Raw genomic sequence first — 144,179 nt, 5'->3', positions numbered from 1 at the left:
TACTGTATATCAGAGTATATAATGGCTACTATAATATAGCCTCAAATGTATGTACAACATGGTTGCCAGTGAATCGGCCACAATTTCCAAAAGACGATTTATATTGCTAAGAAAAACCTAGTGTAGCAGTGGGATATTGTCATTATACAATGCAGAAATGCATTGGGATGTCCAATTTATTATACTGTATGTATTTACATGTATTTAGAGTTTCAGATAAGACTTTGCCCTTTGCTCATTCATTCGGTTTAGGAAACCTTTACCTCAGTGTGTCTTCCTGTGAGACTGAAAACATTGTGTCCAAGTTAAGTTTGACTGACTTTGTAGGCATATTTGTTGATTTATAGCCCAGTTAGTTAATTATGTTTATGTATAGATCACCTGCTGCCCATAATTGCAAATCAAGTGTAATTTTGTGCGTGTGTTTGTGTGTACTGTATATGACAAGCTGTCCCTCTGTGTTTCCACCAGACATTAGTGGACGACATAAAAGGGGACACCCACGGCCACTTTGAGGACCTTCTGGTGGCACTGGTCACCCCTCCTGCCACGTACGACAGCCATGAAGTCACCCGAGCAATGAAGGTTGGCCTCTTCAGATTCCTTTCTACAATGTTTTGTATCCATTTGACTTAAATCATTTTCCCATCCACAATATAACGTAGTTGTCACTCAGATATTGGATAATTTTGGGGTGGAGTGATGCTCTTTATTTGATATTTGTTAAACCTGTCCTCATCTTAGTTTACTGCCCTTTTGAATGAATATGCATATAATCAGGGTTCTATTTGTTAATAAAAATAATTAGCCGTTTACATATTTGTTCAACAAATAGTGAAAATAGCTGATCTACAAGCTTACGATGCTTTGCATCGCAACACGTGAGCTTGTAGATCTGATTTCTTCACTATTTAGTCTTAACACATTTAACAATTAAATTGTGATATTATCTAACATGTATTGCAAACATATCAGACAGTCAGTATTTTCCGAGGAATTGTGTGCATGCTGTATTTGATTAAGTCTGACCAGAAGCATGGATGAAATCATTCCCATTGGCCATAAAAAGTAATGACCAGAGGGGGGATATCAAAAGTGGAGGAATGGACTCCCCTCCTGCATATGATGGAGCATCAGTAAATATTCAGTATGTGTTCGCAGGGAGCTGGGACGAAAGACAGCTTCTTGATTGAAATCTTTGCTTCAAGATCCAACAAGCAGATAGCAGCTCTCTCCCATGCTTATTTGGAAGGTAAAGATTGACATAAGTCTTAAGTCTTATTTATATTCCGTTGCACAGCGCTGGCAATTGCCGACCAGACAATTTGCTGTCTACAAGCAACACCGTTATGCGACTGAGTATTCATTAATTTGCCTGTTACTTCTCAAACATGCCCAGATTGTGATTGATTTAATCGTTTGTGTAAATACCCCTCCCATCACCCCAACAGAAAATGAGACGAAGTTGATCCATGACCTGAGAAAGGAGGTGTCTGGAGAATATGGCAAAGCCCTTCTCCTTTTAGCTGAGGTATGGAGGAGAAAAAAAATCAACATTCGAAGACAAAATAATGTACAGCAAGATACTGTATCAGTGCTGTAGTTGCAGTGAGATAATTCTATAATTCAAGTCAAAAGGCTGGCTTAAAGTGATGATGAACCTTGGGTTCTAAAGCTACCTGGTCATGATTTAATTCAACTATTGTTTATAATTGTTGCCTGTGCTTCATGAATGGAGGAAATAGTTTTTCTCTTTCATTGTATGAAGTCGCCTATGTCTGTCTGATGTATCCCTCAAAACCACACTTTTAGCACCTGTTACTGAGCACCACAGACATTGATAAGTCACCTCTGTCGGTGTCAGTGATAATGACAATTATGTTTACCAATTAGGTGATGTAGGCAAAGAATATAAAAACATTAACAAACTAACAACTTGCTCAGGGAGCAAGAATATTTGGACGTAATATTTGGACGTAATATTTGGACGTTATCACGCCCAGGTATAGCTATATAACAGAATGTGGTATACAGTATCACTTAAAAAATGTAGTTACTGGAGAGCTGATGGAATAACACATAAAACAGTAAAACATATGATTAATTCAATCTAGTATATAAATCGATTATGTTTCAATGTGGGGATTTTGAAGAGGCTCCACAAAGTGTGATAACTGATGTAATGGTTCGTGTCTTTGTGATAACTGATGTAATGGTTCGTGTCTTTGTTTTGTCTCCAGGGTAAGAGGGACGAGGGCACCACAGTGGATAAGGAGAAGGCTCGAGAAGATGCCAAGGTATTATGATCTCCACCGTTCCTCTGTGTTCTGTCATGGTTGTGAAACATGGTTTTAATCCTGGCAGCCATATTTTGGGCATGTTATTAATTATCAAACTTTGTCTTGTTTTTATAGCTAATATACAAGCTCCCAACATGTCGCACCATGACACGTTGAGAGAGCTTGTAGATCAGCTATTTTTACCACGTGTATATTTCAGGTTTCAGTTGAAGACTACTGTATACTATTGTTAAAACCAAAACTCATTTTGCAACATTTCGAGACAGCAAAGTGAAGGCTAATTTACACTTCAGTAAAATGGGTCAGGCAACATGTTGCTTGACACATTACACATTGTTTTAAGACGCTTTTCTTGATTGGATTGTCAAGAGTAGAGACAGGAAACTGAGGTCAGAGAGAAGGGAGACATGTGGGACATATCTGGGATTTGGATTCGAACTCAGAAGGAGCATGTGGTCCGTGCACTAGCTGGCTGCACCACCAGGCACCCACGATAAAATGACACAATTTCAACTGAAACAAGGCATGTGACTTGAGGTCAATTGACAGGCAAAACTGAACCATGTCAGTCAGTACATGAATTGGCTGAGCCAAATATGCCAGAAATATAATTTAAAAACCTGAGCCAAACTGCAACCAATCACTGACATTGTTTGACCATGGAGGGTAGTGTCATCATTCCAAATAAACATAATGGCCTCTATCCAAATGTTTCTTTTATAATATTTCATGTTTTCTTTTTCCCGTAGACTCTGTACAATGCCGGGGAGAAGAAGTGGGGCACGGACGAGTCCAAGTTCATTGACATCCTGTGCCACAAAAGCATACCTCAGCTAAGACAAAGTACAGCAGACTTTAATTTCAGTCCATATGCTTTCAGTAATATTGTGTAGTTAATCGATCTCTGAGAGTGTACAAATGCAACCAAATGGACACGTACATTTGGTTGCATTTGTACATCGAGGACACCTGGAGTTAAAGCTGCACTATAACTTTCCTCTTCTACACCGGATTTGAACCTGATTTCCTGCACAAGTGCTGACATTTTTACCATTGAGCTAATAGAGCCTGTCTGCTTGCTCAGGGGATACATTTGTGTCAGATCCTGTGTCTAGATGAGACACACATGACACGATCTAAATGTCTCAATAGAAGAGCAGGGAGGGAGACAAAATACAACACCCTAATTGTATGAGTTATATTGTATTAACGTATACAGATTGGACAAAATTACATTTTATTCATTAAAAAGGTGACATAGTGCCGCTTTAACACTCACACTGTATAGTGACACTTTGATTCCATGTCTAGCTCTTGTGGAGTACAAGAACATCAGTGGCAAGACCCTACAAGAAAGCATCGAAGGGGAAATGTCTGGAGATCTTGAAGAACTGCTAGTGGCTATTGGTACTGTATTATGCTATTTGTACTATAGCAAGTATATAAACAGTGCGGCAGCACCCCTTAGTGGTGTATTAATGAATGGCAGGGGGAGCTCAGTTGAGATGGAAAGCCATCAATATTTAAAGGCTTTCATTCCAAAATATTGTATATTTAAGTAGTTATATTTTAAATAATGTGTTTATTGATCATTTTTTTGACTTACAATGACAACATCAAAACAATATTTTAAGCATTTTAAACCTCTATTTGATAGTGATAGGAAAAAAGGAAAGAGAGTAGGGAAATGATGGCAAACAGGAAATGTCTGGCCAGCCGGGAATTAAATCAGCGATGCTCTGATATGGGAATTTCCTGCCCATGTGGTATGTGCCCTAACCACCTGGTTATTGGGACACCCACTATCTCTCCTATTAGAAACCATTTATACAATAATGTTCCGTTGTGGTTTAAACCAAATTAGCTAACCTTTCACGTATATACAATATAAAACAAATGATATTTTGACCTCATGCTTGTTCTTAAACATAATGAATCTAACTGGTGTCTCTCCTCCAGTGAAATGTGTGAAGAATGTCCCAGCCTACCTAGCTGAATGTCTGCAAAAGAGCCTGAAGGTGAACTACTATCACACACTCAAATGATATCCTGCAGTGTAAAAAGAAAACTCTTGAGAGTGTACAATGGACAGCCTGGTCACCAGAGAAAACATGGTCCCTGTACAAAAACATTTTGTGTCAACTAAGGTGTCTAGATGTGGACCATGTCAACTAAATGCTAGATTTGTACACATAACTGAGAACCCTAAACCTGTGGCTGCAACATTGAGATATGCCTGCCTTGCTATGTTGACATGCAACGTGTCAGTGGTTTGCAGAAATATACAGTAATGTTTCTTCTCTGGTGATTTGAGATTAAAATTGAACCATAAGGAGGTGAAAGTTGTTAACCAATTAAAGTGAAAATACTATCTGAATATAGAGCTAGTTATTTATTTTATCCAGTTATTTATTGTATTTATTTATTGTGAAAATAAGAGTTAAATAGCTCTATATTCTAATGGCAACCATTGCTAGCGAACGGCCTCCCTGTCTCTCCAGCTATTAATTAAACAAATACCTTTTCAGTTTGGGATACCAATTTTATCCAATCAAATGTGTATTGCTTGATATCCATCCTATGTTAAGGGTTGTGGAACGGACGAGGCCACTCTAAACCGGATCATGGTGAGTCGTTCTGAACTGGACCTTCTGGACATCAGAGCAGAGTTTAAGAAGCTCTATGAATACTCCCTGCATTCTGCCATTGAGGTGAGGAACCCGTCATCAAGAGGTTAACGTTCTACCATTGGTCAATTGTCCTTGAGCAAGACACTGAACCCCTAACTGCTCCCAATGAGCAGGATGGTTCCTTGCATAGTTTCCTCTGCCGTTGTGAATGTGTGTGTAAATGGGTGAATGTAATACACTGTGTAAAGCGTTTTGGATAATGGTGGGGGCACTATATAAATGCACCATTTACCATTAATTTATTTTACCAAACACTGTGGTCCCTAAACCTGAAACTGCTACTGCTGCTATGCATTATGGTCTATTCTTTACACAACACACAGTATGGGCTCTCACTAAGATAATTGTAATTCAAAGTAGGGTAAGTGATCTTTTTTTGGTTAAAACTAAGTTTTTTTTGTGGGGTAAAAGGTCAAAGCTCTATATTCTGATAAAAAAAGAATCTCACTTATCCTACCTTTTTAATTTAATCATGTCTGTGGGTGTGTGGTGCTGGGATTCTGTGGCCATTTTGCAACTAGCAGTGACCCAGGTGGGTGGGGGATCTTCACTTCTCAAGAAAAAAACAGAGAAAAAAAGATACCACCTACCTGGCAAACAGTGTTGTGTTGCTCTGTCCTCCAGTCGGACCTGTCGGGCGAACATGGGGAATGTGTGACAGCCATCTGTGGAGGAGACGACTAACTCGGTCCAAAAGCCAAGAAGACTTCCTACGTCTACTACTAGCAAACTTAACATCACTTTCTATTCCTACCATCTCAAGTGTGGTTCATCTTCCAACTACTAATTCTGTACTTGCAATACACCTTTTAGAAAGATTGATTTCAATAGCAGCATGCCAACATGTGTTGATAGAAAATGTGTATTTGCTTGTCATTTCAGTCCGATTCTCATGGAAATTATGAAAAGACACTGCTAAAGATTTGCGGAGGAGATGATGACTGACAGACATCCGCTAACATGTAGTGTTATTAACTAAAGCATCTACTGTATGGAGTTTCTGGCACATGCCAGCATGTGTCAGCAAGGTCTATTAAAGGAATAATTAACCCCCAAAACAACTTTTTTTTCTCTCCTATCAACTACTCATCATGTGAAGCCTTGCATTCATGGAGAATGTGTGTGTTGCATACCTTCACGGTGATTGAAGAATCCAAAAACGAAGATAAGCTAATACTCTAATAAGCGAATAAGGGTCCAAAATTAACCGCACCTTATGTTACCAGGAATAGTCCCATTGAGATTCAAATTCTCTTTTACAAGGGAGTCTTGGCCAAAACAGCAGCACAAAAGGTTTCACTAACATAAAACATAACGGTACAGATTAGTAGCAGTGGTCATGTAGTCCTTTGTCCAGTTTTTGTTTTCAAAAAATGCTGATAGGAGTCCAGTTTGGGGTGACTTTGTAACTCACACCAATATGAAGCTGCAAATGCATTAAAAGCAGTTTCACCAAAGACCGTTTAAAAGCACTAGTGGGAGACTGGGAGTCAATATATAATATAACAAATCAGATGCATTTTCACTTTATTGTTCCAGGATAAACGGCCGTGTCTCGTGCACAAACGAGGAGCACGCCTGGGCAAGGGTGTGTGTGTGTATATGTGAACTCGGCTCTTATTGAACCCCACGTGCACACCCAGGCACTCTCCTCGTTCGTGCCTGAGACTGTTCACACCGGAAGTGTTTTAAACCGTAACGTTTGAGTGAGAATGCTGTGGTTTGGAAGTACTGCAGACACAGACTGGATACAAGAAACTTGGATTATGTGAAAACAGATTATTGTTTCGGCATGGCGAGAGAGTATGTTTTGCACACGTCCGTCCTTCCGTCCGTCCGTGTGTGTGTCATTCTGTCTGTGGACAGCTAATCTCCGGCACCGTTGGCATGATCACAGCGAAACTGTGCACACACACTCCCTGGATGCTAATTCAGAACCTCTGCCCCCGATGTTTCACATGGGTCTGTTATAGCGCCACCAGGAGGCCGCTTTTTGACAATACTGTCAAACGGGTCTTTCAGATTTTTCATATTCCATTCTGATTGGCTAAAATTACTTCCAAAGTTTGCAGGCGTGCTCCGTTTTGAACAAAACTGAAATCATGAACACAGCATGCAATTTCCGTAAAATTGTGCACATTCCCACTAGACCGAGGAATAAATGCCACTTGAAATGTTTCTAATCAGCCTCATGGTGGCGCTATATCAGGCCGATTCATGTTTTTACCTATAACTGCACCGATCTGTTTAAAACGTATGTGCACTCCCTAGAGCAGTAAGGTCATGGCAACGTCGGGAGTCGGTTTGGGATATCGCTGTCCCTCCCCTAGAGGCCAAGGAAAAACCTTTGCCCTGCATTTTTCACATCTGCCTTTTATAGCGCCATCAGGAGGCCGATTTGTGTAAAACATTTTTTTTATACTCTTATAAAATTTCAAACAAATCGGTACACCTCTATAGGTGTACCGATTATATATCATCTCTAATATAGTCATGTGATCAAGACGGATTTTTCTGGATTCTTCATTCACTGTGGAGGAATGTGACACAATCTACAGTCTAATAGTTCTCAATGGTCCACTCAAATGTTGTGCAGGCTGAGTTTATGTACTGTATCCATGTATTTGCTATTGAACGATTTGCATTTATTCCTTTATCTGTATTCCATTTAGTAAGTATATCTGCACTCTGCTTGTATTTATTTATGTTATAAGTGTTCACATTGTTGCTTTCTGTTTTATCCCTAATCTAATTAAAAATGAAATGAAATGAAGTATTATATTTTTTATAATGAAGATTATAGCTATCAAAGACTCGATGTAGAAAGATATTTCCTATGTCCAAAATAGACCATATATTTAATCATTTTATACTCACAAATTGCGAAAATAGCCAAGGTGGTGTATCGGCTATTTCCACTATTTTGAAATTTTCTTAATATTTATGAAAAATGTTCAGTCAGCAGAGGCATGGCATTTACCCTACATACGTACCCCCAGCAAGCTGAACCCACCTAACAGGTTAGGAGAGAGGGTGTAATATATGCTGCAAGTAAAGGCCTAAATTCCTAAAACATAATTTTACACTGGGCCCTGGGAATAATTCCTGCAAGACAACAGTCATTGTAGTCCAAAACATGATCCGCCTACATGTGACTGGAACTTCTATATTGTTTACACATTTTGTAAGCTAAATTTTGTTTATACATTTGGGTATAGTGTTTGCCATTTCAACCTTAGCAGTTCACAGCTTATATCAGTAAGAAATTGAATATTGTTGACTACTACTAGACTCTTAGAGCAGGAAATGCAGTCTAGCAGCAACTCTTCAATAAACAATGATTCTCATCTTTTTGTTTTTTTTAATGATCAGTACCAGTGATCAGTACTTCAAAAAACAAAACAATACAAAATACCCCTATAAGGCCACCGCATCACTGAACAAACATGGCTTCAGTGAAACAAGTACCACACAATATCCAGTATCCAATAAAGGTTATTGCTTTTCAGATCAACACCATCAGACAGACCCCCATCATATATAGATGATACTGTCTCCATTTCAAATCATAATTTTCCAACTTAAGCAGCAACTTAGGAGGACAATCGCGCTAAAGCAGCCAAGTGGCCAAGTGAGGTGGCTTTTCATTCCTTAACCGAGAGCCTCCTCTCTACCATAAGAGCAGTTATTCTCAACCTTTTTAATGTCAAAGACCCCCAGTTCGTATTCATTAGGCCACAGTCAGACCCACACATATATTTATCTCAATTTACATTGTAAAATCCTGTGAAGATGTTTTGCTTTTCTTACACTCAGTGTACTACTCTGTATTCTAATTCAAATACAATTTCAGAGCAACACAATGTTTGTGCATTTTAAAGTTGTGTTTTCTGTTCAAGATTTTTTTTTTCAAGATTAAAAAAACAGTTAAACACACAATAAGCTGTTAAAACAGTGAATGCTTGATGATCAGACTTCTAAGATAAAAGCAGATATCCGTTATCCAGGACTGTGTCATGGGGTGCAGCTGTGAGGACACAAGGTCACAAATCATGTTTCTGCAACATTTACGTTGGTAGCACCCCTTTTGGCTCCTTTAGAGGAAGTGAAATCGCTTTTGGCTCGTTTAGAGGAAGTGAAATTGCTGTTGGCTCGTTTAGAGGCCCCTCAATGTGTGAAGAAAAAAAAATCAAATCATGTGGATCTCTGATGAGAACATCATTGCTCCAATGTGACTCTTGGACTTCATGTGGCCATGTTTGATTAAGAATATAATATATATTTCAGATCATCTAAGTTATGAGACAAAACAAATTATGATTTGGAACTTTGATCCACATGGGAAAGGCATAGTTGGGATATCAGACCAGCCTGTGACGTCAGTCATCTATGACGTATTAAAGTAGGGTAAGTGATATTCTATGGTTAAAACAAAAAGGGTTTTGTTAAAGGCACTATATTCTGATTGTAATCATTGCTATAGAGCATTTTGATCAGTAACAGTGTTCCAGTTCCAATGTTGTCTGCTAATTCATCACTTTCAATTTAACCTTTTCAACCTGTATCCTCTGTCTGTTTTCTCTATCCTGACATGAAAATGCATTTTCTGTTTAATAAAGTGACATGGAGACCTCTGTTACTGAACAAACACTCTATAGAAATGAGTACTATGATCAGAATACAGAGCTATTTGACACTTTTATTTATCTAGATGGTTTGCCTCATACTGGCATTTTCACAGTTGGGGCAGCTTGTCCACAAGTGTGTCAAATCTGAAGCCCGTAGGAAAGAGGTTTGCGGCATGAGGGTAAATGAGCTGGTAGGACTGTTTGATTGTGATATCTGCCACACCGACAACGTCTCCAATCTCTATCTGGGTCTTCCTCTCGGCCGAGGCCTGGGAGGCCATGTAGATGGCGGCCGCAGCAATAGAGATGGGGCTCTTGCCAGGCAACAAGTCCAACTCCACAACCTTTCTGGCGATGAAGGTGGCGGCCATCTGCACCTGCTTCGACAGGCCCAGGTTGGTGCAGAAGCGTGACATGAAGTCCCCCGTGGTGATGAGGTCCACGCTGGTCTTCAGTGCCTTGACGATCAGTTTGAAACACCGTCCGACCTCTTTCTTGGAGATCCGGGAGACGGCACAGATCTCTTTAAAGGTTCTGGGGACTCCTTCCTGTCTGCAGGCAATGTAAAGGCAGGCTGAGGTAATGGCATCATTACTCCGCCCATTCAGGATCTTCTGCTCGTAAACCTGTTTGAATAAATTGTTTGTTCTGTCTATGATGTTCGTTGGCAGGTGGATGCGGTCTGCCATGGTAGTGATCTCTTTGAAGGCATTGAGCATGGCCCGGTTTGAGCTGCTCATGTTGCGACGGTTGTGATACTTGGAGTTTCCGAACTCGTCGAAACTGGCCGGGCCCGTTCCCTTGCTGATTATGGTGGTTAGGTCACCCCCGTTGAGAAGTGGATTCTGGGGATATCCCACTCTGGACGGGTCTTTGGTGGCCTTCTCGTTGGTGAAGGTCCGCCACTCAGAGCCCACGTCGATTACGCGGTCACACACTACGAGGCCACACTGCGTGCATATCATGTCCCCTGCTCTGTAGTCCTCCACCAGCTGAGCATCGGGGTGGTTGCGACACTGAACCTTGGCAAAAGCCAGAGCACCTTGTTGACGCCAGCCACTTTTCGACGCCATGTCCTCCCTTGCTCTTATCTCTTTATTATACAGTATATACTGTATCTATTTGTCTCTACACATTGGCTGTATATATTTGCTGTATGCTGTTCGTCCTCGGACAATTTTGACATCTAATGGTATCGTCAGACCTTAAATAGACATCAGTCTTGTGTGGTCTGACCTCCATACAACGTAAAGGGTTAGTAACGCCAATTTGCGCAGTTGTCCTTGCAGTCATGGACAGGCTGAAACTTCATGAATAGACTGAATCTCCAAATACAGAGATTCACAATGTCACATACTGTCATAGCACTGATGTCATAGATGACTGACATCAAATAATTCCGCCACAGGATGCTGCGGCGCCCACACAGAGAAACCCTGCTCTACATTGCCACCGGGTTTGGGAGGGGGTGGGTGATAAGGAGGATGATTCACTGCATTCACTGGTGCTGATATAATCTGATATATATTGATATTTTATTCTGAAGGCTAGAGTGTAGCCAGTAACAGGAGTCTCCCCATCTCTCCAGCTCGTTAGCAAACAGAGAATATATTCAGATCCAATAATGAGAGAGAACCCAACAAAGACCATAATCAGCTTACAATTTGTACTGTTCCAGTTCCAAAATACCTAAATTACATGCCATAAAATAGATAGTGGTTAAATACAATTATTTTCTCATTGAATATTCCACACCTGGATGGAATACATGCTAATGACCATAAACCCTGTTTCCAGTTAGTTGTCTTGTCAGCAAGCGAGACCATCGTTTGCTGACAAGAGTATTGAAAATAGCAGATCTACAAGCTTACAAAGCACTGCAATATGACACCTTGTGATATGGTTGTGAGCTTGTAGATTGGCTATTTTCGCACACTACCATTGTACAACGAAGTATAACACAGGGCAATCCGACTAATCGATGTAGAATCTTATTTTAAAAATCTATTAACCTTTTTGTGTCGATGTATTGTTATATATGAAAATAAAACCTTGCTTTTTGATAATTCGATTAACCTACATGAGCAAAACTAAGTTGTTTATTGGTTCTAAATATCGGTTTTGATATACTTTTTTATATAAAACTTTTACATGCCCATTACAGACTTTCTGTTAAATCTAGAGTAGCCAATTATTTTGCCCCTTTCAATCTAGGGTCAGGATCGTTAGGCCAATTAGTCTGTGTGATTGACAGGAGAGATAATCAAAGGAGAATGGTGCTGGTTGAATATTATTGTACTCCTCTGTTGCACTACTATAGTGCTACAGTTTTATACAAAGATAAGATTAATGCATTTTGCAAGAATTTCACTCTTAAAACAATCACTGAAATGCACAGTGACAGTGAGTGAAACATTCTGTGTAGTAAAGGCACTGCTTCTGTTTCTCCAACTGTTTCTCTCATTTCCACCAGGAACATGATGGGGGAAAATCTCAAAAGGAATATTGTCAAAGTCTGTGGGAAATCTTTTAGTCTTTGACCAGATGTGAGACTATAAGTCTTAGAAAAAATCTTTGGAAAGTCTTCTAATGTAATGCCATTAAAATGATCATGAACATAATGTTAGGTTTAAGCCTGAAGCTGTCTAAATACAGATGAAATGGTTGCTTTGTCTACTAAAACTAAAACAATCCTGTTTGTAGTATATTCATAATGTGTGGTATAAAACCATCTGCATAGACCAGCATTATTAAAATTAACTAGAAATGCGGCATCAGAAACTAACTGAAATACAAATCCAAACAGATGTGAATAATTTAGTTGAAATATTGACTTCTCACCAGTACACCATCTGTTTGTAGCTTCTGAGGTTGCACTTTGATATTACACACTCCAGGTGAGCAACCGGGGGCTCATAACAGTCATTTTTGTGAAAGCAAACAGCAACGTCGATTTCACAATGTACCTGTGCTAGTGTGCTTATAGCATGTCTTGCTACACCTTTTCAACATCGCATTCAGTAACATCAGTAGCAAAGTAGGCTAATAATTAAAGCATACAGGTTCTCAAAGTGGTGTCCGGGGACCGCCAGGTATCCTTGATGGGGTTCCAGGGGGTCCCCACAAAAATCTTCTCTTAAGAGGGTTCTTGAGACAAAATCTTTTCAAATGAGAGCCAAATATGTTTTTGGGAACCACTGCACTACACTAATACACACAAATTGTTAAAGACAATAACAACCTCCTAAAACATCAAGAAGCACGTTCTGGGTGGTTTTTAAATCTGGTGCCATGCCTATTTTATTCACTTGTTTCCTAGGCTGTGTGTTTTCCACTTCCTGTCGGATTTCATTGGATATCATTAGTCATCTGACCAGTTTCATTGGATTTCATTGGATCAAATCGACAGGAAGTGTTAAGCCTAGGAAACAGGTGAATAAAATAAATAATAATAATGAAATCTACAGAAATAACTAGGCTACTGCAGCAATCATTCTCATGTGTTTGCTTTGTGTTTTACTGAATCGATGAAAATGAAATTGAATGAAATTGAAAATAATAAAAATCAATACTACTAACAAAATCTAAACTATAATCACGTGAAGTGCACGTACATGTGTGAGTCTGTGTGTCTGTGTGAAGGGCCTAGGAAAGAAAACCTAATACCCGGCTGGGCAATATGAATACAAACCAATATCACAATGAATTATTTCAAACTTTGCCCCAATTATGATTAATGAATTGTAATTTTTTGTATTGTGAAAATAGCAGATCTGCAAGCTCACAATGTGGCGGATCGCAAAAGCTTGAAGATCAGCTATTTTCAAAACATGGTGTGCCTCCACAATCAAGTATAATACTTAAGTGGTTAATCAGACTAATTGATTAATCAATTTTAAAAAATCTATTATAATCTATATATAAATGTAAAAGAAATGATATAAAAAGAAACCAGTTCTCGATTACTCAATAATCTACACGAGCAAGATTAAAGGTAGGGTAAGTAATTTACTTTTGTTAAAACAAGTGTTAAATAGCTATATATTCTTATATTACTCATTGCTATAGCGTGTTTGTTCAGTAAAAGGAGTCTCCCATGTCTCTCCAGCTCTTTATTAAAGGTAGGGTAAGTGATGTTTTTTGGTATTTTTTTTGTTTTTGTTAAAAAGGTTAAAATACTATATTCTGATAGTAATCATTGTTGCAGAGCGTTTGTTCGGTCACAGGGGTCTCTCCAGCTCTTTTAGTAAACAGAATATACGTATATTTTCAGGTAGGTGACAACATTTAAGCCAATCAGGAGAGAGCACTGAAAATGCATTTTCTGTTAAATAAAGAGCTAGAGAGACATGGGAGACTCCTTTTACTGAACAAACACTCTATAGCAATGAGTGCTATCAGAATATAGAGCTATTTAACACTTATTTTAACCAAAGTAAATCACTTACACTACCTTTAAGTCGGTTATTCATTCTAAATATTGCTTTGATATATTTTCAGTTAATTGCCCAGCAATAGAGAACCGAAAGTCTGACATGTCTGCCGCTAGCAGCTGATATGCTACTGGGTCACAGTTATTTTTTAAATTGAAAATACCATAGGGTCTCAATAGCATCGTGGCATACAAGAACTATGTTCCAAAAATAAACACATGAGCCCCGACATTTTACTCATGAAGCATTAACTGACGGTAAAAAAGTACTTATTTATCCAAAGAGTAAGAAAATAGATACATGTTTTCAAAACACAGACGTTGTCAAATGTAACTCAATATTATCATATTGTTTTATTTTTGGAACACAGTTCATAGATGACCCTATGGTATTTTCAATAGAAAAAATGCTTAGATGTTCCATATACCAGGGCCAAATGTTGTATTTATTCGGCCCTACCTGGGCCAGATGAAATAAAATAAAACCCTGCCTAACTATGTCACTGGAAGGTGGTTTTCTGAACTGTCCACAGACCTCCTCTGCGACACAGAGTGAGTAGACAAAAATGGTGACGTATTATCATGAGCATTAGTAAGGACCAATTATACGAAGATAGGTTGAAAATGGGTGACGTCATCCTTAAAGATTTACATAATCATTTCCCCTGTATGAGTCCTCATGTGTCTTTTCAGATTTGTATATACACCAAAGCCGTTGCCACAAATTATACAACTAAATGGTTTCTCCCCTGTATGAGACCTCATGTGTGTTTTAAGATTTGAATTTAGACCAAATCCTTTGCCACACACTGTACAGCTAAACCTTTTCTCCCCTGTGTGTATTATCATATGTCTATTCAGACTTCCACTGTGATTAAACAGTTTGCCACAAACTGTACAGCCAAAGGGTTTTTCCCCTGTGTGCGTCATCATGTGTGCCTTCAAGCTGCACTTTTTACTAAAGATTTTCCCACAGATTTTACACATAAAGGGTGTGTCCAAGGCAGGTCTGATCATGTATGGAGTTTGTATTGATGTCAGATCCTGGGACAGATTGTTGATCATACACAATCTTTGTCCTTCCACATGTTGTGTCATGTGTGATCTCATTGTGTTTACAGCTATCTGATCTTCCCTGGTCTCCTCCCACACATCACTGTCTTCAGTGTCAGATTCAGAACAGTGTGAGGAGAGGAGCTGAACGTCACTAGTTAGTTGTGATGCTCCACAGTCCTCTACATAAGCTTGTGTTTTCACATGTTCAGCTGAGGTGCTGGCTAGATGTTCTGTCTCTCTGTTTTCCTCATCATCTTCTGTTTTCACTGCTAGTAATGTCAACGATGATCCATCAGCTTCCTCTGGTCTTTGAAGTAACTCCTGTTCTTCTTTAATCTGTGGAGACTCTTGTTCCTCCTGGACCAGATTGGGGCCCCTCTCCTGCTGTCCAGGAGAAACCTCATCTTTACAAACAGGATCTAATGGAATAGAAACTGAAATAAATTGTAACCTGTTAGATACCTAATATGTAAAATAATACATCTATTCATACAGAAACTTCTCTAAATGGGCATTCTCATTACAATGTTATGTGCCGAATTATAACTCTGGCTTTAGTAGAAGGGCACATAACTGAAATTTAAAAAAGAACAGGCTGTACACAATATTATCAAAGTTTTTATATAGTTATAATTGGACCAATGGATCAATAGTATTTTTAGCCAATGAATTTTATCCAATCTTTATAATTAATCTAAAACATATAATATACATTTCTTTAATGATTTCCATGAGTTTTCTGTTTCTCAAAATGCTAGAAAACGTATGTTTTCTAGCATTGGAAAAACGCAATTTGTGGACGGTATTTTCTCTTATCTCAGTAAGTAATCTTTCGTCAACTCTTTGTTCTTAACCAAGAGGAAAGCAAAAATCACACCCAGTGTGAAGAGAGTGGTGCCTTTGAAAGTGTAACTGGTTGCATCCTTGTGTTGCAATCAGCAACAACATATTGTCACGTGTCACGTGAAGCTTGACCAATCATACGGACGGACATACGGACACACGGACAAAGTCAAATGTAGGAGTGGTTGGCACCACTCAAAAATAAGGAAATATTGCTAAATCCCAGATAAACACAATTAGAAAAAATCACACCCAGTGTGAAGTGGGCGGTGTGGTCATCACAGTGGTCATCACAGTGATGGAAGCTCACTTTAAAAAAGTGTTTTTTTTTAAAGTGCATATTCCTATTTATAGGTTATTAATTTCATCATGTGTCTCGCTAGCCAATCACAGTGCTGAATAGAGTCAGCCAATAGTCAGCCAATCACAGTACAGCTAGGGGTGTACTAATGTAGAGGGGTGTGCTATTATGTGCCAATCACAGTACAGCGAAGGGTGTACTAATGAGGTGTCCCAACCCCACTTATAGGGGCGGCTACACCGCCCAAAAAAGCGTGGATAAGAACAAGATACATAAGAGAAAATGAGAGTTGAGGCATTACAAATATATTGTGAAAATAGCAGATCTACAAGCTCACAACACCTAACGTTACGAGGCGTTGAGCTTGTAGATGCAGTACTGGTCTTTTTTTCTTATCTTTATTATTTGTTGAGGCTGTCAAAAGGTCTTAAAAGTCCCCCCCCCCCCCCCCATCCCCCCAAAGAAAGAAAGAAAAAATCATGTGGGGGCCTTCATTTTAACACTATGGTGGGGACCCCCCTGGTTGAGAACCACTGCCCTATGACATGAAATGTATTATGTTATTAAGTGTTACAAACCTGAAACGTGAGCTTTGATTGAAGCATTGATTAGATCCAGCTGTGTTTGCTGCTGTAGCTCTAAGTGTTGTTGGTACAGTACCATGGTTCTGACGAACACAGCTAATATGTCCTCGGCCACGGTAGTCAGACGTTCATTGACGAACAGTCTCAATGTTTCTATATCAGCCATATTCGTTTTTTTTTTTTTTTTTTTTTTACAGTGTATTCAGTTGTTCTTTTTTCAACAGTAGTAAGACTTGGCTTTGTATGTATCGCTGTAAACTATGCTGATAATACTAGACAGTTTTTTTTTTATCAGAGCCTGTGAAAAGGATCTGTAACCCCAGACATCTGTGTTTGCTGCAACAGAAAAAAACAAAGGCACTTCCTGGTCGACGACGCAAGGTTGCCAGATATTGCGAGAGAAATAAGGAAGCAGGTCTATGAAAACAAGGCTGCATGAGCACTATTTGCATCGGTTATTTGAAAATAGACTAACCTTGAGACAACGTCTCGCGCATGTCCATCAACTCAGTTGTCAAGTTACACGAGCGTAAGCACTTAACTTCCGGTCAAGTTACAGATTGGTGTTGACAAAATAATACAAATAATACAAAATAATACAAAAAAAACCAAAAACAAGTACAATATTTTCCTCTGAGATGTAGTGGAGTAGAAGTAAAAGTATTGACATTTGGAAAGTTCAGTAGGCTACTTGAGTAAATGCACTTAGTTACTTTACACCACTGCCATTTACACATACTCAAACAGTACTGTATATTACATTTGTATGTGATCTACACATCATGTGGATAGGACTGTTTCTACTGTATGTGATCTGCACATTTGCCTGAGCCACTGATTATATCTCGCCGAGCCGGCGAAAACTTCTGGGAACTCAGATTACTGATTATATAATCAGTTTTGAACAGCAGAGGGCACTGGTGAGCTATGAGAATATCTGCCTTCCACTGCCTCCATCCTGACACAATTAGGGTCCAATATCCAATGGGCAAGCAGTGGTGGGTACACAACTCCATAATATGTGAGTCAAAGTATAGATACTCCTGATATAATTAATGTATTCTCAATAATTTTCACTTATATCTATATTTTGTTATTATAACATTTCTACTTGAGTTAAAGTGACCTACAGGAGTACTTGCTTTTAAAATACTTAATACTTAATTTCAAAGTGCATTTTCTTTTTAATATCATGTATTGTTTGCACAGTGCATTTACAGAACCTCGTAACTCTCTGAAACCACCTAATGAACGCATTTACTTGCATGTATAGAACCACTATGTATAGAACCACTATGCTACGCTATGCTAAGATGTTACTTATGAGTTATGACTTTCAAAGCTGTGAATGAACAGGCTCCCAGTTATATCTCTGACATGCTGGAACCTTCCAAGCCTGTGCGCAGCCTCAGATCCTCAGATAAGGCCCTCCTGGAGACTCCCACACCCCAGCTCATCACGAAGGGCCTGGCTTTTGCAGTCTGGGCCCCTAAGCTTTGGAACGCCCTACCTGTTGACCTGGTGCAAAATCAGTGTCATCTTTTAAATCTCTTTTGAAAACCCATCTCTACTAATCTACTAAGTACTTTTCTTATTTATTTTCAGTTTCATTTATTATATCTGTATGTGTCTTGTTTACATTTTGTGCCTACTGTGTGTTTTATTCACTGATCTTTTGTTGTAGTTTATCTCTAACGCTTATCATGTTGCTCTTTTATCCTGCTCTGTAAAGCACTATGTGACAATGTCTGGAAAAGTGCTATATAAATATGAAAATCATTACACAACCCCTATGGCTGTGGCTCCCGTATTGCGAAATGGCTTAACAAGAAAGAAAGAAATAAAGAAATAAAGAAATAAAGAAATAAAGAAATAAAGAAATAAAGAAATAAAGAAAGAGCAGATCACAAGCTGAGCTATACTCACTATACTAGGCAGCAGGGGAGATTGAGTGGCTCTGCGAGCTGAGCCACTGCTGATGGTAAAACCAGGGCCAATCAGTCACTCACTTCCTATTGAGGTGGAGGAGACCCTGGAGGCAAAGTCCAGTTCCTCGTTAAACCCATGTAATGACCCAGCCCTTCACTCCGCTGCCCTGCCTCTTCACTGCGAAAATGAGGGAATGAGGACAGCAGAGGCTGCCAAACTGCATCTTTATCTCCAGACCCACTGTGTGTGCGTGTGTGTGTGTGAGAGAGAGAGAGAGAGAGAGAGAGAGAGAGAGAGAGAGAGAGAGAGAGAGAGAGAGAGAGAGAGAGAGAGAGAGAGAGAGAGAGAGAGAGAGAGAGAGAGAGAGAGAGAGTGTGTGTGTGTGTGTGTGTGTGTGTGTGTGTGTGTGTGTGTGTGTGTGTGTGTGTGTGTGTGTGTGTGTGTGTGTGTGTGTGTGTGTGTGTGTGTGTGTGTGTGCGCGTGTGCGTGTGTGCGTGGAGTGTGATATATAGTAGTGACATAATTTGAAGGGAATACCAGGGCCACAGGAGACGTCCCATTTAGCACACCCAGGATTTAACACACTGCTATGAGACAGTTTATGCGGTCAGAACCCCATAAAGTCTGAGCAGCTCTATAGAGACGAGAACGGAACAGAAAGGGAACTGTGATTTTAGTATTCTGGCCAAAATCTGATTTTTTGTTTGTTTTTTGTATATCTCCCTCGCAAAGAATTTCAACAGGAATTCAGTTCAAAAGTAGACCACTACATAGCCTATCCTTTTCAATTTCAAGGACCCCCAATTTGATAAGATGTATTTTTTTTTAATGCAATGGAAATGTTTTTACTGTTAGACATGAGTTGTTGGCCCAGAATTCCTTTACTGGCAGTCACTGTACTGTTAATAGAGATAACAGTGAAACTCAATTCAACTCAACTTTATTGTCACGTAACATTGCATGTTTATGGGCGTAAAGAAGTGGCCGAAATTCATACAAGCACTGTCATTTGCAGTTTCAAGGAAGTAGAAAGAGATAGAGAAGGAAAGAAACAGAAACACAGATCAGATATCAACATGTGAAATATATATCGTACATAAGGTGCATGATAGCCTAGCTATACAGTGTGTGGTAAAAATAGCAGGCAGTGAATATAGCAGCAGATGGAATGACACACTGTATGTACATACTATGTCATTTCCATGCCATGATATGTGCATCATGGTTTAGGACAAATCAATCAATGTACATTCTCTAGTTACATTTACTTGTAAATGCATTAATGGTGAAGATTAACCATGAATCATTTAGCTGGGGGAAATCTGGGAACCCCCTCAAGGACCCCCTGGGTTTCCCACTTACTTCCCCAGACCCCACAGCTTACTGTATATCCTTTAGATTAGGACACTGGTTGTTAAAGTAGGCTAGGCTCCGGCCCCCGGGGACACTGAGGGTTTTACAGTATGCATTTGATGTATTACCTTGTGTTATCCTTGCTTTATTGTAAATCGTTCTGGATTAAGAGAGCGTCTGTAAATGCCTAAATAGTAAATTGTAGAGAAAAAAGAGTACCAAATGGGAGTCTGTGGCCTATATAGCATACCAAATTGGGGGTCCCTGAAATAATAAAAAAAAGGCTGAGAACTACTGCTTTAGGACAAATGTCACCAGCAGGTGGCATCATTCGCTTCAGAAATCAGAGAACAATAAGTGTGTCAACAGAGACCCTCCTGTGGGGCAAAGAGGAGGAACAGGATGTGTCCAGACACGGAGTTTGGAGTCATGTGACTCTCTCTGCTCCTCATCTCTTATGTAATCTGTGTCTCTGCCATGTGCTTCCCATATATTACAGGCAGTGTGACCTAAATGTGAACATTGTGATCAGTTGCCACCAGCGGACGCCTTGTCTTTCAAAAGGGTATTTTCCTGTAGAGAGCAAAGTGAGCACATTGCATTTGGCCAGCCAGCATAATCAAGAAACAATAGTGTCTCCCCAGACTACCAGTGGTGGAAAAAGTACTCAAATATTGTACTTATTAAGTAAAATTATCAACACTGCAATATAGAAATACTCTGTTACAAGTAAAAGTCTGGAATTCAAAATGTACTTGATTAAAACACAAAATGATCATGACCATCATGATTTGTGTTGATTGATTGATTGATTGATTGATGTACTTTATTTAGTAAGACATGAGAACAGTACATGACAGTAGCCTACATAACAGTACATGGAAGTACAAATTCACAATACAAGGTCTACTAAACTGGAAAACTCATTAAGCACTAAGCTTGTTTAAGATGAGATCCCCATGCACACAAATCATGATGACATATAAGAGACAGACAGATATACACACTACTATACAGAATGTCATACAATCAGTTTACAGGTTACTGGTATGAAGAGTGAAAAATATGTACAAAAGAAGAAAGAGAGAGGGCGGGTAGGGGGGTAGGTTAGGTTAGGACATGGGGTAGGTTAGGACTTGGACAGGGGCCATTTTTGAATTGCAGCCTCCTGAAGGTGTATCTTTAGGGCAGTTTTGAAAGTGAGTAGGGTTTTACACTCCTTTACTCCTTTTGGTAGGGCATTCCACATGTTTGATGAATAGCATGAGAACGAGTTAATTCCCTTTGTTGAGCCAAATCTGGGTTGAACATGATTTGTGGAGCTGCCTCTGGTGTTATGATCATGGACTTCATTAACATTTTGGAAGTATTTTGACAAATACAGGGGGATCCCAATGTTGTGGTGTATCTTGAAGACCAGGCCCATAGCAAGTTGCTGTACTCTGTCCTCAACCCTAAGCCATCCAATCCTAACAAAATGTGCAGGGGTTAGATGGGTTTTGTGATTGAGGCCAAGAAGTAGCCTTACAAGTTTGTTTTGGGATGTTTGGAGCCTTGTTTTTAAAGCCTTGGAGGTGTTGTGATACCATGAAGTGCATGCATAATCAGTGTGCGTGGGGATCTCATTTTATACAAGTTTATAGTTAGTGCTTTATGAGCCTTCCAGTTTAGTGGACCTTGTATTGTGGGTGGTGAATCTGTACTTCCATGTACTGTTAAAGTACATCAATCAAACATCAATCAAAAGTACAACAGTATTGTCAACAAAATGCACTTAGAGTACCAAAAGTAAAGTACTCATTATGCAGAATGTCCAGTTTCAAGTTTTCAAATGTATACAAATCTTTTGAAAATAGCAGATCTACAAGCTCACAATGCATGGCATTGCAAGGCATTGTGAGCTTGTAGATCGGCTATTTTCAAATGGCCGAAATATTCTATTCGAATGTAGTGGAGTAAAAGTACAATATATAGTACAAGGAATAAAAACTGGGAATACTCCAGTAGAGTAAAACATACCTCAAAATTGAACTGAACAAGTACAGTACTTGCACCGCTGCAGAATACACACTGATGCTTTTTGTTCAAAATTAATATCCTGACAACTTTGACACATTAATTACTCATATAGGCTACTGTCACAGAACATCCTTTTTTGGACTAGTGGGAAAATCCCATTAAAACGAAGCGGCGTTACAATCAATCATGTTTATTTGACACCCACACAGGACAGACAGCCGTAACCTATGCCCTAAATACTAGACCCATCATAAACCCTTCATTACGCGCACGACAAAATTGTGTGTGGGGTGGGTGGGTGGGCAATGGGTATTGTAGGCCTATTCAACAGCCAAGATAATAGATCAATAACTATCATTTTTTATTAGTGTTAGATCGACTGTTTTAAGTCGTTCTTCAACGTAAAGCCTAAAATCTCTACTCCATAGTACGGTGTCGCTTTGGCAAAAAAAAAGAACAGATCTACAAGGTAACCTTAGATGTAGATCGTGTAGATATGTTCCTTTTTTTGCTTGCCGCAGCACCTGGTTCCTATTTGCCACTTAGTGCTCAGGATCTGGTTTAAACCCGCCTACTGTATCCGGTAATTACCCCGTACAAACACACGCACACACGCTGACCGTTTCCGTATCTGCTCTAAACCGGATCTACAACTCAGCAAAGTGAATTGGATCCCATCCAGTCTAAACTAACTTTTGACAAGCGACACCCCCTCCTCGCGTCATAGACTGACGCCACCACCACCCAATCAGCAACGAGCACAGCGTCTCTTCCACCAATTGGAACAACGGAGAGGGCGGAACCGCTGGGGTTAGGTTGTCAACGTGATTGGCTCATAACACAAAAAAAAAACACCCACTTCTCAGCGTTGCCAGGTCTGCTTATTATAAGCGACTTTTAGCTTATTTTTTTGTAAAGTTGCTTGTAAATATTGGTATTTGCGGGTTGCGTTTTTTGGGCTTGTTTCTAAAGTGTAGTTGCTTATTTGGGCTTGCTTCACAATTTTTAAATCATTTTAACCAGTGGTTCTCAAATACTTTTATGTCATGTCATGGACCCCCAAATTAATATTTATTCGTCCCCCTAATTAACCCCCATCTGAAAATGTTTTGTGCCAGGGAGCCCCGAACCAGATTTGTATCGTTAGAATGTTTGAAAAAGCTTCCAAATATTCCACATGTTGTATAGGTTTCCTATGTATAGGTTTGCTCATATCAATGGCCTAGTGCCCTAGTTGCTTCTTTTGGGCTTGTTTTCCTAGACCCACCTGGTTGCTTATTTCTCTCGCAACATCTGGCAACACTGCCTCTCGCTCGCGCGCTGCTGCCAGCCCAGGGAGACAGAGACAGTCACGAGAGTTCTGCCGAGTTTTAACGGTGAACTTGAACGAAGAAAAAAAACAACACAATAATAATAATGAGCCGCAGACGGACGAGAGGCGGTGGCGGCGGGGAATAAGCCGACAAAAAGGACCGAATGTGGGTGAATTTTCGCAGTAAAAAGCAGGGCTCTTTCTCGTCTCTCCCTATCGGTCCCCCGGGTCGCGTTGTGCCTTATCTTTGAGTTAACCGCCTTACATGTGGCGTTGCACGGTGGCCGCTCGTAACACTGAGCTCTCGCTCCTTCGGAGGAGGAGACACCACTGAAACTGTTAGCCGAGCTGAAGCTAACAGGCTAATAACGCCGCGGCGAGGAGGAGGTGGTGGTGGTGGAGGTGAAGAGGAAGACGTGGGGGGATAATAATAATAATAATAAAAGCAAAAAAACAAACAAAACAAAGGCATTTTCTTCCCCCCCCCGGCTGTCCGTTTGGGGTTCATTATTATTTCCGGGGGTTTAACCACCAGCACAAAGCCCTCTTGTGCCGACGTCGTCTCAGCCCGACAACAGCGTTGTTGTTGGGGGCTTCTTCTTCTTTCATTGTTGTTGACTGACTTGACTGCAGCGGCAGCAGCATGCTAGCTGCAGCTGGAACACGGCTATAGTAGCGTGATGTGTCATGAGTGACTGAGAGGGAGTGACGGAGCTTCACGACGCAAATCGGGGGAAACAAACAAGCGGTCATCTGGGGAGTCTCACTGGATGCTGCTGTCATTCTTACCCCGGCGGTGAGGTGATCGGGAGGGAGTGGGACCGCGATCTGAGGGGGAGTGGGACGTGATCTGGAAGCTCTTCACATTCACAGCACAGGCCGACGGGATAGACTGGTTCTGGTCATGACGGTCGAGTAGCTCCTCCACCCTCTCAACCAGGAGCCTCCACAACGGAGCATGCAGGAGGAGGACAGAACACTCAGTTGATAGGGGGGGACGTCGAGAGAAGAACGTCGCCGGTACGATTCAAAGAACTTTCAACGCCATTCAGTTGATTTCCCCACAAGGGTTTGATTGGCGTGTTGTTGCTCAGAAGAGAGTAAAGAATAATGAAGAAGTTTTCGCGGATGCCAAAGTCCGAAAGTGGCGGACTGGGAGGAGGTGCGTCCGGGTCGGGGTCCTGCTCCGGAGTCAGCAGCTACTTGGGGAAGGTGTTCGCCGTGGGCCGGTATCAGGTCACCGTGGAGGAGCTGATTGCAGAGGGTATGTACTACTACTATGTAGCCCGCCGCTTGTGGTAACATGTCTGGCACATTGTGCCCCCATTCATGGGATCCACACTTCATTCATTGATCTATATATACCAGTGGTTCTCACACTTTTAAGATTTCAAGGACCCCCCCTTAACTCTGACAGTATACAAATGGAACCAAATGGACCCGTTATACGTATACTGTCAGAGTTACAGATTTGCAAGGGTCAATTTAGAACCGACTAAAAGAACCCTGAGAGTCCCTGAACCACTCACTGATCTATACAATTCAACAATGGTCAAATGCCTTCTTTTTGCACTACAGTTAGTTTTAGTTTATTACTGTTACTTTTAGTGTAGCAGTATTTGGTGACTTTTCTCTTGGATATATTGGATATATATACTAAACTGAGCCACCCAAACCTCAGCACTACTAAATATCCTGTGTGCTCCAACTGCTTCACTGGAGAGATGGTCCTCACCCTCTATAGCCCTACATGTCACTAGTAATGCAACTTTGTTTAACATGTGAATAGCTAGCCTGGTATTAACTTAGTGCATGCAGCTTTATATACATACTGTTACAATATAATTACATGTTTTGGAAAAGAGAGAGACAAAATAAGGAAGTGGGGATGACATGACTTAGTCCATGGTTGAGCTCAGTGGCTGTTTTAGCAATAGCATAGCAAGCTGATGGCTTTCAAGTGATTTGAAAGCTATGTTTGACACCTACACAACGAAGGTTTAATGGGGACTATACAAGCAGAAAGTGGCAAGCCACACCTGCTTAACTCTAACCTTGAATGCCCGTTGTCAACAATGACACTCATGTCAGTGGCATTAACACAAACAGCAGTGATTGACAATGTCCCTTTGAGTTGCGTAACATTGCAAACATGCTGTGGTAGTCATGATCTTACGAGGGGCGGAAGAAAAACAAAAAAACGTCTCTATGTTGTCTGTCATGTGTTTTACAATCTAATCGTGGGAAGTGGCTCTCGCTGGAATCTTCACTTAGAACACAAAGTACAATCCTGACTGCCTGCTCCTCACCCCGTCCTCGCAAACCCTAGCATTACTAATCTGGGGTGAACATTCAGTGAAAATAGCCGATGTACAAGCTCAGTTTGTAGATCGCTATTTGGTGTAGAGGGAACAGGTAGCGAACCAAGTATAGGGCCCTGGGGAACCCCGGTCAACTAAGTATCTAGGGTTTAAGTGGTTAAGCACTGGTGGACGCAGTCACCCCTCTTCTCATCACTGACACCTCTCGGCTCACAGTGCTGCTGTCATACTCTATGATGGAGGACAGTGGGCAAGGGCAAGGGAGGCTCATCAGTATGCGCGGTCCGGCTCGGCCCGGACATCCCACAGCCGGGCGGCGTCTGTCAGTGGGTCACTCGTGTGACTGCTTTCAGGGGTGCACAGTGAATCATGGGATGATTTCCTAAAGTCTCATCTTATTCAACCATTGGTCAGCAGTTTTTCAGTTTAATGAAAAGCATGGCCGCTGCCTCAAAGTGTAACGGAAAACTGGTGTGCCGGGCGGCCCAGGTAGGAGGAAAGTTTCTCTCATTCTCTGAATCGTCAGGTACCTCAGTTAAGGACATGGGTAGTGGAATGGTTGTTTTATAAAAGAGGCCTCAAAATTGTGTATGGTAAGCTATTTTCTCTCTCCTTTTAACTTATCTGCAGAGTAGGACAGTTTCTATTATGTTGAGCAGGAACTCGTAGTCATTTCCCTCTGTGGTTTCTGTCTGATGGCTGTGAGAGAGCCCAAGAAATGGGTACAGATCTAGTAACAGGATGCATCTGTGAGTGTGTCACCCGTGCTCTACTAAATGTCTTTGGTCTTACCCATCCTTTTGTAGCCTTGACATCTTAACAGGCTCTCTCAACCGCAACACAAGCCTAGTCTTGAAATCCCTCTCTCAGAAAAAAGTTGTAGTGCTGAGGAGGACCAAATTCACAAACACGTTTTGCACAACACAGATAATTTATTCACTAAGAAATGTATGCAAATTGGCTTGTAGCACAAACAAGCTGCAAGATGAGCCCTGGCCTGCGTCAGCAAAGACCACACAGTCATCAACGGGCAAGGGCAAATTGCGTTACTTTAGCTTTGAGACTGACTATAACGAGGCAAATGGTAAATGAAAGGATCGTCCACACATACAGTGCCTATAAAAGTTGCATGCCAATTCCATTGCATAGTACAGCTGAATAATGGAATAGCTACTAAAAAAATATCTTCGGATAGTAGTACAATAATAAATGGTCTGACTGTTCTTTGAGCATGTAATTTATATCACCATTAAAACCTCTTACTTGTGCAACATTAGTTTCAATAACTGTGGTCTGAGCACACATTTACGTGTAATTAGCATTATGCAACCATGGCAGACGCATAGTGGATTTATTCTATTGCCTGTGCAATTTGGCATCGTTCTAGTGCCACTGCAAAGCTTAGTGAATAGCATGGCTTATTTTTACACTTTGAAAGCAGCAAAAACTCTTTGTGAATTTGAGGCCAAGTTGTTAACTGTTAAAGGGAAACTTAAGCCAAAATTGACCCAGGCGTAATTTTCCAGTCTTTTCCAAATTCCAACCACAGCGATGGTCTTGACCAAAATGTAGCCTAATCAAATGCTTAAGGTTAGAGTGCTGCCGACTTTCTTGTCGCACATATTTGGTAGCCTATAATGCATAAGTAAATAATGGAATGACAATAATTTAAGACGTTGTCTTTTGTTAGTTTTGATTTTAGTGGTAGACTTCACTTCACTGTTTTGCATTGGGTTGCTGGCAAATACGTTATTTGATGCACTAGTAGCTTTTGCACATGTCATGCAGACAGAATTGATCTAGAGAACACATTTATAAACTATTCTTTTGTTTGTGTGTTTCCTCTCCATTTGTTATCACAATTCCCCTTTTAACAACAAACTATACGGTCCCTCTCACTGCTATCCCCAGCAGTTGCTCTGTGGAGGGCGTAACCGCATGCCTCCTGGCTCAGATACACATGGAGTCGACAGCTGCTTCTCTCACCTGACAGTGAAGAGCTTTGCAGGGACGCCGTTATGCGTGCAGAGCAACACGCTATCCCTCCCAGTTCCACTCCTCACTGAACAAGCCAACCTGTAGGAGACGGAGTTGCTAGTGCGTCATCAAAGAACACAATCCTCATAGCTTCCCCACCTGCGAACATGGAAATTGTGTTGGAGACAAACCCTAGCCTCCACGGTGGTGGGCACGTACTTTACCCCCTCGCCATATGGACGGCCAATTTACAAGCTGTTGATTGTGATAGATGTGCATGAGGTTACTTGCACAATGAGTTTGAGGTTCAACATTGTTTTAAGGTCACTTCAGCGGCAAGGCCTTTTTTTTAAATCACTCAAACCAGCCTAGGGAAACTTAGTTTTCTTCTCCCAGGCTCACTGCCAATTTCTATGCCTTTTCCCTTACCAACGGCCTGCTCAGGGGCATTATGTGACTGGACATTATCAATCCACTTAACAGGGGGGGATTCAACCACAGGTGCATTCCCCGTGCAGTATGCACATTGATTTTTTGTCTCCCATCATTAGCCATGACGTTTTACCATGGGAATAAACTAGAAATGCCACATTGTTGTTGTTTGCCTCCACCAACCAGTTGCAGTTTACATCCATGTCTGTCCAGCCTCACAGTAATATAGGTATATGTATAAATCAATGTATGTTATCATTCTATTGACATGTATGACATTTTGAGAGATCACAGTGACCTTGACCGTTGACCACCAAATTCTAATCAGTTCATCCTTGAGTCCAAGTGGATGTTCCACATTTTGAAATGTCCTCAAGGTATTCCTGAGATATAACGTTTAAGACAATGAATGGACAGACACTGAACATCTAATGCCTCCGTTCAGAGCTGTTGCAGTTGGAGGAATAAAAAAGCAGAATTACCATTGAATGTATAAAAATATCCATAATGAACACTGTAATTGCACTTCTTGATTATTATGAGCATTAAAAAAAACATTTGTATAGGAATGATTATCTACCAATCTTTTTATATATAAGCAGTTGATCGCTATAACCGTGGTTACTATATGCGGTTTACGGTTGCTGTCTTTTTTTAACATGCCTGCTGGCCAACAGTTAAAATACATAGCTGCCTAGTGCCTATAATGCACATACGGTATGCTAGCAAGGACACGTAGGACTTGGACTACTGTAAACTACATGAATCATACACAGGAACCTTTGTATACAAGACAATGTTCACATCTACAGTATTTGCAAGTTCTTGAAGAAATGTCACTTCTAATTAACTGTAGGACATTTCATTTGTAGTCTGGATTACTAGTTTCTCTTCCTTTGCCTTTTAAAAACTAAAACAATCTTAACCTAGGTTGTAACCTATTACTGCCTCAGCTAATTGAGGTCACCTTGATCTTGACCGATCTTGAGGATCGGTGCTTTTCAAGGTTTGTGCTACGAACGGATTCCCTGTGTTTTGCGTGCCTTGCATTTAACCTTGTTCACAGAGCACTTCAAAACGTGTCTGTCTGAATGCAGTGTAGCTGGGGTTTTCAGGTTATGTCATCTGTGCATCTGAGGTGAACGGGTGAAGTATGCCTGTTAGTAAAGTTTTTTTAACAGGACATGCTGACGATGCACAATTTGCCGTCAGCAAAATCTGAGACCTATACACAGTTTCATAAACGCAACTTGAAGCACTGAGGAGTGGGGAGTAATTGAAGCTTTTCAGTTGCAGGGATATGATGTATATATGATGAGCCACAAAATCACATTAGACAATCGCAGTAGACACGCAAAGGGCTGCTGTGTTGGAACATAAGGCTTTTTCATCATGTCTTGAATGGCTTATAACTAAGATAGTGTGCAACCAAGTGGGCTTTTGGCCCGTGCATTGCTGCGATTTCTAGAACGCTGTTATCAATGCAAATCAGATTACAAATTATATTCTGTCAATGCTGGACCGGATTGTGAATAGGATGTGAAAGCGTCCGGTTTGAAATTTCCTTAGTGTCTTCTTTTATTAATGAACTGAAAACAAACCAGAGCAAGCCTAATTAGATAAGCCACTGGCACAGTGGATATTAGAATTTAAGTATGCTGATAAGTAGGCTAAACATATCATTAGTAGTAAACACGTGGATAACCACTTTAACCCTGATGTCCCTATGTTGGGCACGTCATGATAGGCACATTTTTCCCATAATATAAATAATAATCACAATTTAAAAAATATTCAAAAATGGCAAATATCAGATCTACAAGCTCTGAACACTTCATGATGCATTGTGCGCTTGTAGATATGCTATTTTCATGATAAGTCATACAACACAGTATACAGGGCATAAGTGGTAAAGTACAACTGGATACTTGCTGCAGTGTATATGAAAAATGAGCTGGGGCGGATATTTTGATGTATATTTTTTATCATGCAGGACACACACTTGTTCTGTTAATGTTTTGTGTATGACCTATTTGATCCTCCCCTTTTTCTCTCAACCATTGTGAGAGTACATCCCATCTACATGATTAGCATACTGTACTGGCCATGAATGGGCGGATTGTGTCCCCTTTGTTGTCTTGTTCTAGCACCCTATAAAGAATGCTGGTACGGTGCAGTACTGGGTCCCATGATGGGGATAGTTGTCTTTGTGCTTGCTTATTGAGGCCTTCTGTATCTGCCTCTCTACACGACCACTACCCCTTCTTTGTGCTATTCCAAATTAATTATTTTTCTACCAACGCATTATTGTCCAATCTGAGGAGGGCATTGGACTCAGCCAAATCTGGGAATGAACTCGGCCATAGACCAAAGATAACAGTATTACACTATATAGCATTTTGAAATGGAAATGCTAGATTTCTCCTAGATCAATCAAATGAAAATGTAGGGATAACAGGATGTTTTAAGTTACAAATTTATAGCAATAAACCAGTATCACTAGAACTGTCACTGATGGAGTGTTTTCCCTAAGGGTGCTTTCACATTGCATGGTCTTGGCTTTCTTTCACGTTCATTACATGTCTGATGATAATTTTTACTTGCCATTTCTGCACTGCATATATTGATTAATTTAACTCCTGCGATTTAACACATGACATGGACAAAATTGTTGCTGTAATTGATTTCTGTAAAGATACTATACACTAACAATGACCTTTGTTTTATTTTACACATTTGTAGCTGTTATAACGGTCTCATGTTGACCAGCCAAGATGCAGGAAAAATGTTCAGACAGACACTGCCGGAACTCCCATCAACGGTCGGCTCGCAGATGGCCGCCCTTGACCCGTTCCCATTGAATGACCCAATACACAACACAACAAGTTTATGCCACGACACTAACACTGACAATATCGTACATTATGTGGTCAGACTGGTCACAATAAGAATGTGTCAGTGAAGTGCTCAGGACCATTTTGGGGATTGAGATGATTGTTATAAGTGAAATGGTTACATTGTTACGCTGACCTTGACTACATTTATGAAGCCACTACTAGACGCTTGAACCTTAGCATTCCTATTCTGGGGGGAACAACCGGCAAACAACAGATTTAGAAGCTCTGTGCGCGCTGTGAGATTGTAGATCTGTTATTTTTGGCAAAGAGATTTGGTGTAGAGGGAAAGAAAGAGCGGAGCAGGTACAGAGCCGAAATCCAGACTAAGATTTAAGTGGTTAAGCTTAACTCATTTGTTCAGGCATCTCTGGTTGCCAGTTTGTTAGATGTCCAGTACTGAGTTTTCAGAGAGGCAAAGTACAGGTGTGAAACCGATTCTAGACTTATGATGAGCAGGCTTCTCTGCTAGACAGTGACTGAGTCTCGAGTCTGAGCAACAGATTACCATTCGGACAAGTGACGAATGACTCCTCCACCCGTAACCACTGAGGTTATGGGCACAGTAAACATGCTCTGGTGCCAGTGAGTACATGAGAGGAATGACACAGGTATTTGGCCAAGACATATTTCCCATAACTTGGAATGGCACTGTACATACAGTAGGCAGTAGGTGATAAACAGTGACTTGACATAAATACAAGAATAGGGTAGGGCTGACCTTTTTAAGCAATTTTTTGGACGTCAAAGCTTTTGAAGCAAAATTCACATTTTAATGTGAACGTTGAACAATTCAGGGAATTAACCCATTCAATCCAGGAACGCATCTGTGTCATTTTAGATTTCTTTGGCTATTAGAAAATAGCAGATATACAAGCTCATAGCGCTATGAGCTTGTAGATTTGCTATTTTTGAAAAATTGTGAAAATTTACATAATAAATAAATACATCACATGGATGCAACTGGGACGCATCATCAGTGTTGTAGCCTGGGGTCATAGGGTGTTTCGGGTCTCGCAACATACAACATACACCCTCGCCCAGGTGACCCAGCCAGGGTTGATCAAGCCCCGACTTACGTCCCAGTAGCACCCACGGTCAGTCCTATAGGGAAAGACAGGGCCACTCAGTCCGCTTCTCCAGAAGTACTCTGCCGGGACTCGGGGAGGCTCTGGCACGTGGAGGGACTAGGCACTGTGGGTTGTCTCCTGGCCGGGCTCCTCCTTCGTCTCACCAGGTCCAGGACCTGAGCGCTGCGCCAGATCAGATGCACCGCCCCGATCCAAACATTTCCTTCTGGCGTGATGGTTCCTTGGGCCGATACCACTAGATTGGGCCGTCTAATGGTATTAGCTCCGCTTGCGGTACGCTGGAATGGAATGGCCCTCCTAAAGGCCTCACCGCGGGTTTGTTGGGGTTCTTCCTCACGGAAGACACAGCATGGGGCGCTAACCCATACTGCTCCCGGGATACCGTCTACATTCCGGCTGTCAACAGTCTCTCCTGTGGTCACCAAACTATTCCTGGTTGTCACGTAGTCTATAAATTCCTATGAGCCACTATAAATAGAATAACTAATAAATAAATACATCACATGGATGCAACTGGGACGCATCATCAGTGTTGTAGCCTGGGGTCATAGGGTGTTTCGGGTCTCGCAACATACAACATACACCCTCGCCCAGGTGACCCAGCCAGGGTTGATCAAGCCCCGACTTACGTCCCAGTAGCACCCACGGTCAGTCCTATAGGGAAAGACAGGGCCACTCAGTCCGCTTCTCCAGAAGTACTCTGCCGGGACTCGGGGATGCTCTGGCACGTGGAGGGACTAGGCACTGTGGGTTGTCTCCTGGCCGGGCTCCTCCTTCGTCTCACCAGGTCCAGGACCTGAGCGCTGCGCCAGATCAGATGCACCGCCCCGATCCAAACATTTCCTTCTGGCATGATGGTTCCTTGGGCCGATACCACTAGATTGGGCCGTCTAATGGTATTAGCTCCGCTTGCGGTACGCTGGAATGGAATGGCCCTCCTAAAGGCCTCACCGCGGGTTTGTTGGGGTTCTTCCTCACGGAAGACACAGCATGGGGCGCTAACCCATACTGCTCCCGGGATACCGTCTACATTCCGGCTGTCAACAGTCTCTCCTGTGGTCACCAAACTATTCCTGGTTGTCACGTAGTCTATAAATTCCTATGAGCCACTATAAATAGAATAACTAATAAATAAATACATCACATGGATGCAACTGGGACGCATCATCAGTGTTGTAGCCTGGGGTCATAGGGTGTTTCGGGTCTCGCAACATACAACATACACCCTCGCCCAGGTGACCCAGCCAGGGTTGATCAAGCCCCGACTTACGTCCCAGTAGCACCCACGGTCAGTCCTATAGGGAAAGACAGGGCCACTCAGTCCGCTTCTCCAGAAGTACTCTGCCGGGACTCGGGGAGGCTCTGGCACGTGGAGGGACTAGGCACTGTGGGTTGTCTCCTGGCCGGGCTCCTCCTTCGTCTCACCAGGTCCAGGACCTGAGCGCTGCGCCAGATCAGATGCACCGCCCCGATCCAAACATTTCCTTCTGGCGTGATGGTTCCTTGGGCCGATACCACTAGATTGGGCCGTCTAATGGTATTAGCTCCGCTTGCGGTACGCTGGAATGGAATGGCCCTCCTAAAGGCCTCACCGCGGGTTTGTTGGGGTTCTTCCTCACGGAAGACACAGCATGGGGCGCTAACCCATACTGCTCCCGGGATACCGTCTACATTCCGGCTGTCAACAGTCTCTCCTGTGGTCACCAAACTATTCCTGGTTGTCACGTAGTCTATAAATTCCTATGAGCCACTATAAATAGAATAACTAATAAATAAATACATCACATGGATGCAACTGGGACGCATCATCAGTGTTGTAGCCTGGGGTCATAGGGTGTTTCGGGTCTCGCAACATACAACATACACCCTCGCCCAGGTGACCCAGCCAGGGTTGATCAAGCCCCGACTTACGTCCCAGTAGCACCCACGGTCAGTCCTATAGGGAAAGACAGGGCCACTCAGTCCGCTTCTCCAGAAGTACTCTGCCGGGACTCGGGGAGGCTCTGGCACGTGGAGGGACTAGGCACTGTGGGTTGTCTCCTGGCCGGGCTCCTCCTTCGTCTCACCAGGTCCAGGACCTGAGCGCTGCGCCAGATCAGATGCACCGCCCCGATCCAAACATTTCCTTCTGGCGTGATGGTTCCTTGGGCCGATACCACTAGATTGGGCCGTCTAATGGTATTAGCTCCGCTTGCGGTACGCTGGAATGGAATGGCCCTCCTAAAGGCCTCACCGCGGGTTTGTTGGGGTTCTTCCTCACGGAAGACACAGCATGGGGCGCTAACCCATACTGCTCCCGGGATACCGTCTACATTCCGGCTGTCAACAGTCTCTCCTGTGGTCACCAAACTATTCCTGGTTGTCACGTAGTCTATAAATTCCTATGAGCCACTATAAATAGAATAACTAATAAATAAATACATCACATGGATGCAACTGGGACGCATCATCAGTGTTGTAGCCTGGGGTCATAGGGTGTTTCGGGTCTCGCAACATACAACATACACCCTCGCCCAGGTGACCCAGCCAGGGTTGATCAAGCCCCGACTTACGTCCCAGTAGCACCCACGGTCAGTCCTATAGGGAAAGACAGGGCCACTCAGTCCGCTTCTCCAGAAGTACTCTGCCGGGACTCGGGGAGGCTCTGGCACGTGAAGGGACTAGGCACTGTGGGTTGTCTCCTGGCCGGGCTCCTCCTTCGTCTCACCAGGTCCAGGACCTGAGCGCTGCGCCAGATCAGATGCACCGCCCCGATCCAAACATTTCCTTCTGGCGTGATGGTTCCTTGGGCCGATACCACTAGATTGGGCCGTCTAATGGTATTAGCTCCGCTTGCGGTACGCTGGAATGGAATGGCCCTCCTAAAGGCCTCACCGCGGGTTTGTTGGGGTTCTTCCTCACGGAAGACACAGCATGGGGCGCTAACCCATACTGCTCCCGGGATACCGTCTACATTCCGGCTGTCAACAGTCTCTCCTGTGGTCACCAAACTATTCCTGGTTGTCACGTAGTCTATAAATTCCTATGAGCCACTATAAATAGAATAACTAATAAATAAATGTGACAAAGCTTTGATTGAATATATATATATATATATATATATATATACTTTTAAAAGCATTTTCTTTTAACTCAAATCTTTGCTTCTGGGGATTCTACAAATGTCTTCTTAATCCTAACAGTTTCAAAAGAAAAACCTATGTTGCTATAATCAGTGGTTCTCAAACCTTTTCCATGTCAAGGACCCCCAAAATGATATGTATTTGGCCGCCAAAATATTCTGTTCCAGGGACCTCCCAGAAGCAAATATTGGAGTAAAAAGGTTAGCTTTTAAAAATATATATATTCAAAGATATTTTTCAAAAAATAGCAGATCTACAAGCTCATAGCGCGGCACTCATGAGCTTGTAAATCTGCTATTTTTGAATAGCGCTATGAGCTTGTAAATCTGCTATTTTTGAATAGCTAAAGAAATCTAAAAATGACACAGATGCGTTCCCGGTTCTAATGGGGTAAGTGAGTCGTGGAGCTCAAGCTGCACTGCTCACTTGGCCTGTGTGGCTTACAGAGCCGTTTACAGCTGTGTGTCCACTGTCCAAATGAGCTCACTGGTCTGCTCTGTCAAGATCAGAAGAAAGCTGGACTAGGCCGGTTAGACATGAGCTACTATTACACACACAATGTAAACACATGCCATGTGTACATGTCATTCTGTGGAATGTGCTTACTGGGTCAGTAAAGTGCGGCACAGCTTGTTGTTTTTGGTCAACTTTTAGGTCAAATAGACTTTGATATTTAAAGAAACTGAACTGCTTTGAAAATATGAATAAACTGAAATGGCATCTGGAATATTTTGTAACCAGGCATGTCTGTCTGTCTATCTGTCTTACATGTCTTTTTTTGTGGTAATGAATAGTTAGCATATGCATTTACTGCAACTGCTTAATCTAGTTAAATGTAGATCTAATGCAAAAAGGAAAATGGCTTAATATATAGTACTCCTTCCTAACAGGATTATTCACTGTTGTACTATATTTGACTGGAGTTAAATTAGTACAATACAGGTCCACACATAACGATTTTTAGAAGCCTCTGCTGGTCATTACCGTCACTGCAGGCCGTTCGTTTATTACTGCGTTACCCAGAATTCCATTTGTTTTCACCGGAAGACGGAAGCGTTTCAAAAAACGTTCTTTTAATTGTTTTATACTATCTGTGGATCGTTTCTCTTAGTCAGTGGAGCTTTAGTTACCGTGAGCTGTGTTTTCTTTTTCTGTTGTTTTTCGATCTTCAAATCCTACAATCTCTTAAAAACAGTGTGAGATTCCTTTTTGTTATTAGCGCGGTAGTTCCTGGCCAAACAGGAAACCGGTGCATTTCCTTTTCCGTTTTCCGGCCGGATGACGTCATTTTCACGGGAAAGGCTCACCGAGCCACCTTTTCAATAGAAATTATAATAAAAAAGGCTTTCGGGGGTGAAATTCATGGAGTGGGTGTTGTGAAACATTTGCCACTCACAAAAGATATACAATTTAACTTTAGTTTTGTTGAAAAAGTTACCTAGTATAACTTTAAGGTGGTGTAGGTGATATTTTCTGTTGGTGTTAAGTAGCTCTACGTTCCCATAGTAATCATTGCTATAGACCGCTTGTTCCGTAACAGGGGTCTTCCCGTCTTCTCCAGCTCTTTAGTAAACAGAACATACTTTTCTAGGGAGAGAGGACCCATGTAGGATACAGGATAAACAAGTGAAATTGGAAGCGATGCAGCAAATAAATTGGCAGACAAAATTGGGACTGGAAGACCCCTGTTACTGAACAGTGATTAATGTCGGAATATAGAGCTTTAACTTTTAAACAAACTTTATGTTTTAACCATAAAATATACACTCACTGCACCTTTTAAACCTCTTTAAGTTTTAAAACGACCAGGCCTGATGCTTCAACTTAATACTCCGTTTGGAATTCAGAGGCTTTGTTTGATGCACACCCATTATATAGCTTATGATTCTGATTATTTTGTTTGTCATGATGTTTGGTCATTATTCACGTCATGTCACCATTAGAGGTGCAAACGTCTATTCAAGTAAATTAGAGGATATGCTCCTCTAACGACACACCAAAGCACTGACTCACAAGCAGTTGCACATGACGGTGTGCATTGTGTCACCTGAACAGCTCTGTGTTCCCACTAGACAGACCTGGAAGAGGATCATCGTGTGCAGGTTTCTCTCATAAGTGCAGCCCACTCTTTCCATCAGCTTACTTCCATCATGCTGTAATTCAATCTTCTTGAGTGGCCTCTGGCCTTGAAAGCACAACCAGTTCTAATTGTCACTGCAGTCTGATAAACGAAGTGTTATTGTTTTAGAAACCACACTTTCCACTGGGCTATAATTTAGCCCCCGGAACAGGTTACATCTGGCATCTAGATGTTGGTCTCTTTGATCATCTTGTCAGCACGGCAGCTTATCAATTCCCAATCCTCACAAAGCTCAGCTGTCTTAACCGTGGCCCGATGAGATGTTTGCCTCTGATTTCTCAATTGCTGTTGTTTTAGGCAGTAATGTTGACTCCAAGAATGCAACACCAGAACATTTAAATATCAGATGTCTTTGTTACACATAAAAACACGCATCACATAGGCTAAGTAAGCAGTCGAGTCCCTCAGCCTGAGGGATGCTAGGATTATCGTTTGATCATTATTCATATTTGTCTAGCACATGTCCTACAGAGATGTAAGTCATGTAATAGTAATTAAATGCATCCCAGTGGGGCTGGGTGATATGACTTCGACTTCATACGACAAATAGCGAAACTAGCTGATTTGCAAGCTCACAACGTGTCACATTGTGAGCTTGTATTTTAGCTATTTTCATTATTTTTTGAAATTTGGGATTTCCATTGGGTTTTGTTGTTGTTGTTTTTTATCACCTTTTATTGACATAACCAAAATAGAGACACCAAGGTTAATGAATGCGGTTAATGACTGACCCTGCTGATGTAATGCTTTATCCTCATTTCTCCTTTTACCCCACAGCACCCATCTCTCCTTCCCTGCTTAACACGTGTATTAAAAATCAACCACCCTGATAAAAGGAGTTAGATGGTTGTCAGCCTGGGTCTGTCGCAGGCAGAATGAGAAACACTTGCCAGGCCCAGGCAGCACTACCAAGCCATACACAGCAGAATTGAAACGGTGAGGAAAAATGGGTCAGTCGAGTTTGAGCTAGTCGAATGGAGGCTGGCATGTCATAGCTCAAAGCAGTTTCTGTGGCCGTTTGGCTATAAAAGAACCAATAGTTCCATTGCTTCAGCGGCAACATCATTTTGATTAATTGCCCTCCATATTTTTCCGTATAATTTTCTTTATTAAATGGAATCCGCTCCAGCTCGGCATTGTTTTTTTGCCTTGATTCATTTGACACGAGGCTCGTAGATCAGTGATCAGCATCCCATTAGTTGTGATTGATTGTCAATTATTGATATATTTAGTTTTTGATTGACAATAAAGAGGAGAAATGTTGTGTGACTTGGGAAATCCGCTTTCATGACCCGCCCTATGACAATATGTAGATATATCGGCAATCTGCACAATTAAGTATATGGACCTATGTGGAACCCCAATGAGTGAAGTACAGGTATTATAATGGAAACGGCCAAAATGAGCATTATGACTAGAATACACTCATCATAGTGGTAAAATAAGAATGCTACATTGACGCTTGTGCATATTGTTATGCTAGCCTGCCATCCACAATATAGCCTACAGGAGTGTGTTGAAATTCTTTCATGAAATGGCCAGTTAAAAATGACATTGTCAGCTTAGTATTCTGTGTGGGGAGAAATCACCAAGTGCAGAATCTCTCAACTGCTCACCAAAAACAAGCTCATCGCTATTTTTAGTCAGTCAAAGCATGCCGCTGATCATTTTCTGGGTATCATTATAGTGCAACTTTTGAAGACTTTAGTGTTTTTAACAGATAGTCGCCAGCCAAAAGTGGGCCACAAGGGCTTGATGTTTGCGACTTGGGAAAGTTAACTATACGTGACAGTAGTTGAATGTGTGTGTGTGGTAGACCACACACACTGAGGCTGTGTTGGTCAGTGATTGACTCTTAAATTTCAAGGACACCCAGTTTGATATGCATTAGGCCACAGACCCCCATTTGATCCCCTTTTCTTTTTATTGATGGGACTCAAATCTACACTGAAAGCTGGATCGTGAAAGTTGGAGAACTACTGATTTAGAAGGAATTTGTAGAATCGGTCCCAGGTCTTACTGGGTTAATACACATGAACGATAACAAGGATATGAGCATAAAAAATAATATTAATCAATAATCAGTATGTGTTTGTGTTGATGTTAAAGAAAGGAAAATCTTAAAACAGGCTAAGCTTCAGACTGGTATCCCAGTATGAAATTGACCTGCATTTCTTGCTCTCGCACATCCAAGCTTACTTTTGGCAGCTGCTACTTCAGTTATGCAAGTTTATAGTAACTTGTGTTTCACAGTTATCAAATGACATTTTGGGCTGCACTACTTAATGGCTGAGTTAGAAAAGTCATCCGTGCATTGCCCCGCATAATACCAAATCTCAATGGATTGTCTAAAGCACTGGGGATCTAGAAGTCATTACTAGCAATTAACAGGAACAGTTTGCACACAGGTGGTGAACGGGCCTTTGGGAGTTGATGGAAATCCATTTCTTTTGAGAACTGTGGGAAGATGGCACGCCACCTTTTTTTTCTACATCATGTGATTTTCTTTTTTTCACTGAAGTTGTACCTTTTGAGTCACAAAATATATTGTCTACTCTTACATTTATTCTCTAAAAGTGCATGAGGAAATGTATTTGAATCTGGAAAGCAATTTGAGCTCCACAAATCCCATAATTGCTATAAGATCGCAGAAGCGCTGATAAATTGCTACGTTGACATCCTTTGCGTTAAAATGCTTCATTGTCACATTACTGCCTGCTTGTGCATTGTTGCCACCAATGATCTAGGCCAAGTTATTGGCATTCATATGATTTGTTTTGCAATGCAATGTTTTTTTCTGATTGCAGTGCACAGCATTGTTTGGCTGAATCTGATCTATAGGAAACAACACTCACCTAAAAGGGGAAGTTGGTGAAAAGAAGCCATGGGGATTGGGGACATGTGCAGTCAAGAGGAGACTGCTAAATGGTTGCCTATAGCTACCTCTGTAAACAATTGTGACAGGAAACGGATACCTTACTTTAGATTTTCATCTTGAATAACATACAGTATGTAAGGAGTGATAGAGGGAGACCTTTGAGTAACTGTTCTTAATTTGGTGAAACAACTTGGTTACTGCTCAGAGAATACACAAAGAGAGAGGATGCAAACTAGTAAGCTTAATTTCTCAACCTGTAAAACCATGCAGAATCGTACAGAGAGTAGTGTGGGCTCATATAGGGGAACGGGGGCCCCTAGGAGGAAATACGTCTGCTTGTTTCTAAAAGATCTCAACAAGAAATTGAATTCTACTCACTGTTAACCCATTAAGACCTGGGACGCATCTGTGTCACTTTTTGATTTGAGCTAGAAAAAAGCATTATTTTACACTTTGGCCTCGGTGCCGTGCTATGAGCTTGTAGATCTGCTATTTTTGAGAAATCGTGAAAAGTCGTGCGAATCTTTGAATATATGTACTTTTAAAGCGAACATTTGTAACTCAAATCTTTGCTTTTCGGGGTCCCTGGAACAAAATATTTTGAGATGGGGGTCCGCGGCCAAATACATGTAATTTTGGGGGTCCTTGACATGAAAAAGCTTGAGCACCACTGATATAGAAACATACGTTTTTTTTCAGAAAACTGTTGGGATTTAGAAGACATTTTCGTAGAATCGGAACCTCAGGCCTTAAAGGGTTAAAAGCAAGTCTATTAATTGGACTCTCTGAGCTTTTTAGCAAGCTAAGATGTCTTACTTGACTGAATGTGAAGCTGTGGAGACTGAGAGAGCGGTAATAACAGAGAGATCCATATCACCGATGACATCATGCTTCGAGACGGAGAACATCTGCACCCAAGGCCTGAGCAGACTCTACAAGCTGCATCGTCTTATTTCGCTACACACACCACTAAGTCCTTTAATCCTCCCTCGCTCAAACACTCCTCTGCCCCTCTTCTGAGGAGTTCTCTTCCCATGGATCATAAAGTCTATTCACTGTCCGTTTGGCGAAGCTTGCCTGGTTTCTTCTCTGCTTCTGCAGGCCGGCATGTGGGCCACCGCGTAGGCCGTCACATTTGGTCAAATTTCTTTTGTAATGTCAGGGTCCTCGAAACGGCTTGCAGCGTAGGGACATATTCTCCAGTAATTAAAGCCTCATTCAGTTATAGGCTGTAAGCGTCAGCCCCCCCCCCCGTCCCTCGCATTCTCCTTGGCTCAGCAGAAAGGTTTTTTTCCTCCCAACTGTCACCCACAACTGACTTGTGTCATCGTGGTGAAATGCTTACACCTCCCTGCCCCATGTGCACAAAACAGCCATTTAACCAAGTAACAGTCACATATTATGATTGATAGGTGATTAGCCTACATCTACAAACGTCTTCTAAATCCTAATAGTTCTCTGAAAACTGTGTGTTGCTATAATATCGGTGGTTCTCAAACGTTTTCATGTCGAGGACCCCCAAAATTATACGTATTTGGTCGCGGACCCCCATCTCAAAATGTGCCAGGGACCCCCACAGAAGCAAAGATTTGAGTTACAAATGTTCGCTTTAAAAAATATACATTCAAAGATTTGCAAAAAAAATGTCATGATTTTTCAAAAATAGCAGATCTGCAAGCTCATAGTGCGGCACTCGGTGCCGCGCTATGAGCTTGTAGATCTGCTATTTTTGAATAGCCAAAGTATAAAATAATGGCTATGGCTAAAATCTAAAATGACACAGATGTGTTCCTTGATTGAGACACAGCGATGTTTAAGGATTGTCTGCTCCTAAAGAATTGTCAACTACCGATTTAACAACGTCAGCCGCACATCTATGCTAGAGCCATATGAAATCCCTGTTAACGGAATCGCGGACGGAATCGCGGAAATGACCAATAAAAATGGAATTGGAATAAAACACGGAATATTGCAGAATTTGGAAAAAAAAAAAAATCGCGGTAAAATATTTTTTTTTACCGCGATTTTTTACAAATCCACGGGACACCACCATTTTGCATGGCCACATCCTACTTTATAAACAGTAAAATCCACGTAGAAATAGTCTTAGAAAGACGATAGAAACAATAATACATGCGCGACGCCATTTTGCGCATGCTCAGACCGAAGTCACCGAATTATTTTGGGAACATTTTTGCGTATAACACAACAAGGGCCATGTATGGACTGTTATATCTTGAACATTTATTCATTTCCACTTACCAGACACTTTTTTTTTATGGTAAAAATGAGCATAAAAAGCAAAATACAGAATTCAGAAATATTAAAATGGAAAAAACAGAATTTGGGAAAAAATAAAACGGAATTGGGAAAAAAATAAAACGGATTTCATATGGCTCTAATCTATGCCTATTTTGTCTACTGACAAAAACTACAGTGCAAAGACTTACGTAGTACCCTAAACAATAGTCTCTCAGAGATGACAACGCTAGCTTATGAAACCGTACTTGGATTTTGGCCGCAGAAACGTGTTTAACCAGATGGTTCAGTGTGACTGTATGAGTGGAATTTGCCCTGTGTCGATGTTAGGGCATGAGCCCTAGCTTACTGGTTCTCAACCTGTGGACCCAAGTGTGTTTTCATTGTGATACTGATAAATAGGAACGTATATGTTATTTCCATTGATCCAAGCCTGAACGCAATCGATTTGATTAATCATTCAAATAAATATGCTCTGAAAATCCACCCAAGTGAGTCAGTTGGGTGGGCCGTGAACACTTGAATGATTTTCAAGTGGGCCTTGATTTAGAACAGGTTGAGAACCACTGCCCTAGCCTACTACAAAAGTTGGCACATGAGACATCCTAGCCTAGGTGGAGTTGGAGAAAGCTCTTGTCAGGACTCGTTGCTTAGGACTTCTGCTGCGTAGGACTTTGGCACAGAGGATTTAGTAACTTCTGCTATGTCAGCCTTGCCATTTAAAGGACAACTTCACCCATTTTCAACCTATCTTCATATAATTGGTCCTCGCTAATGCTCATGATATCGTACCGTTTTATTCTACTCGGTCTGTGTCTCAGAGGAGGGCTGTGGAAAGTTCAGAAACCCGCCTACCAGTGACATCATCGTTTTACAAACAAGATTTCAAATGTATTTCTTTTTGTTGATTAACGCGAAGACCAATGGCTTCCATTATAGCATGCTAACTTTCCAGGAATAGAAAGCCTGCCGTTTCTTTTAGCTTGGATTCCCCATCAATGATTTGACTGGTAGGCAGATTTATGAACTGTCCACAGCCCTCCTATGAGACACATACGAGTAGACCAAAATGGTACCATATCATGAGCAGTAGTGAAGAAGAAACACAATCAGTTACTGATGTGCAATGTTATTTTGACATCCTTACTAAGGATAGGTATTGTTAGGATTATATTGATTCCGATTTCTTCATTTGGATACCCGGCTATTTGGATTCAGTTTGTACTTGGAACGTAATTTTGATATCCAACCCTAGTCCTTACTACACTCATTGTATGTTGGAGCACTTAAGCGTTTGCGTCAGTCGTAGCCGTTGTTGTCCTCAGTGGTCAAAGTCCATACAGTGAGGGGCCTTTTGTATTCTTTAGGTGCCCTTCATTTAACCAGGAAGTCATTTTGCTCCCAAACAAATCTTCCCATCCAGAACCACTCGTGGGAATAATGGCCTCTCTATAACTCCACTTCCGTGGTTGGCATGGCCGTGGGAGGCAACAAAGGCCTCAAGGCAGTCATTTAGTAAGAACCTCATCGTAGAGAATATGACCATCAGGGGAAGGCAGGCATACCAGTTGGCAGCCACGCAGTTTTGGGTCCGATACTGCTTTTTGGTCCTAGGCTAGCTCACCGATTACCTATGTTTGAAGCGATATCTTGTCAAAAAGTGCAAAACCGGATCAATTTGAACAACTTATAATTGATTAAAGTTTCTATTGGAGAACATTTATTCAATTAAGTTAAACTTCTATATATGAAAAGAACATTTAACTTTAGTAACACAATGAAAAAGTAAACAAGTAAATATAAAATACACAAAACATACACTGAACTTGTGCCCTGTCAAAGCATTTTCAACAATTGCCGATCTACAAGCTTGCGTTTCTTTTTTTTTTATGTTTAAAGGGTTAAAAAGCGGGACACACAGGTGCATAATTGCCGATACCAGTGTCGTCAAGAAAGTCAAAATAAAAGCCAAACCATATATCAATTGGGCTCTAATTGCAAGCTGCTTTCCATCATTTCAATATACTGCACCATTGCTGACTGCCATGCAGTTTAGAAACGGGGTCACCTCGAGACAGTCATATCAGCCAAAATGAGAAAATTACTAAGTTTATTTAAACGGAAAACTGTGTAAATCTGCATAATGCAACGTATTTAATTGCTTGCATTTTTTTCAATACAAATGTCTAAAGAAAGAGGGCGAGATATGTCCCCAAAAAGGCATGAATAATCAAGGTTCAGGCACCACGGTAGGTTTGACATTTTTAAAAGGCCTTTAATTAAACGGGCTAGAATGAGTAAAAATATACCAACGTGTGTCAGCTCGCACCATCTTCAGGGTGTGTAGTGTTCTTTTGAAAAGTTTGCTGTGTCATCTATCTTGTCATCTATCTTGCTGTGTCACAGGCCCATTCATATCTTGTAACATGCCAAACAAATGGGTCTTACTGGATCCTGTAACTATTTAAATATGCTGTTGGTTGTGGGCACCCCCTTTAATAATCTTCTTGCCTTAATTCTTCCATAATCATTCATCTTTATTACGCATTTTCCCATGTTGAGCTGTACAAAAAGCTTGATTTACAGAGGCCATGTAAAGGGGATTTTAATGAGCATAAAATCCCTCTACTTCTCTACTGTATTTCCTGTTTTGTTCCAATCCATTGGTCCACGCAGACTTCCTCTTCTTGGCAAATGTTTCATTTGATTTGTGTAATGGAATTTTGCACCAAGTCCAGTAATACTATTACTGATGAGATGAATCTCAGATATCAGTGTTTCAGTTCTGGAAATCTTCACCTCCACTAGGATTTTCGAGTTTCGACCAATATATCGGACCAATATTTGCATTATTTTTAATAACGGATGACTTAGCTCCCCTTAGAGGAGGTTATGGATCATGTAAAGGGAGTGAGATTGTATTTGTTGATATTGTTGATCGTAGTGCTAAAGGCTCTTGACTTTGAGTTTTTATTCACTTTATTTTCTACCAAAGATTTTGATGTAGATTCATTTTTCATTTTGTAAAAAGGAAATGTTTTGCGGACAATATTATACCAGCAACAACGCGTTGCACTGCGAACGGTGGGGGCTTGTAGATCGGCTATTTTTGCAGTCACTGTAAAAAATGGTCAACAAAGGCTTTGCGAGTTTTGAGATTACGTTTTGTTCAGCTTTGTCGACCCAATTAACAGTAGTTTGCTCAGTAATTTCCTTAAGTAACGAGGCTTCGGAGAAGAAACCGATTGCTGCAATCTGTCCACCACAGTAGCACCTTGATCCAGACACGTTGTAATGTCGAACCTTTTGTGTTCATGACAGTGATGATAATAGTGATTACCTATGTGGTGGCTCTGACACACCAAGTTGGCACATTTTGTTTTGGTGGAGTCAGTCATGCGCTCAGTGGTTGACTTACTTGATCCTTATTTGAACTCTGACCCAAACTCTCCACTGTGTAAACAGCAGATGTGCTGATGTAACATCAGCTACTAGGGATGACATTGAGCCAGTCATGAGCTAAACTCCAGATAGGTCTGTACTAGGGAATTAACCAAACGTATATCGAAACCGAAATTCAGAACCAATGACTTAATCTTCCTCATTTGGGTTAATCTAATTAGCGTGAAGCATATATATTTGTTTTTATTTCTTATATATCAACAAATTCACACTGAACAGTTGTAATAGATTTTTTATTATTGACTAAAGTGATTAGTCTGGTTAAAGGAGCAGTACATAATACATTAGATATAATAAATATATCAATTTATTGTTTTGGCTGACACTGATAGTTCTTAGTATAAATCAGCCGTAAACATTAAGCCCTATTTAATATTTTTCAAACACAGCAAAATTATCTTATCTACAAGCTCACGACGTGTCACTGTTTTCGCTATTTTTGAACATGTTTAAAAACATTTCTTGAAAACATTTGTCCTTTGTTTTGGAAAATGTTATCAGAAAATTGGGACGCCAGGGTTAATTTGGTTAAGATGCTTTATAATAAGTGTGGAGCCAGGATCAGTAACAGGATCACAGCTAATGTGACAGGACATAACCAGCCTCTCTCTCGACAGGCTAGAGCAGGTCTGTCTGTATGTCATTAGATGGCTGCTGCAGATGGGTATCAGTAAACCCCTCGCCCCCCCATGTGTGTTTAATTCTGTAATCCAAGGTGTGCCCGAGCACAGTGGGCAGTAGTTAATCTGATAACTTCTGCTACACTAGCTCCCACTATTGTGACTGCATACAACGGGCACACTATGCCCCAGTTTGTTTCTACACGGTGGTATAGTGGTAGACATTTGTTTTTACTCGTGGAGTGTTTTCCAAAGTTCTTAAAGCAGCACCACATGCAGAAATGTCCCATCCCAAAAGACACAGTGTCTTGTGAGTGATGTTCACTTCAATGAAAGCCTTTGTCCCTCCTCCTCCCCTGCTCATTTCCAAACCAAATCCATGCTTTTTCTTTCCAACTGACCTATGGGAACTTTGGGTTTGTTTGGCAACAAGTGCACCATTGTGGCCCCTGTCTTTCTACTTCTGGCCCGGGTCCTTGATGCTCACCGCTCAGTTTGTCAGCCAGGTCTGCTAATGAGGCCAGAAGTGGCTCTGTTGTTCACTTATAGCTCTTTTCAACTGCAAGAGCTAACTGCACTGTGCCGTGAAACCTATTTGACGGGTTCTAGATTTGTTTCCATACTCTACGGCTCAGTTTCAGATGTGTGGTTTCACATACATGCGCAGATCTATAGAGATATTATCGATACAGAAGAAAATTGATGGTGATGATGAAACAAGCTGAACAAGCCTAGCTTACACAGTAGTTGATTAGAAATCTTGAGTTTGTTTTCCGGAGACTTGTCGCCATTAAACAAACAAGCAGACAAACAGACTGTAACCCAACAGAATCTGAAACTTTAACCTGAAAATGGGAACTATATGAACACAGGCTGTTGAGCAATAAGAGGAATTTTAAAAAGTGCATTTGTTACGCAAAATGGCCCTTAACCATTTAGGCCCTATATATACGTAACATTGTTGTAAGACAAATAGCGAAAATAGATGATCTACAAGTTCACAACACACTGAGATGTTGTGAGCTTTTAGATTTGGTATTTTCGCTATATAAAAAAAAGATAAAGTTTTGAAGATTTTTGCCCAAAATGGGGATGCCCGGTTGAACGTTTTCGCAGACCCTGATAACCTAGCATCCTGCTGTGTTGTTTTGGTGTTGAACGTTGAAAATGGTTGCGACATTGTGTACGCTTTCGTAGACCCTGCTAATCTTTCTACATTGTGTACGTTTTCTTAGACCTTGCTAATCTAATGTCTTGCTGTGTTGTTTCTTCAGGAGGATTTTCGGTGGTGTTCCTGGCTCGTACACACAGTGGTGTCCGCTGTGCCCTTAAGAGGATGTACGTCAACAATGTCCCAGACCTGAACATCTACAAGAGGGAGATCACCATCATGGTAAATGCACAACTCCATGCCACATGTACATATTATTAGTCACATGTTCATGAATACCCAGCATTCATTTGCCCTGGGTGAGGGGGAGTGATAAAAGTAACAGGAGGGTGATAAGCTTGTGCTGATTCGTCAGCTGCCGTATCTTCCTCAGAGGTTATGCAGAACCTAATGCTGACCATTAGACACAAACTAAAGCCACGTCTTCCCTACGGGTTATACAGCAGCTGGCCAGTCATCACTGCTGAATTGCCACCGTGCACTGATTCGGCACCCCGAGTGACCTTGTGTTTATGAAACTTACAATGTTAAGGGATGGGACTTTATATGATTTTACTGATGCCAATGCCACTAGCGACTCTACTTATGGAATTCCCGAATCACCATGTCATCACCACAACCAAAAATGTATTTCCAGGTAGAAAACGTAGGCAGCGTCGCATTGGAGCAGTATCATTCATTAACCTTATATCTGGAAGAACAGGACACTTATTGATAATTAGAAATATATAATTTTGTTATAAATATCTACAGGTTGACAAACAAAACACAGCTTGAAGAAGGCGCTAACCGACATGCGTTGGTGTATTTTAACGTCTCCAGCACGCATATAATAAAGGCCCTTTGCTTATAAAATCCACCCTTGAGTGCCTGGACCTGGACATTCTACCTGGAAATACCTTGTTAGTAGGTCGGGAGAGGCTTATTGTCGGTATCAGCTGATAAAGCGTCAGTCCCAGTTGCAATGTGCTAGAACCTGGGAGACGAATTGCAGCGCCACACCTACCATCAGCTCCCAGTACTTACCGGAGGACTTGCCGCAGCCAAGCCATGCTACTCATACGCTGGGTTGGCGATGCCCCCGGGATCGAACCCATGACCTTGTGGTCCTTAGGCGAGAGCTCTACCGTCTGATCCGGTCTATTGATACCCGAACAGTTTTCAGTGTGGAAAAACAGTAGGCCTGCACAGGTTTTCAACTGTTTTATTATCTTTGCGTCACAATATAGAAACGGTAGAAAAAACTCAACAAACGCAAGCATATGTCTGCCCAATAAATATGTCATTAAACAATGCTCCTTTTCTTTTCCTTTTGAGCAGCGTAGACATGAGCAACTTTCAGAAAAAAACAGGCTTGGCATTGATAAAAGGAATTGATAACTCAGAGAAACGACATTGTATGCCTCAGAAGTTAACGATTCTGGTTCTCGAATTCCCATCCCTACCGACCGTTAGTTTGGTAGAATTCACTACTGAGGATACACTGGAGTTTATCTGGGATCAAAGCAGCCAAAAACGCAGAGCTGAAAATGACACCCTTCAATGTGTGTGTAGGCCGTCTTGCTATGTATGAATTCTGCTGACAGCTGTCATATCAGGGTGTGTGTGTGTGTGTGTGTGTGTGTGTGTGTGTGTGTGTGTGTGTGTGTGTGTGTGTGTGTGTGTGTGTGTGTGTGTGTGTGTGTGTGTGTGTGTGTGTGTGTGTGTGTGTGTGACAGACAGCGAGAGAGTGAGTGAACCATGGGAGCTTCATAACTTGAGGTTTCTGTGTTTGAAAACAACTCACTGAGTTATACAACCTACGAGCCATACTTACAGAGGGCGGCCGGTCACTGGGTCAGAGTTGCGCACGCATTGCATAAACACGAGCAGTGGTGTAAAGTAACTAAGTACAGTACATTTACTCAAGTACTGTACTTACTGTACCAATTTTCTGTACTTTTACTTCTACTCCACTACATCTCGGAGACAAATATTGATAATACAGATTAACCACTACAACCCTATATACATTTCGGCCATTTGAAAATAGCCGATCTACAAGCTCAATAAAATAAGGATACCAATACTTTTGTACTTTTACTCAAGTCAATTTTTACTTGTAACAGAGTATTTCTACATTGCAGTATTGATACTTTTACTTCCACCACTGAACATGAGCATGCATGTCAGTGCAAATGACAATTCCGATAATGGAAACAAATGATAAAATAATCTTTAAGGCTCCTACCTTGAAGTACACAAAAAAAGTATCGTATTACTAAGTCAATTTAGGTCTTTGGATAATATACGGTCGTAGGCGTGTATGAGTGCAATTGGGCGATACTGCTTTATTTTTATTATTTATTTGATGGTTTAGATTACTTTTAGAAGCCAAGGTGTCAACCGTTTCCAACCTCGACTAAAATCACGGCACGCACAGCAATGTCTTTTATTAAACAACATGCGTAAAGTTGGCTGCTCTTTTCCAACGGGTCTGTCTTGGCTCATCAGTCGTTGAAACATCACAACGTCAATGCATGCACAGTAAGAACTCACATGGATGCTGTGGATAACAGGCAGGCATTGTTAAGATGGCCTCGTCCTGAGAGTCATTCTACAAGCTAAATTGCCAGTAATCTGCTACTTAGACAGATGTATTTGTTGAACTTCTGACCCTTGCTATGTAACTAAAGAACTCAGTTGTCTGGCTAGGTGTGTGTGTGTGTGTGTGTGTGTGTGTGTGTGTGTGTGTGTGTGTGTGTGTGTGTGTGTGTGTGCGTATGTATGTGCTCGCGCTGTGGCCCAAATGTCCCTACAAGTATAGTAGAATGTGGGATATAGACATTGTGAGGAAAATTTCCTGGTCCTCAAAAGAGAAATGGTTGTTTGCTGGGCAAACGTATACGTTTTTTTAGTTAGGCTTGGACAGATTCAGGATGGGGTTAGGATTAAGGGTTGGAATTATGCCTTATTTATACTTGGCTGTCCTGCACCGAAAATAGCAGATCTGATATTCTACTCCGTTACTCTGCTATTTTACTGTGAACTTGTAGATGGGCTATTTTCAGCTTTAGGATTAGGGTAAAAAATGCCCAAAAAATCTAATCCTATAGTGAGGATGTCCTCACAAGGTGTGTGTGTGTGTGTGTGTGTGTGTGTGTGTGTGTGTGTGTGTGTGTGTGTGTGTGTGTGTGTGTGTGTGTGTGTGTGTGTGTGTGTGTGTGTGTGTGTGTGTGTGTGTGTGTGAGTGAGAGACACACAGACTGATGAGCTGGAACAGTGAGTGTGTAGGCCCAACTCTCGCCCACACACACACACACCCGACTTGAACCACTGACACAGATCTAGCCTGTTGCACCATTGCCTTAGGTGTGTCAGTTTCCACAACACACAGCAGTTCCCCCGCTACAGCTGGCTTTTCATAGCCTAGTAAGACCAGACAGAGAGACCACACCACGCGCACAAATGCATACATTGCTCTTTTCTAGCTTGGCCACTGTAGTTTCTCCATATAACGTAGCACATTAAGATGTGTTTAGAGGAATAGTCATTATGTACTTGCCCTCATGCCAGATGTAGGTTAGGTGTCGTTCCTTTGTCCACACAGGGAGGTTGCCAACACAACTCCATAGCAGATTCCCAGGAATAACACGTCAAAATAGACCAGTTTTTTTCTTTCTTTGTTTTGAGTCCCTAAAAGGGTGAAACATAACTACAGCATAATAAGTCTTCTGAAGGCAAATGGTTAAAATCTGATGAATGAAAAAAATGCTTTTATTTTTTGTAAAGCTCTGAACTTGGTCTTAGAATATAGACTTTCTAGACAGCCAATGAATAAAAAAAATATTCAAAAACAATTTTACATTTAAACATCACACATAACTTGTGTGTACAATCTACATACAACAAAGGGCTGGGCCGATATGGACAAAAACTAATACATGTTATCAAATGCTATTGCAACAATATTGTATTGTGACCATACATTTTCTTTTACATTTTTCAACGTTTTATTTTCAAAAATAGCAAAAATAGCCAATCTACCAACCCACAACGCGTTGGTGAGACGCGTTGTGAGCTTGTAGATCAGCCACCTCGACATCTTTTTTTACCATTTCAGGAAGTATATAAAAAAAAATGCCTACGTGATTAAAACCCGGAAACAACGCCCCATTAAAATACCTACAGTATATCTATACCATTATTTTTAGTGCATGCATGCTCTTTTCGACAAGATCGTGAAATATTTCTCACTCCACCATGTCTGAACGCTTTTCGAAAGGGTTTTTCGGAGTGCAGTAGCTCAGGTGGTCGTATGGGAATCGAATCGTACGGTCCCAGTTTGGCTCCAGACCCTCCGGCGTCGTGTAGAAGTGTCCTTGAGGTCCCTGTTGCCGTTCAGCAGCTGCCCACTGCTGCTTAACCCATTAAGACCTGGAACGCATCTGTGTCACTTTAGATGTCTTTGGCTATTCAAAAATAGCAGATATACAAGCTCATAGCGCGGCACCGAGTGCCGCGCTATGAGCTTGTAGATCTGCTATTTTTGAAAAATCTTGGAAAAAAAAGTTTCGTGTTTTTTTCTTCAAAAAACTGTTAGGATTTAGAAAACATTTTTAATGATCGCCTCAGGAAAGCATCTGTCATTTTAGATTTCAGCCACTTTAACTGTTATCTTATTCTTGGGCTATTCAAAAATAGCAGATATACAAGCTCATAGATCTGCTATTGTTTTTTGTTTTTTTTATCATGAAAAAAAACATTTTTGTCATTTTTTTCAAGTCAAGGATCACCCAAAATTATATGTATTTGTCCGTGGACCCCCTCCATCTCGAAATATTTTGTTCCAGGGACCCCCAGAAGCAAAGATTTTAGTTAAAAATGTGTATATATATTCAAAGATTTGGACTCATTTTCACAATTTTGTTTTCTAAAACAAAATAGCAGATCTACAAGCTCATAGAGCGGCACTCGGTGCCGCGCTATGAGCTTGTATATCTGCTAGTTTTGAATAGCCAAATAAATCTCAAAACGACACAGATGCGTTCCCGGATTGAACGGGTTAATGGCTAGGAAGGGTTAAAGGCAGAGGACAAACTGCATGTAGTTTATGTGCAGTGCTTGGCCAATGAAATGTTCCCTTTCCCTCTGTGGAAAACTGCCGTAGTGAAGAATTACACTATATAGGCTAATAGTCTTTTCCACTCACAGTGTGATAATTTGGCTTCAGAAGACTTAGATTATGCTGCAGAAGCTGTTTGCGAGATATTTTATGGTCATCTTCTTGTGCACTTTTTTTGAAAACCGTTCAGTAGGGATGGATATCATTAGGATTGTATTGATTCCGGTTCTGCTTGTCCATTCCGGTTCTTATCCAATTCCCTGTTTCAGCTCCATAATGGTAATAAATAAATTAAATAATAGGTCAAATGTTTAGTTAACAATAATATCTTCATTTATTTAACCCATTAAGACATGAGGCCGATTCTACAATCAAAAACTGTTTTTGGAAAAAAAGGAAAAAAATGTTGCTGGTGGTTCTCAGTGGTTCTCAACCTTTTTCATGTCAAGGACCCCCAAAATGATATGTATTTGGCCGTGGACCCCATCTCAAAATAGTTTGTTCCAGGGACCCCCAGAAGCAAAGATTTGAGTTACAGATGTTTGCTTAAAAATATATATGTATTCAAAGATGTGCGCAAATATTCACGATTTTTCAAAAATAGCAGATCTACAAGCTCGGTGCCGGGCTATGAGCTTGTATATCTGCTATTTTTGAATCAACAAAATCTAAAATAACACAGATGCGTTCCCGTTATTAATGGGTTAACTCTTTGACTGCCAGAGTATTTACACATCTACCCCCCTTCCCTGCCAGAGAATAACATTGCAAAAATAGGTAAACTGTGAATTTTGTCTCCGTTTATTTTTTAACATTGAAGTGAATGGAGCAGAAAATCTTCGTATCGCGTTATCTCCTGCTTCCTTTGTGATGAAAAAAAAAATTTTTTTGGAAAAAAAAAAAAAAAACGACGGCTGGCTGAGCCATGCGGAGAAAAACGAGAAATCTCGTCAATGGCAGTCAAAGAGTTAAGCATCAACATAAGTTCATAGTATTTACCATTGATGATGCCTTCCTCTTCTACAGAAAGAGCTGTCGGGTCATAAGAACATCGTGAGCTACCTGGATTCCACCATCAATGCCGTGTCAGACAGCGTATGGGAGGTTCTCATCCTCATGGAGTACTGTAAAGGTACTCTGTCTGTCTGTCTGTCTGTCTGTCTGTGTGTGTTGCCTTGTAGGGGCGCCTATGTCTGATTATTGTATAAAATGTATATTTTTCAATATAAAGAAAGATTTAGTTTTCATATCATATGTGACATCCTGATATTTATTTCAAAGGTAGTTACAGTGTACTACAGCAAGGGTGGGCAATATTTTCAGGAATGTGATCTACTTTGCATTTTCCAAGGCTGGAGCGATCTACCGTGGCTAGCCAAGCTGACAGTGAACATACTGCATACGCAGATACAAATCCATAGCAGCTGCTTATCAGAATAATGCAAACACAGAATATGTCAATCATTTAATATTAATAATCAAGTCAAAAATTGTCCTTAAATTAAATCTTTTGAGAAAGGTTTTATGCACAGCAAGAAATGAATGGATGTCTTTGTCTGGGTTTTAAATAATTGTCTACTTGATCTACTTAGAGGCCTGTCCTGATCTACCAGTAGATCAAAAAGCTGTGGTAACTACAAGCATGCACTTTGACGTCAACTGTGGCAAGAGTTACGTGTAGGTCCCGTGATGACATTTTACGATTGTTGGAGACATCTCTAGGCCTCTTGACGGCCGGACCTGGCTATATTGGCAATCTCCACTTGACTTGAGGGAGCTCTGTTGATCTTGCCATGGTGACAAACACTCTCTTTAACAATCGAGAAAACAAAAGAGTTGAGCCAGGCCTTTAAAAAAAACTGTCCTCTGTCTTATTCTCTGGTGCGACAGTCAGAGAAAAGTTTACATGCAGCAAGCAAGGGAAGACTCACACACAGAACAAAACTTTTGTCTGTGTGATGCATTACAGGCCTGTACAAACTGTACAGGGTGCAAAAGTGCAAATGTTTCAGTGCATATCAGACTTTCCTCAGTGCAAAGGACTTTGTGCGGGTGCTCCCTTACTGCATAAGGTTTAACACCACTTCAACACTTTCCGATTTGTCATTTTTGCCGAATGTTCGCTTATTATGAAATGCCCTGAATTAGGTACGCTAGTGTTCAATTAGATGGACTCCTCCAAAATTCCCCAATCATCCACTTTCAGGCATTTTAAGTAGTAATCAATGTGGGGGTGTCCTAACCTTTTCCTCTCAAGAAAATGATTTTAATTCCATTTAGCATTTTACTAAAGACAGGTCTTCAGTTATTTGTTATATTACCTCCATATCTCAATATTTGTTTTTAATGATCTTTTTCTCTCCGTCTCTGTTTAAGTCCCTTTGACTTCTCATTTGTGACCTCTGATTAGAGTAACGAAACTTAAAACATATGGAGGAACATTGAGTTATGCAACGCTTAGGCAGGAAGTTTACGGAAAACTGAAAATACAGAGACGTCAACCCTTTTCTATAAATATCAAAACCCAAGTCAAGTCATATCATCCAGCACTTCATTATGAAGGCAATGAGTTTGATGGGTTTCCATCAGTCAGTGTTGTTTTTTACTAAATGAATCTCTCAGGACCTATCACGTAATCTGGCTGATTCAGAAGTATGCAATACATTGTTATGTCAATGTTTGGGCCACGGATATTGGGAAAACATCTCCATTTGTTCTCACAAAAGTTTCATCTGTAGGTTTGAGCTCATAACAATACACACATTTATTTTTGCTGGGCCTATTATTTCAGAGATTAATTAACTCTGAATTTAACTGTGAAGGAAGTTCTTGATATCACTGATAGACAAAGATACCAAAAAAGGCCAGCTAGAGACATGCTATAACTGTTACGACAGCGTAATGTTAATATTTTGAAGTTTCTTGTGATGATGATTACATGCATACTGTAATAGGCAGGTGATGAAGTCTTAAAAAATACCATATTAGCAGTTTGTAAAAGTAAACCGGTTGGGCTGTTGAGCGAGGAGTGCACTTAGAACTCAAAACGCTGGATATATATATATATATATATATATATATATATATATATATATATATATATATATATATATATATATATATATATATATATATATATATATATATATATGTCTTATATATATATATATATATATATATATATATATATGTCTTATATATATATATATATATATATATATATATATATATATATATATATATATATATATATATATGTCTTATATATATATATATATATATATATATATATATATATATATATATATATATATATATATATATATATATATATATATATATATGTCTTATATATGTCTTATATATATATATATATATATATGTCTTATATATATATATAAAAGAAGCACTATAGTCATTTTAGTTTCCACTTGTTTATCCTGTGTCCTGTAGGGCAGGGGTCTTCAACAGGGGGTCGGGGACCCCTAGGGGGTCCTCAGAGTTACTACAGGGGTCCGCCAAATCTTTGTGTGGTGGGGAACATTGGACGAAAATTGCAGTTCTACATGCCCGCAACGAGTCCGAACCGAGTCATGCTGCAAGGCATTGTGAGCTTGTAGATCTGCTATTTTTGGAGAGTTTTTGTGTAGAGGGATAAAGAGCAGACCAAGTACAGAGCCAGCGGTCAAGTTGACTAAATATTGAGGGTTTAAAAGGTTAACTATCTGAAAATACACATTAACATGAATCCAGCTATCTATGAAATCTATGATAAAAGTTTAATCTGCAACACACTTTTATACAGTATGTAGTGGGGGTCCCTGCTTCATCTCTCTCTCTCTCTCATCTAAGGGGTCTTTGGTCTGAAAAACATTGAAGACCCCTGCTGTAGGGCATTCATTTACAAAAAAGCTAAAAGTTGAAATATGGTGATGCAAGGTTTCTGTGTGGACAGATTTTAGTGACTTGTGTCCTCTCCTGTGTCTCACTCAGCGGGCCAGGTGGTGAAGCAGATGAACCAGCGTCTGAACGTGGGCTTCAGCGAGGCCGAGGTCTTCCACATCTTCTGTGACACCTGCGAGGCCGTGGCCCGCCTGCACCAGTGCAAGACCCCCGTCATCCACCGTGACCTCAAGGTGAGGCCACCTCCCCAACCCCCTATCCCTGTGCACCCGTTATCTCTAAATATGTCCTCGTCTTATACCCTGTGATAACTCCGTGTTCGTTACTCGGGGTCAGATGTGTTGCGTTAGAAAAGATCGCATGAAAATGGACAAACACCAAGCATGCACTATTGTCACTTGCATTATATAAGCACACATAGGGTGAAACTGTGACTTGGCAAAAGAAATGTATACAGCAAATGAACGGCACAGTTCCTGACCCTAACCCTGCTCATCTGCCAAGTTTGCTGTCTGAGTTATCACTGTGACAAACAAAGAGGCAAGTACAAATACACCCGCTCCAGTTGGCGGGAGTGAAATAAACAGTGGTATGTCATAGTGAATAAAGAGAGAGAGAGGGATCATTTTCAATGATTGTCTCTTCAGTTTGGCACATTTTCTACCTGGCTCTAAAATGTGTAATGTGTAAGAAACTCACTCCAGTCCAGACCTTGTTGTTTCATACCTTTTTAACCCATTAAGGCCTAAGATTCATGCTCCATTTTCTGAAAACGTATGTTGCTAAATCCGTGGTTCTCAAACTTTTTCATGTCAAGGACCTCCAAATGATATGTATTTGGCTGCCGACCCCCCCCCCACCCCCCCCCCGCCCCATCTGAAAATATTTTGTTCCAGGGACCCCCAGAAGCAAATATTTGAGTTACAAATGTTCGTTTTAAAAATATGTATATTCAAAGATTTGCAAAAATGGTCACGATTAAAAAAAAAAAGAGGCAGATATACAAGCTCATAGCGCAGCACGCATTTTTCCCAGAATGCCATTCGGCCTTTGAACACACAGCAGCAGCCACCACATCAAACTGAGGGGTCCTTGAAATTCAAAACGTTTGAGAATCAACTGGCATAAATGTGCCATCAGTAGGCTGCCGTGTTGTTCCCAGTGGGGACTGGTCTATCAACAGTGTGCTCCCTCTGTGTATCTTTTCAGCCTTACATGGCTGCTTACATAACTCTGCAGGGACAAAAAGGCCCGGAGAGGATTGCAAAAAAACAGCCCTTAACCTCAGAGCAGTCAACAGTACTGACTGGCTAAAGGCCGTAGCATACTCCTTACGCCGAAACAAAGTTTGATAACAAACTTTGGTATTGTTACATTACTTGAAAGGCTGCTTGTAGATGAATGGGTAGAGGGACCTTCTATGAATCGGAAGGTAGCTCGCTTGACCCTCGGCTCTCCCAGTCTACGAGCCGAATTGTCCCCGAGCGAGACACTTAGCTCTTTGACTGCCACGAAATAAAACATTGTTTTCCACGCCACTGCCAGTGATCTTCGAGTGTTTTTACTAACCTTTGAAGAATCATGGAATATATTCCGTGATCGGCGTCCTCACGGCGATCGCACAGGGATCACACACAATTTCTGACCAATCATGCACAATTTTTGCATAGGGCGTCTCTTCATCAAGGCAGTGTGTTAGTTCTTTCTCTCCGCTACAACATAGTTTTATTCTCAAGACGTCGGTGTACTTTGCTTCTGCAAGAAACGCCTAACGGCTACCTGAGCAGCCATCAGCTGGGCGAAGCTTTCAAAGCAATGTCCTCTCCCCCGGAGACCAGCAAATACTCCCCCTTTACTCTCCTGCTGCAATTGGTTCGTTGTTGGCTCAGGTCACAGCGTAAACTCGCTAGTCGTAATTTAGAAATGAAAATCCCGGGTGACGACAGAAATCCATAGACATTCTGTTATTTCAGCAGTATTGTAAAAGAGGTCTCTTCTCTCCTCTCCTCTCCTCAACCTCTCCCCCCAGTGTTGATTTCGTCGACTAAAACTATGACGAAAACGTTTGTCGACTACCTTTTTTCACTGTCAAAAACTGAATAAAACTAAGCTATGATGACTAAAACTAAGACTAAATATATAGACAATTTCGTCAACAAATAAAAACTAGACAAAAATGTTAGGGATGGACTAGTGGAGAAGAGATCCAGTAGAACTAAAAGACATGTCATTTTATGTTTGGTTGCGCTCGGGTGTTGCGTTCTGAAAATAGCAGATCTACAAGCTCACAACGCGTCGCGCTGCGACGCGTTGTGAGCTTGTTCATCGGCTATTTTCAGCATGCAACCAAGTGTAAAATCAGCCATTACGACGCCATCAAGGCCCGCCAAAATACATTTTAGTCGACTAAGTCAACTGTAGATTTAGCCGACTATAATCTTATGATATTTAGTCGAATAAAACTAGACTAAAATATGACTGAAACTAAATGGAATTTGATTCAAAAGACTATGACTATAAAACAGACACTATCTCCCTCCCTCTCCTCTCAGGTGGAGAACATTCTCCTCAACGACCAGGGGAACTATGTGCTGTGTGACTTTGGCAGTGCCACGCACAAGGTGCTGCTGCCGCACAAAGACGGAGTGACCGCTGTGGAGGACGAGATCAAGAAGTGAGTGTGTGCCGGAGGGGTGGGGCTGACCCAATTATTACGTCATCGGTCTAATCGCAATATCATTTGAGATAATCGAAATAATGCTGCGTAATCGTTTCCAAATTGAAAAATATTCATACATTTTCAAATATTATAAAAAAGCAGAAATGGCAAATTTCTTACAATGCATCACTTTGTAAGCTTGTAGACTTGTAGATCTAGCTTGTAGATTGTAAGCTTGTAGATCAGCTATATCCGCTATTTCATATTTTTTAATGTTATTTGTCATATCTGACCTGTGCATTTTTTGTTGACGAAGCCTAAAAGGCAAACAGAAATTACATTTTTATTCAAATGTTCCCAATGTTCAATGCCAAAAACACAATTAAATTGTTAAATCCTCTGTGCGTTATGTTGTAAACAACAAGACAGCTGCACCTGATCCTGATCAAGACGATAGACTTGTGTGTGCTGCCAGCAACCTGCAGTAGTTCTAAGTGGGTTGCATAGTTCCGTCATGCTTGCCTGTAGGCCAGTGTTGTAGCCCTTACGCTCCATTTGCTCTGTCTGTTAAAAACCTTTTTGGGTAAGCCTCCTTTTCATGTAGCGTTTAAGAGCCGATTCTAATCCGATAAGTGTTTTTGCTGCTGTTTTATAGGATTAGTATGTTAATGTTCAAATTAATTATTTACTTTGAAATCGCACAAATCCTGTATAATACTGAGTTTATACTCTGTATTATACGGGATTCTCTGCTAAATCAGTTTTCCATGTGATTTGTTTTCCCACGTTTACAGAAGCGATAAGCTGCCAACTTACTATGGCCCTTATCTTCATTACATGGCAGATCATAAAGACATAAACTATGGCTTATTGACCCAGCGCAGTCACATCTGCACAGTCACATCTTCACACTCTTCCAGCGCAGGACAGAACGTTATCTCTCACTTAGTTTTGTGTCAGTTGGTATTTAACACACCTTCTATGGTGGTTTTGTGGACCAAGCCGAGTAGCATGTGTTATTAACCACTTACAAAATTCGAAAATCTTATGATCTACAAGCTCACAACACATTGGGAGAAGGTCAATCTGCTTTATTTTTCATACCACAAAGTATAAAATGAAGCCAATAGCACAGTGCTACCTGACTTCATGACATCACAGGTTTTATCACATCAAGTGTGTTCTGTCTTCATTATTTGAATATGTATTTTCATACATGTCTATTGTCGAGGTAGATGCAGCCAATTGCAGAAAAGCTCATTTGAACATCTGTTTTTGTTTCACAGGTACACCACGCTGTCGTATCGCGCCCCAGAGATGATTAACTTGTACGCAGGGAAAGCCATCACCACTAAGGCTGATATATGGGTAAGGTCCTCTGTGTGTGTACGCTTGTGTCTATGTGGGCATGTTGCCGTTTATTAGCAACGCATCCATTGATCTGTGGGTGTGTGTGTGTGTGTGAATTGTATGTCTGTGCGATGATCAATTACGGCACACGTTTTCCCTGGCCCAGGGCTGTACAGCGCGACAGTCCACTTTGTCCATCTTATCCGTTACATTACTGTAATTGAGATTTGTTAAATCGGCAACAGAGAAACCTTACTTTTGTCACATTTCTACTACCAAACACGAGGTATATAAATATGAATCAAACCTCAGACCGTCATGTCCGCTATGCTGGAAGGATTGGGCAGATTGCGGACGTCATGAAAGGAGAACTTGCTGACAGACTCGGCCTACCTGTATGTTACTACTGAAGGAGACGCAGACATTCAAATGAGGAGGGAAAACGGGTAAACAAACTTGCTGGACAGCAACCAGTTCAGCCCGCATTCAGCATGCGTATAATTTGACTGGGAAGAGACTGGTTTGAACTGACTCATTGGCAGGACGAGAGGGCCTGGGGGTTTTTGACCTGTGAGAATTTGGCCCCAGGTCAAATGGGATTTCTTTGAAAAATGCAGAAAATCGTGATACCTTGTTCAAAGTGGTTAACTATTGAAGCCCTATTGGCCTTCACGGTTAATTTATGCAACTGTATTTATAATTTATAAAATAAGAAAAAAAAAGAAGAATACAAAATGTATACATTACATTATTTTAATCAGCTTTTTTTATTTTTTTATAATTGATTAATTCAATCAACTGTTGCACCACTACTATTTGTATGGGACTGCTTGTTGTGTGTTGGTGTGCCTTGGAGGAAGCTGTTGGCAGGGAGGGGGGGGGCCTCCAGGGCCGGTTGAGCCTGTCTGCACCCTGGCAGTTATTCTAGCCCTGCAGCCCCTGCCCCGCCCCGGGCTGTGTTCCTCCACAATCTGTCCCTCAGTGCCTTCTTTCCCCCCATAAAACATTCAGCACGTTCATTCATAACACTGTCTGGGTTTTGAGCACACACACACACACACGCTATCTTGGCCAGTTCATTGACTGGGTGTCGGCGGTATTTCTGCTTAAGTAAGCAGTAAAATTGTGTGTGAGAGAGAGAGAAAAACCAAGGGTACAGAGAAGGGGTGACGGTCCTAAGCTGGATTCAAAGCCGATACATTGCCGCCATGTACAGTATGTGAGGTAAGCAGCGGCACTATCCGGTTGAACCAGAAGGACATCCATTAAACGGCATTTTTACTGCGTGCCTCCTAGCCGTATAGAAGATGGTCTGTCTGTCTGTCTGTCTGTCTGTCCGGAGCTAATCTCCATTTGCGGTCGTGAAACTGTTACAAGCCTGCTAACTTGTGTACGGCCCGTTATTTCCCCCTGTGTTTACTTGTTAAGGCAGCACCATGGGCAGTGATCATAAAGGAAGATGCGATTCACGTCCATTTTGCTATATCTACCTCCAGCTGTCACTTTTTTAAATTTGTATTACCAATTTAACTGTAGTGTTTAATCATTTAACAGTATAATTTAACCGGTAACCTAAGAAATTCTTAGGTTACCGGTTAAACCATTAACGACTAGTCTCACCATCCGGCCGTGTCATCAGCATGATGTCAGAGTTCCACAGGGCAGCCCAGCCTTAATTACACCCGCCAAACACCTTGATGTGTGCTTGTGAAGGTGTCCTGGGTTGTTTGAAGGTGTGATACGCAGCTAGACAATCAGAAAAACCTTTTTAGGAGTGGTGCAAATTGACGCAACATGATGACACAAGAAACTGTGGCAGATAGCCTCTAATATGCCTGTTGATGTGTCAATTAAGGGGCCAGGCCTATGTTCCCTCAGCTTAGGGCTTGGGTTGGGGTATGCGAGAGTGCAGACTGGGTAACTAACATTGGTACGCTCCTGTGCCATTGTGTCATAAGCGCAGTGCTACCCAACTTCATCAAGTCACGAGTTTGATCGTGTCACATGGGCTCTCTCTCTGCCTTATTTGTCTTGCACAATCTTTTATGCTGCTAATTAAAGCACAAATGTCCAAGGGATGGCATATATCCACTTGGCCCTGAGACACTGGTTTTAAAATGGGTTTGTTTGTGCTGCAGCCTTGGGCAGGACAGCAAAGGGCGTCCTGTCTGCGCATCTACCTTCTCTCTTCTGTTCTATGTATTAGCCAAGCTGTAATAGACAATTATGACTGCATTTTGTGATGCCAGGCTGTTTATAGCCCTTCTAGCAGAGGGGCTCTGAGGATGTCTATGTTGGTTATTTGGTCACCACTTTGGTCCAAAACAATTATCTAGAAATCTACTTGGCTGAATTGCCATGGAATGATGTGTGCACCTTCATGATTCCCAGAGGATGACCCTTACTGACCTTGGTGACCCCATGGCCTTTTCCTCTAGCACCACCATTACACAGAAAAGTCCACTTACACACACTTTACTCCCCAAAAAGATACAGGCTCCCTGTTAGGTGAACTCTATATAATATATAGAGTTAATCTTCCAGGGAGCATGAATTCAATTCACTCACATATAACATGTGAGAGAGCCAATGACCTCTCTAGCGCCACCCTTTGGGCAAAAATATCAGTCTTTGGTGACCCCTGTGACTTTTCCTATAGAACCACCCGTCGGACAATTTCAGTTGGGTGTCAGAAGCAACACAGACTCTAGACTTCAGTCTCAGTCTTGTTCTGAGGACACATTTTAGTGTTTTAATTAGACAGGATAGTGTAGAGAGACAGGAAGGCGCCACTCACAAGGAACATGCTGTCGGTGTGCTAATTGGCCATGCCACTGGGCACTGTCTGTTTTTTTTTGTTGGGTGGTTTTTGGGTAGTTTTTACCCCTGAACATTAACAGATATGTCTCTAAAATTCCTTTGATCACTCTTAAACCACGTAGCTCTATTTCTTTTTATGTGTACGTCTTTATTTTGTATTAATGTGAAAAATGCAGTGTCATGCTGACAATTCTATTTCATTAACACTTGGGGTTCAGAGTTGAACACTTTTTCATCTGATTGTTTTCCACAGACATATTGTCAGGCATCATACTCATGGTTACATTATGGCACTTCTGTATGTATTGGTACAGGCCTGACTTGACTAGGTTCTACATGCTTTTGGTACCAGGTACTTTGTTTTGCACTGCGGTTAGTACCTCTCCTACAAACGCCCTCTAAATTCCAACAGTATTCTGAAGAACATGTTTCTATATCAGTGGTTTTCAAACTTTTGCATGTCAAGCACCCCCAAAACGATATGCGTTTGGCCGCCAACCTCAAAATATTTTGTTCCAGGGACCCCCAGAAGCAAAGATTTGAGTTAAAAATGTTTGCTTTAAAAGAATATACATATTCAAAGATATGCACACATTTTCAAGATTTTTCAAAAAATAGCAGATCTACAAGCTATATCTATATATCAGTTTTCACGCCACATTTTGCTATCACTTGGAACCTTGACACAGGTGATACAAAAAAATGTATTACTAGGCACTACTTTTGCCGGATGGAAAACAAAGGGAGTCGAGTTGAGCCACAACATGCAGCGGAAAAGCGCCATTTAGTCTAGGAACTGATGTGGATGGCGGCTTATGTACTATGTATGAATGTCAGTGTAAATAATTGAACGCGTATTGCATGTAATGACGTACCTATGGCTCTGTTTTGCAGGCACTTGGATGCTTGTTGTACAAGCTGTGTTTCTTCACGCTTCCGTTCGGGGAGAGTCAAGTCGCCATATGTGACGGAACCTTTATTGTTCCGGATAACTCCAAATTCTCCTTGAAGTTGCACTGCTTAATCAGTAAGTAGACGTTCCAACCTGCATTAATTAACACTGTTTCTCAACACACTTGAAGGCAGTGGTGGAAAGTAACTAAGTACATTTACTCAAGTGCTGTACGCAAGTACATTTTTTAGGTACTTTTACTTACTCTACTCGACTACATCTCAGAGATAAATTTGAACTTTTACTCCACTACAATGGTTTGAAACCTTTTGTTACACGTTACTTAGTTTGTAGATTGTGTTTATTATTACAAAACATACATTAACCAATTATTCAAAAATAGCCTATCTGCAAGCTCACAACGTGTCGCTCGCTATGCGATGCGTTTTTTAGCTTGTAGATCTGCTATTTTCAAAACGGTTTGACAAATTTGGAATACCTTTACTTGAATACTTTTAATTTGAATACTTTTAATTTCAGTACTTTAACTCATTGAGTGGTGCCAGGATTGCCAGTATTATTTCAGAATTGATTCTGAAAAGTGCCAGAGTTTTTTTCACAGAAAACAAAAAGTGCTTAGGAAGCGAGATACAGCCTTTTTCAGTTCTAAGTTAAACAAGGAGTGGATGGAGCTGCACACCTTCAGATGATGATATCTTGGGTTCTGAACATGTTTTTCAAAAAAAAATAATGTTTTTTTCATTTTTATGCTAATTTTTTCAAAAACACGTCAAACACGTTAATGGCACGTTGAGCCATAGCGCTAAAAACACGTGAAACACGTTAATGGCACTCAGTGAGTTAAGTACATTTTGATGCCAATACATATGTACTATATTACTCAAGTAAATACAGTGCTTTTACTTGTAAAATCTAAGTACTTCTTCCACCACTGCTTTAAGGTTGCTCATATTCCCATACTAGTTACTGACTACTTAGATCAGTGATTGCAAACCTTTTTTTTTTTTTTTTTTTCATTTCAAGAATATGCCTTTAAGCCCAGTGGTAATATGCAATATGCAGCCCGTGGGCTCGTCAGCGATAATATCTGGCCCGGTAAATTATGTTGTAAATAATTTACAATATCTGGCTGTCCTACATATGCTATAATGTAATGACCTGAAAAATGCTTTTATCCGTGTTGAGAGTGGATGACGGGCAGGTGTTTTACATTGTTTCTCAGTCTCACCATATTCAAGAAAAGACCTTGAGCTCCTATTCTATGAACAAGCTCGTTTATCTCTGTTCAAAAGGGAGTATGACTGTCTGGGTCCAGATAAAAATGTTCTTTTTTTAACCTTTTAATTAACTAAATGTCCTCAAGTGCAACATTTAAAGGATGTGGCCTGCACTAAACGATTACCTAATCTTTTCTATCCACACCTGTAACATTTGACTACACACAGTTCTATCAGTGTGCAGTTATACCACTCACATTTTAAACTTTATTAACTTATATCATGTTATTATATAGTTTATACAATACATAGTATGTCATATAGTTGTTATTGTATATAAGATATGTATATAAGCCGTAAGTTCCAGTTCTTAACCCATTAAGACCTGAAACGCATCTGTGTCACTTTAGATTTCTTGGGCTATTTTTGAAAAATCTTTTTTTCATTTTTTTCAAAAAACTGTTAGGATTTAGAAAACATGTCTAAGAATCGCCTCATTACATTGATTATGTTCTGGCCCAACCATCTAATGGCTTGGACTTAGCCAAACGTATTTGCCGACCCCTGCCATAGGCCACTGATCCTTATTTGATCCCTCCAGTCGACACTGGAAAATCCTCAGCGTTTCTTTTCCTCTCAGAGTTACAGGCCCATTAGGGTCCATTTGGACCCCTGGTGGTCCCTGGACCTGACGTTGAGAAACGGTGATAGACAGTTTGTTTTATTCATTAACCATTATTTGTGTTTTTGAGAACGCCTTGTGTGAACGCCTTGTGTGCTTGGTTCTTTGGTCGCAGACAAGCGGACGTGTAGGCCTTCACCACGCTGTCTTTGTTGTGTACAAACACGCCATAACATTTAAGTACAAACCTGTGCTGTCAGTCTCGACGTGGCCGTCAGTCTGACAACTATTTTTAAACGGCTTACTTTCCCAAACATGTACCTCTTCTTCTTTTATCAGAGAGTAGGTGGATCTCATGTTTTTTCTAAAGTACAATATGTGCCATGGACGTTATTTGACAAACGGCTCCCCCAAGTGGCCAAAGGTGGATGCTACATGTCACAGACAGTATATTCAAAGCATGCAGTAGTTTGTATTTAAATTTTATTTTAGAGGAAGCCGTAAGGTTTCGATTGATTTCAGTACAGTATGAAAACCAACTTGTAGATACATGTCAATGAACTTTATGTTTATGCTATCAGGGTAAATATTCCAAATTAAAAGAATAATAACTAAACATGCATGTTGTTAACAATTCACAGCTGGTGGCTATATTTTTAATGACGTGTGAAATATATAAGACGCTGAAATGCATTGTCAAAATGTCAAAATGTGCTTATATAGCATCACGATAATTTTTTCAGATGGGGGTCCGCAGGCCAAACACATACAGTATCAATTTAGGGGTCCTTGACATGAAAACTTTCGAGAACCATCGTTCTCGAGCAGCTGTGGTTAAATGACCTTCATCTGTCTTTGCCAATCCTCAGGATATATGCTTGAGCCCGACCACGACAACAGACCAGACATCTACCAGGTCTCCTACTTTGCCTTCAAGTTGGCCGGGAAGGACTGTCCAGTGCCAAATCTCTTTGTAAGTCACCCACGTGTGTTCGTCATGTGTTCAGAAGTATTGATCGAGTTCGTTTGGTTTAGTAACAGTAAGACTGTCTTGTGTTGTCCTCCCCTTCAGAGCTCGCCTCTCCCCACCTCCCTCCCAGAGCCACTAACAGCCAGTGAGGTCGCTGCTAAGAAGAGTATGACGAAAGCCAGGTACGGAGTAGTTGAACCACTTAACCACAAAAATGTCCTAAATTGTTCTGAAAATAGCAAATGAAGGTACTTAGTGGTATGTGCAATGCAATACTAAACTTAGGAAACATTACGGTATGCAATAGAGCACATTAGTCCTGACGTCACTTTCGTTACCCCGCGGGTCACAGAGTTGTTTTCCCCCAATTCATTAAGCTTCTTCAATGACATAGTTTAACAATGTTGTTCCATGATTTATTTGCATTACTTACTGACGTCACACCTCCACACAAAATGAATTTGTCTTATACTGTAGATCGATGCAGCAGTGGCCTAAAGGTTAGAGGAGTGAGTTCGTAACCCGAAAGGTTGCCCTGGTTCGATTCCCCAGACTGGTAGAAAAAATCTGGGTGATCTTGGTCAGCTCCCAGATGTTAGTTTGTGTGTGTGAGTGTGAAGCAGGGCGTTCCTGAAAAAGATTTCATTCTCAGCGAACATCCCCTGGGTAAATAAAGGTAAAAATAAAAATGAGAATACGAATATTTCCCCAATTATATTGGAGAAATCCATTATTGCCCAGCCCTACGTGAAGCAAATTATAAACGCAAGTATTAAACTGTGAAATATATGAGAGATTTTCACCCAAGTTTCAAATGCATCATTTAATACTGGTAGTTTAACACCATTCTCTATGTTTGTGGGAGCCGGAAGATGGCGTCAAGCCCGATTTGTACTTCATCGTACGACGATGTTGAACATAGATGTTCTACAAGCTCACAAGGTGTTGCACTGCAACTTGTAGATCGGCTATTTTCGTGTACACAGTAAATAAAGCTGTATCCTACAAGAGCAATCAGACCAAACGTTTTGCTCTCTCTCTCCCCCCCAGAATAACAGAGTCTGTTGGGCCGACAGAAACGTCAATCGCTCCCAGACAGAGACCAAAAGCAGGCAACAGTAACGTGCTGCCCCTGGCCAACACCGTCACCCCCGTCAAGATGACGGTGCCTTCAGCACCTGTCAGCAACGGCCAGAAAGGTACCTAACACATCCAGTACATTCCTACACACATTTGATGTGTGTAGGATTTAATTGGTTAATATTTTTATAATTTCAAGGACCCCCCAGTTTGATACCCCAATTTGATACGATTTTTTATCTCTGGGACTCCAATTACACTGTAAAATCTTCAGTGTTAAATTATCTCTGAGAATGTACAAATGAAACCAAATTGAACTTTAAGGGTCTGTTCTAGCAATTACATTGAATTTAGAATTCACCAGATATATCAGTAGGCAAAGAACTCTGTTCGTCTAGCTACATGAGACTAGTAAACAAGTAGCTGTGATAGGATAAGTTTCCCAAAGGTGGTATACCCATTTCCAGTTCAGGTTAATTTTCCCATAACTTGGTTTGATGGCAGCAGCTTTGAACTGTAAACGCATATGAAGGAGCCAATCAAACAAAGCTATGGGAAAATGAACCAGAACAGGAAATGGGTATCCCACCTTCGGGAAACGGGGACTACACAAATGCACGGAGCCTATCGAAGAGCATCTTCCCCTGCTATAATCAGCTACCAGGTGCAAGCAATTGCCATTAGGAGTTTCTTTAGGATGTAGCACAGTCATTATCGCTTTTGTTTTCAAGAAGGTCCGCAGACAAAAACATCTTGCAATTCAGTCTCCTGTGCCTTTTGTGTTCTTAATGTGAAATGAAATGTGTAGTTCATTTGTCATCCCTAGTCACTTTTTCGTCCTGATTGTGATTGTGCGTTTCCACCGTGTGTGTCGTATGATGTCTAGCTCCCACTCCCAGCCCTGGACAGCAAACATTGCAGCCCCAGCCCCAGCCCCAGCCTCAGCCTCAGCCTCAACCCCAGCCTCAGCCCCAGCCCTCCCATCAGCAGAATCGCGTCCTCCAGCAGCTCCAGCCAGGTGACCTGCGTCTCCAACAGCTCCACCATCAGCAGCAGCACGCGGTGGTGCAGCAGCAGCAGCAGCAGCAGCAGCAGGCCAACGCACAACATCTGCAGTACCTCCAGGTACCATAGGACCATAACGGCGCTGTCAGACAGAAACCTTGTATCTCCATATTATTTTCATTTTATTTTACAAATGAATGCCCTACTTCGTCTTCCAAGAGCTAGTTTGCGTCACGATGTCAGGTTGTAGATCGGTTAAGTGAAAATGGATAAGTTTGTCTGGATTTATAAATATTGAACCACTGAATAGTATTAACAAGAGTGTATGACTAAGTAATAACTATATTGGAAGACAGGTCATTTTTTTCCCCATTTCCTGAAAAGTAACAGTTTTGGACATACAAGGTTTTCGCCTGATATAGACGATAAAGAACAATATTGGACCACTGCAAGGTTATTATCGTTAACTAAAATGAACGGAATAACGAAAACTAGTGAAAAATACAAAGAAGTTATATTAAATATATTACAATAAGATAATGAAATTACTAAAAGACTAATATAAAACTAAGCCTTTTCAAAGAATAAAAAGTAAACTAACCTAGCAAATTCACTCAAAAAACACATTTAACTCTCTCAGTGCCAAGCCCCGAGTTATCCCGAGTTTTTTCTGAATGCCCTCAGTGCCAGAACGAGAAATCCAGAGTTTTTACTTTTTACTGTGATCGCGCTATTCTGTTTATATTTCATCATCAGTTTCACTTTCTGATTCCTTCAGACTCACCGGGTTCCGGATTCATGACGCAGATTCCCTTTCCGGTTCTCATTTTTTTTCCCCGGTCATTTTAGGCCAGAATAGGGAAAAACACGTTTTTTCACACGGTTTAAAAAACGAACGGAGAGCTCCACTTCTATTGTCTTTAGTCTGGGTGACGATCAGTCATCGTCTTCGTGTATCACATCGTACTGAAGCGCGATCGGAGATCTGCGAAAACGTCACATCGAAAATCGCTGGCACTGTGGGAGTACTTTATGAAAATACTCTGGCAGTCAAAGAGTTAAGCTGAAATTGAAAAAATGGTCCAAATGAAATAAAAAATATATTTTAACTAAGGAAACATGCATAACTTGGAATAACCTTGGACAAAAACTGGCCATATTGTGTGGCATGTTGTGGCGTTGGCTCTGAGTGCTCGCTCTCCTTGTCAGTATCAACAGGCTGTCCAGCAGTCCATCCAGATGCAGCAACAGGCCATGCTGCAGCAACAGCAGCAGCAGCAGCAGCAACAACAGCTGATGATGCAGCCTCTGTACCAGCAGCAGGTTGCACAGGCCCACTACGCCGCTATGGTGAGAACACGATGCATCACACTGCTGGACCAGTTGACTGGCACTGCAACATCCTCTATGGACCAGTTCACTGCAACATCCTGTGCCAGTGGTTCTCAACCCGTGAAGGGTATAGTCCATATTCACATGGCGGCCATTTTGGAATTTAACATTACGTTGCTGTGGCAACTGGGGTGGCAACTGGGGTGGCATTTCATTGACTTAATGGCAATATGGCCGCCGTGTGAATATGGTCTATTGCAAGTGTGCCCCAAAATAATAGGCTCTATTCACAGCAGCCATATTATGAAGACATTCGCAGGTGTTACCAATGATACTAATGAAGGCTCTGTTCCATTCTGGTCAAACAGAGTCAGGGTGCTGATATTGTGCATGTTGGCTCACTGGAAACACTCTGTTACACCAGTGGGTCTACAGTTGGGGTCCAGGGACCCTCATGGGCTTCCAAATGGCCCCTTACAGGTGTGTAACTCTGAGAGTGTACAAATGGAACCAAATGGACCCGTAAGGGTCCATTTGGTTCCATTTGTACACTCTCAGAGTTAAGGGGGTCGTGGAAACCACTGTGCTAGACTAAATGGAACAGAGCCTTCATTAGTATCATTGGTAACACCTGTCAAGGAAGTGATAATATGGCTGCTGTGCATAGAGCCTATTGGCAAAACACTTAAGATTTTAATGATGATACTATAACATTAGTATTGTTGCTGTCGGGCAGAAACCACTTATCTCCTTGTTCTAACTTTTGTGTTTTTTACATAAATGAATGTCCTACTTGATCATGCTACAGCGTCTCACAAAACCACGTTTTGAGCTTGTAGATCTGCTGCTTTTGCTATTTTTTCATTTGAATCCTGAAAAGTAACAGTTTTGGACATATGAGGTTTCCACCCGACAGACGATATGAAAAAACAATTAATGTAAACAAAATAAACATGCTCTGAAAATGCACAGGGGCCCAACCATCTGATCACTTAACACGGCAGCCTTTCGTTAGGATTGTATTCATTCAGATTAATGTGAGCTTGTAGATTGGCTATTTTCGGCGTAGGACAAATATAAATCAAGCTACACGTCCACAGTCTAAGGATGGATGTTGCTGACTGTGTATCACATTGGATTAGTCGATTCAATTAAAAATTCAAAGAAATGTTGTGTTTGTGACGTGAATGATTTTATGGTTTTTATAGGTCAAACATCAATATTACTGTAAGTATGTATGTCTGGGTGGTGTCATGTTTTCCTTAAACTTCACTCATTGCACAGTTCGACAACAACCCTCCATGTGTTATGTCTTCATTTGCTGACATCAGACTTCTGGGTAAAACAGCTTAGAGAAGGGATAGTGAGGAGATTTCAGTTCATGTTCCTTGAATCACAAAACCATGTCCAAGTTTGAGTCTTGTGGAAATAATGGAGACGCAAGTTTTCAGCCGGACAGTGACGATATGTAAAAAAGAATGGCCCCGTTCTCCTGCTCCAAATACCTGACACACAATCGTCTTCAGTAGAAACACCCTATTTTTTCGTGCCAGGCAGTTTTGGAATTCGAGACACTGGCATGTTCTGCCAGCTCTGTCTAAATATCCGAGACTGCTATTTACGTACGTACTGCATCAACGCACTGCAAACACGGCTCTTTTTCTTTTTTTGCTGGTTTCCCACCAAATGCTTACCATCTGTTTAACCCATTTAGACCTGTTACACCTATACCTTGTTATATACTTTCAACCTGGGAACGCCTCGTGTCATTTTAGTTGTTGCTATATATCGCTGTTGTCGAAAAGACATCTCTTATCTCCATATTCTAACCTTTCTGTTTTTTTTGTAAATTAACACCCTACTGGGGGTCCCTGGACAACAATATTGTGAGATGGCGGTCCGTGGTCAAATACATATCATTTTGGGTGGGCCTTGACATGAAAAAAAGTTTTAGAACCACTGATATTATAGCAACATAAGTACATTTTCTTAAAAACATTTTTTTTTATTTAGAACACATTTGTAGAATCCCCAGAAGCCAAGATTTTAGTTAAAAATGTTCGCTTTAAAAAACATATATTCAAAGATTTGCACAACTGTTCATGATTTTTCAAACAAATATTGCAGTGCCGCGCTACGCGCTCGGCACCGAGCGCCTTTGTCCTACTCCTCCCGTTGAACATTCTCCTGCTCCGCAGACAGGCACCACCCCAATCCGTAGGAGTACACGCAGTGACAGATATCAGCCAAAATGTATCCCAGTTCACAGGACGCCAAGTCGCTCACGTTCAACATGTTTACAGAACGTTATCGTTTAGCAGTGTGGATGCTTACATCAGTATCATTATAGTTGTCTTTAATAGTTGTCGTTCTTGGTGTGGACATCCCTTAACCCTGAATTAAAATGGTTAGAGAGCTCAGTACAGCATAATGTTCGACTATGTTTTCCAACAACTCGGGTGGCATTTATTTCACCCAATCACCCATCCCAACCACACCCAAAACGGCTCTCCACTCCAACCACCAAGTTGTCTTTAACAACATGTAATAACAATAAGTGGTCGTCATCATCGTGCATCATGTGATCTACAAGTCCTATCCCTCCTCCCCTTCCCGTGTCCTCTCCCCCCCCCCCCCCTCCTCTCTCCATTCCATCACAGCTGCACCAGTATCAACAGGCTTTTGTCCAGCAGCAGCAGCAGCAGCAACAACAACAGCAACAGCAACAGCAGCATCATCAACATCAACCTCTCCCCTATCTCACCTCCCCGCTGGAATACCAGCTCCCCCTGGGTTCCTATAATTCCGCCGCAGCACCCGTGGCGGCCGGAACCGGGGCTGGAGGGGGACCCTCCCCTGTGGATCCCTCATACACTAACCCGAGGTAAAAAAAAACAAACAAACAAACAAATCCTCTAACCCAGTGGTTTTCAACCTTTTTCATGCCAAGGACCCCTAAATTGATATACATTTGGCCGCGGACCCCCATTTGAAAATGTTTTGTGCCAGGGACCGCCAGAAGCAAAGATATCAGTAATTTTTTTGGCTTTGAAAAAAATACAAATATTCAAAGATATGCTCACTTTTTCAAGGTTTTTCAAAAATAGCAGATCTACAAGCGCATAGCGCGGCACCGAGTGCCGCGCTATGCGCTTGTAGATCTGCTATTTTTGAATAGCCAAAGCTAAGCGGTTAAAATGATTGTGACGCTATGTTAACTAATTTCGCTGGGGACCCCCTGGACCTCCCTCAAGGACCATTGGTTGAAAACCACTGCTCTAACCCCTCCTCCTCCACCCGCCACTCAAACCGCATCCTCCTCAATGCTTTCCAACCCCGACGATGCTCTGCTGAATGAGGCGTAGGGTCAGGTGTCGGTGTGAGAGAAGGTACAGTTCTGCTGCTGGGAATGCAGAAGGGTGTTCCAAAATTATTTTCAGTGTTTCCCTCAAGGATCATTCTTTTAGGTCAATGTTGCACACGTGCGCACGCACACTCGTGTGTGCCTACAGTTTTAGTTTTTCTTTTTATTGTTTTTTTTCCCCCCAGGAAACCATTGGTTTACTACCCTGGTAAACCATCCCAGTCGCGTGATAAATTCACATTATCATGTGTCTTCTACAGACCGGTCTGGCCCCAAGCGCTGGTTGGGCGTTTTGCAGAAACCAAAAAGTGGAACAAATCAGTGTATGCGCTCAGGGCTGATGCTGAGCGCAGACGCTAATTGGCACTTTTTTTGGTTGAAACCGGCTTTTTTGTGTTTCAAAGTGATTTTATTAATGTTTTAATGCACTTAAAATCCACGATTGATTTAGAAAGTTTGGCTGAAAATAGTCCTGTTGTTTTATGAACAAAATTCACCTAATTTTCATGTGACAAAGATATCAGCAGGAGGTGGGTTTATCACCTGAAAGTAGGCAATACATACATACCACTTGTATGGTCCTCGAAGACATTAATACAAATACAAATGGCACGTTTCAGTCTCTTTTTCATCCAATACCCTGCCCCATGCAGCGATGGGACTGATTAACAGCATCTGAACAGCCCAGCCCATGTGTGCTGCTGTGACGTGACCCTAAACCACAAAGTGATTTGATGTTTCCTCTCTTGCAGCAGAACTCCTCTCCTTGGGACGGACACGGTCACGCCCACCTCTCAGACCTGCAACAGTGCAACGGTCAGCAACCCTCCGGACATGTCTGGCTGGAACCCCTTCGGAGAGGACAACTTCTCCAAACTCACAGAGGAGGAGCTCCTGGACCGCGAGTTTGACATGCTCAGAGCAAGCAAGTGGCCTATTTGACTTTTACCATCAAGCCACAAAATAATATTTTTTTTTGTGTGAAAAAGACTTCAGATAGTAATTGTTGCTATAGACTGTTTGTTCAGTAACAGGGGTCTCTCCGGCTCTTTAATAGACAGACAATAAATGTTCAGGTGGTTTGCGAATTTCATCCGATCAGAAGAGAGTACTCATTTATCAGTTTCAAATTGATACTGTTCCAGTTTGAATTTTGTCTGCTCATTTCTTTGTGTTCTTTCAATTTCACTTGTTTATCCTTTGAGTTCTCGCTCCTGTTTGCATTAAATTGGTATCCCGACGTATACCGACCAGAACATTTATTTTCTGTTCACTGACGAGCTAGAGAGACAGGGAGACCCCTGTTACTGAACTGACATATAGCAATTATTACAATCAGAATATAGAGCTTTTAAACTACTATTTTAACAAATAAATATCACTTACTACAGCTATAAACCCAGTATACTTTGTTGAACGGGGCCCCCTAAGGTTTGTACTACACCACATACACCAAATCTCTTTGCTGAAATTAGCCGATCTAAAAGGTCTTGTAGATTGGCCATGTTCGCTGTCCATCGTACGGTGAAGTTTATAGGGGCTAAGTGTTTAAAATACCCACAGGCATGCCCACTGTCCTTCTCGATCCTCACGGACGTGTCTCCCCTAAACTGATGTGTGACCGTGTCCCTCTGTCCCACAGAGAAGCCGCTGGAGGGTACCGCCAGCACGGAAACGGAGCGAGCGCCCGCCAAGCCTCTCCTGCCCGAGGACCTGTTTGGCTCCGTCCCCTTCGTGGCCAGCGCAGGCAAGTCTTAGCCACCTAGAGTCTCCACCTTGAGGGACCACCCGACACTGTGGAGCCACCCACCCCCCCCCACCCCCCTCCCCCTCCCTCATTCTCTGCCCCCCCCCTTCCCTTTCTCAGAACTGTCCCCAACCTTGGCTTCCTGTCCCTCCTCCTCCTCTTCCCCACCCTGCCGTTCCGTAACCCCCTGTCGGGACCTGCTATGCCACCACACAATGCTCGAGAAACGGTGGCGGGGGGCCCCCCCCCAAAAAAACCAATGAACGCTTTCTGTTGTTCCTTTTTTTCCATGGCCAAAGTAGCCAGTGTGAGTTGTGCTTGTGTTGATGTACATTGCAGAAATGTTATGAGGTGAGATAATGTTCCTTGTGGAATAAGGCAATGTGTTTGAAGAAGTAGTTGAGGCCAAAGACTGAATCCAATACAGTCGTCTCTGGCTTTTTTTGATATTGTCAGTTTAAACGTGATTTACAACCGTCATGTCCCAGCAGTTGTAATTCTTTGCTGGTGTAACTGCTATTTTGTGTTTAAAAGGTTAAACTCTATATTCTGATAGTAACCATTTCAATAGAGGCTGTTGATTAACAGTGGTCTCTCCAGTAAACAGAAAATGCATTTTCATTTCGGGATACCATTTGTATCCAATCAGGAGAGGGAACCCCACAACAATCATTTATCAGAATTAATTGTATTGTATTCCAATTTTGTTTGCTCGTTTTTGTTTTTTATCACTTCCAATTTCGCTTGTGTATCCTGTATGAGTTCTCTCTCCTAATAGGATCAAATTACCATCCCGACCTGAACACATATTCCCTGTTTATTAAAGAGCTTGAGACACGGGAAGACCCCCGTTATTGAACAAACACTAGCAATGATTACTATCAGAATATAGAGCTATTTAACACTTAATTGAACAAAATCACTTACACCACCTTTAAATATTGAATTGTCCAATCAGGAGTAGTGAGACTAGGCAAAAGCAAAAATGAATCACGAGAACATGCTTAACATGAACATGTTCTGAGGAAACAATAGAATAGCTTTCAGATTTTTCTTTTGTTAAGTGTCAAATTTATCATTTTTAAACCAACAAACTTCCAATGTCATGGCTGTTTGCCATTTGTTTACATTGATATACCATAGTGCTCCTTTCAGCCATTGAAAGAGTGATGCAATGATTCCTTCTACAAAAACATTTTCATTTAAAGGGGTTGAGCCTCAAATGCTCTGGGTTGGACTGTGCACTTTATGATGGAGGCTGATTTCAACAACCACCCCGAACTGAATTTGGTTTACAACGAATCCGAATGCATGCAGTTTTCCCTATTTCAAATCCTACATTTTGTTCTAAAATGTGAATATAAAAGTGCAGTATTTCTCTTAACTACGTATATTACGTTGTTGGCGGCAATAAGCTTTGTGCCTCTGTACTTCCTGCTCCTTAAATGTGAATTGGTAGGTCTTTGGATAGGAAATTCAGAAAAGTTATATGTAACGCGTAGAATTCATTTAGTGACTACCAGTGTCAACATTGAAACACTTGCATATTTGTAGATCGGGCAAAGAAACAATGTTTTATTTTTTTTATTTGTTTTTCAACCATCTGTTATGTCCTTAAAAAAAGCGTAATGCACCTACAATAACTACCGTAGTGTGTAGGATATGGCACGATGGTGATGCAGTGTAGAACTTCCAGCTAAATTATATCAAGTATAAATGTATGAAGTTTAAGTATGTTATTCTCGAACTGAGCAGAGGAACAGCCCCCAAAAAGAAGGAAAAAATAGAAAAATCCCAACATTTTGAAGGGAACACTAAATACTGAAATCATTTTTGTTTTCAACATGTCATTCCAAAAGGCTGGCATGACAAAATTTGTTAAGAATTTTCGATCAGCCCCATAATGTCCTTTGTGTGTGTGTGTGTGTGTGTGTGTGTGTGTGTGCGTGTGCGTGCGTCAGTGCCATTATAATGGTCGAGTTTGTTGATTATCTGTTTTTCCAGTTTGAAGGGATACTTTAGTTGCTCTATATACCACTTAACAGTCAAGTCTCTCTCTATTGTTGTAATTGAAGCATTTTCTTTGAAGGCCCTACATTTTTTCTTTTGGTTGGAACTAAGGCTGTGGTTTCTACTTGGTGATGCATCAAGTGCCTTATGTGGCATTTTAATATAACTGGCCAGCAATGTTGACTCAGCTTTTTTGTTTTAGTTTTTTACCCCGGTGTTGAAACATGCATGCGTGACAATCAGGGTAATATAGCCAGTGATGTGCCAGCATCCAATTTTAGTGTTCTGCTTTAGGCAACCTCAACAAACGTACAAAACATACCTATGCATCTCTAATCTCCCGCGGCCAGCTATGTGCAGGCGTTCTTTCGCGCGGCGAAAATAGTCGATCTACAAGCAGCTTGTCAATCGTCTATTTCCACCGTGCGACACCGGCACGCGACAAAGTATAAATGAAGCATGTAGGTCTAGGCAATTCTTTTGAGATTTTTTTGCCTCTATTGGCATGCCCGAAATAGGGACAGTTTATGTGGTTAAATCAAATGGAACGCGCTCATTTGGTCTGATGTACGATTTGTTTTCTCAGTGGTGTCAGTAACACATTTAATTACCCCCCCTCCCATTCTATCCCTGATGCCCCCGGGAATCTAAAGCGTGTTATTTACCAAACATTAGATGGCCAACTATTACTTCACTTCACTCACACACTTTGCTCTGCGTTTTTGAACAAACATAAAATGTATCTTAATTCCTCCAGAGAAGTCAATTTGAGCAGAAAAGTCATTTGTTAGTTCTTAGTTAGCATTGGCAAGATGAACACATTCTCTAGACTTACTATTTGATTTATTTTAAAGAGAATGACTTGACAAGAAAAGAGATAAGATGATAGAACAAGAGGGAAGGAAGTGAGCTGGCGGAGTCCCGGGTCTGTCTGAACTAGGCTTGGCTTCGTCTTTTTTTTTTTACTGTGTTGTCTGTTGACATTTGTTGAGCAATTATTGGATTATTTAGTACAACTGAACGATTCTGCGCTTTCAAAGCTGTCCTCTCACCACCACCATCACCACATAATGCCTTCCATTAACTCATAAGCATTGACTTCTGATGTGGTTCTCTAAACCAGTACTTCTTGGTTCCTCAGCTTAGACTGTGGTGAGTTTTCTATTCTGCCAGTTCCATTCGTCCGGCGTCACAGTCTAAATCCGTACCCGAGTAGATGGCAATATTCATAAGCGGCAGCATTCCCAAAGAAGCACCAAGCAAAAAAACACCGTAAGCCTCAGTTATACGTAGTTGTGTGCAGGTGTCGCATGCTGAAATACGATAGCCGATCTATGGAAAAACGACTATTTTTGGTGCGTGACGTATCGCAACTACATATAAATTAGGCATCACTTAGAATTGTTCTATATGTATGTGAGCGCCACTTGCAGGAAGGCACATGACCATGGAAATGATGTTGCAGAAGTATGCTAGCAAAACAAAAGTTCATGCTCCATACAATCCAGACAGGATTGTATGTTTACCAACTCTCATTCTGGCGTAGTATTATCTTTCCACAGTCATTTATACTTTGTCGTTACGGCTGCGTCACCCGAAGGAAATAACAGATTTTCAACGGAAACGTTTTCAGTTCGGAAGCCTCTTATTTTCGTTGAGCGACGTGATCATGCAATGAAGTATAAATTAGGCATTAGCCATCTATCCTTATCATCCTGAGATATACAATGGTGCTTTGGTCGCAATACTTATTAACTGGTTAAACCATACATGTACATTTTCTTTGCCCAAGGTAAGTTGGGATTGGACAGTGGCAAAAGAGATTGCCCAATTCCCCAATACCATCTCGTATTATATATATGTTTTATATATATATGTTTTATATATATATATATATATATATATATATATATATATATATATATATATATATAAAAATAATCACTACTTGCTTATTTCTAAAAAAGCGACATATTTTGTTAATTTTGTTTGATAATTGTTTTGTTCCATATTCATTTTTGTAAGACAGCCATAATCAGAAACATCTTGTTCATGCTGTGTATCGGTGGATAATCAGTTGGATGGGCATATCAAGGCTAATGATTTGTAGTAAGTTGAGAACAAGACAACCTGAGCCATTTACTGCACTTTATTATTTCTTCTAGTGCAAGAAAATGTGAAATATTAGCCAAACATTTATAGGAAGTGTGAAGGCCACATCCATTTTTTTTAATGTAGTTTTTTTCATTATATTGTATTGATTACTTTTGCAATATTTGTGTCTCTTTGTAATTTCTTTTATTTTCTTTTTTTTTGGGGTGTGGTTTCCACTCAGTGCGTTTTCTTTTCCACTTTTGATCACTAAATCTTTGGAAATCTTTTTTTATATATATATAAATAAATATATACAGTGTACGTATACACACTGATGTTCATCAGACGTGTCAGTTGTAGAATGTCAAAGCTCTTCCTAAACAAGTTTTATTAGCTGTACTAAATATTAGCAGTTAACAGGTACAACTCATGCAGAAAAGATACAACCTTTAGGTGAATAAGTTGTATGTTCTGTTTGTTTTTCATCAGACTGTGTAAATGGTCTTGTATCATACTGTGAGTGTGAATGTATTTCTTTCTAGAATGTTACTTATATAAATAAACCATATTCAAAAGCCAGTATCCATTTTTTTGATTCCTTTCTTAGTGCTTTCTAAAGTCTAGGTGAATGAGGGGATTTTAAAAGGTTTAGTATGTGCCCACCACAACGCCACATGAGCAAGATGTTCTGTTGACATGGCTGTCTCTTTATTTGCTTCTGTCACGGGCTGCAAATGATGGGTTTCTTAGCGATTATACTATTGATTACCTTTTCGGTTAATTGAATAATTTTGAAGTGCTTTCTTTGATAGTTGTTTTTTATTTTTGTTATATCAATGAATTTATGCTAATAATTCTAATTATTTTTAAATAATAGGTCTGATTAACTACTTAAGCCCCATTTTATCTTTGTCATACAACTTTGTCACATGAAAATAGCCAATCTAATCTGTATAGTACAAGTTTGAGCATGTAGATTGGTTTATTTTCTGTATTGCTGGAAATGTTGAAAACTAAATTGTACCCCCCCCCAATCGATTTCATTCAAATCAATGATTTACAATCTATTAAATCGAGTTACTGTTGCACCCCTAGCTCTATCCAATCCTTGAACCAAATTTGTGTCAAATGATGCACTTTTGAATAACTATATTTTATGAATCGTTAATTGATCTGATCAAACTGTTAGTTGATGAGTTATTTAATGACTTGTTAAATGTTTGTTAATAGTTGGCTAGTGTTTTAAAACGGCAACTTTCATAGATCATGAATAAGCTATTAGCCTATTATTCTAAAAATCATCTGTACTGGGAAAGGCAACACCAGAGCCCTCATCTCTAGTCAACCACCTTCTACAACCACCTACAATACAACAACCACCCAGCACCTGCCCCGTCCCTACTGCACCCTCCATAAATATCTTTATGGGATGTTATTCTAAAGTTGCAACTATTCCTCATTTACTAATAGGTGTGTAACAATTGATCAAACTAATTTAAAGTTAAAAAAAAAGAAGAAAAAAAATGTATTGTGAAAACAGCAGATATACAAACTCACAATGCGTTGCGATGCAACGCGATGTGACCTTGATTATTCGACTAATGAAAAAGTAATCGATAGAATAATCATTGAGAAAATCGATAGTTGCTGCCCTATTTACGAACATGTACTAACAATGTGTTTCCTTCTTCCACCCATTTGCTGTTCTGGATGCTGTGATTGACCAAAGACACACCATAAATAGATTATTATTATTTATTTGTATAGAAATAAAAAGCTGGACTCTATATAAAATCTAATCAATCAAAATCCTTAATGTGTGTACACTTTAACACTCAACTCAGGTTTGAGTGTTTTTGCATGTTTTGTCACAATTTCATCTGTGGTGTTTCTTTGGTAACACACATCCAAAACAACAAATGGGTGGAAAAAGGTCGACATGCTCAACACATGTACATGTTAGTAAATGAGGAATAGTTGAAACTGTGTGTGTGTGTGTGTGTGTGTGTGTGTGTGTGTGTGTGTGTGTGTGTGTGTGTGTGTGTGTGTGTGTGTGTGTGTGCGTGCGTGCGTGCGTGCGTGCGTGCGCGCGCGCGCGCGCGCTGGCTTGCTCACATTAGTGCGTGCATAGAGAGAGATTATAGATATACACAGACAGACAGAAATCCATATTTCACTAATGTTACTTCCTTACTATTATATAACAAGAAAAACCAAAGCGACACTGGTGCAGAACAATCTGCCTCCTAAGGCCCATCCTCTTCCACTCTCCTTTTCTGCTGCCTTTAGCTCCCCAGGGAACATCTTTACAGCTGCCTTTTAACATCAAAGTCTTCAATATTTATGAGACTTTAAATTGCATCTTGTGTCCCATGTGTCATGCCCAGCATCATGACATTTTAAGTATGTGTAACACCCGGAATTTGAACTTGGGTCTCCCATGTGAGAGATTAAGAGGGACCCCTCCCCTGGCCAGGGGATTTCGGGCTTCAGGCTGAGCTACTCTGCTACACATACACATGCATAGAAATAGCAGCAGGTTTATAAAACTTTTTTTTTTTTTATAAAACATTTCATTTGCATGTGTTCCTTCCTCTCTATTCTCCTTCTCTCTTTCCTATTTTAACGCTTCCTTTAACGTTAGAGAACTGTCAAAAAGAAGAATTTAACCCACTCTTTTACTTTGTAACTGTGTGATGTGACAGTAAAATTTGACAGAGATGTGGCGAAGAGCGGAAAAGGAGGGGGCCTAGTATGGACCCCTGGGGGACTCCTGTCAATATGGTTTAAGTGATTAACACACACAGTAAATCAGGATGTTAGGAGATGAATATTTAACTCAAATGTCCTAAACATCAATATTAAAGGCGGCATTCTTGCTTCCGCAGGTATCAATGCCACGGTTGCAGAGCAGACCAGCGAGGAGCCTCTCGTTTCTGCCCCCGTTCCCGCGCACGTCTCTGCCACGTCCGAGGAGCCACAGCCCCCCGCCATGGAGCCACAGCCCCCCGCCAAGGAGACCAAAACGGGCAGAAAGAGCAACGCGTCTGGTCCTCAGAGCCGCAAGACGGGCGAGGACTCCGACAGCGACTTCGAGTCGGACCCCCCTTCCCCGAAAAGCAGCGAGGAGGACGAGCCTGAAGAGGACGAGGGCCTGAACAGCGAGCACGGCGAGTTCAATGACGACACAGAGCCAGAGAACCTGGGCCAGAGGCCTCTGCTCATGGACTCCGAGGAAGAGGACGACGACGACAAGCACAGCTCGGATTCAGACTACGACCCCAGCAGGGCCAAGGGCCGCTCGAAGAAGCCCCAGGTCGCCACGGGCACTCACGCAGCCGCCCGCAGAACTCCTGAGGGGGATTCCGGAATGACCCTGATCACCCCTCCCGTTTCTCCCAGTGAAGCGGCGAGAGCCTCCGCCGCGGTGGCAGACGCCGTGGATGTTTTTGGGGCTGTTCCCTTCGTCGGAGGAGGAGGAGCCCCGCCCGCCGGGCCCCCGGAGAGCACCGACATTTTTGCCAAAGCGCCTTTCAGACAAGTCAGCCAAGAGCAGCCGGTCATGGACGAGTTTGACGTGTTCACCAAAGCGCCGTTCAACCGTAACCTCTCCAAATCGGCCCAGAGCAGCAGTGACATCACCATTGGCCAAACTCCGCCGGTTTCCCCAGAGGGCATTGACGTCTTTGGCTTCTCTCCCTTCCAGCCGGGTCCCACGGCTCCGCCTCCGACCACCTCCAGAAGCTCAGAGAGCATCTTCCTCCCGTCCTTCGAGGAGCAGTCCAGCCCGCAGCAGCAACGGCTGAAGCAACGCAGCCTCCAGAAGCTGTCATCCCGCCAGAGAAAAACCAAGCAGGAAGCCTCCGCCGGTGGCAGCAACGGCAAGCGCCACCACGGTACGCCCACCGGAGGACGCAAGTCCAACAAGCCCACCTACCGCACGCCCGAGCGGGTTCGCAGGCACAAGAAGGTCGGCCGGAGAGACTCGCAGAGCAGCAACGAGTTCCTCAGCACCTCCGACTCGAAAGAGAACATCAGTGTCGATATAACCATGGGCGAGGGCAAGGATAAAGGCGCCTCTCTGCCCGGCGAGGACGCTCTGTTGGACCCCTTCGGAGCCAAACCCTTCCATCCGCCAGATGGCAGCAGACATGGCCAGTATCAGGGCCTCGGCGACGGCAAGAATGACCTGGCCCCAGCCAACAGCAGGTCCTGGTCGGGTCCTCTTCACGGTGTGCTCGGAGAAAGCGACGTCATGGATGATTTTGGGGCCACGCCCTTCACAGAACTTGACAGACCCCAACAGCAACAGCAGCAGCAGCAGCAGCCCTCACAGCAAGTGGATCTGGATCCGTTCGGAGCAGCGCCTTTCCCTTCAAAACAGTGACTTTCTGTCTTCACACACACACACACGTTTGTATTACTATACTTGTGCGGACACAACATTTTAGGACGGCGATGTTATGTATGCCATTTTATTTTATTTTTGCCATTCTTGATCCTAAACCTAAAGCCCGAAAATAGCCGATCTATAACCTTGTAGATCTGATATTTCTAGTGCACGAAACAGGCGTGCAACTATAAGTATAAATCAGGCATAACTCCAACCCCTAAATGTATTGTGAGGACCAAGAAAAGTGTCCTCATAATGTCTATTTCTCAAATTCTACCATATTTGTGGGGACATTTGACCCTTACAAGTATTGTAATACAAACACACACACACACACACACACACACACACACACACACACACACACACACACTCTCTCTCTCTCTCAATGTCAATCACTGTCGAAACGGCTACAGCAGACTCTGTGTTAGACTTGGTAACGCGTCGAGTTGTGTTTGTCAATCAAATTTAAAAACGACAAGCTAACAACGTTCTAACGCTTTTTTTTAAAGAACATTTCTTTTCATACGTCTCGGCATCGAATAACAAACCTGAATCCTGTGGAGAACGGAGCAGTTCATTTTCAGGCCTTGTGTGTTGCATATCTCTCTTGCCTGTGCCCGTTCGCTGACGAGCCTCTTTTATGCTGCATCCTAACCGCTCGTTAGAAGACACTTGAACCAGTAGAATGGGCTCTATGCACGGCAGCCATATTGGAAAGAAATTGGGCCCCCTTCCTTACTTCCTTCACAGGTGTTACCAATGATACTAATTAAATGAAGGCTTTGTTCCATTTCATGTTGCACAGTAGTTCTCAAACCTTTTATTTCAAGGACCCCCATAACTCTGAGAGTGTACAAATTTGGTTCCATTTGTACACTCTCAGAGTTACACACCTTTTTAAGGGGCCATTTGGAACCCCATCAAGGAACCATGAGGGTACCTGGATCACACTTTAAGACCCACTGGTGTAGCAGAGTGTTTCCAGTGAGCCAAAATGCACAATATCAGCACTCTGACTGATGTATCAGTATCATTGGTAACACAATGGCTGCTGTGCATAGAGCCTATCGAAACAGGAATTAAAACTCATGAAACTCGTGATCGTACTGTGACTACAAGCTTGCTCAATGTTTGACTGCTTGACTTCAGAAAAAAAAGCTCTTAACCGCTTAAACCCTGTAGGGGTGTCCGGGAGTCCCTCAGGGCTCTATACTAGAGTATTTTCTGTTTCCTGTTCATGTGGAGAAGGCTTTCTCTGAAAATAGCCTATCGCAGCGCTTGTCGATCGCCGATTTTCCTGCGAAAGCTTTCGCCACAATATGGATGCTGGGGTTTAAGTGGTTTCTGCCTTCCGACGCACCGATACGATTTTATTTAACACCACAAAGCCTTACATGAGCATGGCTCCGCCTTGCCGCACAGTACCTCAGAAAAAAAAGAAAAAAAGAACGTGATACAAATGGCCGACGCTGCCTTTTCGCGTCAGTGGCATTGTTTATGGAGTAGACTTTAGACACTTTATTTGCTCCTGGAATACATTTCTCTATGCATAATCTTCCATTAGACGGACACAGAAAAATGTGGTTGTAATTTTCTTTTTGTCTTTGTTGCATTGCATCCTTGAATTCTAGAATGGAGTCCTTTTTTCGATTGTACGTACATCCTGCAAAATGTGGACCTGTTAATTGGGAGGTTTTTATTTTTATTTTTTATTAACTTTATTTTTTTCTATTTTTTAGCAGCAAGCTTACAAGTTGTTAAAAGTTTTATAATTCAACCCATTCTATTAGAAATAGGGATGAACCCCACCCCCACAGTGACTCACTGGCCTAGGATTCTGATCCCTACTGAAACAAAATGTAACTGTAACTCAAGAACATATTGAATGTACTGTAATGGCCTGAGTTTAGACATGTCAAAATGGTATACATTTAGGCCACCAGGGGGTCTGTACAATAAATAGCCCCAAGCTTCCCCGCCCACCAGAATGACAAATTGTATGTTTTTTTTAGGGGGGGGGCGAGGGGGGTGTACAGTAGGTGCTTTTGGAGAGCATTGGTAAAAGTCATTCAAAAAGGGAAATATTCAATGCCTGCCCTGAGAAATCGGATAATCTTTAAGACTTGGGATATTCCAGCTTCATTAGCAATTTATACGATGACTTGAACCTCACTGTCCCTTATCTACAAGCTCACAACACGTAGCAAGGAGACGCGTTGTGAGCTTGTAGATCGGCTTTATTCTGCGAAGCTATTTAGTAGAGCGAAATTATGGGCCTATTATAGAGCCCTGGGGGGGACTCCAGTCAACGAAGTGTAGGTTTTAAGTGGTCAAGTGATGTTCACCCAATGCTGGCACATTAATTTGGACTAAAACTACAGGTTTGTTGCCAGTGGAATGAGTTGATGACTATCCTTTTACATCCTTGATGTTCTTTTGAATTTTGTTTAGATGAGCGTAAATCTTTTTATTGGATTTCATGCTATAGGCTACTGCTGTTTGATGCAATAAACATTTATTTCATTGCTGATCCTACAGGTGGCGGGACCCAAATTAGAGTCTTGGTTTTACACTTCTTTTTTTTCTCTCCACGATGCATGATTGATTTTTTTATTCATTCGCAAGTTCATCCATTTACTCACTCTGGTAATAAAAAGGAAAATCAACATACAATTTCACTTATTTAATTTAAAAATACATCAAGCTGCTACAAAATGAATCTCTGCACACACAGTGATCTCTCTCTCTCAAACATCCATCCATACGGTAACAATACAAAGTAGACCTGCACCGTAATGAAACTTAAATACAGCACAAACATGAGACCAAATCTGAAACTGCAACGACTGACACAAATACAGAACAAACATGAGACTAAATTTGAAACTGTAACGACTGTCAACAGAAAAACAGACAACAGTTGGCGTTAAACATTGGGAAAGAATCCACGGCAATGCACGCACATTCAAAAAAGAAATGTATGTTATTAAAACAGGTGCTGGACAACAATAGAAACAAAGAAAAGAAGGGCACACTGTAGAGAAGCTCCCAGGATAAACTACAATCAGGTCTGAGACTTCTTAGGGTTGAAACATGGTCCTCTATAAAAGTTCATCCTGGGAGCTTCTCTACAATGTGCCGACATCCATTCTTTTCGGTGTTCAACATTGCACATGGCCCTAACAGGCATAAGAAGCGTTGCAGACTATACACTGTACAACACACTTGTGTTACATGTGAAAACACTGCCATAGGACAGGGGTTACCAACTTGTCCATGCCAATGACCCCCCCCCCCCCAATAGTCATAGCCTCTAACCCTGCTGTTGTAAAATGGCTTTAAATACACACACACACACACACAAACTAAAAGAGCTCACAATGTGTCGCGTTGAGCTTGTAGATCTGCTCTCTCAAAAATGTAGAACGTTTTTGAAAGAGCTTGACAATGACATGCCCAAAATAGGGATGACAACTATCGTATTAATTGAAATGACTTTCATTACATTTTCCTCTCCTTTCTGGCCCCCATGGCCACGACTTTGAAGACCACGGTCCTAGCACATCTACAGTCAGTATATCAGACAAAGCAAATTGCTACAGAAGCTACAAGCCCCTGGAACGTTAACAGTGGTAGTAACTACATTAAAACTTACGTTAAGAACCATACTATATGAATGTCAGTTACTACAATAGATAATGAATGACAGTTTAGAAAATGTACATAACAAGTAAAACAAACGTGGTCTAATCAAAGTGAACAAGGAAAACCAGAAATCCTAAGACCTAGAGCAACAAAACCTTGTAGATGCCATTCTAGATCATGGCAGTGGGAAGGTTTCCTAAAGGCTAAATCGTTTACTGCCTTTTTGACGTCGTTTTTTTTTTGAGTAGTTACATAAAGAAACCCCATCATAAGGCATCTAAAGCAGTGGTTCTCAAATACTTTTCTATTTCAAGGACCCCCAGTTTGATACACATTAGGCCACGGACCCCCATTTCATACAATTGTATCTCTGGGAGATTATCAGCGTTAATTTAACTCATACACGGTGCCTTTATTTAAGTATCACATGTACATGTATAATAAAACCACATTAACTGTGCTACCACCTATATGCAGCTTGCAGCATATAACCGGCATTTGTTCCATATTCATATGTTTGTAGAAATGGGGTGTCTTTCTGCCATCTAAAAGTAAACAGCAGAGGCTGCAATGCCACATAAAAGAGATACACTAATACTGTACAATTAAGAGTTTAAGATCTGAGTTTGTAGGAACATCACACAAATTTCAGTTACCTACCAAAAACAATAAATAGAAGCATAAACGAAAACAATAAAATATTAGTCTATTGTTGGTGGAGTTTTTTTCCCACGACAACGGTTCTTCATGCATTTGGTGTGTTTCCAATCATTAATTATATCCAATAGTGTCCCATTTGAGTTTCAGAAAAAGAAAGCGTTTCTTAAATATTCAACAAATGTCAAAGCAATTCTGTAACGAATCAGTGCAGCTTAATCGTGTGAAGATTAAAATGTTAATTTAACAGGGGCTACATGGTTTTCGGTGAGTAGGCACTTTTAAAAAAAGGGGGTGGGTGGAGTGGGCGTCTTCTCAAAAAACAACTTCATCGCACTTGTGTTGGAGACATAAGTCGAGGAAACAGTCTTTCTTTCCTACAGTGTCCGCAATGTGATTTGTACTCAAAGGGATTGTAATTGGGCATAAAAAAAAGTCTCACAAGTGTGCTTGAATCAGGATAAGTGACACATTAAAGCCTCGTCACAATTCATCGCGTGCAAGTGTTGCACACCAAAAATAGCCGATCTACAAGCTTGTATATCGCCTATTTTCAGTGCGCGACACCAGTGCGTATAAATCAGGCTATAATAGCAATCAGCCGGTGACATTAACACTTTGGTCCGCTGGACTGCTGTGTTGTTGCCTCACATTACTAAACTCATGGAGTTGATCTCTTGTTGGGTTCTGGGTGCCAGCGCGCATAGTACTGTATATGATGCTCCAATCGCGGGCGGTCTTTGAGGAAGACTGCGGAGACCCCTACATAATGCTGGTTTGTTGGAGTTGGAGCGCAGTGAGTTAGGCGTGCTGGGGGTACTCTGGGCAGGGGTGGCTGTGTCTGTAGGTCATGATGAAGATGGATGACTGGTGCCACCAGTAGAACATCAGCACCAGAAGGACGTGCCACACTTGATGGCTGGAACCCACGTACAGTGGGTGACCATTGACTTTGTCGCTTTTCATAAGAGAATCACTTCACTCATTTGCCTCACCCGCTTTGCAGTAAATTTAAGTTCCAAATACTACCACAAGGTGCCGCTTTGGAGTCACTTTTTTTGTGACAGAGAGACAGACAGACAGACATACATACAGACAGACAGACAGACAGACAGACAGACAGACAGACAGACAGACAGACAGACAGATAGATGTCTTATATTAATAATAATAATAATAATAACTAGCAATAATTACGTGTGCTTAGAGCGTTTAAATTGGGTTTTCTGTTCAGCGTCGGGCAGTCAGGAACGCATCTCTGTCATTTTAGAAATGTTCAGACACACATTGGTTTCTGTCTGTCTGTCTGTCTGTCTGTCTGTCTGTCTGTCTGTCTGTCTCAAAAGTCCGTGGAGAGAGAGAGAGAGACAGACAGACAGACAGACGTCTTATATGTTTTTTTTTCTCGCATCAATTTCTGTATAGTATCATTGTACCTCTTTCCTCTATAAATGAAATAGTCTAGTTAGTGTAGCGGTTAAAACTGATGACGCGTGATTTTACGACCCGGGTTCGAATCCCACGCTATAAGCATGCTGATCTGCTATTTTTACTTTTACTTCTACTCCACTACATCTCAGAGGAAAATATTGTACTTTTACTCCACTACCATTATTTGAACGCTTTAGTTACTAGTTACTTTGCAGATATAAATCATTACATTATAAAACATACATTATTTGCCCTATTTCACATAGTCTATTTGAAAATGGCCGATCTACAAGCTCACAACGCATTGCGACGCATTGTGAGCTTGTAGATCAGCTATTTTCAAATATTTCAGTACTTTAAGTATATTTGCCAATACTTTTGTACTTTTACTTTGATTGAACTCAAGTAACATTTTGAGTTCATCCATGACCGTAACAGACGACCGTCATGTGATCCATGGCCAACAGCGAGGCGTTTGTTTTCATTCTTATAAAACCGCGTGGCTCATTTATATGCACGTGAAAGTAACTAAGTGGAAAGTAACTAAGTACATTTACTCCATGTCCACTTGTTGCTGACGGTGCGTGGTAGTGTAGGAGCAGCGCTGTAAAAGCCCCAAGCGTCATCGGTGCAGGAAAGATGCGTATTTGGTTGTACACACGGAGACGCAAGGGTGGCGTTTTCAGTCGGAATTCAAATCATGATGCAACACTTTGTGAGCTTTTATGGGACACTGTTGTACAACAAAGTAGAATTCATTTGTGAAGAAAGAAAAACCCATTAACAGTTGAAAATAGCCTACACCCTACACCATTTCTGCCCATCCCTCTAACTTCATGTAGGCGCATTAAAAATATCAAAATTGGCCGCTCTGAATTTGTATCTGAACAAATACTTTGATAGAAGAGATAGGCCTACAGAGGTACTGTAGGGGGGAGGGGGAACCTGATAGCAGAGTTCCTCACTTGGCTTATTTGGAATAGGCTGCATACATTAACATAACCGGTTTGGCAAGAGACTGGGCCAGTGTTGTAGGCTAGTGCTAATTTTGGAAGTGGGGGAGCGCGGTTCTTGAGCGGATTGGAGTTTTTTTTGTTACTTTATTTCGGTTTTAGGGTTAAGCTCTGATCCACCCGTCCCCCCCTCCCACGAAAGCCCCCCGACCCCCCGCACGCAACCACTCCGCCGCGCTGCGCCAGGCCGCGCTGCGCTAAAACACACTGTCTGTGCCTGTGGTGGCCAACTGAAAGCTATAATAACATAGTAGTATGACAAGGGTGCCATTATATTCAATGATATTCAATTGTTTTGTGGAAAACACATGGCTCATCATGCTTAATTAAAGAGAGACTCACTTGCCTTTTCTAAGTGCTTTTCATTGTTTGGACAGAAGAAATTGTAAACATTTAGCCAATATTCGATCATCATTAAATAACAGACAGTGAACTGGTAAACTGGTGACAGCATGTCATGGATAGCACATTAATTCTTAAACAATATTGAGGAGGAAATAATTATAAACGAGGAAATAAAATAAAACAAACCAAAAAGACGCCAATAACCCCTGTCTTATAAAAACTGCCAAAGTGGCTCGGGGTTATCTGACATGACAGGCTGTGCCACTTTGGTTTTTGTGCTTTCTGCCGTGCGATGTGCTCGCAGCCAAGTCTTGACATAAGGCTCTGGATTCCAGGACCTGAGCGGAGGTCCATGCTGTCTAATAAACATCAGAGCCGACACACGTTCTGTATGCAGTCGCGAACGGAGTGATGTTATTATGAGGTTCAATGTTCATCAAACTAAAGAGAGAGAGAGAGAGAGAGAGAGAGAGAGAGAGAGCAGTGTCCCATAAAGTAGTAGTGGAAATAGCCGATCTACAAGCTCACAAAGTGTTGCACCATGATGCTTTGCGAGCTTGTAGATCTGCTATGTTTTAAAATAAAAGTCTGTCTGTTGGTTTTATGAATATTAATCCATTATACATACATTATATATATATAACGCACTGGCCAATACAAACTAATAGACGAGAATGAATAATTTGTATGCTCATCGCGTGGGATTCGAACACGGGTCGAAAAATCACCGAACATCAGTTTTAACCGCTACACTAGCTGGGCTGTTTCATTTATAGAGGAAAATGTTGGAATATTACTACACAACAATTGATGCGAGAAAAAAAAAACATATAAGACGTCTGTCTGTCTGTCTCTCTCTCTCTCTCCACAGACTTTTGAGACAGACAGACAGAAACCAATGTGTGTCTGAACATTTCTAAAATGACAGAGATGCGTTCCTGACTGCCCGACGCTGAACAGAAAACCCAATCTATTGGCAAGAGAAAAAAATACGTTTATTTTCCCGTCTCGTTTTATCAATTAAGACGTTAAAATTAAACTAATGTTAAGCGCAGCATCATGCTATCTAACTTTATTTGCTTAATATTTTGCTTAATATAAATGTCACATCTTGTACTGTAAGCAACATACAGGATCTTTCTCTGTCTTTCTAGGAAAAACAGTGCCTAAAAACCCCAAAACAAACAATTTTGCTATTCAAATGAGCTATTGGCATGATAAAACATACGTTTACATTTTCCAAAGCAAGTGTCAAAACATAATACAAAAGTGTAAAGTAATGTATGTACAGTTTGGAGAGGATATACAGTAACTAGTAACAAATATATTCTTGCTGTCTGCTGTGGGCTGTAGGCAGTAGACCGCTGCTGCCCCTAGTGGCACAGAGTGGAAATCATACATGCCCTGCATGAAACGCATGAGAAGAATGAAAAAAAACGACAAAGTCAATGGTCACCCACTGTAGTTCAACTGACCTGGAGGGAGTCCCACAACACATTTAGCCTTAATTAACTCTAGGGATGCAAGTTGCAAGTTTTCAGTAGGTACGATTATATGGGGTCAGATGAAGACTTCTGAAAGTCTGCGCATTCTTATTACATGATTTATTAGGCCTACTGATGCACATATTAGTTCAAACAACTTAAATGTAATACATTTAAATGTATATTTGCTCTTATTTACATGTAGACCCATTTGAAAGCCAACACTAATCTGCAGCCTTCAATCACAAAGGTTTTTTTCAGCTTCACATTCAAAACCTATATTATTATATTAATATTATAAAATAAAATATAGGCAAAACATTTTGGAATTATTTTGCCGATACCGATTTTTGATCGATATTGCATTAAAGAAAATGTCAGCCGATACAGATACAATGATCAATTAAACTGTGCATCCCTAATTAACTCATTCCTGTGAGTGGACTGGACAACAAGAAATGTGCTTACCTGGGAAGTAGCGCTCAGGAACCTTCGAGACGTAGAATACGAAAGCTAGTGCAGCGATGAAATACATCCCTAGGACCCTAGGAACAAATGCCTGCAAGGAAAAGAAGTCATTAGCTGTTAAAAAAAGGTTTAATGTAGTGTTATTTTCAGAAAAGACATTTGGTGTACAGGGGAAAAAGGAAGGAGCCATGTATTTAGCATGTGGATATCGTCTGTCGGATGGAAACCTCACAAAAAAAAAACTTTTGCTTTTCAGGATTGGATATTGATATGGAGATAAGAGGTTTCTGCCCGACAGCGACGATAGCCCTACTCTGTTAGTGTGTACTTCACAGACCTGGACCAGGTCTTCGGAGAAGCCTCCAGTGAACCAGATCCAGTGCACGGTGGGGATGACGCCGTAGCAGGCCACCGAGCAGAAGATGAGCGAGCGGAGCTGCTTCCACTGCTTGCTGAGGTAATGGGGGTGAATCTGTGCGAAGAACACGGCCAGGATCATGGCCAACACGGTCACCAGGTACACCTGACGCCAGTACTGGAGGGACACAAACACAAGCAGAGCCTCACTGTGACTGTCAATTAGAGCCAGACTGATATACGGGTATAGGTCATTATTTGACTTTGTTTGTGACAACATCAGTGTCTGCAATTATTGCAGCCAATGTGGCCCAGTTTATACCTTTTTTCCTTCTTTTTAAACAGCTTATATATCTAGAAGCTCACAAGCTGAGCTTGTAAAGACTTATTTTTTACATTTATTTGAATAGGGCTTAAAGGAGGAGTCCACCCAAAAAATGACTTATTTTCTATCAATTGCACACCCTATGAAGCCTTGAATCCATGGATTCTTTTTTGTTTTTGTCGCATTCCTAAGCTAATAATTTGATTCCCGTCTCCTACCGGCTAATGTATCCGGTAGGAGACACAAAGTAGATTATTTGTGTCTCCTACCGGAAATACACACGGTCATCAAATTATTGTTTTAGGAATGCCACAAAAACAAAAATAAATCCATGAAATCAAGGCTTTATGGGGTGTGTAATTGATAGAAAATAAGTCATTTTTTGGGTGACCTCCTCCTTTAAGTGGTTAAATAAAATTAAGTATAGTTCATGTGTGTATTTTATATTTACTTGCTTGTTCATTGTATAATTACAGTAAAATGTTCTTTTCATATAAGTTTAATATACACAGTATACTTAATTTAAATTATGTATCTATCAAAAGGTTATCCGTGTTTATTTTTATTGAGTTAAATGCTCTAGCGAGTCCCCGCACACACACACACACACACACACACACACACACATACACACATACACAACCCCTCTCCAAGAAGGCTACGACCTCAAGGAGCCACAGCTTAAAAATGTTGAAGTTTCGATCTTTTCGCAGAATGATTGCCTATTATGACATGCCCAAAATAGGGATGCTTTGGTTCAAGTGGAAGAGGAAGTGATTGTAAAAGAGTTAATATTTGGAGTTGAGATGAGCGACTGCACACAGGCTGCTCTGTGTCCCTTAAGGGCCTCTGTGCCAACACAGGCCTACGTCCAGTCACACCTCCTCATGTGACAAGTCCTGCTGAATTTCACAGTGAATACATTTGCACCGGGAAAGTGCCCGCTTGGAGGTGGTCTTTTTTTTCTTTTCTTTTTTAAAACTTGTACCACCATAAATGAAAATCAAAAGCACCACGTTTCCTTTACCAAACGCGCAATCCCAAAAGCTATTTGACAAACACTCGAGTTTGGCTAAATATAAATTCCATTTGCTTTGGGTGGGGGGCGGGTAGGGGGGACTCTTGGCTCACAGAACGGAGGCCGCCCCCAACAGCGGAGCCCGAGTGTTGGCAGGGAGAGGGCTTTTTGCAAGAGATTGGTTCCTCGACTTGTGAATGTCATATGGTGGTGGGGGGGGTGGCGGCGGCGATGGACCGCTCAGTCGTTGACGCGGCCATCTGGTTTGAGGCTGGAGCAGATTTCTCCCGCGTTCCGGGGGCACAAGAACCCGGCGCTTCCAATATGCGAGGGGGAAACCGCGCGAGTGCCGGTGCAGCCAAGGGGAGAGTTGCAACCGAGGGGAAAAAAAGACATGGGTGGGCGTTTTGGAATGAGAACATGAAGCTACCTTGTGGGCTTCCAAGACGGTTTTCCAAGTACTAGCGTTTCACATTGCTTCTACACTGTGAACAATGAGCCCGTCAAGAAGAAGAGGAGAAAAAGATTTTTTAAAAAAGGGGAAAAAAAGATGGGCTCTATTTCAGTTTTATTCAATTACTGCTTTTCAAAGGCCACGGATGTCAAACTGCACGCAACATTCTCTTGGGAGCTAATGGGCAGACATTGAAGCCCGATTTATAATTTGTTCCTTGTAGATCCGCTATTCGGAGCGCACGGCACCCCTCAGTAAGCGGGTGAGGAGATGTTCTGATAATGTTGCAAAGATCTAATTCACTGTGTTGCTTCTTCTATTTTGGTCCTGACTTCATTGGCAATTCAGACTCGTTCAGAGCCACTGTAGACAAGAGTCCACAAGAGCAAACAAACTGCTTCCAATTAAAACCGATTTAATTCCAAAATAGACAGCTGTTAGCTCTAATAAAAAAAACATGTGACTTAACTGTGCTGTGAGCAGGTTTTCTTTTTTGTTTCACGCCAAGGAAACTGTTGCCTCATTTCAGATGCATGCATAGGTAGCCTATTAGCTCAGTGCATAGGTAGCGTAAGTAGCCCACTGGAGAGGCATGCTAGCCATCTGCTGACAGAGAGCCCTCTGTTCTGATGTGCTAACACTGCCAATGTACGCTCCCCCAGATACACTGGAACCGAGTGAAAATGCCCACTGTCTCTGGCTTTTTTCTTTTTTTTTGCCAACTATCTGCGACTTGGATTGTCACAGTCCCATCTGAAGCTGTCCCTGTCGACTGCCCACAAATTTGTTCTCATGCCCAAATGACATGAAGTACAGCATCAGTCTCACTTGAAGACATTTTGTCAAATAAGCCCAGCACAAGTGAGTTACTGTACCTTATGCTGGCACGGAACTTACACATTTAACTACAGTTAGTCCAAATGTGTCACACTGCCAGTGCTACTTGGGATTTGGGGACTTTGACTGAACTACTTAAACCTTCTAGTAAACTAATACTTACCGGTAGTTGACCAGGGCTTTGTACTTGGTCCACTCTTCTTCCCCTCTACACCAAATCTCTTTGCCAGTGAGTGTGCGGTTGCAGTTTTTTCTTTTGTTCACCCTGATACTTTTCAGCTCTAGCACCTCACCGAAGTGTTTTTTTTTTTACGGATAAGCGGTGGTTTAGTTTACTTTTCTGGTACTGTATGCTGTAAAAGGATCAGATACTATTAGTCTGTCAGCTGTGACTTACGTTATCACAGTAGAAGGTGTAGAAGACCCCGGGGACGTAGCAGCCCAGGATGCCAATGGAGATGCCCGCGTAGTCCAGCGCCATCCAGCGGCGGCTGGTCTTCTCCGAGCGGTGGCAGCAGAACACGTGGTGGCCCGCCGAGCACAGCATGCACAGCTTAAGAAAAGAAAAACAACCTGGTCATCGTCGCTGTCGGGCAGAAACCTTGCATCTACTGTATGTATTTCAACTTTTTTTTCATGTTTGTTTGTTTTTCCCTGTGAATTAATGTCCTACTTCATCGTACTACAGTGTCACGCTGCTGAAGAAGTGAAGATAGCGGTTCCATAAGATCACAAAGCGTTGTGATGCGATGCTTTGTGAGCTTGTAGATCGTCTACTTTCGCTATTTCTGAAGGTTTTTAAAAGTGAAAGTGCAAGTGGTGACGTTTGTGTGTGGTTTTCGTAAATGTTGAAGTTGAACCAATTCATTCATTTTAAATTTTACATTTAAACATGTTGCACGTGCATAGGCAGCCTATTAGCTCAGTGTATAGGTAGCGAGGTAAGTAGCCCACTGGAGAGGCATGCTAGCCATCTGCTGACAGAGAGCCCTCTGTTCTGACGTGTTAACACTGCCAATGTACGCTCCCCCAGATACAAATAAATGACACTGCATGACGCTGTGTGTGTTATTGCACATTTTGGTCAATGAAAATTTTACATTTAAACATGTTGCACAAAATCTTAAATCCTAACAAATTTTCCCAACCATTTCTAAATAAGTCCTTGCTTCCATCCACTGGCTCTGCCTGCCTGTTCTATTTGATATCATATTAGTCCAACTCCTCATACAGTATCTGTTATCCTAGAGGCGTAACAGAACTACACCCCACATGCTGCATCATTGTGAAGTAACAGTAATGACATTTTATATAAAAAACGTCTAAGAAACGTTCTCATTGAACGTTTTTGAAATTCCGTGCATAGACAACTGGAAAACCCGAAAATCCGTGCATAGCCGCCTCGCATCTCCCCCATTGTGACTAAACCATTTCGGAGGCGCGCAGTCTCATGTCGCAACGTTCGAGACGGCAACTCGCTCGCTTTAGCTCGCTCGGTGGTCTCTTACGTGGCGACAATTCCCTTGAGCCTACTCAGCGCCGTTTGAGTTACGTACCGATAGGCACAGAATCGTACATTTTGTTGTGGGGACTGCTCTGCTTCTGGGTTTTTCCGGGTTGCGACTGGTTACCCCCACCGTGGGACTCGCCGTACATATGCACGGAATTTCGGGGTTTCTAGGCGACTATGCACGGAATGACATGCACTGGATCCGTGCAATGTATACTAAATCTCTGGCGATCAGGCTGGAGAAACATACGTGTGTGTGTGTGTTTCATTGAATCATGTGCATACATATGTAGATCTACTTATTTATTTTCTATTATAACTTGCCCAGAATGAGACGTTAAGGCCAGTCCACACAAATGCAGCTCCTTGCAACGGTAACTGCTTGCAACTACTTGCCACCATTATCCCCAAATGGCACCCGTCTGTCTGTTGCGACTAGTTGCATTGGTGTGGACTGGGCTTTAGGCTTCCTGTGGTTAAGACCAAGCATACCTGGAAACAGAAGACTCCTATGGAGTAGATGACGTAGTCCTCTTTGGAGACGCCGGTGGCAGGTAACACAGACGCCATGTTGTACACCGCCAGACAGAAGAACCACATGAAGCCCAGCAGGTGGCTCCAGATGTTCCCCGTCTCGTTGGAAAGAATGAAGATGCTGCAGGAAGACGGCAACAAGGCCAGCATTGTGGTCAGACAATAATTGTACCTGTGATCCCAGCAAGGTTATTACATTATCTATATAAAACATTTTTTATTATTTGGCAATGTATATTTGCACATACGTGAAATTTGTCCTCTGCATTTTACCCAACCTAAGTGCAGTGAACAACGGACGCGTTTCAACCTAACGCTGAGGAAGGCCCGTTAGGTTGAAGCGCGTCCGTTGTTCCGTCCGTGGAGAGGTAAATAAACTATGTGAAAAGGACATTTATTGTGTGCTGGCTATTTTCGCACTTCCTTCCTTTATTTCTTACCTTTTGATGCAGAGTCTGGAGGGAAGGTAGGCTCGGTATCCATCGGTGATGTAGGGGTTATCTCTAAGGAACACCGGGATCTGTTCATACGTGTACAGCCGAATCCCCCTGGGTACCAGCACAGGCCAGTACTGATAGCTGCCCAGCTCAATGTAGTGTGCCGTCTGGGAACTCTTCAACAGTTTCTGAGGCATGGCTGGTGCATGGGAGCTCCCCTTAGTCTGAGCCGAAGCTGGAAGAATAAAGCAGCACTCGTTTGTTTGCATGTGTGAAAAGCTTAAATCTGTGGTTCTCAATGGTCTGTGGGTCCGGGGACCCACGTGTGGGGTTTCAGGGGGTCCCCCAGTTAAGTTAGTTAAACTAGCATCAAAATCAGTTTAACCACTTTCCAAGCCCAATTCATACTTTGGCTATTCAACAATAGCCGATCAGAAGATCACAAGGCGTCATGATGCGAGGTGGTGTGATCTGCTATTTTTTAAACGTTTGGAAAAAAAGTGTATTCTATTCCCCGGTAACACTGGAGGGCGTGGTTATTGCACTGATAATACTGTTGTCTCTCTATCGTTATCAGGGTGTTCTGTTGATGTCGTAACGACACTGTGATTGTGTGTACTTGTTTCTGCATAGTGTGCAACATGCTGTACACTGTGATTGTGTGTACTTGTTTCTGCATAGTGTGCAACATGCTGTAACGACACTGTGATTGTGTGTACTTGTTTCTGCATAGTGTGCAACATGCTGTAACGACACTGTGATTGTGTGTACTTGTTTCTTCTGCATAGTGTGCAACATGCTGTAATGACACTGTGATTGTGTGAGGTTTCTTTCTGCAGAGTTGCAGGATACTGTATTGTCATTGTGACTGTGTGAATCTGTATCTGCACAACACAAGATACTTTTACTGTAATGGAGACTGTGAGGGCAGTTACAGCCCGCACAGAGTACAAAACACAGATGCTGGCCTACAAATGAATCAAAGGTATGGTACCCCCATATCTTCAATGGGGGTACCAATAAGCCTGATCCAATCAGGCTTATTGGATCAAATAAGCCTGATCCAACCCCTCCCGTTTACTCAGATCAGCTAACACAGGGAAGCTGACAGAACCTTCCCTAAAACATCCGGGACAACGCTCCACACATCCCAGACTCTTCTCCCTTCTGGCTCTCAAACTGCGGAACAAACTCCCCATTGCTGTTAGAACTGCGGAGTCACTCCCAATTCTCCGCCGTGATCTGAAGACTCACCTCTTTAGACTCCACTTTAGCCCGTGGCACTTGGCCTAGCCTCGACGACCATGCAGTCTAATGCAAAGGTTAAAATGTAATTTAGATAGCCCGTTATTTAAGACAGATGCCAGGTTAATTTGTTGACCTGGCATCCTAGTTTGTATAGTTTCAATGTACAGATTATTTACTTTTTTGATATTATACTGTTTAGACGGATTCTAGGTTCTTGGTTTACCTCATCCTAGATTACTGAGACACTACACTGTGTCTATACATTTGTTATGTTCACCTTGCTAAAGCGCTCTGGATCAAGAGTGTCTGCTATATGGCTAAACTGTGATTGTGTGAATCTGTTTCTGCACAGTGCAGGATACTGTATCCGGTGCATACTGTCATTCATTGCTGATAGTGTTCTGACCGGTGATGTTGTCTCTTTTATTTTACAAGCTAGTATACCTTTAACTGCTGTGCTGTCTCTGGTGACTGAATTTCCACCACAGGAAGGATCAGAGATGCTCACTAGTCATTAATTATACAGCGTTTACATGCGCTGCCTGTCTGGGGTCAGAGCAGAGGCAGCCCTTATTTGTTGAACAATGCAAAGGAACCCTGGCACAGGTCACTTTACAGCTTGTACATGTTTAATGTAATGTTTATATTTATAACCTAAGGATAAGAACCTTCAATGCACATCAATGCACCTTAATCGCAAGGACATCAGTCAAACCGTTCTCTTTCTTGATTATAATTATTTGTTCCTTTAATTATCTGTATTATTGTTATTATTATATGTATTACTATTATAATAAATAGTTATTATTATTGATATGTATTATTATAATTATATGTATTAATGCTATTATTATGTGTATTACTATTATAAATAGTTATTATTATTATATTTATTATTATAAAAAACACCTTCAAGTCGCATAAGCACTGACTAGCCCTGGTTCAGAGCGTTAGTAAGTTCCCTCTAACGCCCTGGAAGACCCCTCGCTCTGCGCGTGTACAAGGAATTCCACTGTCCTGCGAGCGCTCAAGAGTAGTGAAAATAAACAAAACCATTTCGCTACTCACCGAAGCAAAGGCTGTTTTGTGTTGTTGAAAGTCTATTCTCGGAGGTGGGAAGCCTCTCAGCACCCCACCTACTCTACTACACTTTTTGGTCAGAAAATAAAATATGTCAGCGAGACGGAAATTATTTTTATTTACTCCACAGTGCCCTCTACAGATTTTGGTTAATGGTAAGTTCAAATCCTCCAGATCTGTAGAGGGCGCAGTGGAGTAAATACAAATAATTTCCGTCTCGCTGACATCTTTTATTTTCTGCCCAAAAAGTGTATTTTACAGAGTAGGTGGGGTGCTGAGAGGCTTCCCACCTCCGAGAATAGACTTTCAACAACACAAAACAGCCTTTGCTTCGGTGAGTAGCGAAATTGTTTTGTTTATTTTCACTACTCTTGAGCGCTCGCAGGACAGTGGAATTCCTTGTACAGAGCGAGGGGTCTTCCAGGGCGTTAGAGGGAACTCACTTACGCGCTGAACCAGGGCTAGCTCACAACGCACCCCCGAATGTGTTAAGTTAGCCTAAGGCTAACGGTTAGCCACGTCGCTGCTTTGTTAAACAGCGACTAAACGACAACGTCCACGCGTACTACTCACCTTTTAGTTTGGTGTATGTACACTTGGAGCCATTTGGGGTTGTTTTGTAAGGGCTGTACATTTATAGAGGAAAGCTTCGACGTTTTAATTCACAAAACAACAACCCAAACAAACAACGGTATCCTCCTCGTCAAGTTTCATGATCCTCCAAATCATCACACTGACGCCATCATCAATGGCCCGGCCAGGAGGACCCCACTGTCACAGCGTTGCCATATTGTGTGAGAGAAATAAGCAGTGGTGGGAAAAGTACTCAAATTCTTTACTTAAGTAAAAGTACCAATATTGCAATATAAAAATACTCTGCTACAAGTAAAAGTTCAGAATTAAAAATGCACTTGAGTAAAAGTAGAAAAGTATTGGCATCAAAATGTACTTGAAGTACCAAAAGTAAAAGTACTAAATATTTGAAAATAGCAGATCTACATGCGACGCGTTGTGAGCTTGTAGATCGGCTATTTTCAAATAGCCTAGGTATAAAATAGGGCTAAAGTAGTTAATGTATGTTTCATTATATCATAATTTATATCTGAAAAGTAACTAGTAACTAAAGTTTTCAAATAAATGTAGTGGAGTAAAAGTACAATATTTGCCTCTGAGATGTAGTGAAGTAAAAGTATTGGAAATTGGAAATACTCAAGTAAAGTACAAATATCTCAAAATTGTACTTAAGTACAGTACTTATGTAAATGTACTTAGTTACGTTCCACCACTGGATATAAGCAACCAGGTCCAGGAGGAAAAGCCCAAAAAAGGCACGTATATAGGCCATTTTCTGGTTCCACAAAAAAAAGGCCATTCATTTTTCCCATTTCCAAAAATATTTAAATAAATTATTTTAAGCTTAGAATCAAGCTTTCCAGGCTCCTGGTGAATCATGACCATACAACATCTGATTCTGTGATTATTTATTTTTTGAAAAACGCAAAACAAAGGGTATTATTAAATTCAGTAATAAATCATATAATGAAATATTTTTGTTTTCCTTCTTCACAGAATCGAATGTTTTATGGTCATAATTCACCAGGAGCCTGGATGGCTTGATTCTAGGCTTATAATAAATATTTTTGGAAATCTCTTTGGGAAAAATGAATGGACTTTGCTTGAGTGGAACTACAAAATGGCCGCCATTGCTATGCACTAGGCCATTATGAGCACTTTAAACCTATATACTGTAGGCCTATACATTGAAAATCTTGACATAAAATTGAATGTGGAATATTTGGAAGATTTTTTAAAACATTCTATTTTGAAACCACACAAATCTGGTACAGGGCTCCCTGGCACAAAACATTTTCAGATGGGGGTTAGGGGGACAAATACATATTATTTGGGGGTCCATGACATAAAAAGAAGCCTAAAGTCACTTATAATAAGCGGACATGGCAACACTGGTGAGCATGCCTGGACATTTGCCTGACAAAAAAAAAAAAAAAGAGTGGCATTCTCCAATTTTCGGGGGGGGGGGGGGGGGGGGGGGGGGGGATGAAAAAAGTTCTAATCAAACCAAATTAGCCCTGGAACTTTCCTGTAACTACGTTTACGATAAAGAATTTCACCCACTCTTTTACAGTGGTGGAAAAAGTACTAAATTTTTCAATACTGCAATGTGGAAGTAAAAGTCTGGAATTCAAAATGTACTTGAGTAAAAGTACAAAAATATTGGTATCAAAATGTACTTCAAGTTAGGCTAAAATGCTGCTTCAGTATGTGTTCAGGTCCTGTCAAGTGTGCACTTTTTAAAGGAGCTACACCATGAATTTAAAAAATAATAATATTTGATATCATATTGTTTATGTCCCTCAAACGTTTTTCAAAAGGTTTGAGCCTAAATCAAGCCTCAGATATACTCATTCCAACTAACTTCTCTCTGGCTTATAAAGCACTTTCACCTGCAATACCACATTGTCCTGTTTGGCACGGGGCGCTATTGAGCCAGTTTGTATGCATGTCATGTCCTGTTTCTGTGTGGAAAAAGTAAAAAAAAAAAAAAAGTGATTTTTTTTTTTTTTTTTTAATATTTTTTTTGTTGGTTAGAACTGAAAAACGGGAGGAATTGTTCCCAGACGTGACGTAGGGTGGGGGAACAAATCTGACGGACTGTTTTCAGACCAATTTACATGAAAACCACAGATAGCCTATGAAAGCCTGCATGCTCGAAGTCGGGTATTTGTTGGAACAGAAGAGAGGTGGGGGAGACCAAAAACACACAAAAATGAAGAAAAAGTTAAAATTCATGGTGTAGACCCTTTAAAGCATTCTGCACTCCCATGTATACAGCTTTCCTGTGGTGCACATACAAGAAGGGTAGCATGCAGAGGCTTGACGTGGCCTACAATGATGGATACTGAGGCATAGTGCCAGTCACTTGTTTGTGTCAGGCACTCTATGTATGGATTCATGTCTCGACTGGATGAGTCCCAGAACAGTATTATTGACGATATAGTCAATACTGGGAAACGCTGTCTCCGGTACTCATCCAGGCTGCGTAAACACTGGAGAGTCAGCATCTATTTATGATGTTATGTTTATTTATTTATTTTATTTATTGTTTAATTTGTTGTGTGATGTTGATTATTTGTATGTACTCCCCTGTGTGTCTGGAATAAAGTTTGAATTGAATTGAGTATGAAAAGTAGAAAGTGCTCAATATGCAGAATGTCCCATTTCACAACTTTTCAAATGTACAAAATGTATAAAAATATTTTGAAAATAGCAGATCTACAAGCTCACAATGGGTCGCATCCCAACGCATTGTGAGCTGGTAGATCTGCAATTTTCAAATGGCCAAAGTGTATATAGGGCTGAAGTGGTTAATGTATGTTTTGTAATAAAAATCAAAATCAAAGCTCAAGTTTTCAAATAATTGTAGTGGAGTAAAAGTATAATATTTTCCTCTGAGATGTAATGGATTAGAGGTATAAGTAAGTAGCCTACTGAAAATTGGAAATATGAATGGGGAAAATTGGCTGTGGATCGGTGGAACCACAAAATGGCCGCCACTGTACAGTAAGCCTACTGAGGAACTTTGCACGCACGCACACACACACACACACACACACACACACACACACACACACACACACACACACACACACACACACACACACACACACACACACACACACACGACACACCTGCTTCCAATAGCAATCACCATCAAGCCGGCTGGGAAGTGTGGGTTTAGTTCTAGTTGCATGTTCTCTTTACAGTGTAGGCTACATCTGACATTTAACTCAAGGACTGAAAAGGGTTTTAAATAATGTTTATTTGTTTATATATTGACACTGTGGGGAAGTTAAAGTAGGCCTACTGTTGGTAACCTGACTCTCCTCTGTAGCGCTGGAAATCCTGTTGATTGGAAGGGGCCAAGTACTGTAGAGGAGGAGGGGTGTTTGTTCATGTTTGTATTATGTTTTTTTTTTAATATCATTTTGGAATGAATTGAGCCTGTAAAATATAGTTGAATCAGTTTGGAAAGTCTTATGATCAATTAATGATTACTGATATGGTATGGTTTACCTCACCGGCTTAAAAAGCATGTATGCAACAGGTGGAGGGGGTTGAGTTCAGTTTGGCTTGGGTCTACTCTAGAAGGTGACAACACCAGGGAAGAGCTGCCAGGCCCTTAGAAAGGGCATTGCCTGAGTTTCAGTTTCATAAGTCTTGGTTTGTTGTTTTTCCTTAGTTAGCTCGTCAAGTGTTTATTTCCTTATTTCCTATTTTTACACCTTGGCTTTTGGCCTGTCTTATTTATTTTTGTATTTTGTCGCCGGCTTGCACCTTTTTGGAGGTAAATAAAATACCGAAAACTGTAGCGACGTGTTGTGAGCTTGTAGATCTGCTATTTTCAAATTGCCTCTGTGTGATGTAATGATAGGAGTGGTTAGAACTGATGAAACAGGATACGAAAAGGTAAACATAACTAGTACCTACAGTGGATGTTTGAACAGAGATTTGTGAATGAATAACAAATAACAGGCAGGATATAGCACTTCTGCGAATCCTGTACATTGCAAAACTGAGTTTGTTTTTAAGAAAAGAACAAAGAAAGGTTAACCCTTGATCAACAGGCTGACACTCCACTCGTCAGTCAACACCCACACTGGAAGAAACGTGCCCGGACATTGACCTGAGAGACACCTCCCATTCGTCAATAATCGATCTATTGTTCAGAAATTGTATATTAAGCTCTGTAGAATTAGACTCCAGCATGTAAGACTTCATGCCTTCTGCTGGTATTACTTGTAAGAGGGACATTAGTTTTCCATCCATCAGAGCTCTTGCTGTACTTCAGGTTGTACCATTTGATTTCTTACATTCATTCTGTATTAGCATAGGTTCATTTTATACTGGACATTACTTCATTGAATATTATTAAAACAATTGGCTAATATAATTTTAACTAAACTGCCTGGGCATGGATTTCCTTTGGATTCCTCCTTTAACAATATCTGAACTCATTGGCCCTCATTTATCAACGGAGCGTAAAAAACGGCTTATATTTTTCCATATATTCGGCCGTACACCAACGTTGAAGTCACATTTATCAAAGGATCCTATACAGCCGATCCTAGAGTACATCAGGTCGGAGCTTTGATAAATCTCACGTCTGAAAACGAGCGTCATTTAAATAACACGCCCTTAAATATTCACAAAACGCCCCGACTTCACGACATGAAGAACCAGAATACGACCCAAACAAAGCATGAAAAGCCAATAAGAAAGAGTTTCCCCCGCTCGCCTCGCCACACACGCACACACACACGCCTCTCTCTCTCTCTCTCACACACACACACACACACCCGCCCAACTTTGTCTTTCATGTAATCCGTAGCGTAGCGGTACACTCTTTGTTGTCACATAGGTCAGGCTTGTGCAGTACGTTAGTCCGACAGCGCATTCCTCCGACAGCGCAGCGCTCCGACGTTTCCAATACTAAACCCGAACCAAACCCGCACCCTAACCCTAACCGCACGCGGATGCCACATAGTCGGAGAAAAGGTCTGTCGGATTAACGCATGCCTCCCCTTGGAGCCTACATGAATGACATATTATGATACCAATCACATCGCCATGAATGGAATACGTTTGTATACCCATTTATTTAACCCATACCGAGCAGTGCATGTTCGAGTTACACTAAATAAAGCAGTCATGAGACTCGGGCGGAATGCAGTGATCCCGTGCCGCCACGTTAATATTGGAGAGTCGGGTTTATATCCTTAACCAGCCAGGTTGTGTAGCCTACATAACTCCATAACATAGGACAAGCTACTGTAAGTTTGTAGACATCACTGTCCATGAAAAGATGGTCGGGAAATTCTCTCGCAGAAGCGGTTGTATATTTTGAAAATAGCAGATCTACAAGCTCACAATGCGTCGCGATGCGACCTGTTGTGAGCTTGTAGATCTGCTATTTTCAAATAGCCAATGCAGCCAGATCTGCAAGCTTAACCGAATGATTGTCAAAGCAGTTTGTTTAAATTAGTTTATAAAATTATATCATCACAGCGATTATTTATTAGTGTAGATTTTGGAGTGGATTATGTGTCCAGATGCCTGTCAGACAGTCAGACAATGCTGCTCCGCAGTTCTACAATGGAATAAACGGGCACAGCCAACGTCAACAACTGCTATCGACCAGACGTGAGATCTCAGCGTACGGTAGGATGAATCCAACCTCAGGATATTGTGGCAAGGTTACTTTTGCTACACTTTGTGTGGTATTGGAGGCGAGTGGGTGAAATAATGCCACAACAAGGATGTATCCAGTCAGGACGTTTTACTGGCAGAACAGCAGGTTTACAGCACAGTCTCATCAGGTTGGCACAATAACAGCATATAGGCTCTCAGTAACTCACTCATACACTGTATACAGTCTTTGTGGCTGTCTGTCCGTGGTCCCTGGCTCAGATGGAGGATAATTCACTCTATGACCATAGATAGATAGATAGATAGATCTTTATTGTCATTGTACAGGTACAGGTACAGGTACAACGAAATTAAAAGTGCCAACCAATTAGTGCATCAATCACTCAAATAAAACATCAATCTATAATAAACACATAGCTAAAACACGCATCAACATACAGTACTTCTTGCATTTCACAGACCCCTATTGCACTTAATATGTCATCCCAGCTGTTATTGCACAACCCGCATTGCACATAACTTAAAAACAAAACAGCATAAGAAACATAAATAGCAGCAGCCTATCACTTCATAGCAGCATTGAGTGCAACTACCGCTGTGGGGTAGAAACTATTGCAAAATCTACTGGTCCCTGACATAATTGATCTGTACCTTCTGCCTGACGGCATCAGATGGAACAGGGAATGTCCGGGGTGAGAATTGTCCTTTAGAATGTTCTGTGTTTTTTTGGAAGAGCGGGATCTGTGTAGGTGTTCGAGTGAGGGCAGAGGGCAGCCAATGATCTTCTGTGCTGTGTTAATGACCCTCTGGAGCTTTTTCCTCTGATCTGCCGTGCAGCTGTTGTACCACACGCATATGCAGTACGTTAGAATGCTCTCCACGGAGCAACGATAGAAGGACACCAGCAGTCTCTGTGTGATGTTGTTGCCCCTGAGTACCCTCAGGAAGTACAGTCTCTGCTGGGCCTTTTTCAGCAGCTCCGAGGTGTTCACAGTCCAGGTCAAGCCCTCCTCCATGTGGACTCCCAGGAAGCGAAAGGAGGCCACCCTCTCCACACAGTCCCCATTGATGATCAGTGGTAGAATGTCCGTTTTATTTATCCTGTAGTCGATGACCATTTCCTGGGTCTTAGCAGTGTTTAGGAGCAGGTTGTTTCCTCTGCACCACTCAGACAGCTGCCCCACTTCATCCCTGTAGGCAGACTCATTCCCTTTGGAGATGAGCCCTACTACTGTGGTGTCATCCGCAAACTTCACCATGGTGTTGCTGCGGTGGGCGGGGGTGCAGTTGTGTGTGTAGAGGGTGTAGAGCAGTGGGCTCAGTACACAGCCCTGTGGGGAGCCGGTACTGAGGCTGAGGGAGGTGGACGTGTGACGGCCCACTCTCACCCTCTGGCTGCGGTCGGACAAAAAACTCTTAATCCACATGCAGGTGTTATGTGGAAATCCCAGGTCCCGCAGTATGTCCACCAGTCTGTGGGGAAGGATGGTGTTGAATGCAGAGCTAAAATCCACAAAGAGCATCCTCACATAGCTCCCCCTCTGCTCCAGGTGGGACAGTGCAGCATGGAGGGCTGTGGCTACAGCGTCCTCTGTGGATCTGTTGGCCCTGTACGCAAACTGGTGGGGGTCAAAGCCTCGGGGCAGGAGTGACCCCGGACCAGCTTTTCAAAACACTTCATCACCACTGGTGTGAGTGCGACTGGCCGGTAGTCATTTAGACTGGAGATATGGCGTTTCTTGGGCAGGGGGACTATAATGGAGGTTTTTAGACAGGGTGGGACAGTGGACTGGGCGAGGGACTGGTTGTAGATCCTGGTGAAGACCCCAGCCAGCTGGTCTGCGCAGTCCTTCAGCACACGTCCTGTGACGCCGTCGGGACCCGCAGCCTTCCTCGGGTTGATGGCCCTCAGCGTGCGCCTCACTTCATGCTCCTCGACAGTGAAGGTGAAGCTGCTGTGGACCGTGGGGTGTGACGTGGTGGCTGTCTCAGGTGGCTCTGCCTCGAAACGGGCAAAGAAGGTGTTCAGCTCCTCTGCCAACGGGGCGTCACCTTCAACAGCTCCGAGGGTGGTCCTGTAGTTGGTGAGATGCTGGACTCCCTGCCACACCTGCCTGCTGTTGTTGCTGTCCAGATGGTCCTCTATCTTCCTCCTGTAGTCCGACTTGGCCTCTCTGATGCCTCTTCTCAGGTTGGTCCTGGCTGTGTTGTAGAGGGCCCTGTCCTCAGACCTGAAGGCAATGTCCCTCTCCTTCAGCAGCCGCTTGACCTCCCGAGTCATCCAGGGCTTCTGTTTGGGGTAGACCCGGATGCGTTTGTCCACTGTGACAGTGTCTGTGCAGTGGTTGATATAACACAGGACACTGTCTGTGAACACATTCAGGTCCTGATGTTCAAAGACGTCCCAGTTGGTACTGTCGAAGCAGTCCTGCAGCTGCTGAGAGGCATCATCAGGCCAGGTTTTAACAGTTTTTATGATGGTAGGTGCAGTTTTCCTGAGAGGGGCATATGCAGGAATTAAAAGCAGGGACATATGGTCGGACTTGCCCAGGTGCGGGAGTTGTTTTGCCCTGTAGCCAAGCTTGATGTTAGTGTAGACCTTGTCCAGAGTCTTAGCTCCTCTAGTAGCACATTTTACATGCTGATGGAATTTAGGGAGCGCTGCTTTCAAGTCTGCATGATTAAAATCCCCTGCTATGATGTATACAGCGTCAGGATGCTTGCTCATTTGGCTGCTAATGCTGCCATGTAACTGTCCAATAGCCGAGCTAGCATTAGCTTCCGGTGGAATGTAAACAACAGTCGTCATGACAACAGTAAACTCTCGGGGGAGATAAAACGGCCTGCATTTAACCGTCATATACTCCAGGTTTGGGCAGCAGTGACTATCTACAATCACTGTATTTGTACACCAGTTGTTGTTGACGTACATACAGAGCCCCCCTCCTGTTTTCTTACCGGCGTTCTCTGTCCTGTCATGACGCAGTGTGGTGTAGCCTTCTAGCTCGATAGCAGAGTCCGATATGAGTGGGTGAAGCCAAGTCTCCGTGATGAGCAGGATGCAGCAGTCCTTCACGGTCTTATTAGCTGAAGTCTGAAGCTTTAATAACTCCATTTTCTTCGTGTTGAGGGATCTGACGTTGGCGAGATACAGACTGGGAAGCGGTGGTTTGAGCGGCTGCCTCCGTAGCTTGACTAGCACGCCAGCCCTGCAGCCTCTCTTCTGCTTCCTCTCTCCGCGCCGCCTTCGCCTCCTCCCAGCTGGGATAATGTACCATGGCGAGCCGGGGCTCCTAGCGATATCCTCCGGTGTGTTGTGTACGCGGTGAAACGTACACCTTGGAAACCGGAAGACAACTGACAACTGACAAAAGACAACTGACTCAAACAGGCGGGCTGCAGATACACAACAGAATCTCTGGTGCCCGAGAGCCAATACGAACACATTACACTCAGCAGCGCAAACACAATAGGCTGGCAACAACACAGATACTAGGGATAGGCTGGCATTTGTTGCCGCGTTACAATATATTGATAAATGCCGAAAGTTGCGGTGATCTCGCCGTACGCCCATTATTTGGTCTCGTTCGTTCGTTCGTGTAGGGCTACACAGGCAATTGGGACATCAGCCAAGAAGTGGTATCATCATCCAGTTCATTGAGGCCGCTGACTCCATGTGGTGATTTGAAGATTGGGCATTCATCGATAATATGTTCAACAGTCTGTGGTTTTCCGCATTCACAGAGATCAGTGACAGACACTCCAATCATATGCAGGTAGATTTGGGTCTTTGCTACTCCAGACCGAAGTCTGTTGAGGTTGACCCAGGCATTCCGTGGTAGGTCACACCCAGGTGGGTTGGTTGAAGGAGAGTTGATGCACTTCCTCAACGTGGATGTTGACTTGGACCATTGCTTGTTCCAGCAGTCAAGGATCCATCCAGGGTGTGGAGGGCTCGTGGTAAGAGTCTCCTAGCTTCGGTGGAGAAGTGTTTGCGTTTGAGTCTCTGGTGGCCATATTAAGCAGGCGGGGGAATCAGGCTTGTTGGCTCATCTGCTCTCTTGCAGGCCAGCTTCAAGGTCAGGAAGTTTCGACGGTGCTCTGGAGGTGGAATGCCAGACAGTATGGGGAGGAACTCGACAGGGGTTGATGGTAAGGTACCACTAATTAGCCTCATGGTGGTGTTCAGCACAACATCAATAGAGGCTGTATGGCTGCTGTGACTCCATGCAGGGGCGGCATACTCAGCCGTAGAGTATGCCAGGGCAAGGGTAGAGGTGCACAGGGTGGTGAAGTTTGCACCCCACCCAGTGCCAGCCAGTCTCTTCAGGAGGTGTACACGGGCAGCGGTCTTGGCAGCAACTTGTTGAATGTGTGGCTTGAAAGTGAGGCTACGGTCAAGTGTGACACCAAGGTATTTGGGGTTGGGGTCATGCCTGACATTGGTGCCATCGAGTGTAATGTTCAGCATGGTATTGGCAAATCTATTGGCAAGATGGAACACAGAGCATACTGTCTTGGGCAGGCTTAGCTTGAGGTGCCATTTGTGGCAGTACCCGCTCAGTAGTGAGAGATCTTTTCCAAGGGCATTCTCAACCACACTAAAAGCTTTGTCACCAAATCCAATGGCTGAGTCGGCATATGTGTATTGCGATCACTCTCCAACAGGCATGTCAGCGGTGTAGATGCTAAAAAATGTTGGGGCAAGAACAGAGCCATGGGGGAGCCCGTTCCTCAGTCTCCTTCTCTTACTGCATTGGCCATTTGAGGTTTCCAGTACAAAGGTACGGTCCTGTATAAGCAGCATGATGAACTTCACGAGCTTAACATCAGGCAGAGTCTTCAGGAGCTTGAGGTAGAGGCCCCTGTCCCAGACGCTGCAGTGAGATCGCTGAAGACTGATCCAAACTTTTCTTTCCTCTGGAAGGCGCTTTCGATGTCATGAACTAGCCGGGTCACTTGATCTGTTGTTGATCGACCCTTGCGGAAACCAGCTTGGGTGTGGGGAAGGTTCTCTTCAATGATGTTGTTTATTCTTGATAGAATGACCCTCTCAAGCAGTTTGTAAAGATGTGACGGAAGTGATATTGGGCGGTAGTTCTTTGGTTCATCTGGTGTCTTATTTGGCTTGAGTATGGCCAGCACCTCGCTGCTTCCATTTGGATGGTATGGTCAGGTTTTCCAAGCAGTTGGAGAGGAAAAGTTGGACCCAGGTCAATGCCTCATGTTCTTGAGGAACTCTGTGTGGATGTTGTCGTTTCCAGGAGCCTTATTTTCCTTAAGGGATTTCAAGGCTGCAACGATTTCTTCTGACAAAATGGGCTGGGAAATGGGGCTGGACTGAGGAACTGTTCTGGTGAGTTTCCTGATATCTGCGACTACTTCTCTGGTGAAGGCTTTTGCCTCAGATGAGTGGTCTTTCCATCTACCTTTATCAGCAAGTACAGCGGCTATTGCATTTGCTGCTATGTTGCATGGTCTAGCTGGGCAGCTTCGCCCAGTTAACCGGTTGATCGTATTCCAGGCCTTACGACTAGAATGTGTGAAGTTGATGTTGTTAACTTCCTCCTCCCATCTAACCCTTCTCTTCTGCCCGAGAAGGTCCAGCAGTTGGTCACCATAGAGAGAGCGTTGGTCAATGTCGGTGGCATTCATTTAAATGTGTTTATTTATTGACACTGTGGGGAAGTAAGAGTATGTGTTGGTCACCTGAAACTCCTCTGCAGCCTGGCAATCCTGTTGATTGGAAGAGCCCAAGCACTGTAGAGGAGGAGGCGATTTTGGGACTTTAGAACGCCTATCAACTGAACGCTGTATACACGGATTCTCATGGGCCTTAGTTAGCCATAGCTGAGTTAATGAGTTACTGGTAAGGTTTGCCTCACCTGCTTAAAAAGTATGTATGCAACAAGTGGAGGAGGGGGTTGAGTTCAGTTTGGCTTGGGGCTAGAAGGTGACAACACCAGGTAAGAGCTGCCAGGGCCCTTAGATAGAAAGGGCATTGCCTGAGTTTCAGTTTCTTAAGTCTTGGTTTGTTTTTCCTTAGTTAGCTCGTCAAGTGTTTATTTCCTTATTTCCTATTTTTGGTAGTTTGCTTTTGGCCAGTCTTATTTTTGTATTTTGTCGCCGGCTTGCACTGTTAAATCTTTTGGAGGTAAATAAAATACAGAAAACTATTTGTGGACCGGTCTACTTTTTGGAGCCTTGTGCCGTCGGCTAACCTTTGTGCTTTAGAAAATGGTCAGAAATAATATATACATGATTTTAACATGCATGGTACATCACTATCCGACCTAAATTCATCCTTCAACTTAATGTTTACCCAACCCACCCTATATATGTGTCCTATTCTGCTCGCTTAAAAGCTTGTATTTTATATTGGGGTCACTGCCCAGTCTTTGAAAGCACTTCTTTACACCCTCTGTTTTACATTCAACCTTCATCCACAACCCATATGGCAAATCAAAATCCTTATGATATTCCTTCATTCCAGACCAGTCTGTGGGATCCAGCCTGCAGGTGAAGATGAGTCCTCCAGCACTACCCAGCACCGTTTCTTGTAAACAGGAACACGAAGACCACCTTAAACAGGAATTCGAAGATCACCTGGACACCAGTAGGTTTCATGCCGTTTTCATTACGATTAATAAACAAATGTTTCATATCCTTTTCTTTAAAATTGCCCTCATAATTCTCCCACAAGATCTGTAGTGCAAATATTACGGGCTCGCTATTTGTGCACGCCACCACTGTGCAACAAAATATACTACAGAGCTTAAGTCGTTAATAAGACTAATCGATTTAGTTGATTATAAAAAAAATCCAATATATATATTTTTTGTGTCTATGACTAATCATTAGATGCTAATGATCTAGATGCAAGTGAAGCACTTTGATTTGTGACTGAACGTTTTTCGTCCATCTTGGCATTCTCAATATTGAGGCATTATTGGTATTTATTTGCTGTACATATAGCATATGAACTCGGCTCCTTTCAGCATACCTAAAAACCACACATGCCATAAATTAACAAGATTTGACTTAAAAAGACACATTATCAGAAATTGTGCCTGGACTAAGAATTTCGTCCACAGCAAGTGTCATTTTCAAGATAGAAAGGTCATCTTGCGCTCAAATTGAAGCTTATTATGTCGCACCACAGATCCGACTGATAGGCCCATATATGGAGATCTCGTATCTGTCAGTCTTGTCCTTTTTATACCCATATATGGATGTCTCTGTATCTGTTAGCCCTTGTCCCTTTTATGCCCATATATGGAGATCTCTGTATCTATCTGTCAGTCCTTGTCCCTTTTATGGCCATATACGGAGATCCCTGGTGTCATATACAGTATGTTGTATATGTCCATATACTGTATGGGCATGCCCCCTTTTGTGCCCATATCTGGAGCTGACTAATTTGTTTGCGCCTAATGCCATGACGACACATTGAGGTTAGACAACACACACACTCCATATTTGGGCGTCGCTGAATTGGGAACTCCTTATGTGGTTATGGTTGAGTCATGGTGACATGAGCGTGACGTGAGAGATCCACCTGCTCGCCCACCCGTAAGTACATTTTAATATAGCAGATACCAGTGCAGCAGTGATGATCACCATAAAGTGCTGGAAAATAGTCATCTTTGATGAGAATTTGTCAAGAGGACAGTATTGTTTCTGGGGATGTTGAGGGTGATATTTTAAAATAGAGTGGCAGCAAGGCCCTGAATCTTTTATTTGTTACTTCCTCCAGGATCCTGTTTCAGGATACTCCATGCATTTCATACCTGTATGACTATTTATGCCCTTATAGTACCTTTTTAATATTGGCTTTTCCATGATTTTGCCAGAAACATGCTCCAAAAAAGGGGTTTTAGGGTAGGCTACCTGAGACCAAATGGTGGCGAGTTGGGGGTGTTCAGTATGAACTTGTGATTGTTCAAGGCATAGGCTAACAGGAAATAATAGTGAGGAAAAGGTAAGGGAAAACACCCTGAGAGGTGGGCCTGGCTCCTGGACTATACGGATAGCATTCACCAAATGATGAAGTTGACCAGTCCCCAGTGTATACTTTGCTGAAGTTCTGACACATGAAAGCTCAATGCCAGTGAAAATTAACTAACCAAACATCCAAATGACACTGATGAACCAGTGGAGATTTTTTCAATATAAAGAGGAGGAATACGGGTTAAGAGCTGCAGATATTTTCCTCTCGGAAGCACGGTCCGAGTGTAATAATGATTATTACTCCTTATCAAACCCCTGTTTCAGAAAATAAATGTACATTAAAGGCATAACCCTTAACTAAAATAGTTCGCTATTTTTTTTAACCCATTATTAATTAAAGCAGTCTGACACATTTTAGATGAAAACTATGGACCTTATGATATGAATTGTGGGCGAGTGTTCCGGGCGAACGCAACACACCGGGGGGGGGGTCAAGTGGACCGCCGTTGGGGGCTAGCGGTCTGCTCAAAAAATGGGCGTGAGCATGATTGGGGGCAAGCCTTCCGGGTTGCCTACTGGAAAACTGTTGTACCACCCAATCCAGCGGGTTCCTATAGGCTGAACTTTAAACAGCCATACTCGGTGTTCCTATTGGCTGGGCTTTACAGCCATAACTCCAGTTCCCAGCATGCTAAACACCCCAAACTTGGTGGGTGCTTTTAGACAGCCAATAGGGACAGGCTGGAATTGCTTAAGACCCGCCCCCTTTGTGTTCCTATTGGCTAGGCTTTAAACAGCCATAACTCCAGTCCAAGAGGGAAATAGCAAGAGTCGCATTCTCCGGTTTACTTCCCGTTTCTGCGTGACGTAGGTGGACGCTTTTTTAGGAGACAGGAAGCAGCTTGGAGTCTATTGATTCCAATGGAAGAGTGAACGTGAACACAGCTTCTGAACCATTCTTGAACTCCATGGTCACTGAACTAAATATTGGAGCCGATCGTCACAAGACACACAATATGCAGAAGATTTTCATACTAAAATGGCTTTTTTTAGAGACACAAATGAGGAGTAAATCAACTTTGTTATCGACTTTTCTCTATCCCAGCAACCCACTCTCGTGATATTTGGGAAGATATCTGAAGGGTCCATCTCGGTCCATCTGCAGTCTGACGGACGAGACATAGAGGGCTCTGTCCCTTATATTATATTATATTTTATCATTATATTAGATTTTAACTCTATGCTCTGTCCCCATAAGATGCTCTAGTATAAAAACTGATAAACTGAGATTCTGAATATAGTACGTGAAATCATTATGGACATAAAATGTGTGTTCCAGTGCTCAGTAATATAATTTTCCATTATTAACTGTCTTGGTTGATGGGGTATGATTTGAATCATGACATTTTGCTAAACATAACATTCATGCTAAACATACTATGGTCTAAAGTGGTAAAATATATAGGCCTACCTTGGGGCCTTTATTTATAAGGTATATATAATATTTTATATATATATATATATATATATATATATATATATATATATATATATATATATATATATATATATATATATATAATATTATAGTTATATATGGTTAACATTGAGCAGAAACAGGAGCACATCTAGCATAACAAGTCTGAATAATACATGTGTGTTTGTAGGTGGAATTTCATAGGTTTCTTAAAAGCTTCTTTGCCAATAACAGTGCACTTTCAATCATGTAAAGCATTTATTTAATGAAGAAAATACACAAATACACAACCACATGACGTTGTCAGCCAGGGAGAGTGGATGGGGAGGGTGGTGGGATAGTCGGGGGAGAAGCAAACCACGCCTACTTAGGAGACCATTTGTGGGATTTGTGTACTACTTCGCCTCTAGTGGCTCCAATGGAGATTGTGTATCTTGCTAAATTAACAATCTTTGCTCCAGTTCCCAGCATGCTAAACACCCCAAACTTGGTAGGTGCTCTCAGCCGACCAATAGGGACGGGCTGTAATTTGCTCATCTGTTTACTTACAGTTTTACCAGGAAGTGGTTGTAGACCCCAATCCCAAGACAAACTAATGCCATCTCCAGTTTACTTCCCATATCTGCGTGCAGTGGATGCCTTTTTAGGAGACCGGAAGCAGGTTGGAGTCTATCATTTCTATTGGAAGAGTGAACATGAACACAGCTTCTGAACCAATCTTTAGCCCCATGGTCACTGAACTAAATATTGGACCCGATCGTCACAAGCCACACAATATTCCCAAGATTTTTATACTGACATTTCTTTGAGAAAATAAACTTTATTATCAACCTTTCTCTGTCCCAGCAACACACTCTTGCGGGATCTAGCAGGTGCTGTTGGTAGTTTGCGCGATTTGCCGTCAGATGCCGGCTCCTACTTAGGAAACCATTTGTTCCTTTTGTTCTTTATAATGTTTCAATGGGTCTGACTAATGCCCATTAATCAGAGGTGAACCTGAAGATGTTTCGACTGCATTCCATTCAATCCATATCTTAATGCTACTCACAAAATAGTGAGATTTTTAAATAATCTAAACATGCCAGGTATTGTCTATCACTCATTCATGACAAAAATCATTACACACAAAATAGGAGAATATATATATTTTCCTATGAGTTGCTGTCTGCTGATATTGCCTCCTCTCTCCTCCTTCTAGATCTCCAATTCCTTCCTGTGTGTAAAGGGGAGGATTCCCCTGAACAGCAGGAGAGGAGTCCCAGTCTTGTCCAAGTGAAACTGGAACCTCCACAGATTAAGGAGGAACAGCAGGACTGGAGTTCCAGTTTGGTCCAGGTTAAACTAGAACCTCCACGGATTAAAGAGGAAAAGCAGGACTGGAGCCCCAGTTTGGTCCAGGTTAAACTAGAACCTCCACAGATTAAAGAGGAACAAGAGGAGGTACTTCAGAGAGAAGACAGAAAGGCAGAGCTTTTAGCCAGCACCTCAACTGAACACACGAAAACTCATGCTTATGTAGAGGACCGTGGAGGATTACAATCAACTAGTGATGGACGGCTCCTCTCCTCCTACTGTTCTGAATATGACACAGAAGACAGTGATGAGCGGGGGGAGACCACGGATGATCAGTCGGTTTTAAACACACTGAAATCGCACAAGACAAAACGCATGGAAGGAAAAACATTGTCTTTAAGCAACAAGCAGTCCCAGGACCTGAAACCAAGAAAACAAACTCCATCCACGGGGAGTCAAATAGGAAAGAAAATATTTAGTTGTACAGAGTGTGGCAAAGTCTATAGTCGCAAGAGTGTTTTGAAAGATCACATGAGGGCTCATACAGGGGAGCCCTTTGCATGTACAGTTTGTAGCAAAACCTTTTTACGAAATGGAGATCTTAAAAGACACATGATTACTCATACATGCAAAAAGCCCCTTGCTTGTACAGTTTGTAGCAAAACCTTTAGCCAAAATAGAAGTCTTAAAAAACACATGCTTATTCACACAGGGGAAAAGCCCTTTGCATGTACAGTGTGTAGCAAAACTTTTAGCCAAAATGGAAGTCTTAACAAACACATGCTTATTCACACAGGGGAAAAGCGCTTTGCATGTACAGTGTGTAGCAAAACCTTTAGCCAAAATAGTGATCTTAAAAGACACTTGATTACTCACACAGGGGAAAGGGCCTTTACATGTACAGTTTGTAGCAAAACCTTTAGCCAAAATAGAGCTCTTAAAAGACACATGCTTATTCACACAGGGGAAAAGACCTTTGCGTGTACAGTTTGTAGCAAAACCTTTGGCCTAAATGGAGCTCTTAAAATACACATGCTTACTCACACAGGGGAAAAGCCCTTTGCATGTACAGTGTGTAGCAAAACATTTAGCCAAAATAGAGATCTTAAAATACACATGATTACTCACACAGGGGAAAGGGCCTTTGCATGTACAGTTTGTAGCAAAACCTTTAGCCAAAATAGAGCTCTCAAAAGACACATGCTTAATATTCACATAGGGGAAAAGCCCTTTGCATGTACAGTGTGTAGCAAAACCTTTAGCCAAAATGGAGGTCTTAGAAGACACATGATGACTCATACAGGGGAAAATCCCTAGCTTGTATAGTTTGTAGCAAAAGGTGTATTCATGAATATACTTTGAAATATATTCTGTATATATTTGCCAGACCCAAGGGGTCGGCCTACATGAGGCTTTGTACCTGTTTTCTCCATACATGGGCATGCCCCCTTTGCCCTTAGGCCCCAGCCATAAAAGTCTGTCCCCCTTCCGTCCATACATGGACATGTTTTGTACCTGTTTTCTCCATACATGGGCATGCCCCCTTTGCCCTTGGGCCCCAGCCATAAAAGTCTGTCCCCCTTCCGTCCATACATGGGCATACACAGGCTGACACCTCATGTGAAGTCCGGCTTATAAAAGTCTGTCCCCCTTTCGTCCATAGGGCTGCCTGTGTCTACATGGGCATAGACACAGGCAGTATAAAGTGGTTTGTATGTGTGTTACATACTAGGACTTTATTCTGGGTCTGGCAGAACCAGGTCTCCTGGTCTTGTTTAAATTAGCAGGCTGATAAGGTGGAAAATTATAATGTACAGTTATTAATCAGTAATTAGCTAAATGTATAATCTACAATAAAATGTAAACTGTCCTGCATTGCCTGTTTTTGTCATTGATTCTCGTTACAAGTTGTGACTGTGCCGTTCACTCCTATTTGGAGGTTTGTTGCACCCAAAACCATAGCTATGTACATATAGATATTGCATTGACTGCTACTGCTAATTCCGCCATATTGTTCCTTGTAGTTCCTCTCCACCAATTGTTTGTTTGTTACAAATGCCAGACATGTAGGTATGATACAGGATACTTGTTTAACAAAAATTCAGGTTTTCATATAAATTACTTACGTACTGTAGACAATAATTATATATATATATATATATATATATATATATATATATATATATATATATATATATATATATATATATATATATATATATATATATATATATATATAGGCCTACACACACAATAGCATTTTATTATTGGCCTATAAATACAAAAAGGTGTAGTATAACCATTTTTTTAAATGTATAGATAATAGGTGTTCAAGCCATCCAGGGTCCTGGTGAATCATGACCATAAAACGTTTAATTATGTGAAAAAAATGTTTTGATAATGGCAAAACAAACGGTATTTATTAAATATAGTGTATCATATAATTAAATATAAAATAAACAAAGACATCACAGAAAAAAATGTTTTATGGTCATGATTCACCAGGACCCTGGATGGCTTGATTCTAGACTTAAATTAATTGATATAAATATTTTTGGAAATGTCAATGGGAAAAATGCATTGACTATTTTGAAGTGGAACCACAAAATGGCCGCCACTGTACAGTAGGCCTACTGAGGAACTTTGCATGCACACACACACACTACACAGCTGCTAGCAATCACCATCAAGCCGGCTGGGAAGTGTGGGTTTAGTTGCATGTTCTCTTTACAGTGTAGGCTACATCTGACATTTAACGCAAGGACTGAAAAGGGTTTTAAATGTTTATTTGTTTATATTGACACTGTGGGGAAGTTAAAGTACTGTTGGTAACCTGACTCTCCTCTGCAGCCTGGCAAATTGGCAATCCTGTTGATTGGAAGGGGCCAAGCACTGTGGAGGAGGAGGGGTGTTGGTATATGTTTTGTTTTATATTAAAATTTTGGAATGAATTGGGCCTGTAAAATATAGTTGAATATCAGTTTGTAAATTCTTATGATTAAGAGTAATTGGATAAGATAACTTGTGGGCTTATCCTTAGTTGTTTTAGCCTTAGTTGAGTTAATGAGTTACCAATTAATGATGTATGGTATGGTTTACCTCACCTGCTTAAAAAGCATGTATGCAACAAGTGGAAGGGATTGAGTTCAGTTTGGCTTGGGGCTAGAAGGTGAACAGCTAGGAACTGCCAGGGCCCTTAGACAGAAAGGGCATTGCCTGAGTTTCAGTTTCTTAAGTCTTGGTTTGTTTTTCCTTAGTTTGCTTGCCAATAGCCCCTACGGAACCTCTCCCTCCGCTGTACGCTGTATAGCTCCGAGATGAGGTCCCTCGTTAGTTACTGCCGTCTGTTTTCGAAATGGTCGCACGTCGTCCACTTTACATGTTTCTTACCCCTTTCTGCACATCGTATCCAAAAAGTAAAGCATTTCCGCCACTCTCTCAGGTGTTTGAAGTTTTAACGCGCCATAAAAGCTATCCAACGGGTTGAAGAAAGTATTTAATTTGCCTCGGTTTTCATCCGGTTCCATAATATTTTGCATTAGAAGATGCAATTCAACATTTGACCAGTAGGGTAACCAGTAATGTTATCTCTACGGGCGCAACTCTTGCGCAATGTCTTAAAAACCATGTAACCGGATGAAAACCGAGGCAAATTAAATACTTTCTTCAACCCGTTGGATGGCTTTTATGGCGAGTTAAAACTTCAAACATCTGAGAGAGTGGCGGAAATGCTTTACTTTTTGGATACGATGTGCAAAAAGGGGTAAGAAACATGTAAAGTGGACGACGTGCGACCATTTCGAAAACAGACGGCAGTAACTAACGAGGAACCTCATCTCGGAGCTATACAGCGGAGGGAGAGGTTCCGTCGGAGCTAGCTTGCCAAGTGTTTATGTCCTATTTTTAGAACTTTGCTTTTGGCCAGTCTTATTTATTTTTGTATTTTTTGTCGCCGGCTTGCACCTTTTTTGGAGGTAAATAAAATACTGAGAACTGTAGCGACGTGTTGTGAGCTTGTAGATCTGCTATTTTCAAATTGCGTCTGTGCGGTGGTTTTGTAACTGTGAAGTCAACTTGGGAAATCCTCACTGGAACCAAAAGGGTTAAAAAGTTGGGCTGATTGACATAGTGGCAGCTGTCTGAAATCATTCCCCAATCACTAATCAGCGTCGCTACACTATAAAGCACCGCACCTGAAAGAAGCCTGTAAAACAAATCACAGAGGAAGAGAAGGGAGAAGGAAGAGAATCCTCCACAATCCTCCATTATATGCAACAGCAACGTCGCGCAGAACATCAAAGCAGCACTGGTGCAGCCATAAAAAGCTGGAGAGGCAGCCGGTGAGAGACGAATTGTTTGTTTGTTTAAGAGTCATAAAACTTGCCGTTTGTAGCGCACGTTACAACGTGCGTTCTAGTTCAATGTCGTTTGTTTGATGTCCTCAAGTTAAAGCAACATGATTGTTGATTTAGATATATAGATTGATTGGAATGCTGCTAAAATTCAGTCTATTATATTTGCATTTCATATGAGACTGCATATGTTAAAAAACTGTTTAAAAAACCCAATTCATAAAAATACACTAAGAAAGTAAAACAATATTTACAAGTGCTAAAAAATATGTAAAGCATAGATATTTGCATTTATTATTTCATATGCATTGTATTTACAGTAATTATTTATTTTTCATTTAAGGTTTTTCACCTTGATATAGCCTACCTATAATACCTTACAACCATACTGCCCTGCCAAGGCAGAGTGCAGTAACTACGAAAACAAAAATCACTGAAAAATGGGTTTAAAAGTGATTCAACTGGTCAGCCAAATGAGATATTGGCATATAAGTGATATTACACTAATTGTACATCTGTTCTTGAGGTAATTGTTTATCCCCCAACATCACAAAGGCTAATTTGACCTTTGGGCAACCCAAATAAGTCGGTGTGTCCAAAAACGTAGTTACTGCTCTTTGGCTTGGCAGGGCAGCATACACTACCTGCATAAGCTGTACTGCAACAACAACAAACTAAAGTAAAGAAGAACTAAAAGGAAAACCAAAGTTGTGGTCATTGTTAGCCCCATAGTCGGAGTAATGGTCTGTCGGACTAACGTATGCCCCCCGTTAGCCCCTATGGAACCTCTCCCTCCGCTATGTAGCTCCGAGATGAACTCTTTAGTTTCTGCCGTATGCGGTGGACATTGTCGCACATTTTCCACTTTACATGTTTCTTACCCCTTTCTGCACATCGTATCCAAAAAGTAAAGCATTTCCGCCACTCTCTCAGATGTTTTAAGTTTTAGCTGGCAATAAAATCTATCCAACGAGTTGAAGAAAGTATTTAATTTGCCTCGGTTTTCATCCGGTTACATGTTTTTAAGACATTGCGCAAGAGTTGCGCTCGTAGAGATAACATTACTGATTCCCCTTCTGGTCAAATGTTGAATTGCATCTTCTAATGCAAAATATTATGGAACCGGATGAAAACCGAGGCAAATTAAATACTTTCTTCAACTCGTTGGATAGATTTTATTGCCAGCTAAAACTTAAAACATCTGAGAGAGTGGCGGAAATGCTTTACTTTTTGGATACGATGTGCAGAAAGGGATAAGAAACATGTAAAGTGGAAAATGTGCGACAATGTCCACCGCATACGGCAGAAACTATAGAGGGACCTCATCTCGGAGCTACATAGCGGAGGGAGAGGTTCCGTAGGGGCTAGGTCATTGTATGAGTGAAACCCAGTTAAAACCTCCAATGGACTGTACCATCCCTTTCAAGCAGGGAAACTGCAAAAATACTAAATAGCTTGACAGTGAAAAAACGGAGCTGTAAGCTGGAACAGTGAATCATTAATCATCATTGGGCACCCCAACGTTAAATAGTTTTTTCTTCTTCCCTGAAATGTAAAAATGAATACATATGTATGTGTCACGGGGCAGCCTGTGCCTTATTGGGCATAGCAATGGTGGCCATTATGTGGTTCCACCGATCCAGAGCCCGTTCTTTTTTTCCTATAGAGATATCTAAAAATATTTATATCAATTATTTAAAGCTTGGAATCAAGCCATCCAGGCTCCTGGTGAATCATGACTAGCTGTAGTATACAACCCTCGTAGACGTATTTACGATTCTGACGTTTTCAGTCTACGAGAGTTGTAGGGTTCACCCCAGTGTTGTGTTCTAGTTTTTTTTCGGAAGGTATACGCTACGATACGATGCGCGTGGTCGTGGGTATACGCTCTCGCGTTTTCAATGGATGAAACAGTTTTTGAAGGTATACGGTAGCGACGAAAAAAAATCTCAAGGTATACGCCGTACACAGCATCTGACGGTAGAACACACCACTGGTTTACCCCCCAATGGCCAGCTGGACTTTCTGCACTATGCCCTGCAAAGTACTTCAAAAGTGTACAAATTGAAAATAAAGGTGTTTACCGCAAAGCCCCAAATGTTAACGACTCCTACGGCATAGTACTTATCCCCGTAGAGGTATATCTTTCAATAAAGAAGTCTTTTAATCCAGCTTGTGTCGGAATCTTCACTGTTCTTCTTTTGTTTAAAATGAGTTTGAACTGCGCAACAGCGATTTGGCGGTCGGAAGGTGTATTGCGCACTTCTTCTTTTGTTTAAAATGAGTTTGAACTGCGCAACAGCGATTTGGCGCTCGGGAGGTGTATTGCGCATTGAACACACAATGTATCAATACCGCCAAATCGCTGTAGGAGTCGTTAACATTTGGGGCTTTGCGGTAAGCACCTTTATTTTCAATTTGTACACGTTTGAAGTACTTTGCAGGGCATAGTGCAGAAAGTCCAGCTGGCCATTGGGGGGTGAACCCTACAACTCTCGTAGATTGAAAACGTCAGAATCGTAAATACGTCTACGAGGGTTGTATATTACAGCTAAATCATGACTATAAAACATTTGATTCTGTGAAAATAAAAAGTGAAAACCGGAAAAACAAAAAAAACAAAATCAAATATAGTATATAATTAAATATTCAACGTTTTTTTTTTCTCCACAGAATCAAATGTTTATGGTCGTGATTCTCTAGGATCCTGGATGGCTTGATTCTAGGCTTAAAATAATATGTATTGTTGGAAATGGGGGGGAAATAATGGGCTCTGGCTCGGTGGACCACTAAATGGCCTCCACTGTACAGTACTGAGGAACTTTGCATGCACACACTACACAGCTGCTTCCAATAGCAATCACCATCAAGCCGGCTGCGAAGTGTGGGTTTAGTAGTGTTGAGTTGCATGTTCTCTTTACATCTGACATTTCACACAAGGACTGAAAAAGCTTTTAAATTTGTTTATTTATTGACACTGTGGGGAAGTTAAAGTATGTGTTGGTAACCTGACTCTCCTTAGCCTGGTAAACCCTCCCTCCGGAAATCTCTCAAATAGAAATGAGATTTCCGGAGGGAGGGTTTACCAGGCTAGACTCTCCTCTGCAGCCTGGCAATCCTGTTGATTGGAAGGGGCCAAGCACTGTAGAGGGGGAGGGGTGTTTGTTCATGTTTGTATTATGTTTTGTTTTATTTTATAATTTTAGAATGAATTGGGCCTGTAAAATATAGTTGAATCAGTTTGGAAAGTCTTATGATTTATGAGAGTAATTGGATAAGATAACTCATGGGCCTTAGCTAGTCATAATTGAGTTAAAGAGTTACTGGTATGGTTTGCCTCACCTGCTTAACCCATTTAGACCTGAGGCCGATTCTAAAAAACCCTTCTAAATCCTGACCTAAGTTTTCTGAAAAACTTAAAATATTTATTCTAAAATGAAAAATGAAAAAAAATATATGTTGCTATATACTGTACACAGCAACAAGAACCCCAAAAGGGGTTCTCGTCTTGAAAGGAATAGTTACAAATTGGGGTTCTTTGTCGTTTTGAGTCGTGAGGCACTCACTATGGGAAACAGCGCCATCTGGCGATGCAACAGAGCTACACAATACGCTCCCGGGGCCCATTTCATTGGGCTAGAGGGTATGTCACGCGACCGGCTGTCCCTTCCCCTTTCCGGAAGGACATATAAGGCCCGGTCGTGACGTTGTACTTCCTCTTCAGTTCCTCTGTTCGCAGATACTACAAGGCTACACGCTTTTAAAAACTGAAAACTCTTATAACTTCGTCATTTTGAGGGAAACCAGCTCTAACCCTTAAAGCGGAGACTCGGATTAGTCGCCCACGGGTTTTCTCTCTCACCAAGTTTCGCTTTTCGACTTCAAAACAACTCTAAACTACATCGTGGTGAGCCGGCTTTTTAGCCACTGTTAGCTTCTATTAGCTTCTTAGCCTCTAGTCGCTACCTAGCTTAGCTGCTCGGCTACTACCGCAGCACTAGCCTCCCCCCCAAACTGAGCTAACTCCCCGTACAGAGCCGTTAGCTTGTGTTCTTTTATCGCCACACGATGTCGGCTCCTAAGAAAGGCCTCAGAGGCGTCCCATATTACCAGGGCCCTCTGCCAGCGAGGCAGTGCGGACTCCCCGACTGCTCGGCCACTATTGATGGAGACGATCCACACACCATCTGTGTTGCATGTCTCGGAGTGGCGCATGCTTTCAACGCGCTCTCCGACCCCGTGTCCTTCTGCGACGGCTGCTCCCGGTACTCGGAGAAGTTTTTACGCGCCAGATACGGTCAAGCCAGGGCCTATGCCAGTGAAGCTAGCGGCGCCCGCCTAGCTCACCAACGACCCTCCCGCCTCCCCACCCCAGCTGCTGCGGACGGTGGTTCTCACCGTCAACAGCGTTCCCTCATGCCTCCTCCGGCTACACCGAGCCCTGTGGAGAGCCGTGCAAGCACCCCACAGGGCCATAGGGGACACACGGCGACCACCGCTGCCTTGGGTGTTGGACCCCAACCCCCACAGCAACAGGCTAGCCCACCTCTCCCCTCCCCCCCACCCCATGTGTTTCTCCCCAGCGGCGTTCTCCAGCTGGAGGACGACATACAATCAATGGAGGGGGAGTACAACGACGACTTCGTGGAGGGAGACGGTTTCGAAGAGGAGGATGAGGAAGAGGAGGACGACGACGAGGACGGCGCCCTTCCCTGCGGCCAGGACTCGTCGGACGTCGCCATGCTGAGCCCAGCAAGAGGAGACAACAGACAGACCGTCTCCACTAGCACCTCCACCCCCCACCCCTCCTCTCTCCCCTCCTCTCTCCCTCTCTCCTCTCCCCAGGTGGACCTGGCTGCCGAGGCCCCGAAGCCCAAGCTCTCTGTCTCCATAGCTTTCGAGCGGGCGGTGCTCAGATGTGGTCAGCAGCTCCAGATAGAGGAACCACAAGCCTCCACCTCTGAAGCTGCACCCTCCTTCCCGGGCATGGCCGCCCCAGAACCTCGCCGCCCGAGGATCAGAAAGCTGCCAGTGGCCAGGGGCTTCAAGGAGGCTCTTCAGTCCTCCTGGAAGGGCAACGCTGACCCACATAAGCTGCAGTTTGACATCAACGTGGCTGAGGGAGAAGGTTTGGGACTCAGCCTTCCCCCCATGGACACTGTTCTGGCCACCAGTCTGGGAGCGATGAGCATTGGACGGGTCTCCCTTACCTCCAAGCCCACCTTTACACACCAGAAGGACAAATCTGCTTCAGCAGCTGAGGTCCTACAAGGCAACCAGCACGGTCGCCAGGAACCTCAACGCCAGCACGCTTCTACAAGGCTCCTTGAGCTCGATGCTCCAGGACCTGCTGCCGAAGCTGGGCGAGCACGCCGAGGAGATTGAGCTGGTGATGCAATTAATTATTCAGCTCAACAAGCACTCCACTGAGTGGTCCGGGCGGTCCCTGGATCTCTGCGCCTGGCAAGAGCGCACCAGGTGGCTGGACCTAGTCAACTTCCCAGGCGAGGCAGGCCAGGAGGCCAGGAAGCAGCTCTTGGCCCTCGACCTGGACCCGGAGAACCTCTTCAAGGACGGGGCCAAGTTCATCAAAAAGTTTACTGATGAGAGGAAGGCAACTCAGGAGGCCGCTTCAGGAGTCTTTGAACCGATCGCCTCCTCCTCCTCCTCCAACGCCAGATCTCGTGGTGAGAGACCTGCAGCGAGAGGTGGGCGCTCCTCCTCTCGCCAATCCAGGTCAAGCCGCCCCTCAGACACACCCTCATCGGGCACATCCAGGGAGAGGACCCATGAGGAGGCCGGTGCTCGGCCTCGAACCTCTCGCCCCACCAGCACCGCTGCCCGGGCTCCACGTCGCAGCACCACCCGCTCCCGTCGTGGGCAGGGGAAGTGACATTTGCCACTCTGTTCCCCCCAATGTCAGGCAGGCTTGGGGGGACACACAGCACTGCCAACCGCTCCACACAGAGCTGCTCGGTCAGCCTGGAATTACGCAGACCCCCACGGGGAAGAGACAGGGACCCTTTTTGCACCCAGAGGACGGAGTCATGGACCACTCCTCAACAGCCAAGCAACAAAAAATGTCGCACATTTCTGTATGGCCTGTAATGCATTTCCCTGTAATTGTTTCATTAAACATGTTGCAAGTTACAAAACCTTGTCTTATCTCGACCCCGCCTGTGGACCAGGGAGAACGGGGGCCACCTACATGGCGGCTCCCCGTTCTCGGTGGTCCCCCTATGAGCCCACAGTGCTCGGGAAACCCGGTTCTCGGTTTCCCGAACACTTGTGGGACAAACATACTGAATACATTCACACCAATGCAGGTAAAATTAAATTCAGTGGTGAAACCAGTGCCACCTTTGTCCGCCAGAGGGCGCCCAAGTTGCACCTTGGCACAAGGGTCACGCCGGTTTCACCATCCATATCTCCCATCCGGGAGAGGGCGCCAGAACGCCATTTTAGTGAAGGGGTCTCACAAGATGGCCGCACGGAAGGTAGGCAAGAGAACTACATCTGTAGTCCAGTTGCTGACATCAGGGTTGCACCGCGTGCAGAGTCACGTGACTTCCTTGAATCTCCCAGTCAGTCAGATAATGCCTACACCGGCACGATCGGCCACGTCACTAGTTTCCATGACAACGACCAAACGGTTAGTGGGACGAGTGACACACACAACCCCCCCCCAACCCCCTAGCTCGCTGTTTAACGCAGTGGAAAGGCTGCCACCCGTCTCCATGGGTGCTACGCACCATACAGAAGGGGTACAAATTGCAGTTTTCCGCAAAACCCCCTATGAACGACAAAGTGGTATTCTCCAGCGCAAAAGGCGCAGCGGCGATAACGTTACGAGAGGAGGTTCTCTCTCTCTTAAACAAAGGCGCCATAAGGGAATTATCTCCCGACCAGCAACGCCTGGGTTTTTACTCGAAATATTTCCTGGTCAAGAAAAAGGGGGGGGGGTGTACGACCCATACTGGACCTGAGAGGTCTCAACAAATTTCTAACGAAATTCAAGTTTCGCATGCTGACGACCGCGACGCTTTTACGCACGGTGCGTCAGGGCGACTGGTGGACCAGCATAGATCTGAAGGACGCGTATTTTCACATTCCCATTTACCCACCGCACAGAAAGTTTCTGCGCTTCGGTTTCGAGGGGCGGGTGTACGAGTACATGGTGCTCCCGTTCGGAATGTCCCTGAGCCCCCGTGTTTTCGTGAAGTGCACACAGGCGGCTATAGCTCCTTTGAGGAGGCAGGGAATACGCATGGCGACATACATCGACGATTGGCTCCTGGCGGGGAGCTCCAGCCAGGAGGTGACGAGACACACGGAGATAACTATCTCCCATCTGACGTCGCTGGGTTTCACCATCAACTTTCAGAAGAGCGTGCTGACTCCATGTCAACAAACCTCTTTCATAGGGATTGCACTGGATTCGACCACGCTGGTGGCACGTCTATCCAAGGAGAGGATAGACAGCTTTCTAGCCTGTGTGAGGTCTTTTCGAGTAGGGAAGAAAATCACGTACAGGCTGTGCTTGCAGGCGGCGGGGCTCATGGCTTCGGCCATACACCTGGTCCGCCTAGGCAGACTATTTATGAGACCTTTTCAGCGGTGGGTGCGGGATCTCAACATTCCACCCACTATGGGGTCTCGGAAGGTTCTAGTGTCTCCGCGTTGCATGGAAGCGCTCGAACCTTGGTCACGCGCACCTTTTCTTTCAGAAGGTGTCAGAGTAGGTGCTGTGATCTCACGGAAGGTTGTCACGACAGACGCCAGTATGACTGGATGGGGCGCAGTCTACGAGGGTCGTGCGGCCAGGGGAATGTGGGACCACAATCTGAGATTGGCCCACATCAATTACCTGGAGCTGATGGCGGTGTTTCTCGCACTCAAGCGGTTCGAGACGCATTTCAGCGGTTGCCATGTCCTGGTCAGGACGGACAACACTACGACCATGTGCTACATCAACAAGCAGGGAGGCTTGGGCTCCAGAGTGTTGGACAACCTAGCCCGGGAACTGACGATGTGGTGCGACTCACGCCTACTGTCAGTTTGTGCGGTCCATGTCCCGGGCCTCCAGAACGGCGGGGCGGATCTGCTGTCCAGGGGCAGGCTTTGGTACGCGGATTGGTCACTCAATCCGAAAATAGCGCGCCTGATTTGGACCAGGTTCGGCCGACCACGGATCGATTTATTTGCCTCAGCAGAGAACACGAAGTGCTCTCGCTTTTTCTCGGAGAAGGCAACGGACCTCTCGTTGGGACTGGACGCGTTGGCTCACAGCTGGCCGAGGGAACTGCTTTATGCGTTCCCGCCACTGGAGCTCATCCGCCCAACTTTGGAGAGGGTCAGGCTCCAGGGCCTGACTGTACTGCTGGTGGCTCCAGCATGGGGCGCGTGGAGGTCGGAGATAACTCCTCTACTCTACGCCGAACCCTGGTCCCTTCCTCCAATCGCGGATCTGCTGATGCAGGCAGGGACCGAGATCAACCACCCCAGCCCCAGGGACCTTGACCTGTGGGTCTGGCCCGTGAGAGGGCCAATCTAGATTCGTGCGGCCTGCCCCCTGACGTGGTAGCTACGATTCAGGGCGCCAGGGCCGGATCCACTAGGGCTGCCTATGACATTAAATGGAATGTTTTTGTGTCATGGTGCCAGGTACAGTCACCAGTGGTGGTGGCTTTCCAAGCGCCGGTACGCAGCGTCCTTATTTTCCTGCAGAGCAGGTTAAACCAGGGCTTGACCTTCTCGACGGTCAAAGTGTACTTGGCGGCCATCGCCGCCTGCCACGAAGGTTTCGAAGGTTACGGAACGGTTGGCAAGCACCCTCTGGTGCGGCGCTTCATGGGTGGAGCCAGGCGAGCCAGGCCGACTAACAGGCCTCTGTTTCCGGCCTGGGATCTGGTGGTGGTGTTGAATGCTCTCTGTCTCCCTCCTTTTGAACCCCTTGAGACGGTGAGCCTCAGGGTGGTTAGCCTTAAGACGGTCCTCTTGGTGGCCCTGTCTACGGCTAAGAGGGTCAGTGACCTGCATGCACTCTCGGTGAGTTCGGAGTGCTTGAGGTTCTCGGGTGATGGCAGGAGGGTTCTGTTGAAACCGAACCTGGCATTCGTTACCAAGACCGGAGTGGTGGCACCGGCTCCGGTCGAGTTGGTGGCTTTTCATCCACCCCCTTTTGCTTCGGCGGAGGATGAACGGTTACATTGTCTCTGTCCAGTACGGGCGCTGAGGCGCTACTGTCAGATGACTGGGGTCAGTAGGTCGTCAACACAATTGTTTGTCTCCTACGGCCGAGGTGACCAGCGGAAAGCGATCGCTAAGCCGACGCTTTCTAGGTGGATAGTTGAAGCCATACAGCTCGCCTATGCTAGCAGTGGGGCCCCAGTACCTGTTGGACTGAGGGCGCACTCGACTAGGGGATTGGCTGCGTCCTGGGCCCTCTCTAGGGGGGCTTTGGTCCAGGAGATTTGCACGGCCGCTAATTGGTCGTCTCCTTCGACCTTTGCAGCTTTCTACAGCCTGGACGTGGCGGCTTCCTCTGTGGCGCACGCAGTCCTGGGCGTGGCAGCCTCATCTACTTGAGGTGCCTTTCTCCTCCTGATGTGATCCCGTGGGGCTAACGATCTGTTGGTCCTCGGGAGCAGGGGGCCCTGTTCCCTTATTTTAAGGTTGGTAGGTGACGGACCTTGTCCTCTATTAGCTGAATAAGGCGGACTTCGGTCTGTCAGGGTCTCTTTTATATCATTCCTTGTGCCGCGTCCAGGCCCGGTGGGTCTGGACGCCCCGGAGGCTGGGGCCCCGCTGTGTGCGGGCCCCTGGGCCGGAGGGGGCATGTGCGGTTTTTCAGGGATTGAATGTTTTTAACGCTTCCGGGGGGTTTATAGATCCCATAGTGAGTGCCTCACGACTCAAAACGACAAAGAACTAGAGGTTACGTAGGTAACCCCGGTTCTTTTAGTTTAGGAGTGAGGCACTCACCAAACACCCCTTTGTTTCGCCACTGCGAACAGAGGACCTGTGGTAAGAGGAAGTACAACGTCACGACCGGGCCTTATATGTCCTTCCGGAAAGGGGAAGGGACAGCCGGTCGCGTGACATACCCTCTAGCCCAATGAAATGGGCCCCGGGAGCGTATTGTGTAGCTCTGTTGCATCGCCAGATGGCGCTGTTTCCCATAGTGAGTGCCTCACTCCTAAACCTCTAGTTCTCGCCCTAAATGGGTTAAAAAGCATGTATGCAACAAGTGGAGGAGGGGGTTGAGTTCAGTTTGGATTGGGGCTAGGTGACAATACCAGGGAAAAGCTGCCAGGGCCCTTGGATAGAAAGGGCATTGCCTGAGTTTCAGTTTCTTAAGTCTTGGTTTGTTTTTCCTTAGTTAGCATGTCAAGTGTTTATATCCTATTTTTGGTACTTTGCTTTTGGCCAGTCTTATTTTTGTATTTTGTCGCCGGCTTGCACTGTCAAATCTTTTGGAGGTAAATAAAATACCGAAAACTATTTGTGGACCTGTCTACTTTTTGGAGCCTTGTGCAGTCGGCCAACCTTTTCACAGTATGCTTTGGAAAATGGTCGGAAATACTATACATAATCTTAACATGCATGGTACATCATTATCGGACCTAATTATCCTTCAACTTAATGTTTACCCAACCCACCCTATAGACGGGTTTCCTGTTAGTAAACATGAGAGGAATATGACCGCGCAGAGGAGGGGGAAGCCTATGGGTGCGTTTGGAAATTACGCACCGGAGCACACTCGCCTATTAGTTTGTATTGGCCAGTGCGCTCACTGCCGCTCAGGGCTGTATTTTCGAACGCGCCTTTCACCCGGGCTGCGGGCATGCGCAGATTGCGCATTCTGCTCTGTGATGACGTCGCGCGGAAATCCGTCTATATATGTGTCCTATTCAGATCGCAGACGCGTCGCTAGGTCTCTACTAGGTTGGGGGCTTAGCCCCGCAGGCAACGGGCACATGCGCGCGCATGATTTTTTTCACGGATTTGGGTGCTTTTCCCCCCGTTTTTTGTTACTTTATTTTGGTTTTAGGGGTAGGGTTAGGTTAGGGTGATAGATATATTTAAAAAAAAAAAAAAAAACGTTTTTTTTTATTTTTTTTTATTGGTGGCTTTGGATAAAACATTGGTGGCTATAGCTACCGAAGCCCCCGCATAACTACGCCACTGTTTGAAAGCACTTCTTTACACCCTCTGTTTACGTTCAACCTTTATCCACAACCCATGTGTCAAAATGAAAGTCCTTATGCTATTGCTTCATTCCAGACCAGTCTGGATCCAGCCTGCAGGTGAAGATGAGTTCTCCAGCACTACCCAGCACCGTTTCTTGTAAACAGGAATCAGAAGACCACCTTAAACAGGAACCCGAAGACCACCTTAAACCGGAACCTGAGGACCACCTGTACACCAGTAGGTTTCATGCTCTGTCTCTCTCTTCCTTTTATTCTGTTAGTTTTATGGCCATAAATCAAACCATGGAGGCTCGCACTGTGTCCACACTGAAGTCTGGATAGTTGAAACGCCTGTCATCTTGTCAATCTGAGGCATATATGTGGAACAATACAAAATATGGATTTGTATTTCCGAGTGCAACCCTCCATGGTTTTATTTATTGAATAGTTATTTGGATAACACACTAGAGTGGTCGGAGCGGAGGTAGAGTCAAGTTTGTTAGTTGTATGGCTATCATCACCTTATCAACATTTCAGTATTATGATTATCATGGCAAAAACATCACATAAACATGCATTAAAGTTCTCAGTCGCCACAACTGATTTCGGTCATGTGGATTCCATAGAAGCCAGCATGTCTTCTATGGAAGCACGTTGCGCAGCAAAAACAGCCGATCTACAAGCTCTTGATTATTTTAGGTTATTATTTTAAGATTGGAGCATTTGAAGTGGTCAAACGAGCAATTATGTTCAGAAGCATCTTCCAAAAAATCTTAAAGGGACTACACCATGAATTTAACTTTTTTCTTTTTTTGCTATTCCTTCATTCCAGACCAGTCTGTGGGATCCAGCATGCAGGTGAAGAGTTCTCCAGCACTACCCAGCACCGTTTCTTGTAAACAGGAACACGAAGACCACCTTAAACAGGAATCCGAAGACCACCTGGACACCAGTAGGTTTCATGCTGTTTTCATTACGATTAATGAACAAATGTTTCATATCCTCTTCTTTAACAATGCCCTCATAATTCTCTCACAAGATCTGTAGCGCAAATATTACAGGCTTGCTATGTGTGCACGCCACCACTGTGCAACAAAATATAATGCAGAGCTTAAGCGGTTGATGAGACTAATCGATTTAGTTGATTATAAAAAAATCCAATGAATGTTTTTTTTTGTGTCTATGACTAATCATTAGATGCTAATGATGCTAGATGCTAGTGAAGCACTTTGATTTGTGACTGGACGTTTTTCGTCCATCTTGGAATTCTCAATATTGAGGCATTATTGGTATTTATTTGCAGTACGTATAGCATATGAACTCGGCACCTTTCAGCATCCCTAAAAACCACACATGCCATAAATTAACAAGATTTGACTTCAGCATTTTAAAAATACATTTTCAGAAATTGTGCCTGGACTAAGAATTTTGTCCCCTGCAAGTGTCATTTTGTCACCTTGCTAAACTAATAGCCCAAGTCATTTTTTGAGGAAAACTGCTCAAATAAGTCAGCTCCTCATGACACTGGCCACCTCTGGTAAAATCGCCCATCTCCTAATTGAAAAGGATCATGCTGTTCACTCCCCTTTTAGTATAATGGCCTAACTCCCTAGTGTGACTTAGGCCAAAATAGGCATATTTTTTTTGCCTAAATCACATGGTTTTGTGACTTAGGCTAAATTATTTACTGATTTAGGCCATTTTTGACAAACATTTTTTGGCCTAAGTCAGATTTAATCTAATTATCTTACATAATTATGTTACATAACTGACAGACAGTGTTATTTCTATTTAAATAGTCATAATTTGTTATAAACATTTTCGGTGAAATGATTAAGAAATATCATAGTTTTGTTTTGGATCAGTTTTGTATTTTTCCTGAAAAACTTAAGAAAATGACATAGGCCATTAGTTTAGCAAGGTGACGATTTTCAAGATAGAAAGGTCATCTTGGGCTCAAATTGACGCTTATTATGTCGCACCACAGATCCGACTGATAGGCCCCTATATGGAGATCTCTATCTGTCAGTCTTGTCCTTTTTATACCCATATATGGATGTCTCTGTATCTGTTAGCCCTTGTCCCTTGTATACCCATATGGAGATCTCTGTATCTATCTATCTGTCAGTCCTTGTCCCTTTTATGGCCATATATGGAGATCCCTGATGTCATATATGTTGTATATGTCCATATATGGGCATGCCCCCTTTTGTGCCCATATCTGGAGCTGACTGATTTGTTTGCGCCTGATGCCATGACAACACATTGAGGTTATACAACACACTCCATATTTGGGCGTCACTGAATTGGGAACTCCTTATGTGGTTATGGTTGAGTCATGGTGACATGAGCGTGACGTGAGAGATCCACCTGCTCGCCCACCCGTAAATCGATTTTAATATAGCAGATACCAGTGCAGCAGTGATGATCACCATAAAGTGCTGGGAAATAGTCATCTTTGATGAGAATTTGCCAAGTGGACAGCATTTTTTTTTAATTTTTCTGGGAATGTTGAGGGTGATATTTTAAAATAGAGTGGCAGCAAGGCCCTGAATCTTTTATTTGTTACTTCCTCCTATGTTTCAGGATACTCCATGCATTTCATACCTGTATGACTATTTATGCCCTTGTAGTACCTTTTTAATATTGGCTTTTCCATAATTTCGCCAGAAACATACTCCAAAAAAGGAGACCAAACGGTGGCGAGTTGGGGGTGTTCAGTATGAATTTGTGATTGTCCAAGGTGTAGGCTAACAGGAAATAATAGTGAGGAAAAGGTAGCGAAATGGTGAGATTTTTAAATAATCTAAAAATGACAGATATTGTCTATCACTCATTCATACTTTGTCCATAACCCCTTTGAAAAGTGATGGTTGACAAAAATGGAAAGACAATATAAAAATCATTACACAAAAAAAAAATCACACCCTGTGTGAAGGAAGCGGTGCCTTTGGGGCGGGGCTTCACTCATTTCAGTTCGTCCCTATTGGTGGTCTGAGTCCACTTACCAAATTTGTACTTGGTAGCATGCTGCAAACTGGAATAATGGCTGTTTAAAGCCCAGCCAATGGGCAGACAGAGGGGGCGGGGCTTAAGTAATTACAGTTTGTCCCTATTGGTGGTTTTAGTCCATGTCCAAAATGTGTACTCCGTAGCATGCTGCGAACTTGAGTTATGGCTGTTTAAAGGCCAGCCAATGGGAAGACAGAGGGGGCGGGGCTTGAGCAATTCATGCTCGGCCCGTATTGGTGGTCTAAAGTCCACATACCAAATTTGGACTTGGTGGCATGCTGCAAACTGGAGTTATAGCTGTTTAAAATCCCGTGCTCAACCCGTGCTCATACGGGCGGACGTCCCTGGGGGTCCCTGGACCCCTCTTTGATAACCGGTGGCACGTGTGGCAAATGAGAGGAGAGATGGCATAGGCAATCTCCAAGTCCGTGTGTGTGTGTGTGTGCGTGTGTTTGTATGTGTTGCTTCTTTGCCGTGCTCATCCCGGGCTCATACGGACACACAGACGGACACACAGACGGACGGACACACAGACACACAGACACCGAGTCAAAGCCACGTATAGAGCGGTTGGCACCGCTAAAAAAAATAGGAGAATATATATTTTCCAATGAGTTGCTGTCTGCTGATATTGCCTCCTCTCTCCTCATTCTAGATCTCCAGTTCCTTCCTGTGAGTAAAGGGGAGGATTCCCCTGAACAGCAGGACAGGAGTCCCAGTCTTGTCCAAGTGAAACTGGAACCTCCACAGATTACGGATGAACAGCAGGACTGGAGTTCCAGTTTGGTCCAGGTTAAACTAGAACCTCCACGGATAAAAGAGGAAAATCAGGACTGGAGCACCAGTTTGGTCCAGTTTAAACTAGAACCTCCACAAATTAAGGAGGAACAGCAGGACTGGAGCCCCAATTTGGTCCAGGTTAAACTAGAACCTCCACATATTAAAGAGGAACAAGAGGAGGTACTTCAGAGAGAAGACAGAGAGGCAGAGCTTTTAGCCAGCACCTCAACTGAACACACGAAAACCCATGCTGATGTAGAGGACCGTGGAGGATTACAATCAACTAGTGATGGACAGCTCCTCTCTTCATACTGTTCTGAATCTGACACAGAAGACAGTGATGAGCGGGGGGAGATCACGGATGATCAGTCGGTTTTAAACACACTGAAATCGCACAAGACAAAACGCATGGAAGGAAAAACATTGTCTTTAAGCAACAAGCAGTCCCAGGACCTGAAACCAAGAAAACAAACTCCATCCACGGGGAGTCAAATAGGAAAGAAAATCTTTAGTTGTACAGAGTGTGGCAAGGTCTATAGTCGCAAGAGTGTTTTGAAAGATCACATGAGGGCTCATACAGGGGAGCTCTTTGCATGTACAGTTTGTAGCAAAACCTTTTTACGAAATGGAGGTCTTAAAAAACACATGCTTATTCACACAGGGGAAAAGCCCTTTGCATGTACAGTGTGTAGCAAAACCTTTAGCCAAAATAGAGATCTTAAAAGACACATACGTTTTCATACAGGGGAGCCCTTTGCTTGTACAGTTTGTAGCAAAACCTTTAGCCAAAATGGAGATCTTAAAAAACACATGCTTATTCACACAGGGGAAAAGCCCTTAGCATGTACAGTGTGTAGCAAAACCTTTAGCCAAAATGGAGGTTTTAAAAAACACATGCTTATTCACACAGGGGAAAAGCCCTTTGCATGTACAGTGTGTAGCAAAACCTTTAGCCAAAATAGTGATCTTAAAAGACACATGATTACTCACACAGGGGAAAGGGCCTTTGCATGTACAGTTTGTAGCAAAACGTTTTTACTAAATGGAGTTCTTAAAAGACATATGATGACTCATACAGGGGAAAATCCCTAGCTTGTATAGTGTGTAGCAAAACGTTTATTCATGAACAAACTCTGAAGACTCATGAGGATCTATATAGGGGAAACCCCAGGGGTGGCTGGTCAATATGGGCCTTAGGACGCTGCCCCACTTTTTTTCCTTTTTTTTTTTTTGAACAGTAACATGCTTTTTCAAAGAGCTTACGCATATACAGAACAAACTTATTCTGGTGGGTTTGCACCAAACCGGATTTATATTCATTTTCAGCGATACAAAATCTCACAAACTGACTTACTGTATGTACTGTACTATTAACTGTAAATATACAAAGTATTGATGGATCTGTCTTTGAGAGAGATTTATTGCAACAGCTTTCTGCAGTGAAACCTGAACATTGAGGACCATGCTACCATTCAAGCTCTGGTAGACCCACTGGTAAACTTTTAGTGTCCAAAAAAAAAGAAGATAATTTCTGTCCAATCAATTTGATTTATAGATAATAGGTGTACCAGAAGAAAATGTCTAACAATATGACACAATCCCTGACTCCTTTAAATAGTCCAGAGAACAGGAACACCTGCAGTGAAGTGTTTCACCCAAGCATTGAGGTGAAACATGAATGCAGTCCACTAGGGGGCACAATCACACAAGATATAAACCAAGATATATACCACAGTCGGGAGAAAACAACACAGACGGCTGAATGAAGCTACAGTGGTGGAAAGTAACTAAGTATATTTACTCAAGTAGGCCTACTGTACTTAAGTACAATTTTGAGGTAAGTTTACTTCAGTATTTACAATTTTCTATACTTCAACTTCTGCCCCAGTATGCCCCATGATGCTGATACTTCTACCTGTAACAGTATCTACATTGCAGTATTGATCATTTTACTTAAGTAAAACATATGAGTACTTCCATCACTGGATGCCAGTCTTGCTGTAAAATCGGTGACGGTTTTTTTTTATTAGCGGAAATGTATTATTATGTGAAGTTGAAAATGGCTGACGTCATCCTTTAAGTCAGTGGTTCTCAACCTTTTCATTATTATTCAAAATAATCATATTTGAACTGAGGACCCCCCACCCCGATAAGCACTTGGAATTGAGGCATTACATTTTCAGTTCCATAGATAAATATCTATGGAAAAAACGTTTTGAAAATAGAAAATATTTTCACATTATTTATTAAATAATGTGAAAATATTTTCTATTTTCAAAACGTTTTCCTCTTTCTTGTTATTTGACAATTTAGCCAATGTTTTACTAGTATAGTTTGACTACTTTGTAACATAGTACACTATGCACTAAAACTTAGTAATGGTCTTCCTTTTTTTTTAAGAATGAAAAATGTCTGAAAAGTAATCTGGGGACCCACCCAAAATCATGTGGGGACCCCCCTGGCGGTACCGAGACACAGGTTGAGAACCACTGCTTTAAGTAGCCTACAGTAGCCTACTTGAGTAAATGTACTCACTTTCCACTGGTGATGCATACAGCTCCCAGCTCCCTCTTCCTGAGTCCATACTGAATTACTGTTGTTGTGGCTGCTGTTGTCATGATCATGACATTTTACTTGATTATTAATTGTCACACAAGTTGAAGTAATTGTGATTAAGGATTGAACATTTCTGTTTTTTTTTGTAAACAAAATAGAACGGGGCAGATATGACAAATATCATTTAAATATGCAAAGAAATTACCTCAATAATCTAAATGAATAATGTACCATGGCAAAATAAAATAGTAATTTCATACAAAACTCTGGTTTAAAATAAATTAGAAATTTGAAATAGCCGATCTACATAGATCTGCTATTTCTACTATTTCTGAAAATGTTAGAAAATGCATGAACACTTTTCAACATGGAAACGATTATGACGATTATGCAAAAATAATTGCGATTACCTCAAATCATTACGATTAGGTCATTATGTAATAATTGTGACATCCAAGCCTAGTGGTGGCCCTTTTGTTAAATCTTTGTCTTTGAATTGTGTCCCCCATCTTTCTGTCGGAGGTAATGCAGAGATATGTGCCCCCATTGTGATGGTACTGTACACTTAATGGAACATGAAATTAAAGTCCTCATACTTATTCTGAATGCTCCCCACAAGTGAAATGCTGGAGGTGATTTGTGAAAAGGGTATTTCAGCAGGGTCAAAATATCACATAATGTCGCATGTTGAAATTCCTGCAATGACACAGTAAATGTACCATGCTATATGGCCAATTTGGGCTATTATACTTTATTTGGCACGGTTTTACTTGACACTTGTGTGTGTGTGTGTGTGTGTGTGTGTGTGTTTTGTGACCCCTGTACCAGATTTGTGTTGTTAAAAATGTGGCCTCAGGCCTAGTCGCTTCTTTTGGGCTTGTTTTCATAGACCTAGTTGGTTATGTCTCTCGCAAAACCTGGCAACACTGCCCTTTGGCTTTGTTCAGACTAAATCCTTTTGATAGGTTTATGACTGAATGTCCACACTGTTATATGCAAGTGATCAGGTCAGACTTCTACATCGTCGGCTTATCTGCATCGGTTGCTAAAGTAACGGCGTAACAACGTAGGCGTGAGTAATGCTTATGCTCTGTTGTGTGACGGTGTCACAATAGCCGATCTACAAGCTCTCATCACATTGCAATGTGCTGCGTTGTGAGCTTATATAGATCTGCTATTGTCAGTGAGTGACACAGCCATATGGCGAAGTGTAAATCAAGCTTCAATGTCCAAGTATCCAAACTGAGACACATTTTTAGAAGTCAGATTTGAATCGCATTTCAAGCCACCCAGGAATGTGGCTCAAATCCGATTTACCAAAAACAGTTTCCATGTTGGTAAATTTTTTTGTTGTTGTTCAGAAGTGCTGAAAAAAACCCCGATCTGAGTCCAATCTGGATAGATCATAAATCAGACTTGGGCTGCCAGTCTGAAGGTAGCTGTAACGAAGCTAACGCGGCCTCACAGCAGCTCATGTTCGTCAGTGGCCCAGCCGCCCAGGCTGGTCTCGCTGGCTATATTTATAGTCGGCGCCACAAGACATCTGCTGCAGACTCTACTTTGTCTCCGTGTCCACACAGCACCACACAGAGGGAGCTTGTCAATGTTATTTCTCAAAGGCAAAGTGTTTGCGAGGGGCAAGAGATGCCATCTCAGCAGCTTCCTCTTAATAGGATGGGTGTCCCCTCCCCTCCGATTGCCCTCTCTGCACCTCTGGCTAACGAGACCGGACAGAGGGAGGCTTCACAGCGGGTTGTGTCTTGCGCGTTTTGCCGATGTTTACTTGATGTGAGGGCTGTTGTTTTGTTTGGTGTCTGCAAGTCTGGTCATAGCTCGACGCTATTTCAGGATGCTGACACTTTGAATACATCTGGAACATCTTCTGTTGTGGCCTAGACCCCCCCCCCCATGTCACACTGCCTTTCTCCTCTCCCATCCCATGTATACATCAGGGTTGCCTTAAGCCAAATTTATACTTCTATACTTAATGTATCTTCTTTTTTTTAAAGATATCAAATATTGTATTACCAAAACTTATTCCACAGTAGGTAATGTATGGGCCTGCCATTGTGAGTGCCATCAAGCTCTTAGTGCAAAGAAATTGTCTTGTTGCCTTAGTGTGCCTTTGAGTTTAATCCCTGTAACAATATAGAAAGGCATTAGATGTTTCTTTACCTTTTAGTCTTATTCTTAACAGAAGAATCATATGGACCACTGTCTTGTAATTCCTCTGGGAGGATGTTTGTGATGTGTGCAACCTTTGCTGAAACCTGTAATCCTGAATGGATCAACAAGCATAATTTCATAAGCATTTTGGCATGGGAGTTACAGTATGTATGATTATGGTTTTGCTGGACTAGGAGGCCAGCCTAATAGAACTTGCATGTCTTTGACTGACATGTCTTTGACTTGGCCAATGCTCCAACCCTTAACCTTACAAAACCTATGCCTAAACCGAACTATAATCCTAACCTTAACCTCACAAAAACAATGCCTAAACCTAACACCACAGTAACCAAAAACAACAATTTGTCATGACATGCTGTGGAGTAAACAAAAGAAAAATCTCACACAGAGTGGGATTTGAACCCATGACTTGGGAACATGAAATTGGCTTCTTAACACAGCATGCTACCAAGCTTGCTGTTCAACCCATTGTTTAGGATGTTATTTGAAGCTGTATCCAATGATAGTTTGTCACTTATTTGGCCATACCCACTCCAACACGTCACTTTTGCACCCAAACTCATCACATATTGCGTCATTTTCCCTTTCAAATTAATCGCTATAGCACTACTATTTGTGAAAATGTGTTGGCATGACAGTCACAGTATACTACCAACTACTCATAACTTCTGAACCAAAATGTGTACATCCAAGGTGGGGGGGTTCTATTATACTCCCAGGCTAATATAATCCCTTCCACTGTTTCTTTCTATCTTTATTTTGTATTATGTATCACGTCTTATTTTGGTATTAAAAAAAAATAACATCCCGTTCACATACTGCAAACTACGCATGCTCTCTTTGTTTCTCCCTTGACAGTTCACAGGGCTGAGGTGTGTGTGTTGGGTTTAAACTCAACTAATGATGGCAAAGATTGGCTCGTGGCTGGGCTGAGAGCTCCGTCTTCTGATGAAGTCCATAGTGTCATCATCATACACTATGGTGAGTCTGAAGACTCAGCACCTCTTCAGACACCACCAGACTCCACCTCACACACTTGCACTTCATTGTCCTTGTATCTATTCTTGATTGCTAGTTTACTATGCTGGTATATATTGGTCAATTGTTTTCATGTTTGGTACCTTAGATTTGTTTACATTTTTTCTTGATCACAAATGTTAAGAATGTAATTTAGATGCATGTTGTTTAGACAGAGGCTAAGTTAATTGTTTACCTGGTATCCGCATGTTTCTTCAAGGCACTACTTTGCGTGACTATTTACCTTGTTTATTGCCTAGAGCTCATGCATATTCAGATTCTACTTATTCAGATTTTGCACTTGTAAGTCGCTCTGGATAAAAGTGTCTGCTAATTGCTAATTGTAGATTAACAGTGTTTGGTTTTATGCGTATTCAAAGCGTTAGTCAAATCACCTCACATCATTTTGAAAGTATGATGTGGTTAGAGGAACTAATTTGCGGACTGAAAAGCATTTCCAGAGAAAGGTTGGGGCTGCTGGCCAAACCCGGAGATGCTGCCTGGTTGCTGTCCAAAACCTGGAGCCTGCTGGGCTAGGCCACCAAATGAGGGAGTGCTCTGATTGGCTAGAGAGCCAAAGGAGAGGCCACTGAGAGACGTGGCAAAGCCAAAACCTCCTGTGTTTGCAGCTGCTGCTGTGCCTACTCCAAACGCCATACCAGCTGCGGATCCCATGGTGTTACTGAAGGCGGGACTTGAACCAAATCTGGTTCCGCCTCCAAATGCTGGAGAACCCCCAAAGGAAGCTGTGCTGCTGCCAAAACCACTTGGTTTTACAGGAGTAGAGAAGGAGCCAAACCCCTGGGATGCTACACTCCCTGCTCCTGTGCTGAATGTTCCACTAGGCTTCTCGCCAAAGGAGGTCTGTCCAAACCCAAACGTTTTAGTGCCG

At 42.3% G+C, this 144,179-nt stretch overlaps 6 protein-coding genes and 1 long non-coding RNA gene across 11 annotated transcripts in view; 3 read left to right on the top strand and 4 right to left on the bottom strand.

The window, feature by feature from the left end:
• Positions 1 to 7,763, top strand: part of LOC311043526 (annexin A3-like) — a 10,626-nt gene extending 2,863 nt beyond the window's left edge. The window contains exons 6-14 of one of the 2 annotated variants that reach the window (XM_084054816.1): positions 472 to 585; positions 1,162 to 1,252; positions 1,452 to 1,531; positions 2,241 to 2,297; positions 3,050 to 3,143; positions 3,612 to 3,707; positions 4,260 to 4,318; positions 4,889 to 5,011; positions 5,873 to 7,763. In XM_084054816.1, coding sequence (XP_083910942.1) covers positions 472 to 585; positions 1,162 to 1,252; positions 1,452 to 1,531; positions 2,241 to 2,297; positions 3,050 to 3,143; positions 3,612 to 3,707; positions 4,260 to 4,318; positions 4,889 to 5,011; positions 5,873 to 5,935 — 777 coding nt within the window. In that variant the 3' untranslated portion in view covers positions 5,936 to 7,763. Of the gene's footprint in view, positions 1 to 471; positions 586 to 1,161; positions 1,253 to 1,451; positions 1,532 to 2,240; positions 2,298 to 3,049; positions 3,144 to 3,611; positions 3,708 to 4,259; positions 4,319 to 4,888; positions 5,012 to 5,614 lie in introns of both variants that reach the window. The other variant, XM_084054817.1, reaches the window with a different exon arrangement.
• Positions 7,764 to 9,725: 1,962 nt separating this feature from the next.
• LOC311043946 (transcription initiation factor IIB-like) lies at positions 9,726 to 10,691 on the bottom strand (the record flags this gene model as incomplete). The annotated part of the gene is made up of 1 exon (XM_084055369.1): positions 9,726 to 10,691. The coding sequence occupies one exon, from the start codon at positions 10,689 to 10,691 to the stop codon at positions 9,726 to 9,728; it is 966 nt and encodes a 321-aa protein (XP_083911495.1).
• A 3,829-nt stretch (positions 10,692 to 14,520) lies between these two features.
• LOC311043585 (uncharacterized protein) lies at positions 14,521 to 17,162 on the bottom strand. Its single transcript, XM_084054891.1, has 2 exons — positions 16,829 to 17,162; positions 14,521 to 15,540 (listed from the first exon to the last, which is right to left on the bottom strand). Exons 1-2 carry the CDS (start codon positions 16,998 to 17,000, stop codon positions 14,699 to 14,701), a joined length of 1,014 nt encoding a protein of 337 aa, XP_083911017.1. The 5' UTR covers positions 17,001 to 17,162; the 3' UTR covers positions 14,521 to 14,698.
• A 6,311-nt stretch (positions 17,163 to 23,473) lies between these two features.
• bmp2k (BMP2 inducible kinase) lies at positions 23,474 to 86,975 on the top strand. 3 transcript variants are annotated; one of them, XM_084056191.1, is made up of 16 exons: positions 23,474 to 24,711; positions 47,918 to 48,036; positions 53,945 to 54,050; positions 56,912 to 57,054; positions 59,374 to 59,495; positions 60,767 to 60,848; positions 64,545 to 64,677; positions 67,272 to 67,375; positions 67,475 to 67,554; positions 68,423 to 68,571; positions 69,339 to 69,577; positions 70,676 to 70,807; positions 73,450 to 73,673; positions 74,906 to 75,078; positions 75,796 to 75,900; positions 82,893 to 86,975. In XM_084056191.1, exons 1-16 carry the CDS (start codon positions 24,558 to 24,560, stop codon positions 84,389 to 84,391), a joined length of 3,564 nt encoding a protein of 1,187 aa, XP_083912317.1. In that variant the 5' UTR covers positions 23,474 to 24,557; the 3' UTR covers positions 84,392 to 86,975. The 3 variants fall into 3 exon arrangements, with proteins under 3 accessions (XP_083912317.1, XP_083912316.1, XP_083912315.1); XM_084056190.1 differs by having other exon boundaries at positions 70,667 to 70,807; positions 74,909 to 75,078; XM_084056189.1 differs by having other exon boundaries at positions 70,667 to 70,807.
• Positions 86,976 to 89,362: 2,387 nt separating this feature from the next.
• Positions 89,363 to 101,958, bottom strand: LOC311044535 (progestin and adipoQ receptor family member 3-like). 2 transcript variants are annotated; one of them, XM_084056192.1, is made up of 8 exons: positions 101,817 to 101,958; positions 98,919 to 99,150; positions 98,437 to 98,599; positions 96,832 to 96,987; positions 93,781 to 93,978; positions 93,444 to 93,534; positions 92,956 to 92,966; positions 89,363 to 89,635 (listed from the first exon to the last, which is right to left on the bottom strand). In XM_084056192.1, exons 1-8 carry the CDS (start codon positions 101,875 to 101,877, stop codon positions 89,504 to 89,506), a joined length of 1,044 nt encoding a protein of 347 aa, XP_083912318.1. In that variant the 5' UTR covers positions 101,878 to 101,958; the 3' UTR covers positions 89,363 to 89,503. The 2 variants fall into 2 exon arrangements, with proteins under 2 accessions (XP_083912318.1, XP_083912319.1); XM_084056193.1 differs by lacking the exon at positions 92,956 to 92,966 and having other exon boundaries at positions 89,618 to 89,754.
• Positions 101,959 to 106,043: 4,085 nt separating this feature from the next.
• LOC311043495 lies at positions 106,044 to 120,193 on the top strand. The gene is made up of 3 exons (XR_014600606.1): positions 106,044 to 106,113; positions 113,965 to 114,087; positions 118,097 to 120,193. It is a non-coding gene; the product is annotated as an uncharacterized lncRNA (long non-coding RNA).
• A 23,526-nt stretch (positions 120,194 to 143,719) lies between these two features.
• LOC311043944 (nuclear pore complex protein Nup214-like) overlaps positions 143,720 to 144,179 on the bottom strand; it is a gene marked incomplete at both ends in the record, with an annotated part of 5,046 nt that continues 4,586 nt past the window's right edge. Inside the window, one exon of the mRNA XM_084055367.1 lies at positions 143,720 to 144,179. This exon is cut by the window's right edge and continues 4,586 nt beyond it. Coding sequence (XP_083911493.1) covers positions 143,720 to 144,179 — 460 coding nt within the window.

The sequence above is a fragment of the Gymnoscopelus microlampas genome, assembly GCF_963454915.1.
Source record: "Gymnoscopelus microlampas genome assembly, chromosome: 4".
Lineage (NCBI taxonomy): Eukaryota > Metazoa > Chordata > Actinopteri > Myctophiformes > Myctophidae > Gymnoscopelus > Gymnoscopelus microlampas.
The sequence above is the reverse complement of the archived record's forward strand: the minus strand, read 5'-3'. Positions and strand labels throughout refer to the sequence as shown.

Coding starts and splice junctions, on each gene's coding strand:
- LOC311043585 (XM_084054891.1), bottom strand. CDS start 17,000: ATGGCTGATATAGAAACATTGAGACTGTTCGTCAATGAACGTCTGACT. Junction 15,541..16,828: donor AATCAAAGCTCACGTTTCAG/GTTTGTAACACT, acceptor AATTTATTTCAG/TTTCTATTCCATTAGATCCT.
- bmp2k (XM_084056189.1), top strand. CDS start 24,558: ATGAAGAAGTTTTCGCGGATGCCAAAGTCCGAAAGTGGCGGACTGGGA. Junction 59,496..60,766: donor GTGGAGGACGAGATCAAGAA/GTGAGTGTGTGC, acceptor TTTGTTTCACAG/GTACACCACGCTGTCGTATC. Junction 60,849..64,544: donor CCACTAAGGCTGATATATGG/GTAAGGTCCTCT, acceptor TCTGTTTTGCAG/GCACTTGGATGCTTGTTGTA.
- LOC311044535 (XM_084056192.1), bottom strand. CDS start 101,877: ATGTACAGCCCTTACAAAACAACCCCAAATGGCTCCAAGTGTACATAC. Junction 99,151..101,816: donor TACATACACCAAACTAAAAG/GTGAGTAGTACG, acceptor TTATTCTTCCAG/CTTCGGCTCAGACTAAGGGG. Junction 98,600..98,918: donor TCCAGACTCTGCATCAAAAG/GTAAGAAATAAA, acceptor GTCTTCCTGCAG/CATCTTCATTCTTTCCAACG.